Raw genomic sequence first — 132,337 nt, 5'->3', positions numbered from 1 at the left:
ATGCTCTTCTGAAAATATCCTCACTGGGCGGAACTCTGCCCTTTGAAACTGGATTTAGTGTTTGGAACCAGGCAGAAGTTACCTGGGAGGGGCTCAAAATGAGAATCATTTGGGGCAAAAAATAGAATGTATCTGTTAAGTCCTTAGGAATGTCAAGTTGGAGTTAAAAGTCCGAGAGATTCATTGGAGGGTGATGGCTATGAAAACAAAAGTGGGACAGGAGTACAAGGTAAGCCTTCAGACCGTGACGCAGGTCTGCCATCTGCGAAAGAAGAGGCAGAAGGAAGGAGGGTTGAGTAGGAAGAGCTGTGTTGCAGCTCTGAGAAGACCGGGAGCTGCAGTGCAAAGGTTTCCCATATAGGAGTCGCCCTGGGGCAGACGGCAGACAGGGCCGTGCTCAATCATGGCCAAGGCTTCCGCGGAAGATCACAGCCTCAGCTAGAAAGCGAGGGCAGACCCCGGAGGCGCTGCGCTCTGTGTGCAGCTGATCAGCAAGTTCCTTATCGAAGGGAGCGCTGAGCAGCACACCGCCACGGCTGACACACCGACGCTGGAGGCAGTTCTGACTGGTTGGTGGACTCCTCGAGGACAGAGACCAGACCTGCTTCACTTCTGCATTCTTTATCCAGGCAAAGGGTCCTTACCCAGGGCACACGGACGGTCTGATGGATGAATGAGTGTGTGTGTTCAAGTGTGCCTGTGACTCCTGTGAAAGAAACAATCTGATTCCTAGGAACCCCTTCTCTTACTTGTTTTAATTGTCAGTCTTACGGAGTCCCACCCCGACACATTTGAGGAGATAATGCAATTCAGTTTACAGTTAATCCCTGCCTCTTGAGAATGCTCACTACCTGTCCTTCCCCGAGCCAAGCACTTATTTGCAGTATCTGATTTAATCCTCCCAACCTACCTATGGGATAGACACTAACATCCCCCACGTCACCACTGAGGGCGCTAAGGCTTACAGATATTGCCTCATTCATGCAAGATCGCAGAGCCATGAAGTGGAGGAATTGGAGACCACTGTCCTCTGGACCTCTCTCCACCTTCAGAGCCGAAGCCATTCCGCTAACACGTCAGACGCTTTTGGTGGCCTACAGTCATTTCTTCTTCTTCCTTCTAATTGAATCCTGGTTTCATCTAGGCTTCAAAACCAGTTGGTCTAAACCCATCACAACAATCTTCTTCCCTTTTGCCAGTGATTACCCTGGAGGGGGACGTGTAACCCAGTTCTAACTGATGGGATGGAAGGGAGGTTTTTTGACAGACTTTTGGGAAAGATTTTCCTTCCTAATAAAAAAAAAAAAAAAAGAAACTTGGAGGAGAAGCCCTGCCCGCTTTGAACTACTTTTAACATTTCTTGCAAGGCAGATCTACTGGCAACAAATTCCCTCAGTTTTTGTTTGCCCGGGAAAGTCTCTATTTTTCTCCTTCACTTTTGAAGGATGATTTCACAGCGTACAGAATTCTAATTTGATGATTTTTTTCTCTTAACCCTTGAAATATTTCCCTGCACTCTCTTCTTGTTTGCGTGATTTCTGAGGAGAAATCAGAAGTAATTCTTATCATTGCTCCTTTATAGATAAGGCTTTTTTTTCCCCTCTGGTATTTTTCAGGATTTTTTCTCTCTCTTTGATTTTCTGTAGTTTGAAAATAATATGCGTAGGTACAGTTTTTTGGGTTTTTTTTTTTGGCGTTTATCCTGTCTGATGTTCTCTGAGTTACCTGCACCTCTGGCTTGGGGTCTGACATTAATTTGGGGAAATTCTCAGTCATTATTATTTCAAATATTTCTTCTACTCCTTTCTCTTTTTCTTCTCCTTATGGTATTCTCATAATATGTATATGTTATATCTTTTGTAGTTGCCCCACAGTTCTTGCATATTCTGTTCTGCTTTTTTTTCTCCCCCAGTCTTTTTTCTCTTTGCTTTTCAGTTTTGGAGGTTTCTATTGAGATATTTCAAGCTCAGAGATTCTCTCCTCAGTCATATCCAGTCTACTAATAAGCTCATCAAAGGCATTCTTTGTTTCTCTGAAAGTGTTTTGGGGGCCAGCCCAGTGGAGCACCACACGTTACTCTTCAGCGGCCCGGGGTTCACTGGTTCAGATCCCGGGTGTGGACATGGCACCGCTTGGCAAGCCATGCTCTGGCAGGCGTCCCACATATAAAGTAGAGGAAGATGGGCATGGATGTTAGCTCAGGGCCAGTCTTCCTCAGCAAAAAGAGGAGGATTGGCATCAGATGTTAGCTCAGGGCTAATCTTCCTGGAAAAAAAAAAAGTGTTTTTGATCTTTTGCATTTCTTTTTTCTTTTTTGTGTGTGTTTTTTCTTTTTTGTGTTTTTTCTTAGGATTTCCGTGTCTCTGCTTACATTACCCATCTGCTCTTGCATGCTGTGTGCTTTATCCATTAGAGCCCTTAGCATATTAATCATAGTTGTTTTAAATTTCTGGTCTGATGATTTCAACATTCCTGCCTTATCTGAGTCTGGTTTTGCTGCTTGTTCTTTCTCTTTAAACTGTGTCTTTTTGCCTTTTAGTATGTCTTGTGATTTTTTCTTGATAGCCAGATGTGATACACTGGGTAAAATGAGCTGCCATAAGGAAGCTTTAGTAATGTGGTGGTAAGGTAAGGGGGAGCGGAAGCATTCTCTAGTCCTGTGATTAGGTCTGTCTTCAGCGAGCCCCTGCCTCTGACTCTGAACTTTACACGTGCGTCTCAGTGCCTCCTCCTCCTCCGCAGGAGACAGGATGGCTGGAGTGTGCTGGAGTTGTGCGTGTCCTCCCTCCCACCTGGAAGGCTAGAGAGGCTGACGTTGGGTGTTTCCCTTCCTCCAGGTCAGTTAGGCTCTGACAAAACCGCAGCAGATTAGGCTCTGGTTAAGCAGTTTCTCCTGAAGGCAACCTTGTTAAGAAGAGCAGAATGCTCTGGCCTATTTCAAGATAGTTGTTTTCCTCTCCTCCTGCCTAAAGCATGAGAGAATTTCTCTTTGATTTTCACTGGGAGAACCTGATAGGGCCCCTGGAGGTAAAACTCCCAGAAGTGTTGCGGCTTCCCTATGATGGGGTCCCCCTGGAGTTTTTTACTCTCAGACTTGTGCACCCTGAACCTCCAGGAGTGCATCAATCACAGTCCAGGTGTCCCTACCCCAGCGCTGGTTCCCACAGAGTTTCTGCTCCCAGAAGCTGTGATTCTCTGTATTCACTGGTCAGTCTCGCCAATTTGGGAGGCAGCAGTTTGCACTCTGACCTCACTTCTCTTACAGATCTAAGAAGAGCTGTTGGTTTTTCAGTTCAACTTTTTACTTGTTCTTGGGATGGAATCCCAAGCTCCGTACATGCCAGACAGGAAGCCAGAAGTCTGTTCTAAGCACTTTACAGGTGTTTATTTAATTCTTCCAACAATCCTTTGAGGAAAGAACTGATATATATATATATGAGGAAGATTGTCACTGAGCTAACATCTGTGCCCATATTCCTCTATTTTATGTGGGATGCCGCCACAGCATGGCTTGATGAGTGGAGCTAGGTCTGCACCCAGGATCTGAACCTGCACATCCCAGGCTGCGAAGCGGAGTGTGTGAACTTAACCACTACACCACCCGGCTGGCCCTAGAAAGGACAAATCTGATCTTCATTTCACAGATGAGGGAACTGAGGCTTAGAGAGTTAATTAGTCACAGGAGAGTTAGTAAATGGCAGCCCTGGATCCCAGGTGGACTGGCTCCAGGGCCTAGCCTCTATGTTATACAGTGCTGCCTACACAAATTCCAAACAAGTGTCCAGTGATAAATGCCATCACAGGTTGACAAAGAGAAAGGGAGGTAAACGATGCAGAAACTCGAGGACACATGTCTCTGTCAGGGCATGCAGCCCTGGAGAGGAATTCTCAGATGCCTCCTCCCAGCCTGCTTTCCTGCAACAGCTTAGTTATTGGCTCTCTCATTCCCATACCGAGTGCCACCAGCAGGGGACCTAAGAGTCCCTCTTTCCAGAGCAGCCTCTCCATTGGCCCTGGTTCTAGCTCGAGGCCACTCCTCCTCCCAACCTTGGTCACACCTACCTGGGAAGGTAGCCTCAAACGCCTGGATTCAGTCAGCATCTCCTGGAGCCTGCCCAGTAGCAGGGGCTCCTCCTGCCATTATGTCATTTCTCCCCCCAACAACCTTCAAAGGCAGACATTATTTACCCTCCTTGTACCCATGAAGAAACAAAGGCTTAGAGCAAGTTCTCTCCGTTCTTTGCTCTCATTCGAGTCTTCACAGACCTTTGTGATCTGCTTCAGTACTTTATTGCAGTCATTTCTTTATCTGTCAATGGTTGACAACTTGTAGGGTAGAAACATAGGCAAATGTACATACAAATGATTTATTGGTATCACATTATAATACATGACATGTTCAGTGACATTACATAAGTTCAACGTGTCTGAATTATTGCACAGCATAATTTATTGTGCTGTGCAAAACTGCGATGAAATTGGAGTGTTAACGCAGCGATTCCATTAATCCTGCACACTGCCTCAAATGATCTGTCTCTGATTTTCACTGAATAAACCGGTACCCTTAGCGTGCCTCAGAAGATATAATCAAGGGACATCAGTATGGAACAAAATAAAATAATATTACTTATGTATTCCAACTTTATGGCCACTTTGTAGTAAATTAGATGTCTCTCCTGTAAAATAAAAAAATTTAAATATATAGACACATTTATTAAGATATTTTATGCAAATATATTCATGGTATAAAAATTCCCTAAACATACAAGCATACAAGAAAATGAAAAAATAGTTCTTCTTCCTCATTCCTCTTCCACTGCTCTCCCCAGAGGACTCACGAGCTGTCACTTTGGAACGTGCCCTTCCCAGTGCTCCTAAGCCCTTGAGAGGTGACAGTAGGGTGCCTCCTGCTGTTCCATGGTGGGAATTACAGGCTTTTGTAAAATCATGTGATGGCCAGTGCTTCAGAGTGCACCCAGCCTACTATTTAAACTTGAAATGCCCGTGGAGACTGGGGCATCACTCTATACAAAGATTTTGGTATTTTCATGTACGACATTGGCCATCCAGCTCACCTGATCCTGGAAGATGTCACTTGCCAGGGTCACCACGCCATTAAATTGCACAGCCAAGATTTCGCTGAATCAGAGATGACTAATGAGCCCCTATTATGACCAGGTTCTAGGGATTCAGCACAGATGATCTGTGCTTTCTGGGAGTTTGTTGTCATGAGGAGGCAGAGGTAGGGGGGTGGACGTGGGAAGATGGATAATAAATGAGTACTCAAATAAATACAAAGTATAAATTCAAGTAATGATTAGTGCACTGATGAATAAGATTCAGGATGGGGGTCTGTGTTGGGGAGGGAGGGGTAGGCAGACCCTCCGACAGAGGGTTGTGGGTAGCACCCTAACATGAACGAGGAGGGAGAGTCATGTGAAGACCCACAGGAGTTCCAGGAACAGTGGGGCCAAGGCCCAAGGCAGGAGTGTGCCAGGTGTGCACACAGAGCATAGAGGCAGCGATGCTCCTGAGCGGTGGGGCGAGAGTAATTGAATTAAGATAGAGAGGTGGGGGAGGGAGAACAGACTCCCTAGGGCCGTGTAGGCCACTGTAAGGACTTGAGCTTCTGTCCTGAATGCGATGGGGAGCCCCGGAGGGTTTCAAGCAAAGAAGCGACAGGATCTGACTTGTGTTTTTTTCTTTTTTGAGGAAGACTGGCCCTGAGCTAACATCCGTGCCCATCTTCCTCTATTTTATATGTGGGATGCCTGCCACAGCATGGCTTGACAAGCAATGCTAGGTCCACGCTGGGGATCAAAACCGACAAACCCCAGGCTGCCAGAGTACAGCGCACAAACTTAACCACTATGTCATCGGTCCAGCCCCTGACTTGTGTTTTAAAAGAAACCCTTTGGCTGTTGCACAGAGCCCAGTGAGGAGGCTAGTGAACCCACCCAGGTAAGAGGTGATAGTGGCTCGGACCAGGGTGGTAGCAACGGATGGGGTGAGAAGAAGGGAGAAGGCAGAACCCATCGGAAGACTGGAGGGATTGGATGTGGGATGTGAAGAAAGGAGGCAGGCAACTGACGCCAACACCCGCCAGCCTGAGCAATCTGCTGATTCCAGATCTCAGAGAGCACAGCTCTTTTGTTCCTGCACCAGGTGACCCCTGGGGGAATGTCAAGTGGGGAGCTCTTAACCTCCCTCTCCAGGCTCACTCCGACCCCCTAGCCACTGTGATGGGACCCTGACCTAGGCCCAGGGAGCATCTTCTTTGGTCGAGTCCCAGGTGCTTAGGGCTCCACACCAGTCCCACAAGGAGGAGGAGTTTTCAGAGGAAAAGGAAGACCTGTGGTCCAGCTGGGAGGCCGGGGCAATCAGGGAGGACTTCTCAGATGAGTTGGCCTTGAAGGATGTTAGGACTTCCTCATGTTCAGGCAGGGGGCCTCGCACCCTGGCATAGGGAGACATGAGGAGGGGCGATGTGTTGCCAAACCTGAGAGACAGGAGGCTTTAGAGGCAGGTGGATGAGGACTGGGGAAAGCCGGATACTGACTGACCAGAGTTAATTTCGGTTTACCGGGGCGGAACAGGGGGAGGGGCCCTGTGGCAGAGAAGATTTTCCAAAAATGGCCGTAGTAATAGTTCTGATTCCGTCTGCTCTTCCAGACTCAATCAAACGGTGGAGTCTAATGTCCTCCTTTCCCAAAGGTTGTCCTCTGAGTCTGTCTTGATGAACAGAAGGCAGCAGAAGCGATGCTACATGACTTCTGATAAATCATGAAGGACCACATGGCTTCCGCCAGCTCTATCTCTCAGGACACTCACCTTTGGAACCCAGTCTCTGTTTTGTGAGGATGCCCAGGCCACACGGAGAGGCCTCATGTAGGTGTAGCCGGAAGCCCAGCTGAGATTCCCGCCACCAGCCAGAATCAACCGCCAGCCAGGGGAGTAAATGAGCCTTCAGGAGGCTTCAGCCCCAGGCATTGAGTTATCCTCGGCCCTCAAGTCTTCGAGCTGAGGCCCTGGACGTCGAGGCACAGCGGCAAGCCGTCCTCACCATGCCCTGTCTGAAATCCTCTCTCCTAAGAACAATAAATGGATGTTTTACACCACTAAGTTTGGGGATAGTTTGTTATGCATCAGTAGTAACTGGAACAAAGTCCAACACGTGTCAGCCTGGTGAATAATTTCCCAGCGTCATTTATGTCTCTCTATTATTTCCAGGGTTATCAATGTCTAAGTAGGCATTATGCACAGGCGTTAAAGCCAATTGCATAGACTTTTATCTGAATATTACTTTATTGTTGCTCCCCACTGGGCTTGGCTGGTGCCTGTTTGTTGGGGAGGCCGGCACCCTCCCCACACAGGGCAGGGACAACTCTTGTGACTCTGTTTGAGAATAGAATTTTCTCATCATCATGCTCTCTCACGGCCAATGATGTGTCTGCTCATGATGAATGAAGAGAACTGGGAGACTCCAGGTGACTCTGGAGGAAGGAATGTGGCCTGAGGTAAGGGGCTTCTCTGCCCATCTGGTGACTCCCAGAGCCTTATCCCAAAACAAGCCTCTTTAACCATCCACGCATCCATCAGTCATCTGGGCATCCATTAGTCATCTGGGCATCCATCAGTCAATCACAAGTATCTTGAACACCTGCCATGTGTCAGGCATTGCACTGCACACATGAGAACACAATGGTCCATGGCCTCATGGACTTTACACCCTAATAGGGAGCCAGACAGAAGCAGGTAAACAAATAAAATACTGATAGCTTGTGCTAAGTGTGATGAAAGAAAGACACAGGCGTTGTCCTGGGGAAAAACAGGCTACCTTCCCCTCGGCCAGAGAAGGTCTCCCTGAGGGGTTGCCTTTCAGCTGAGACCTGAAGGAGCCAAGCATGGTAGACCTTCTGCAAACAATGGAAACTGACTCCGGCTGAATCAAGGAGAGGGAAATATTGAAAGGACATCAAGGAATTCACAGACTAAGCAGAAAATTTGGAGGACCAGGCTTAGAAAGTGGGCAGGAGCAAAGGGTGGCCACGCAGCCAGCATCACAGTAAAATTTCATCACAAAACCCCTCAAGTGAGAACATTGGTGCTTGATCTGAGAATAATATGGCAATCCATTTTGGTCTCTAGGGCCATCAACATTGTCCTCCAGAATGGGGTTCTCATTGTTCCCACTTCTTCTTCCCACTGGCTCCCAATTTAAAATTCTAGGTGAGAACACATGCTTGGCTGAGCCTAAGTCACATGACTGTACTCTTGTTGCAGCAAAGTCTGGGAAGTTTGGACAAGATGTCTGGATCTGCAGCAGCCATCTGGCAATTACGAAGCAACAAGCATGAAGAAGAAAAGCAGAACAGAAAACTTGAAAGAACTAGGCCCTTGATGGCACCGCTGAGCTGCTGCACCAGTCTTAAGACTGTCTAATTCTAGGCGTTTTGTTAAATAAAATTCTTTAGAATTTATGGGGCTGGCCCGGTGGCTGAGTGGTTAAGTTCGCGCACTCTGCTTCGGTGGCCCAGGATTTCACCAGTTCGGATCCTGGGCGCGGACATGGCACCACTCACAAGGCCATGTTGAGGCAGCTTCCCACATGCCACAACTAGAAGGACCCACAACTAAAATACACAACTATGTACTGGGGGGATTTGAGGAGAAAAATCAGGAAAAGAAAAGATTGGCAACAGTTTTTAGCTCAGGTGCCAATCTTAAAACAAAAATAAAGAATTTAAGCCACTGTTGTCAGAGATTCTATTACTTGCAGCAAAAGCATTTTTAATCGTTCTAAAAGGAAAGAGACACATGCTCAAGTACTTTTCATCTAAAGCGACTACTGTGCTCTACTTGGTGGAGTGGGGAGGGCAGTAAGGTTTCTCAAACTTTTATGCAAATCAGGATCAACAAGGGGAGCTTGTTAAAATGCAGATTCCCACAGTCCATCCCCCAAACTTGCTGGCTCACTATCACGAGGCGTAAGCATCTTTGTGGCATCCAGATGCACCTGATGGAGGCAGCCCACTGAACACACTTGATCAGTTCTGCCAACACGGGCGCCCTGGTTTAGAGGAGCGTGGGAACAGGCAAACCCAAGTCTGCTCAATTTTCTTACTCCTCTTCTCTGAGTCTTACTTCTCATCTGCGAAACTCAATGTGATAATGCATGTCAAGTGGCTAACAATGCCTGGACACAGAAACAATATAAATAATATTATTTAGTGCACCAGACTGCCTAGGGATCCTGGCTCTGCCTCTGAACCAACTGTATGACTTTGGACCAATTCCTACTCTCTGTGCCTCAGTTTCCTCATTTGTACAATGCAGACAATGGCACCCACCTCACAGAGTTGTGATGATCAGTGAGTTAATCATGTTGAGCGCTCAGAACAGTGTCTGGCAGAGAGTAAGTGTTCAGTAAAGGTCAGCTTTAACTACTATTGCCAGGGTCAAGCACTGGTCAAAGCATTGTCTTAGTCAGAGAGGCTCCCCACCCCCACCCCACAGCACCGGGTGTAAGAGTACCAGGGAGGACCCCATCATCCTGCATGGAGGTCGTTGGGAGGACTTTTGAAGGAGGCAAGAATTGATTTCCCCTTTGGTCAGAAGTGGTCTAATCAGGGCTGAGTCCGTGGCGCTGGGGAGAGACCGAGGCTGAGGCTCAGCTCAGAGCTCTGAGGGTCTGCCTGGAGCAGAGCTGAGGCCTCTTCTCTGGGAAATCACAGGGACAGAGACTGAGAGCCGTGGCCTGCGTGTTAAGGAAAGAACGAAGGATGCTGAGGGCTGGGGACAGCCTGCTGCAATCTTAAAGACAACCCACAGAGGGAGACGTAGACCAGAACCAGCCTCCAGAATACCGCAACTAGCAAACTCCAAGCTCGGGCAACTGATGATTTCAAAGTGTGGTCAAGATTGAGAAACAAGCAGCTGGGGAGCGTGTTCTGACTGCATGTATTAATCCAGCATGGGAGGGGGACAGGGAGTGGGGTGGAACATAAATGTGTATCTTACACTCCAAATTCCTTTAGCCTCATCTCTCACCTGTCCCAGTCACTACCGCAGGAACTGACTCTGGCATCCGACAGTACTTTCCCTTGTACCTCCACTGTAACTTTCATCCCCTGTCCATGACTTTCCTTCAGATGCTAAGGACCCAGCTCAGCATCCACTGAGCTGTATACTTAAAAATAGTTAAAATGGTAAATTTTATGTTATGTATATTTTACCACAATTTTTAAAAATAAATAATTTTTTAAAAAACAGTATGAAACAATAATTGTAAAACTATGTTGATGTGTTCATAATGTATAAAGATGTAATTTGTCCGACAATAATTACACAAAGGATTGGGCAAGAAATGGAGTTATATTAAAGTTTCTGTATACAATTCACATTAAGTTAATATTAATCCAAACTAGATTGTTTTAAGTTAAGATGCTAATTGTAACCCTAGGGCAATCACTAAGAAAATAACTTAAAAATTGCAGAGAAAGAAACAAGGAAATTAAAATGGTATAGTAGAAAATACCCACTTAACACAAGAGAAGTCAGTAATAGAGGAACAAAGACATAAGACAGAAAACAAATAGCAAGGTGGCAGGTGTAAATCCTATCATAATGGTAATGACATTAAATGTAAATGGGTTAAACTCCACTTAAAAGGCAGAGGTTGGCAGAATGAATACTAAAGAAAAAAATAACACCAAATTAAACACTATCTACAAGAGACACTTTCGATTCAAAGTCACAAATATGTTGAAAGTTAAAGGATGGAAAAATATACACCATGCAAACATAATCAAAAGAGAGCTGGAGTGGCTATACTAATATTAAACAAAATAGACTTTAAGACAAAAATTCTTACTAGAGACAAAATAATGCATGTTCCTGGGGCAGCATCTCCCTAGAAAAAGCCCAGAAATATACATGCTTACCTTCACTCCAGAAGGGCCTCAAGAACGCTGATGTTTAAGAACCACTGGTGAATGTGGTCGGCCCTCGGAGCATTTAATTTAACCCATACTTCATTTTAAGTGTTTAATTCATTGCTGACATTTAAAAATCAGGAAACTGACATGACGTTCAAACTCGCTGCTTCTCTGGAAAAGTCTGGCCACCCTGGGTCTGCATTTCTGCCTGATAAACATCGGCTCCAGCTGATGCCAGCTTCCTTTTTAGATGGGTCTGTTGGCCAGTTCTCCATAGTTCCCACTTGGAAGAGACTTGGAGTGTGGCCAGGCCAACACTTCCCTCCACCTTACTGTCCAATCTCACTTCATAGATGGTGAAACAGACCTAGCAAGGCAAGAGGCTTGCCAAGGGCCACACGGGGAGGCTCAGGCAGGAGCAGTTGTATGGCTCCTAGTCACCAACCCCCTCCACAGCACTAGCTTGTCTTACCAATAGAAGCAGAAATGCTGCCTTTGAATTCTTACCCCCAAGTCGTGCTAATGGGGGCCCTCCTTCGCCCTTCCCTCTTGCCTGGGATCTGCAGGTACTTTTCCCCCTATCAAAACCATTTCAGGAGAGCCCAACAATCACAGTAACCTTGAGAGTTGTATGGATGACAGCAACTCAGGGAAGGTACTCTCAGGGGCACCTGCACCTTAACAGAGATCCAGTGTGAGTTGAATGAGTGATTAAGATTCGAATGCTGGAATTTCAGGCACCTGCCAGGGAATTGGGGCGATACATTCAGATGTATATTGGGGAGGGAGGCACATGGTGAATCTTCCCACTAGAGCTGAAATTGAAATCGGACTATAAAGAGACGTGTCTTTCAAATGATTCCAGCTGCAAAACTCTTTCTTCAAATCAAACAACTAATGAGATTTTAATATATATATAAAGCAATCAGGGAAGTTCCATGATTTGGTGGAAATGGGAGCTAGAGGCTGGGTTCACTCCACTTTCTCTTGTAGTAGACACTTGTGATGGACTGTGCCTTCCTCCCAGCACAGTAGGGTAGAGAGCCCCAGGCACCTGTGTCAGGGTCCCATAGCAAATGCATGCCATGGCTTGTCTCTGCTCTGCTTCCAGATAAGCTTCAGAAGGCTGCTCAGCCATGCGCAGGCACGTTCCAGAAGTGTGGGGGAGTTAACACCTGTGGAAGTGACTCACCAGAGTGGAGGCTGGAATCAGTCCTACCATCCTTTGGAGAGAGAGTTCTAAGGAATGTTCCACACAGTTCTTCAGAGGGCTCAGCAGGGTTAAGACCCAGTTGCCCATAGTAATTGTCTTAGTCTCTTCAGGTTGCTGTAACCAAGTACCAAAGACTGAACAACTTAGAAACAACAGAAATCCTTTTCTCACAGTTCTGGAGGCTGGAAGTCTGAGGTCAAGGTGCCAGTATGGTCAGGTTCTGGTAAGGGTTCTCTTCCAGGTTGCAGACTAGTGACTTCATGTCGTGTCGTATCCTCACATGGCAGAGTGAGGAAGCTCTCTTGGGTCTTTTTTATAAAGGCACTAATCCCTTTCATAAGTGCTCCACCCTCATGACCTAATCACCTCCCAGTGGGCACCTCCTAATGCTATCATATTGGGGGCTCAGATTTCAAGTGGTGAATTTTGGGTGGGACACAAACATTCAGTCTACTGCAGTAATGCACTTATTAACCCTCACTTTATTGAGTTCCTTCCTTCCACGTCACTGTTAATGCTCCTTCACGTCTGGCTCCTTGGATCACCACCCAGATCTGTGGGCACCCAAGGCCTTGCCTCAAGTTCTGCTTTCAGGGGAATCCCAACTAAGACGGCCCTCATCATTGCCCCCAACACGCCTCCCCAGACACCTGCCAGGGCTCCTCCGTGTGGTGACAACCACTGCCCTAAGCTTCTCTGGACTCCGGGCTTCTTGACTACTGTGGCCTTGCCCCTTCACCTCCAAGATGCCATCTGGACTCAGGAGAAAGTAGTTAAAAGGAAAAGATCAATATAATTGACTTGATACAACATTTAAGATTCTTTATGTAGAAGAGCACAATAAACAGCCTTGGTGCCTGGAAACAGGAGTTGAGAGACGGGAGAAGTAGCAGGGAGAGAGCCCCAGACTTCCGGCTGAGGTTACAGGAGGGGAAGTGACGCCATCAGAGCAACTTGGGGTAGACGAAAAGATTGCTTTTGGCCGTGTGCTTTCGGTCCTGAGGGCTATCCTGGTGGAGTTTCCAGTCAACGTTGGTTATCGGTCTCTGGAATTCAGGAGAGAGAGATTTGAAAGACATCAAACTGTAAGTGATGTTCAAAGTCACGGGCATGGGTGAGATCGCTCAAGGTGAATGTTTAGAGCAGAAAAAAGCTTAAAAATCACTGTTTTAAAACAACCATGGTGGGGCCGGCCCTGTGGCTAAGTGATTAAGTTCACACGCTTCACTTCAGTGGCCCAAGGTTTCGTTGGTTTGAATCCTGGGCACGGACCTGGCACCACTCATCAGGCCATGCTGAGGCAGCGTCCCACATGCCACAACCAGAAGGACCTACAACTAGAATATACAACTATGTACTGGGGGCGCTTTTGGGAGAAAAAAGAAAAAAAAAAGAACATTGGCAACAGATGTTAGCTCAGGTGCCAATCTCTAACAAACAAACAAAATAAAATAAAACAACCATGGTGATTTCTGAAGGGTGGGGTTTTAGCGGTAGTGGAATGAAGGGACTTTTAATTTAGTTTTTTACACTTTTTTCAGGTTTATTATTACAAATATTATTTGTATTTATTTTTTATGTTTTGTATTTGTATTTCTTTGTACTTTATTAGTATGAATAATTCAACTTTTTATTACAAATAAAATTGTGCAATATTTAACACATACATTGGGGTGATTTGATGCACATACAAATCATGAAAGGATCCCCCCATGTACTTAGTGAAGACATTCATCACCACATATTTCCCTCTCTCTTTTTTGTTGGTGAGAACATTTAAGTTCTACCCTCTCAGCAAATCTCCATTATACAATACGTCATCAACTACAGTCACCATGTTTTACATTATATCCTCGGACCTTATTCATCCTATAGCTCAAAGTGTGTGCCCCTTACCAACCTCTCCCTCTTTCCCCCACCTCCCAGCCTCAGGCAGCCACCGTCCTCTCTGTTCTATGAGTCTGACTTTTTTTAATACACTTTTGATTGGTTGTTTTATCATATTTGTCTGTAGTAGTTGAGGGTAAGAGAAGAGAACCAAAGACAGGGTCATGGAGACCCCATGCTGTGCCTGCTGGCTGCTCCTCCTGACACCCTGTCAGCGCCTGTTGGAGGGGCCAGCTCCCAACACGTGCCCCAGCCCAGGGGGCAGGCTCATCCCATCCTCTGGACGTTAAGGATACCAGGCCTGCCCAGCATCCCAGACGTCGCATGCCATTGGCTGTGCTCAAGGGAGCCAAAGAGGGTTTATTTGTTCTCTATAGTCACCTCCTGAGCATTGCCAAGTGCACCTGGGCTGTTTCGGAGGGCAGTTCCCCTGGTTGGGCATCAGCCTGCCGTCCTGCTGAAGAATGCCACCTATAAAACTCAGGACGAGATGCCAACCCACCAAAGGCTCCGGCCACCAGGAACTCCCAAAGGCTGGGAGGAGAGGCCTCACCTGTGGTCCTGGTGGGGAGCCAGGGCCAGAACACAGAGATGGCAGAGATCGGGGCAAAGTGGGAGTGGGGTCGACACAACTCCCCATCTCCCCACCCTGCCACAACCAACACAAGCGTGGTCCTTGGCCAAAATACCCCATCTCTGAGCCTCAGTTCCTCACATCTGTAAAATGGAAATAATTATACACACATTTCAGCCTCTTTGAGCAAAAAAAAACAAAAATTGAAATTTTTTGTCAATTGTTATGTGCTGAACACACTACCAAGGAATTGTTATTATCACTCTGACTGTTGTCACCAGAAATGGCCTGCTCCCAAGCACGTTCCATGAAGTCTCAGAGAAGTTGGGCCTGAAGGCCACCTATCCACGAATCCCAATTTCTGTCGACTGTGAACCATCTTCCCGATTTTTACCTTTTCCTGAGAGGACTGCTTCTACCGTTCACTTAATACTTTTCTTTAAACAGCTGTGCCCTTTTTCTTAGCATCATCCTAAGCAAGCTAAGAGTTTGATGGAAGACCTTGATGCAGCGGAAGCTGGATGAACCCTGAACTGACACCGGCCCTCATTCTCGCGGGAACACCCCGCCGTCTTCCTCATGTCTCTCTCAAAAACATGTAGAGGAGAAATAAAATAAAAATAAAGTCCGTTTTTCCTAATCTACTCACTAAACGGTGAGACTAGAAAAAAATGCTAAAAAGTATTTTTATTTTTTATCACTGTTTGATTTACATGCCCGTCAGGCATGCCCCTAGCATTTGTCAGCTGGGGCAATAATAGAAATAGAGGCCCACAAATTGTGTATGTAAATGTCTAAAAGTCAAAAATCAAGTTAATAGGCTGCTAAAAATATGCATTCTCTCCTCCAGGCTTGGCAAACACATCTTCAAAATGACCTAAAGGGGCCAGCCCAGTGGCACTGCAGTTGAGTTTGCACGTTCCGCTTTGGCCACCCGGGGTTCTCTGGTTCGGATCCCGGGTGTGGACATGGCACCACTTGTCAAGCCATGCTGTGGCAGGCGTCCCACATATAAAGTAGAGGATGATGGGCACGGATCTTAGCTCAGGGCCAGTCTTGCTCAGCAAAAAGAAGAGGATTGGCATCAGATGTTAGCTCAGGGCTCATCTTCCTCAACAACAACAAAAAAAAGACCTAGAAATATTATGTATCCTTAAAAAGGAAGGAAATTCTGACACATGCGACAACACGGATGAACCTTTAAGGAGGACATTATGCTAAGTGAAATAAGCCAGTCACAAAAAGACGAATACCGTATGATTCCACTTGTATGAAGTACCGAGAGTAGTCAAAATTAGAGAAAGGGAAAGTAGAATTGTGGTTGCCAGGGCCTGGGCGTGAAGGCATGGGGAGTCAGCGTTCAATGGGTACAGAGCTGCAGTTTTACAAGATGAAAAGAATTATGGAGCTGGATGGTGTTGATGGTCGCACAACATTGTGACAGTATTTAATACCACTGAACCGTAGACTTAAAATTAGTTCAGACGGTAAATTTTATGTTGTGTGTATTTTGCCACGAAAAACGAATTTATAAATAACAACAAAAAACAATGACTTGGAAGATCAGGCGTGGATTTTAGACTCTTCTGATTTTGTGCCACAAATGATGGTGTAGAGAAAACAAGTCCCCAGCTCCTGGCCCTAAACCAGTTCCACCTTCCTTCCCACCGGGGCCCTGAGCCAGCCTTCAGAGTGCAAAGGACCCCGCAGGACTCCCCGTCCAAACAAAGTGACGTAGACTTCAACTCTCTGTTTGTCCCCACTCGCTACAACTGTAAACCCTAGAAGTAACGCAAGAGGCAACGGAAGGAGAACCTTCCAGAGGAAAGATGGTAAGATGAAGGTGAACCGGCTGGAGACCCCAGGATAGAGGAAGAGCACCACAGCAGGATGTCCTAGGTTCCCCGCCCAACAGAAGGCGATCCAGACCCAACCCCAGCGTAGTAACTGAAGGTGAGCCAGGTGGGCTCCTTCCTCCTCTGGATCCAACGGGGAGTCACTCCATCATCCCCAGGCAGACCCCAGCGCTGGTAAGGGGGACCAATCCAGACCCCCACTGAAAACAGGCAGCCAGGGAAGCGCTAGCCTTCCCCCAGGGCCTGAGACTTCCCTCCCCACCCAGAGACACCAGGTGCTGGGCTGCGCTGGCAAGCAGGATCCTGCACAGTGAGCGCCAAGACGTCTCCAAACCCAGATGGTTTCACTGGAGAATTCCACCGAACATTAAAGAATAATTAGCACGAATTTTGTGCATTCTCTTGCAGAAAACTGAAAAAAAGAACATTTCTCAATTATTTTTTTTGGTCCCACCTTTATTCTGGTTTCTGTATCAGAGTAATATTGACTCCAAGTTGTCGTGTGTCTCAACAGTTCGTTTCTCTCTTTTGCTGAGTAGAATTCCATGGTGTGGACGCACCACAGTTTGTTAAACAACTCACTCGCTGAAGGACTGTTTGCTTTCCTCTTTGGAGGATCACAAACAAAGCCGTTATGGACGTTCGTGTACAGGTTTTTGTGTGAACATAAGTTTTCACGTCTCTGGGATAAATGCCAAAGAGCGCAGTTACTGGGTCCTCTGGGAATTGCAGGTTTCATTTTATAAGAAACTATGAACCGTTTCCAGAGTGGCCATCCCATCCACCTTCCCCCATGGCATGTGCGGGATTCAGGGTCTCCACACCCTCACCAGCGTTTGGAATGAAATATTGATGCGCACAACAACTTAGAAGAACTTTGTGCAATTATGATGTGTGGAAGAGAAAAAAAAGCCAGTCCCGAGAGATTACCTACTTATGATCCTATTTATATAACGTGCTTGAAATGACAAAATTACGGAAATGGAAAACAGCTCAGTGCTGGTGGTGGTTAGAGATGGGGAGGAAGGTGCAGGAGGGAGGTTGGTGTGGTTATAAAAGAGCAACGGGAGGAGTCCATTATAGTGATGGGACGTTCTGTATCTTGGCTACGGTGGTGGATATGCAAACCTACATAGGTGACACAAATTTGCTTTAAACTAAATACACACACACACACACATCAACATGAGTAAAATGGGAAACCTGAATCAGGTCCATGCATTGCATCAATGTCAGTATCTTGCCCGCAATTCTGTGCTATAGTTTTGTAAGATGTTACCATTAGGGGAAACTGGGTAAAGAGTACCTGGGATCTCTCTGTGTTATGTCTTATAACTGTGTCTGATTCTACAATTATATCAAAATTAAAGTTTAATTTAAAAAAGACATCTCAGCCAACATCTTCCAGTGCCATCTGCACCCATCTGCTGACAGCCAGCCCTGGTTATTTCTCAGATCTAGGGGTGCACGCAGCAGTGTCCAGTCTACCAACAAAAGGACTAAGCTGGGGAAGAGACCTGCTCAGGATTTAGATGCAGGCCTGGAGCTGTTTGCTCAGGGCATTCAGTGTTCCCAGAGCAAGGTCAAGATTAAAGATGGGCTCACAGGCTCCATGTGGTCATGGCCTCTTGGCTGCACAGAGCTCTCCCCCTGCAGGGAGGGACGTGATGCATGGCCCAGGTGTAAGGACAAATTAAATATCTTTATGAGATTTGTATGAAAAACATCAGTCCCACACTCCCTTTCCCCTAATTTCCCCCTCTCCAGTGGCAACTTCCTCCTCTTTTTGTGGCAGGCAGAGTTCTAAAATGACCACTGTGATGGTTAATTTTATGTGTCAACTTCTGGGCCAAAGGCTGCCCAGATATTTGGTCAAACATTATTCTGAGTGTTTCTGTGAGGGTGTTGTTGGGTGAGAGTAACATTTAAATTGATAGACTGAGTAAAGCAGATTGCCCTTCCTAATGTGGGTGGGCCTCATCCAATCAGTTGAAGGCCTGCATAGAACAAAAGGCTGACCCTCAAACTGACACTTCGTCTCTTCTTGGGTCTCAAGCCTGCTGGCCATCAGACTGAAATCAGTCATCAGTTCTCCTGTGTCTCCAACTTGCCAACCTACACCGCCCACCTTGAGATTTGTCAGCCTCCATAATTGCATGAGCCAATTCTTTATAATAAATCTCTATCTATCTATCTGTCTATCTATCATCTATCTACCTATCTTTTATTGATTCTGTTTTTTGGAGAACCCTGACTTAATATAATCACCAGTGACCCTTGCCCTGATAAAATCCCCTTCCCTTGGAGTGTGGATAGAAACTGAGTGTGGTATCACTCCCATGATTCTGTTACAAAAGGGAGATTATTCTGGGTGGGCCTGACCTAAACAGGTGAGACCTTTGAAAGCAAAGAGTTTTCTCTGCCTGGCCACAGAAGAGGAAATCAGAAAGACCTGCTCCGGCTGGCCTGCGGGGCCATGTGGCAAGTAACTGTGGATGGCTTCTAGGAGCTGAGAGCAGGCCCTAGCTGACAGCGAGCAAGAAGACAAGGACCAAGTCCTACAACTGCGGGATTCTGCCAAGAAGTTGAATGAGTTTGGAAGAGAACCCCAATCCTCAGACGGGAGAGTGGCCCTGGCTGACGCTTCACTTTAGCCCTGTGAGAACCTGGTTCAACCAGCCTAGACTTACAGAAACCGAAATAATAGATGGGTGGGTTTTTCCATTTTGTTTTTTTGGTTGTTTTCAGAAACAGTTTTATTTCACATATACAAGGTCATAATTTCTGGGTATTCCTCCCCATGCTGGAGAATATAGACATGTTGTATTTAGTTACTACTCACCTTAAAGGGGCCCAGAACATTTTCAAAGGACACTAGTAAACACACCCTTTCCTCCATTCTTTAAAGTCAAGTGCACTACTCCAACTTTTTGGAATGGAATTAAACAGAAAAAAAGAATGGAACAGCCAAAAGAAAAAGAAAAAGAAGAAATAAAGTAAGGTTATTTTTTTAATTAATTTTTTAGTGAGGTAACATTGGTTTATAACATTATATCAATTTCAGGTGTACATCATTATATTTCAACTTCCGTATAGACTATGTCGTGTTCACCACAAGTCGGGTTGCCATCCAAAAATTCAGTTACAGCTCTTCCTCGTGGTAGGTTCTCTTCACCAGCTTAGCGGGCCACTGCACACGTGAACCCAGAACTATACTGTACAGTTAGATTGTATAGGGGTGTTTCAAGTCAGGTGAAATTCACATAAACATAAAATTAACCACTTTAATTTAACAATTCAGTGACATTCAGTATGTCTACAATATTGTGCAACCATCACCTCTACACAGCGCTGACACATTTTCTCCACCCAAAACAGGAACCACACACCCATGGAGCGGTCCCCCTCCGCTCAGCCCTTGGCAACCATCAATCCTCTTTCTGTCTCTCTGGCTTTACCCATTCTGGATGTTTCATATGAAAGGAACCATACAGTATGGGACGTTTCGTGTCTATGTCTTTCCCTTAGCATAATGTCTTCAAGGCTCATCCACATTGTGGCATGTGTCAATACTTCATTCCCTTTTATGGCTGAATAATATTCCATTGCATCCCACAATTTGTTTATCCATCCATCCATTGTTGCACAAATGGGTTGTTTCCTCCTTTCGGCCATTGTGAATCATGCTGCCATGATCGTGGGTGCACACTCACCCGTTTGAGGACCTGTTTTCAATTCTTTTGAACATGGCCCTAGGCGCAGAATTGCAGGGTCATATAGTAATTCTGTGTTCAACTCTGAGGAGCCACCAAACTGCTTCGAATGTTGTTTTAAGCCACTGTTTGTGGTAATTTATTATGCAGAATTACAAAATAAATACCCATTTCTTTTACCTGATTTTTTAAAAATTTACATTCATGTCTCCAAATAACATGCTCTGGGTCATTTGATCACTGGATCTTTATTTTTCAGAAATATAGTGACAACTGTCCCACCATGGAAAACGAGGACTCAGTCCTCTTACCTCCACCCCCGTTGCCTGAGCCCAGCCTCGCCGTCCTCCCCCTCCTCCCAGATTACATTGTAATTTGGGTTAGATCATTATGCGGCGCTTCCGTTGTTGTGGTGTCCACGTGGTGAAACCACGCTTACTTTCCCTTTCTTGCACAGATTTTCTTTTCTCTGGAGTTAATGATTTAAAGTCTGAACTTTGCATTTGCCTCGTTTTCTATACACATTGCTATTTCGAACACCAAACAGTTTGCCAAGTATCGAGGTAGCCTCCCAAGATTTTGAGACGCCCCAGGTAGCCTGCCCATCTTACATGCCGCAGATGCCTCTCTCAGAGCCTCTGACCTGCTGGCCCATCACTGGCTGCTCCTTGTGCCCAGTGCCCAGCTGGAGCCCTGGGGTTTCCCTTCTGGATCGCCCTGGGATTTGTTCTCTTCTGCATTGGAGCTCTGGTTTCCTGTATCACATATTATTTTCTTCCTAGCCAGCTTACTCTCTTTTTTATGCTGCAGGATATTCTCCAGTAATTTCCCAAGAAAGGGTCCCAAGAGGTAAATCTTTTGAGAACTTGCCTGTCTCCAAACGTCTTTATTTTACCCTCACACCTGGCTTGTAGTTTGGCTGGGTAGAGAATTCTAAATTGGAAATTATTCCCCCTCAGGATTTTCTGCATTCCAGTGTCATGCATTTATTTATCTGTTTTCAGTACAGAATAACCATATTTTAAGACTTTGGTTCAAACAAAAACATGTACATGAATGTTCAGATCAGCAATATCTGCAGTAGCCAAAAAGTGGAAACAACCCAATGCTGGTCAAATGATGAATGGATAAACAAATATGGCGTAGCCACACAACGAAATATAATTCAGCCACAAAAAGGAATCAAGTACTGACACATGCTACAGCATAACAAAAATGTTCTGGAACTAGATAGTGGTTATGACTGCACAACATTGTGAATGTACTAAATGCCACTGAATTGTACTCTCTAAAATGGTTAAAATGATGAATTTTATGTTACGTGAATTTTACCTCAACTCGAAAACAAAGACTTTGAGATGTTTGCCAAAGTTCGGAATGTTGTGTGCTAGTGTTACTGTTGAGAAAATTGAAGCCACTTCCCCTCCCAGTTCTTTGGATGTGGTCTATTGCTTTCCTCTGGAAGCATGCGGGATATTCTCTTTGTCTCTAGCATTCTGTAATTTCACAAGGCTGGTGAGTGTCCCTATTCATCTGGTATCCATTCTACTCGGCATTCAGTGAGTCCTTTCAGCCTGGAAAGTTAAATGTTTTGGTTCTGAGAAATTTTCTTAAAATATTTCATTGATAATTTCTCTCTCTCTCTCTGTTTTTCTGAAACTCCTATTGCTCAGATATTGGACCTTATGGACTGGCCGTCGAATTTTTTCTTCTCTTTACTTTCTCTTGCATATGTCCTTATTTTTCTTTTTACACTTTGTCCTTGTTGAGCAGTATCTTCAGCTTTATTTCACAAGACTCATATTCAAATTCTTCATTTCTGCCATCATATTTGGAGCTTCCTGGAGCTTTTTCTTTGCTTTGAATGTTTCTTTTTTTTTTTTTTTTTTTTGTCATGCTTTGTTTTTATTTCACGGTTGCAAGGTAGTGTTAAAGATATCACAAATAGTGTATTTTCCTGAAATTTTTCTCCCCAAATAGGCTATTTTCTCCAGGGTTCTTGTTTCTGTGTTTATTTTTTCCTCTCTCTTTCATGTTGGAAGTTTTCTTCCGATGCCTGCCTGGCAATTCCTGTCTGTGCATATTTAAGGGTGAGGACTAAAGCTCTGATCCAAGTCTGAGAGCCTGGGGGAGGCTGGTGGACCCAGAGCCTCATGGTGGGGTGGCTGCTGGGGCTGTTTAGCTGGGGAAACTCCAAGTCAGCATCTTTAGATCTTTGGTTCTGAGCTGGTCTCATTCCTGAGAGGTGTTTCCTCCTGGCTGCCAGCATCATGGGGAGAAAGTGTGAGAAGAAGGTGGAGGTTGTGGACCAGCGTCTCAGCATCCAGTGTGTAAAGAACCCCTCAGGACCCCCATTTTCAGTGAGGTACCCCAGTGCTCAACTGTGTGACTGAGCATCAGTCTCTGTTGTATTTCCCCCAAAGAACAAAGCTTCAGAATTTACGGGGTAGGGGCAGGGGGAGTCATTCAGCTCACAGAGTCCGAGAGGGGACCCAGGACTGACTCCTTCACTAACAGACTTTCAAACAATTCTTATTTTATCACCATAAACCCTTGCACCCCAGCCTCCATTTATAGAGGTGTCTTATCCTGTCAGCTCCGGAGCCTTTGGGGGACTCTGCAAGGACTTTGGGTTGGTTTTCCCCACTGCCTGGCTTTCTCCACTGCCAGGTTAGGAATAATGTTTGTCAGGTCTGCTGGATTTTTGCCATTCTTCCCTCTGCTTTCCAGATTGCAGAATTTTGCTGCTGTTCGAACCTTCTCCCTAGTTCCCCCATCCTTGCATACTTATGCTTTTTTGCATAGAAGCTCCTTCCTGCCGTTTTGGTGAGGTTTCAGGAAATAAGTGCATGTGTTCATGCCAACATCTTTTCCTGAACGCCCTCCCCTCACCCCGCCCTGTTCCATCAAGCTCCCAGTAAGGATTTGGGGGGAGCATTCGTGTCTGGCTTTCCGGGCCAGCCTGAGGACCATCCAGGGTGTGCTGGCCTTGGCACAGTCGAAGCCAGAAGACTCTCACTCCTAATCGTTCATCTTCCTTTTTCATCTCCCTTGAGAGTGTGAAGAATGCTTTGGGGAAGGAAAGATTGGGAATTAGATTATGAGAGTATTTTTCCAGTGGGTTCCATTTGAGATTTAATAAAGTGCTCAAGATTCACAGAGGAACATCATTCTCCCAACAGAATTAAATTATTTTTATTGTTTCCTAGGAAACTTTTGCTGGAAATGGCCTCTCCCAGCTCTGAGCTAACACATTCTCTATTTATGCATTTCTTAGGAATCATCCATTTCTACCATGCGTTATAATTATCTTGTGCATTTGTGTTCTCTCTCTTACAAACATTGAGTTGCCTTAAGGCTAGAGACTCTGTCTTACTCATTTTTCTCTCTTCCCTGCCCCTTTCCCCCATTATCACTTTGCCAGGAGCAGGTGTTAATAAACATTTTATAAATGATTGAGTAAATGAAAGAATGAATTGAGGGATTCTGAACAAGATAACATCTGTGCGTCTAACTCCCTAACCTTCCACAGAGCCTTACCCAAGGTGGGCACTAACGTATATGTTTAGCAGCTGGTAAGATGAAGTGGGAAATCTTGAACAGTGATAACTGGACCAGAGAGCCAAGAGCATGGCAACCTCCTTGCATTCCTGCTGTATTCTTGCTGTGCCTATCCTTGCCCAATAATAGCACTAGATATTTGCTGAAGAAATGAAGAAACAAAAGAATTGCAGTGAGGCTGGGAAGTTAATTCACTGCAGAACACCATGGTTAAGAATATAGGCTCTAAACTCAAGCTGCACAGGTTCAAATTTTGACTCCATCAGCATTTAACTTTGTGAAATATAACCTGGAGAAATATATGCATCCTTTTGAGCCTCCGTTTCCTCCTCTGAAAAGTGGGGACAGTGGAGCCTAATGATACATAAGAAGCAGACTAGGGGCAGGCCCAGTGGCGCAGCGGTTAAGTTCACACGTTCCGCTTCGGTGGCCCGGGGTTCACCAGTTCAGATATCAGGTGCAGAGCTATGCACCACTTGGCAAGCCATGCTGTGGTAGGCATCCCACATATAAAGTAGTGGAAGACGGGCACAGATGTTAGCTCAGGGCCAGTCTTCCTCAGCAAAAAAGAGGAGGATTGGTGGCAGACGTTAACTCAGGGCTAATCTTCCTCAAAAAAACCAAAAACGAAAAAAGAAGCATATTAGATCAGCAGAACATAAGCATGCAGTAAATGGTAGCTATTATAATTGCTAAAAAGGGTAAAGAAAACATGGCTTTTAAATTTTCTATCAAGGATCTAATCTTTGTGAGCCCTGGTCCTGCTTGGTTCCAGGAGCAACACATTTTAAACTTGAGTCAATTGTACTTTAGATCCTTCCAGTCCACGTGGTCTATAGAGATGACCCAGCTCCTACTGGATGAACGCTCAGCCTCTCAGATCTCTTTCTCCCCTTCCTGTCCCTCTCCAGTACTGCATCTGGGGGTCCCTGGCTGGGAGCTTATATGAGGGAGTCCTCTGTTTATAGAGAGGCTCATCTGGTCCGCTCCTTGCCTGGTGACAGTGACTGTGTGCCTGATCCCATCTGGCCTTCAGGGAATGGGGCTGGCTCCAGGGCTGGAGGTTGTGGTCCCAGCCATGTGCCTTCAGTTGAGAAGCTTTTGCTCTCCATAGCTTCTGGCTCAATCCTAGGCCACTGCAGGTCAATCGGCCCTTTCACTTATCCTACTTGGCGCTTCCTGAGCTACTGAGATCTGTGGTTTGCTGTCTGATAATAATTTGGGGAAATTCTCATTCATTATTGCTTCAAATATTTCTTCTATTCCTTTCTCTTTCTTGTATTCTGGTATTCCCATTATGCATATGTTATATCTTTTGTAGTTGTCCCACAATTCTTGGATATTCTGTTCTGCTCTTTTCTCATTCTTTTTTCTCTTCGCTTTTCCATTTTGGAAGTGTCTATCAACGTAACCTCAAGCTCACTGATTCTTTCCTCAGCCATGTCCAGTCTACTAATGAGCTCATCAAGACAGTCTTCATTTGGGTTACAGTGTTCCCAACATTTCTTTTCTCAGGATTCTTTCTTAGGATTTCCATCCCTCTGCTTATATTGCCCATCTGTTCATGCATACTGTCTGCTCTTTCCATTAGAGCTCTTAGCATAATAATCATAGTTATTTTAAATTCCCAGTCTGATAATTCCAACATCTCTACCATATCTGAATCTGGTTACAATGCTTGCTCTATCTCTTCAAACTGTGTTTTTGCCTTTTAGTATGCCTTGTAATTTTTCGTTGGAAGCCAGACTGGGCAAAACCAACTCCAGTAAATAGGCCTTTAGTGATGTGGTGGTGAGATGTAGGGGGAGGGGAAGGTTTCTATGGCCTTGTGATTAGGTCTCAGTCTTTTAATGAGCCCGTGTCTCTGGGCCGTGACCTTCCCAAGTGCTTCTCAGTACCACCACCACCCCCATCTCTTTGGTGGGTGAGGATGGCTAGAGTGGGCTGGAGTTGGGTATTTCCCTTGCCACAGATCAGTTAGGCTCTGATAAAACCCCAGGAGGTTAGGGTCTTGTAAAATAGTTTCTCTCAAGGGTAGCCCTTGTTAAGGAGAGCAGAAAGCTCTGGTATATTTCAAAATGGTTCCTTTTCCCCTCCCCATGCCTGAAGCACAAGGGGATTTTTCTCTCACGTTCGCTGTGAGAACCTGGTAGGACTCCTGGTGTTTTCCATCTCAGAAGTGTGTGGGCCCCTCCATGCCTGGGCCCCCTGGAGTTTTTAATCTCAGTCTTATCTGTACTGAGCCTCCAGCAATTTGTCAATCACAGTTTAGGTTTTCCCATCCCTGACTGGTTCCCGTGGAGATTTCTTCTCCGGTAAATTGTCATACTCTGTATCTGCTTGTCTCCCCAAACTGGGGGGCGGCAGTTTGCCTTGTGACCTCTCTTCTCTGACAGACCTAAGAAGAGTTGTTGGCTCAGTTGTTCACGTCTTCTTAGCACAGCGTGAGGCCTTCCGAGCTCCTTCCATGCCAAACCTTGAACCCGAAGTCCTCCTCCACTGGCCCTTCACCCTCTCCACTTCCCTGGGGCACATGGGGACACCTAGATCCCCACCTGTTACATAAAACAGGGCTGTTTCAGGCCCACCTCTCGGCCTCCTCTTCCTGCAACTGCAGTTTTCAGCAGAAAATGAGTTTATGGAAAGGATAAGGAGGACCCACAGAATCATCAGGAGCACTCAGCTCCCAGAAACAATACCTGGAACCTCACAACCGGCCTGAAGAGGAAAGAACAGCTGCTGCTGATGCTCCTGCCCCTGCCCTGCCAATGCCATCTCTGGGGCAGGAACTCATCCTTGCAATGCCTGGAAAAGCAAATCACCACAGAAGCTGGTCTCTGCCACCATGCCTGCAAACACAGTTGTGCAAGGAGAGGGTGTCATTGGATTGCACACTTCTGAGCTAGAGTCTGGGTGTGATTTGATGAGTGTAGACTGCAGGCCTGCATCCTAGCGGCAAAGGAGGCTGGACTTTGAGTTTTCCGTGTTCTACCTCTAGATACTGGGATTCTTAAGGCTGGAGATTCACAAAGCACAAGAAAGGCATTCAAAAGGGGCCCAGCAGATAGATAAAATGACACCACATGGAGCAGAAACTTTTCTCCATTTTTTTATGAGAATTTTCAAACATATAGTAAAGTTAAAAGAGTTTTATAGAGAACCATTTACCCACCACACAGATTCTACCATTAACATTTTATTATAGTTGTCTTATCATACATCTATCCATCCATTCGTCCATCCATCCATCCACCTCATCTTTGGTGCATTTCAAAGTAAGCTACAGACATCAGTACACTCCCCCCAAATACTTGAGCATGCCTATCATTAATTAGAGTTTGAAATTTGCTTACAGCTTTTTTTCTCTTGAATGTTAAATTCATATACAACGAAACACACAAATCTTAAGCATACGTTTGTTGAAGTTTGACAAATGCCTGTGCAACCAACATCCCACTCAACTGTCCCAATCAAACTGTCACCCCAGAAAATTCCTTCGTGCCTCTTCCCAGTCAATCTCTGTCCACAGCTCACTCCCAAAGGCAACCACCTTTCTGATCTTTTCCCAGCATAGGTTAGTCTACAAAAACCTTTTTAATTTTGACTGTTCCCTCAAACTACGTAGCTACCAACACTTCGCCATCTGCCCTCCTGCCTCTCTGGAAATTTGGTCCAGAGAGGTGAGGTCAGGTGGAGAAACCTGCCTGCTTCTCCTCCTTTGATCTTCCTTCTCCTTCCCACCATCAGCAGAGGCAGGCTTCCTTCACTTCCTGGATGAAAGGACCTCCTTTAAATGCTATGTCTAGAGATCTCTGGCCCTGTTAAGTGAATTTTAGAAGGAGTGAATGGATGAAGAATGAATGGACAAGTGCATGAGAGGATCATGAGCGCTCAAAGCAAGAACACAGTCAGCTCTGAGTGCTTCGTAGCTTCATAGCAGCTTCTAGGTCCTGGTGATGTTTGATAGATGGGCAGGTGGGAGGACAGGGCAACATCTGGACGCTGGGGGTGAGGATGAGGCCGCCTCTAACCTCCCAGTTTGCCCCACGGCTTCTGGCCCACTCACAGGGGACATTAACAAGATCTGCTGACGATGGTAGAAGAGCGACTTACCTTCTGGCTGGGCAAGCACCTCCCTCCCTCCCAGAGTTTGAACGCTGGCCACCTATGTCACCGTGGTTGTTACTCTCAGGTCGAGGTGATGTAGAGATGAGTTAGAGCTTCACGGTCTTTTATTAGTTTCCCAATAGTTTTGCCTAGGGGTGGGAGGGAGGCCGTATAATCTTCCATTTTACAGCCCAGGTTAACAGAGGCCCAGAGAGGGGAAGGGACGGCCTGCCGCCAGGCCAGCCCAGGTCTAGCTTTGGTGGGTCCTTCTGATTCACTGTCTTATGAGGATGAATTCCCAAGACAATGCAGGTGACTCCAGTCCAAACACACAGGGATCATAAGTCCAGCTGGCTGCTCAGCCTTTGGAATTCGCCCACGGGCAGCACCAGGTCTGCCTGGATATGCTGGAGCACGGGGCCCGGGAAATGATGCTTCCCAGCACCAGAGGGCTCTGTGGCTGCCCACTGCAGAGCACAGCTGCCCCTGCATTTTTCTGGCACATGGCCTCGTCTTTATTTGCCTTGGGCCCCGTACCCTGTGATCTGGGTCAGCCTGCGGTTTTCTCTTGTGGGGACACAGTTGGAATCCTAGAGAGGAAGCACATTCTAGACCATTCTAAACACTTGAGTATGAGGACCTCTTCACACTCAAAAATTATTGAGTATCCCAAAAAGCGCTTGCTCACGGGGGTTGTATTTATGGAAAGTTACTGATCTGGAGATTAATCCTAGAAATTTACAAAATGTTTATTCATTAACTGATTTAAAAGCTAATTAACTCATTTAAAAACTAACTCATTGCATCTTAACATAAATAACAAATATTCATGAAAAATAACTACATTTTCCAAAACAAAAAATAATGTTAGCAAGAGTGGCATTGTTTTACCTTTTTTTTTTTTTTTTGCAAATCCCTTTAATTGAATAGTAGATAATAGAAAACCAGCTGTATTCTCATATCTGCTTTTTTTTTTTTTTAAGATTTTATTTTTTTCCTTTTTCTCCCCAAAGCCCCCCGGTACATAGTTGTACATTCTTCGTTGTGGGTCCTTCTAGTTGTGGCATGTGGGACGCTGCCTCAGCGTGGTTTGATGAGCGGTGCCATGTCCACACCCAGGATTCGAACCAACGAAACACTGGGCCGCCTGCAGCGGAGCGCGCGAACTTAACCACTCGGCCACGGGGCCAGCCCCTTCTCATATCTGCTTTTGCATTCAACTTTTGGAAATATCACATATCATGTAGCCTCTGGAAAAGTCCACTGTACACTCATGAGGAAATGAAAGTGAAATAGACCCAAAAAAGAAAAAACGCATTAATAGTATTAAGAAAATAGGTGGGTTTTTTTTTTTTCTTGAGGAAGCTTAGCCCTGAGCTAACTGCTCCCAATCCTCCTCTTTTTGCTGAGGAAGACTGGCCCTGGGCTAACATCCGTGCCCATCTTCCTCTACTTTATATGTGGGATGCCTACCACAGCATGGCTTTTGCCAAGTGGTGCCGTGTCCGCACCCGGGATCCCAACCGGTGAACCCCGGACCGTCGAGAAGCGGAACGTACAAACTTAACCGCTGCACCACCAGGCTGGCCCCTAAGAAAATAGTTTTGACCTCACAATTTCCCTAAAAGAGTCTTGGGGACCGTGGAGCTCCCTTCGAGAACTGCTGTTCTTCTCAAACTTCACTCTGCATGCGAATCACCGAGCAACTGTTAAAATGCAGATGCTGGCTCAGGGGGTCTGGGGCAGGCCCAGGAGTCTGCATTTCTACCCAGCTCCCAGGTGGTGCTGATGCTGCTGGTCGGAGGACCACACACTCAAGCTTCACAGATCTGACTCTGACGCTCTCCGTGGGCCGGAGAGATGCCCTGAGTCCTGAAAAAGTCGTGCTGCCCTCGCAATCCCTATAATTAAAGCAAGAGTAAATTTGAAATTATGTAAACCCAACAAAATTCTTATTTTTTCCCAAGGTGATCACTTTGATTTTTTTAAATTTTAAATTATCTTTTAAAATCATTTTTGGTGCCCACATTTTGCTGGTCTTAAACACGTGAATAAACATGTGAATAATAATAATAATTTACTGCTTAAAGTAATGAAACAGCCTAAATTCCCATAGGTTTGGGAAGGGTGAGCTAAATTATGTAAATTCACACAAGAGATGCTGCTAGTGGTGACAGCGCGTATCTATATTCTGTGATTTGAAAAGGGAGCACAATATGTCACAATATGTAGTTAAGCGTAAAGGGCAGGTTACAAACTCGCTTCTCCAGACGATTAGATTTATGTAAATTTATTTACATTTGTTTGCTGTGATATGCATGTGTGCTTGCTTCTTTCTCTATGATGCTTGGATTTTCTACATAAGTGGGTATTATCTTGAAGTCAGAAAAACCAGTAAACTATTTTTAAAGCATCTGTTCTTCCACAGGCTCAGATTTTAATTTGAGAGGCCCCCCACTGTTCGCCAGGCACTGGACCAGGTGCTGACGTTGGGGTATCCTGAGTTGCTCCAGTCTTTGGCTCCCATCTGCCATCTCTAGGCTGATCATTTAGAATCAGAAAATGTTGGGGCCAGTAAGACCTAGCCTGCAAGCTTGTTAGACACCAAGGCCCAGAGAAGGCAGGTAACTTGCTGAAGGTCACACAGCCAGTTTCGCCCAAAGATAGCTTAGTCCAGTCTCCCGGCTCTCATCCCAGGGCTCTACTGCCAGGCTGCACTGCTCTCCCCTAATTCTGAGTATGAATTGTTGTTTGGAGTTGCTGGGGTAGTGCCTTTGAAAGCCCCGACTTCTGGGAGCCCAAGTCCAGGCAAATCCAAGATGAACGATAAAAGGGCCTTGAATGAGACTGTCATTAGTGGGGAGGAGCCTCACCCTGCACAGGCAGAAAAGCAGCTTCAATAGGGCCCGGGTCTGCCCGGCCACAGGGGCAGCCGGCTGCAGAACAAGAGGGAAGGAGCGCCCTGGGCCCGTGCCAGGTGTTCGTAATTACAGGCAATGCAGGCCTGCAAATAGCCCATTAAAGATGTTTGCCCTGTGTCAAACCGGCAAGCAGAACTCAACCCTTTGCCATTTTCTATAAGAAGTTCAATCACATCAAACACTTTCGGGTTTTTATACATTTTCCTGAATGCTTGCCTGATCCCAGGGAGCAATGGCACACAGCACATGTGACCGCCCGCCCCTCCTTGCCCCCATCTGAGGGAGTCCACCCCCTCCCACTGCCCTTTCCTCGCTGGTCCAGCCGCACCCAGCCTCTGATGGCCCCACGTCACCCCCTCAAGGAATTCCCCAACAGAGACAAACTTCCCTCCCAGCATCCATGAAAATTAAATTCCCTCTATTTAGAAGCTTTGAAGTCCGGAGTCCTTGAGCCCTGGAATCTTAGACTTTGAATTAGAACGGCCCTTAAGAATATTTTAACCCAGTCCCTTTAGTTCACAGGTTTAGTTTAGTCCCTGGAGAAGCGAGGGTTCTGAGAGGGGAGAGGTCTTGCCCAAGGTCATGGGCACCGTGGCTGCCAGTTCTCTAAGCCTCAGGCTGGAGCCAGTTCACAAGTCAGGGACTCACAAAGTCTTTGAGCCAGAGAGCCGCTCCCCCCTTTTTCTGATCACCTCCCTCCCAAGGGCCTAAGTTAGCATCACTCCTGGCAATTAGGTTGTCACAGGGAGGCCCTGCAAGAAGCTCAAAGGACAGAAGACCTCGCGAGAAATCAGGCTGAGGGTCTCCTCCCAATTGCCAAGGTCTGAGGGAGGGGCCAGGTGAGTCAGGCTCCCTGGGCTGCCAGGCTCCCTCCATGAGTAATCTCAATCACCCCCTCAGTGGCCCCATAAAGAGAGGTCACTTCTGCATTTCACCAAGGCTCAGGGAGGACCACAGACCTAGCTGGGGCCACAGGGTGGCCAGGGGCAGGAGCTGGCCTTCAAACCCAGGCCTGTGCAAGTCTAAAGTGTGTTCCTCTGAAACTCAGGGCCCCTCGTGGAGGATGAGCCTGAGGGTGGATGTGTGCAGGAGCGCAGGGGAGGGTGGGGCACAGCAGGGTCTCGGCCCCAGGAGAGGACCATGGGCCTTTGCTTCTGTAGATGCCTCTGGAGCCCACACAGAAGAGAGAACTGTGGACCTTGGAACCTTCTCCTCTCACCCAGGAGGGGAGAAGACAGCCCCAGACTGGATGCCGTGAGTGAGACCTGGGTCCCAGTCCCGGCCCTGCAGCTTATAAGCATGCACCTTTAGGGTCTCCTGTCTGAGCCTCCGTCTTCTCATCTGCGGGCTGCTGCGAGGGCTGTGAAGGCCTGACCACAAACCCGGTTCCCTCCTTTCTCCTCCTCTTCTTGCACTGCTTGTACTCTTTCTGGGCCTCGGTTTCTCCCACAGCCCAGCTCTCAACTCTTGCTTTTAGAAGGCTTCTTGGCTGGAGCCCCTCCCACGCTAGACACCTTCTTCTGCAAACTGGGGCAATTACTGGGTGATTAGGTGTCTGACAGGTGTCCTGCTGGGGTGAGGAGGCCACGCCTCCTCTTGCTTCTGACTGTCCTGCCTAGGAGTGTCCCGAGGTTTGCCTTGTTAGTGCTGGTCTGGCTGGCTGCTCCGACACGCCATCCTGAAAGTCCCGCACCACTGTGCAGAGGAAGCGAGGAGCCGGCCGGCCCTGGCATGGCAGGTGAGTGGGCAGGGACTGGGGGCGTTGGGCACAATGGCTCCTAAGAGGAGCTTCAGGAAGGGGGTGTCTGTGGAATGAAGCTTTGATCATCAATCCTTAGGATTTTAGGGCTGCTCAGTCCATGAGTTGTTCCGTCATGTTCATGAGAACATGGAGGCCCAGAGATGGAAAGAGCTGGCCCCAGAGCACCCAGCAAGTCTGTGGCAGAGCCTTCCTGGGCGGGGCCAAGCCTTCCCCACTTGCCTGGATGGCCTGGAGGAGGGGGAGTAGACAGGAAAGAAGAGAAGAACTGGAATCTTCTCTTATCCCATGTACATTACATGGATCCAGAAACTTTTCTGGGCAGAGTCGGGGATTGGAGGTGGGGGAAAGGGGGGAAGGAGAGGCCCCATGGGCTGTATCCTCTTCTAATTGCCATCCCAACGACTCAAGGGCGAGAACAGTTCTGTCTGAAGTGAAAAGAGCTAGGTGACCTTGAGCAAGAGATATTGCCCTCGGTGCCTCCATTTTCTCGTCTTCAAAGGGGGATTATAATGCAAACCACCTCCAGGCCTGATGTGAGGAATTGATGAGACCCAGTGTACCGTACCGCCCAAAGTATCTCCTGTGGGGCCTTGTAAATAGTAGACTCAGAAAATGTGCCTCCCCCTGTGGCCCCAATACAGTGAGGGGCAAGTCCCCTCCCACCCCGGGAAACTCTCCATTAGTTAACAGTTCCGTATTTCACACCAGCTCTGTGCTGGGAGCTGGGGTCCAGGGATGAGCAAGTCAGCAGAAGCAGGGGTCCTACTCTCACAGGTCTTTAAGGGATGTTCCTAATTCCGTACCTGCTATTGTCAATTGCCCAGCATCGTGTGACAATTATATGAGTCAACTCTTGTTTATTTTTTGACTTTCAAAGGCAGGCATTTTAATTTCGTTGCCATCTTTGAACTTCCTCGTCTTACTCCCCCTGGCAGTTGCTAACATCACCGGGTACCCTGGGCCCTTCTGGTGGGTCTGGTCCGTGAGGACCACGCCTTGCCCTGCCAGCTTACTTCCCGACTGTTTCGAGAGCTGGGCTTGTCCTCCCTGTTAGCCCTGGGTTCGAGGGGACAGGTCTTGCTTCCTTCACATCTGCTTTTCAGAGCTCACCTAGAGGCGCCTCTCCCCTAACTATCTGATGTACTATCAGTCTTAAACTTGACCAAGTTTAATTGCTGAGAAAGGACCCTTCTAGAAGCAAAGTCAGTGACAAGGGGGTTCCAGTGTCAGGTCTGTTACTGACTCGCTGAATGACTGTTCCTCTCTCTGGACCTCAGTGTCTCTATCTACAGAATATCAGGGTTGGATCCACCATGCTTAGCATATAAACTATCAGTTAGGTTGAATTCAATTTACTGATCTTCTGGGTCTTCCTGGCTTCTTGGGGACCTGCTCCTCAAGCAGTAGAACACGCCTGCTATGCAATCTGAGGGTGAACAACTGAGACATCAGCTCCTGGATGGAAAGTGTGTGGCCTGGGTACTGTTCCTATGCTCCCCCTCCCTCACATGGCCCTTGGCAGACATCACTAATGGGCCCCAGAACTCTTCCCTACAGAGCCTGGATGTAGCCCCGTCATTCTTCTCAACACAGTTCTTCAAATAGCCCCTACCATTGATCAATGTTAGCAAATGGAGTGAGACCCTTTTGCCATTGTTGAATTATAATCATCTTTCAGCTCAGAAATTCTAAAAATCGAGGAGAATACTTTGTGTGGGGTTGGCTCTGGTGCGGACATTGGGCTGGAGTTGATGGACCACTGCCTACTGGTGAGAGAGAGGCCAGCAGCTTCCAACAGGACCAGGAAGGAAAGGGAGATTAGGCAGTGGCCCCAGGCAGGCCCCAGGCAACTCCCCAGTTAATCATTTAGCTATGAAGGTCAGGTGCCCATGATCCACACTAAGGATGGAGTCATAATGGGACCCATTAAAAACCAGTTACACTGAGTCCAGAGTCCGGAAGATGTTGCTGGCTTCAGCAGAGCCTCTTGGGCTCGGCCCCTCTGGGGGCCACCCCTGGGGTGGGGACAGAGATCTCGGGAGGAGAGCGGCATCAGCTCTTTGGTGTCACCCGAGGGCAGGAGGAGAAATAGCTGGGGTGAGCCAGGGCGGGGGTGGTGACGGTGGTGAAGAGCTGGGTGGGTGGGAGGCAATCTGCTCACAGACCTTCCCTCCAAGGACTCTTCCTTAAGCTGATTTCTGGGGCCAGCTGGTGAGCAAGTGAGCAGGGAAGAAGATGAGGTTGGCAGGGAGGGGAGTGGTAGGCAGGGCCGGTTTGTGAGGGACCTTGAATGCCAGCATAATGCTGTGGATTTGTTGGTTCTTGAGCAGGGGAAGTGACACGCTGACCCTCGTGCAATCGAGAAAGGCTCCTGCCCTCGCTGAACCTCACTCTCCATAGGAACAGGATACACTGAACAGGATGAGCTGAAAAACGTCCCAAGCCTGTCGGGGCCACGCAGCAACTTAAGGAAGGGGTGAAGAGGGGAGAACAGAAAGTAAAACCACATGTGTAGGACTTGCCGGGGGAGGACTGGAGTGGTGGGGGAGATTTGGGGAGAGGTGGGAGTGACTGTATGAACCCCACCTGTCGAGCTCATAGCTGTGGACCCAGTGCCGTGCTAAGTACCTTCTAAGTGGGGAGACCACTCGCTGCCTGAAGCTTGTTGTCCTGGGGTGTTTATTCTGTCTTCTCCTGTCACCCTCTGAATTTCCAGACGGAGGTGATGCATTTTCTCATCACCCTGTTTATGATTGTTACCGCTCCCTCCCCAAAACTCTGTGAGGAAGGTATTATTATTATTGCCACTTTTCAGGAAGGAAATCCGAGCCTCAGAGAGGGCCACTAACTTACCCAGTGCCACACAGTCAATAAGTGGAAGATTCAGCACAGCGTTAATCGGCAGAACACTGGAATGGCAGCCAGGAGTTCTGGTGCAAATACTGACGATACTAATGCGACTAATAACATGCACATTTACTGAGTACCTAATATGTGCCAGGTACTGTTCTAAGTACTCTAGGTGAAATATTTCATTTAATTCTCAAAACTCAAGGAGGTGGCTACTGTCATCACCACCATTTTCACCAGGAGAGTGCAGTTCAGAGAGGCTCAGTCACTTGCCTCAGGTCACACAGCCAAAAACCAGCAAGTCTGCATTTGGACTCAAGTGGGTGCCTCTGAAATCAGGCTCCTAATTGCTGTGCAGGGTGGAAAAGAATGCCAAGAGAGGAAGGCGGGAGGGAGACGGGAAGGAGGGCAGCAAAACTGGAGGGGCTGTGGGGCTTTGGGGTGATAGAGTAGGTGGAGAGAATGCCCTTACTGCATCCTTCTTTCCTTGTATCTGGTGGGCACAGCTTCAGGCCTGGAGTCCGTGGGCCTGTGCTCAGGGCCGGGAGCTCATCCCGCATATCCCCAGGGTGGGGGCCCGGGGTTGACGACGTGCCATCTATTCTGTCCCCAGGGTCTCAGTGTGCTGTCGACCAGAGGGGTCCCAGATGGGGCATTGCCTCTCCCATCCCTTCCCTGGTGCCCACCAAGTGCCGTGTGACAACCCTCATGTCAGCACACTCTGGGGGGTGGGGGGCAAGTGCTGTGGGACGGGGCCCAGAGGAGTCCTCGGAGTATCAGAGGCACTTGTTTTGGCTAAGCACAGACTATCCAAACCGTAATTCTGGGTCATTCCACAGATAAGAAAACTGAGGCCCAGAGAGGGGAACTAACTTAGCTTGAGTCTCACAGGGCCCCAGGGGCAGGTCAGCCCGCCTGGATCACAGACCACACATTCCACCCGTCTCCCAGGCCCCTGACTGTGGAAGGAAGGAAGTCAGGAAGGAAGGGCAGGTGTCGGAATGTGACAGCTTGAGAGAGAGGGATTATGGGTGGGTGGGGAGGCTGGGGTGTGGGTGCTGATCCTCCAGGGCGCTCCAGGAAGCTGGCGAGCATCTTTCCACACCCTCATCCCAGCCAAAGGACAGGAAGGGACACTTATTCATTCATCCAAACAATGGTTCACTGAGCATCTACTATACGCTGGGCCCTGGGCCAGGCTCTAACAACCCAGAGAAACTCACAGTCTAGTGGAGGAGAGAGACATGGAAGCAAACGACTAGAAGCCGGCCTCCTTGATGTCTGATTAGGGACAGAAGGCTCAGGCTCAGGGAGCAGAATTGGAGCTGAGCACCTGGAGGAGGTGATCTTGGGTTTATCTTGGTAGGGAGTCTGGGACCCATCCCACATGCACATGGGGCTCCCCTATACCTAGGCTGCCCTTCCCTGTGCCATCAGTCCCCAGGAGGGCTGGGGAGGACGTCAGCTAGGACAGAGAGAATCGGGCTGTAATACCAGAAGAGTTGCTTTCCTCTGCAGGATCCTGGCCTCCAGCCCTGACCATCAGCCCACAAATGCCAGGTCACGGGGGATGTGGTGCTGAGGAGTACAGATGACAGGTCACCAAAGGAGCAGCTCCAGGGAAGACCCCACAGGGCCCAGAGCAGTGACCTCCTGCGTTAGGGCAGGTGTAGAGTTCGTGGGGGCGGCAGGTCAGGATTTCTCCAGAATAGCTCTGCAAAACGATCACGGGGCAAAGGGAACAGGTGTGTTCCATAGGGCCAGAGGCAGAGTGGGGACAAATGGGGAGAAGCTGCAAGAAAAAAAGCCCCGGTTCGGGAGAAGGAAGACTTTTAATCTCCGGGCGGTGGTAGAGCTGCCTGTCACAGGTCTGCAGGCTGCCACTGTGATCAAGTACCACCCACCAAGAAGGTGGCCAGGGGAATCTGATCCGGGCAGGAAGTTGTGAGAGAGATGCTCTCTGAGATTTGGGGATAATGATGATGAGGACAGTTCTGACTCATCCCACCCTCTCTTGCCCCGCTGTGGTGAGGCTACAGATGCCCAGAGGGTGGTGGGAGCTGGTTCAGGCTGTGACAGGGAAAAGAGAAGCTGAGGCAGAATCCTCAGGGTTGAACTCATGACCCAGGGTCCAAGAAACCTCACGACCTCCTAAACCCCCCTTGGAACATGCTAGGGCTGAGATAATGACCACCCCATCACCTCATGCCCTCTCCTGACTCATCCCTAAAAGAAAGCCTTGCCTCCTGTTCTGGCCTGTCCCGCATAGGCTTGACTGCCTGGGCTGCCCATCCAACGCGCCCTCGGGCAAGAAGTCCCTGTCTTCCCTTCTCTGGGTCTCAGTTTCTGTTAGTAAAATGGAGACCGGCCTCCTAGCAGCCCTTCCAGCTCCGCTGCTATGAGATAAGACAATCTTACATACAAGAGAAATGGGCTTCCAGCCTGTGTTTTCAGACTACACGGAGGCTACCTGAGCCCAAAGTTCTGGGACTTGAGAAGTCTGTTCCTGACCAAGAACCACGGGATGAACTCAGTGTGAAGACTTCAGTTCTACTTTCAAACGTGAGAAATGACCAGCCAATGGGGACCTCCCCCTGGCACTGTTGTTCCCGCTCCCGCCACACAGGGTGGCTGTTGAACGCCAGTCCTGCACAGCAATGGCTGGAGGAGCTCCCAAGCTTGGGACACATGTGTGAGCTGTGCAAGCTCCCATCACATGTTCAGTTGTTATCCCCAAGTCATGATGCCAGGCTAGGGCTTCCAGCCGAGGCCAAGCCAAAACTAGTCCTTTCCATGGATCTAAGGCCTGGGTATTGAGACCGGGGCACCAGCCCAGCCCTTTATGAGTAGAGACCAGTTGGAAGGTTGTTGCAGTCTAGACAAGAGAGATGTCAGTAGCTTGGCCTAGGGTAGCAGTGAAGACAAAGACGTGTGATGGATTTGGGGCAGGTTTTGGAGGTGGTGCCATTTGGACCCAATGATGGGTTGTAAGGGATGTGAGAGCAAAGGGGAATCAAAGGAGATTCCTTGGTTTGGGCCTGAGCACCAGGGTAGATGGGACATCATCTACTGAGCACCAGGGTAGATGGGACGTCGTCTACTGAGCACCAGGGTAGATGGGACGTCGTCTACTGAGCACCAGGGTAGAGGGGACGTCGTCTACTGAGCACCAGGGTAGAGGGGACGTCGTCTACTGAGCACCAGGGTAGAGGGGACGTCATCTACTGAGCACCAGGGTAGAGGGGACGTCGTCTACTGAGCACCAGGGTAGATGGGATGTCATCTACTGAGCTGGGGGAGAGCAGGGATTTGGGGTGGAGTGGGGAAGAAATCAAGAGCTCTGCTTTGGGCGTGTTGGGTTGGCTGTGCCTAGAAGACCACCAAATGGAGACGTCAAGTAGATGGTTGAATATATTGTTTGGATTTCAAAGAAGAATTGAGAGGGGAGATAGAAACGTGAGTGACATCAGCAGCAGACCCCTGCCAAGCCCGCTTCATCTTATCAAAAAACTTCCAGTAATTTTGAACCTCAAAAGGCAACAGTTTAGGGGCCCCATTCTTTTCCACCTGAGGTGCTCCTGACATAAACGTACCCACCTCTTTCCCAGTTCATATATCAAGCAAGACTTGGAGGAGCCACCTGGGCCAGGCCACAAAGGTCCTGTTACCCCTGACCCCAGAGATTGGGCCTGGTGCCCATAGATGTATGTAAGCAAAGGAGGCCACTCTAGGGATTTTTTTCCAAATAAAATCTGTTCTAAGCTGACTTTCTCTCTCTACCTCTTGAAGTAGAAGCTGGTATAATTTCTCAAGTTCTACCCCACTGTGGCTGCATAAAAATTACCCGAGACACTGGCTTAAAACATCAGTCATTTGTTGTTCCCATTGCTCACAGTTCTGACGCTGAAGTTGGCTCAGCCAGGCAGCTCCTGCCCGGGGTCTCCCCCCAACTGCAGTCCGACCATGGCTGGGGCAGACCCATTGCAAAGGCTTCTTCTCAACCCTGTCTGGTGTTCGGGCTCCTCAGACAGCTCCATCTCGGTCTTTCCTCATGGCTTCTCCAGCATGGTGGTCTCCATGTTGTCGCACTTTATCAGAAAGATAGATAGATGGAGCTCAGGGCTCGAAAAGTGCTTGTCCTGGGAGAGAAATAGCAAGGCAGAAGCTGTATCCTGTTTATATCTTAGTGTCAGAAGGCACACGGCATTCACATCCTGCCACGTGTATTGGTCAGAAGAGTCCCAAGCTCCTGCCCAGAATCAAGGAGATATTACATAGACCCTACCCCTCGGTGGGAGGGGTTCCAATCACATTTTTAGGAAAGCATGTAGGATGCAATCCATCCATCTATCATCTTATAAATTAGTGAAGCCATCTTTGAAAAATACAATGTCCACATTCATCTTGCCTATCAATCAGGGTTCCCAGAGGAACAGAACCGGCAGGATATGTGCGTATATAAATATACGAATGTGCAGTGGTCCCCCTGTATCTGCCAGTGGATAGGCTCCAAGACCCCCAGCGGATGCCTGAAACTGCAGATAGGACCAAGCCCTATCTTTTTTCCTGTACATATATACCTATGACAAAATTTAATTTATAAAGTAGGCACAGTAAGAGATTAACAACAACTTAGAATAAAATAGAACGATTATAGGGGCCGGCTCCGTGGCCGAGTAGTTAAGTTCGTGTGCTCTGCTGTGGCGGCCCAGGGTTCGGATCCTGGGCGCGGACATGGCACCGCTCGTCAGGCCACGTTGAGGTGGCGTCCCACATCCCACAACTAGAAGGACCTGCAACTAAGATATACAACTGTGTACGGGGGGGTTGGGAAGATAAAGCAGGAAAAAAAAAAAAAAAGAAGATGGCAACAATTGCTAGCTCAGGTGCCAATCTTTAAAAAAAAAAAAAGAACGATTATAACAATATACTGTAATAAAAGTTACCAGAGATCTTAGCAATCTCAGCATATGATTTTTTTTCTTTCCTTATTAAGTCGAGAACTTTCAACTTTTTTTTGTTGTTGAGTTCATAATAGTTTACATCATTGTGAAACCTCAGTTGTACGTTATTTCTTTTCTGTCACCACATAGGTGCTCCCCTTCACCCCCTGTGCCCACCCCCCACCCCCTTCCCCTCATAACCTCTGAACTGTTCTCTTTGTCCACGTGTTTGTTTATCTTCCATATGAGTGAAATCATCTGGTCTTTGTCTTTCTCAGTCTGGCTTATTTCACTTAGCATAATTCCCTCCAGGTCCATTCGTGTTGTTGCAAGTGGGATGATTTTGTCTTTTTCATGGCTGAATAGTATTCCATTGTATGTATATACCACACCTTCTTTATCCAGTCATCAGTCGATGGGCACTTGGATTGTTTTCTTGTCTTGGCTATTGTACATAGTGCTGCAATGAACCTAGAGGTGCGTATGTTACTTTGGATTGTTGGTTTCAAGTTTTTCGGGTAGATACCCAGTTGTGGGATAGCTGGGTCATATGGTAGTTCTATTTTTAGAGAACTTTCACCTTTTCACTTAAAAGAAGCACTTTCAGCTTCTCTTTGGCATATCTGAATGCCAGCATTGTGCTTCGGGGCCATTATTAAGTAAAGTAAGTTGAACTTTACTTGAACACAAGCACTGTGATACCATGACAGTCAATCTGATAACCCATACGGCTATGAAGTGGCTAACGAGTGGGCAGCATATTGACCATGGATACGCTGGGGAAAGGGCTGAGTCACGTCCCGGGTGAGACAGAGTGGGATGGCACAAGATTTCACCACATTTCTCAGAATGGGCCGCAATTTTAAAACTTATGACTTGTTTACTTCTGGAATTTTCCATTTAACATTTTTAGACTGCAGTTGACCACAGGTACCTGAAACTGTGGAAATGAAACTGCAAATATATATATATTGTGTGTGTATATATATATATATATATGTAGAGAGAGAGAGAGAGATTTGTTTTAAGGAATTGGCTCATGTAATTATGGAGGCTGGCAAATCCAAAATCTGCAGGGTAGACTGGCAGGTTGGAGACCCAGGGCAGAGTTGCATTCAAATCCAAAGGCCGTCTGCTGGCAGAACTTCCTCCTGCTCATGGCAAGTCAGCCTTTGTTCTATCAAGGTCTTCAACTGATTGGATGAGGCCCACCCACATTATGGAGGGCAATGTGCTTTATTTAAAGTCAACTTCCTTATGTGTTAATCTCACCCAAAAGTCACCTTCACAGAAACATCAAGAATAATATTTGACCAAATATCTGGGCACTGTGGCCCAGCCAAGTTGATACATAAAATTAACCATCATACCATGTAACAAGAGAAGAAGAATGGACATTTAATGAGCACCTGCTATGTTCCAGGTGCTTTTCACACATCATCTTATTCAATCTCATTACCAACACTGAGAGAAAGCCATTGTCCTACTCATTTTATAGATGAGAGAGGTTAAGTCATGCTGAGGGACATGGTAAGTGATTGGCATATCTGGGATTCTGACCCAGGTGTGAGTGACTCCAAGATGTGCTACTCTAGGATCCAGGGATGGGAAAATGAGAGGGAAAGTGGGTGAGTAACAGATTGGAAGGTGGGGCAAGGCTCCCAGTGGCGGTCTCAAGAACCAGGCTGAGGAGTTGAGACTTTTCCTCGGTGGGGAGAAATGCCCCCAGCAGTCATGGAAGCCAACCCTCTTCCCCAGGGCTCGAGTGGCTCCCTCACCACTGTTAACAGACTGTGGCTGGTCCGTAATCATCAGACTCTGGTGAAGAATAATCCTGGGGCCAATTCCATTCCAGCTATGGTGGAAGGACGGGAAGAATGAGTTACGGGGCCTTCCTCGCAGCTCCCAGGCTGCACAGAGGATGCGGCCTTGGCCGTGGGAGGAGGCAGAGGTAAGCGAGAAAAGGGGCAGGAGCATATGGTATCAGAGTGTGGGTCCCACCTCCCCAGGGAGATGAAAGAAAGGGACATTTGCTGAGTGCCTGCTCTCTACCAAATGCCACATGACTGGATTTCACACAGGGGCAATCTTTTTAGTTGAATCCCTCTAAAGAATCCTGTGAGAAAGGTGCTATCATTATCTCCATTTTTTAGATTAGGAAACTGAGATCGGAGAGGTGAGATGACTTGTCCAAGGGCACACTGGGTCCAAGATGGCACAACTGGGGTTACGGTCCGGGATCTTCTGGCCCCAAAACCTGTGTTTTCTCCATTCCATACACGACTACTCAAGATTTGTAGTTTCAGCTCTTGATCATCAGAGAGCCAGGAGAACATATCACCTTGGTACCGCCATTACTAGTTGTGTGACCTTCGTCAGGTTACTTAACCTCTCTGTGCCTCAGTTTCCTCATCTGTAAAATAGGAAGCACAGAGGACAGTGTCAGACTCATGTTAAGTACTACATATTAGCTATTTGTCTTAGTGTTCTTATTATCATAGTTGGGGGGCATGGTGGCTTGCACATCACCTGGGACAACCTTACCCAGCCTCTCAGTTAGGGTTTGCATGTTGGAAGGAACGGCTGAACGTTATTACTGAAGAAGGATCCTAAAGACTTATCCAGACACCAGAATTTCGTGTTGAAAAGTTAGCAGCTTTGAATTGACAACCCAAACTGGATGCAAAAGATATGTCGCATTTACTGATACTACTTAAATTCAATCTCTTTGAGTCCTGAGCCCACTGGGCTTGTCAGAAAATTCCATCCCAGTTATTACTGGGGCTCCCTCCATGTTTCAGTTATCTATTGCTGTGTAACAAACCATCCCAACGCTTAGTGGCTTAAGACAATTCTCTCACTCACACACCTGCAGTTGGGCACAGCAGAAACAGGGGCAGCTTGTTTCTGCTCCATTTGGTATCAGCTGGGGCAGCGTGCCTGGGGGCTGCAGGATTCACTTGCCACGTGGCTCATTCCCGTGGCTGCCAAGCTGGTGCTGGCTGTCAGCTGGGAGTTCAGTGGGCTGTGGGTTGGGGGCCTTGGTTCCTCTCCAAGTGGGCTTCTCCACAGGCCATTCGGGCTTCTTGACAGCAAGGCAGCTGGATTCCAAGATCAAGCAACTCAAGGGAACCAGGTAGAAGCTGTACCAACTTTTATGATCTAGTCTTGGAAGTCACAAAGTATCACTCTGTTTTAGCCACCAGTCCTCCCAGATTCAGGAGGGAACGCGTATCCTACTTCTCCATGAGAGGAGTACCAACGTCGTGTTATAGGAAGAGCACGTGGCATAGGAGATATTATTGCAATGTCTTTGGAAAATACAATCTGCCACTCCCTTAACCAAAAGGTTGTACGAAGGTTCTAGAGTCTTTAAAAAGCCAAAGATTTTGGGAAGTTCTCTCTAGACCTTGGCTCAGACGAGCCACTGCTCTCATGTGCATGGTCCAAGCCCATGTTGTGTTTTAGGGTCTGGGGGCTCTGTGTTTCTGACTCCTGTGGGGTCAAAGGTAAGGCGGCATAGCCTAGAGGTTCCATACAAGCACAGAATCGGGAGCCAGACTCCCAGCTCCATCACCTACAGGCTGTGTGAGCATCAGTGTCCTCATCTGTGACGTCAGGATAATAGTAGCCCCCTCATGTGGTTTATGAAGATTCAATGAGCTAATATTTATAAAATATTTAGAAAAGCACTTGGTTTATAGGAAGTTTTATTAAATAAAACCTATCCAATAGACCAGCCAACAATTACTGAGCACTTCCTGTATGCTGGGCACCAAGTAAAGCAGAGCCAAGAGCCCCATGGCAGGTGCCCTTGGGCAGGAAGTACTTGATATTACTCCAGTGGCTCTCAGCTGTGACAGACCATTTCACAGGATGGTCATATCAATACACATCTCATCTCACATATTCTTACAATGTGACAGTGACCCATTTTCATCAAGAGGTAGAGTGTGTTCCCTCCCCTTGAACTGGGCAGACCCCTGTAGCTGCCCTGACCAATAGCCTACAGTGAAAGTGACAGTGTGTATCTTCTGAGGTTGGGTCATAAAAGGCAGTGCAGCTTCCACCGTGGTCTCTTGGATCACTTGCTCGGGGGGGACCAAGTGCCATGCCGTGAGGACCCTCAACAGTCCCGTGGAGAGATCTGCATGGACAGGAACTGAGGTCCCCAGCCCCTACCCAGCACCAATTTCCAGCCATGTGAGGGAGCCACCTTGGAAGTGGATCCTGCAGCCCTAGTCAAGCCTTCAGATGGGTGCCGTCTTGGCTGACATGTGACTGCAACTACATAAGGGCCTCCGAGTAAGAACTGGACAGCTGAGCCCTTCCCAAATTCCTGACCCACAGAAACCACGAGAGACAACACAGGATTATTGTTTTTCTGAGCTACTGAGCTCTGAGCTGATTTGTTAAGCAACAATAGATATCTAAAACACCAACTCCTTTGTCCCTAATACCCTCTTTTTTAACATACTTCTTTTTTAAAAAAAATTGTACCCTGGGGCTGGCCCAGTAGCATAGTGGTTAAGTTCATGGGCTCCACTTCTGTGGCCTGGGGTTCCCAGGTTCGGATCCTGGGGGCAGACCTACACACTGCTCATCAAGCCATGCTGTGGCAGCATCCCACATAAAATAGAGGAAGATTGGCACAGATGTTAGCTCAGGGCCAATCTTCCTCACCAAAAAAAAATTATATTCTAACTGCAATATAAAAGGAAATCAATTTCTAGTTAAATATGTAAATGTTTGCTGACACTTTATCAGAAGACATGATGAAGTGGTCAGATGCCGCCGTCCTGTTTGTAGAAACACCATGAACGCAACAGCTACAGGTGCAGACTCGACCCTGTGGGCTGTGTCAGGGACTCAACTCATGCAGTGTTGTCATGTGTGACAGGACTTTCCCAAATCAGAATGGGGAACCTGGGAAAGTCCAAACAAGATAAGTACAATCTTGCATTGACAGAATAGTTGCACTCTTACAAATTCAGTAAATTTTAAAACATTGCAAAACTTAATATATCCATGTAAAACAGAGTTGGATGTTGGTTTTAGATTGTAATAAATAGGATTTTCCCCACACGAATGTCCGGTGGGACAGTTGAATGACGCATGGGACTTGGGACAACTAGTCTATCGAATTTCAGGATATCTGGCATCTCTCCACCGGAGGTCATCATTAAAGGAATCCAACATTGTTGACCCAGACATCCAAAAAGCTCCTGCGGGCAGTGCCACCCTGAACCATCCCCGCTAGAAACGGCTGTTTACAAGGAGGATTACATCAAGCTGCTTCGAGTGCACCTTTCTGCAGCAGATGTTGCCTGTGCTGGCGCTGCTCCGTGTCAGACCCCACGCTGGAGGAGAAGAAATGCAGGCAGTCTAGGAGACTGGACTTTAGGCCAGCAGCCCTCGACCAAGACTGCAACTAGACACACCTGGGGAGCTTTTACAACTCTCAAAGCCCAAGCAACTCCCTGAGCTAATTAAAGCAGGGTCTCTGGGGAAAGGGCCTAGGCATCAGGATCTTCCAGTTTCCCAGGTGATTCCAGTGTGCAGCCGGGTTGGAAACGGGTCGGTAGAAGGAGCCCGGGGTGTGGAAGGCAACTGTGACAGGGCGTGCTGTTTGCCAAATAGCAGAAGCCACTCATAGTCGGTCATGAATCAAATGGGCAGAAAAATCAATTTTTAAAAAAGAAATAAAATTAAGAATGAAACGTAGCCCCTGGCGTTCAAGAACTGGCCCAGTGTTATCAGCCAGGCTTCAGTGATGCTGGAGCTGGCCGCGGTGTTCGCCAGGTGAACGTAGACAGTTTCCTAGAACACCAACATCAGACAGGACCACTAGGTGGCCGTGATGGATGGAGACAAAAACAAGAGCATTCCATAACCATGTGTGAACACGGACAGAAGCAGGAACATTATCCAGCCCCAAAAATGACTCAACATCCGCATATTCTGGCTAAGATGAGCAGCAGCTGCTTCTTCACCACTTACAGCCTCGGCCTCCATTCATTCCCCACCTTCTACATGAGAATTGTTAAGACACCCGGACATAAGTTTGCCCTGCTTTCTGACAGCATCCAAACCAGAGCAAAGCCCTGCTTCCTTGAACTCTCACCAAATCCCTAACACAAGCCCAAATCCCACAAGAAGTCCTTTCCAACATCCTCTTCCTGAGGCGCCTTATTCTCCATCGGGTGCGTTCTTCCTCCCCACCGTGAGTGATAAACCCAACTCGCTCAACCACTGGTGTGTCCCAAGTGGTCTGTGACTCAAGAGCTTTGGCAGAAAAGAACATAAAATTTCAGTATTCATTTTCCTTAATAAGGGAAAATATGAGTTAAACTTTTGTTTCAGTTTATCTACATCCGTCCACGCGTATAGCATATACGTTTGCATGCACTGGGGCACGAGGTAGAAGTATTTCTTGTGTGGGTCACAAGCAAAACAGTGTGAAGGCAACTCGCCGAGGGGTCAAGAGCTGGAAGGCAGCTGGTACACTCAGTTCCAGCCCTTGCTTGATCGTGTGCCCTTTGGCAAGTCACTTTACTTCTCTTGGCCTCAGTTTCCTCCTGCATTCATTCATTCAAGAAATATTTGTTGAGCGCCTTCCATAGATCGGCGCTGGTCTAGTTGTTGGGGCCCCATTAGTGAACAAAACCCACAAACTCCCTGCCCTGGTGCAGATGATTTTCTTGAAAGGGGAGGTAGGCAACTTAAAAAAAAGAAATCAAATATATTGTGTGCAAGATGTTAATAAGTGCCATGCAGAAAACCAGTGAAGAAGGATGGGGGTCATGGCAGGGGTGATTTGCGGTTTATAAAAGGGTCGTCAGGGAAGGCTTCACTGAAAAGGTGACATTTGAGCAAAGGCCTGAAGAAGGAGGTGAGGGAGCAGCTTCGGCAGGTGTCTGAGGGCAGAGTGATCCAGGTAGAGGGAACAGCATGTGCAAAGGCCCTGAAGAGGGAGCACGCCTGGCAGGTTCAAAGAATGGTAAGGAGGCCAGTGTGACTAAAGAGGAGAGAGAGAGGGGAAGAAAAATAGAAGACCCAGAAAGACATCAAAAGACCCGATCATGAAGGGCTTGCAGGTGAGTGTAAGAAACCACTGGAGAATTTGAGAGAAGTGAGAGTTTAACAGGACCGTTCTGACTGCCATGTTACGAACAGACCCTAGGGGCCCAGAGGGGCCAGGGAGCCCAGCGCATGGTGACCGCATCTGGAAAGCAGGAAGGGTCTTAGTGCCCTGATACAGGGTCGTGTTAGGACCCTGACACAGTGTCACAGGGTCATTGGGAAGCATAAACATTTGAATACATGCAAGCTTTTATTATTGTTATTTATATTATTCTAAATCTAACTGTTGATTAAACAAAGGAGAGATGAACTGTGGTGGAAGGGCAGAGCCGAGGCACCCCAGCCAGAAGCAGCAAAGGACAGGACAAGGCAGGAAAGCGATACCCGGGGTGGGCGTGTGGGCAGGAGGTTGGGGGCACAACTCTTGGGGGGCAGCTCAAGCAAAAGGTAACAGAGCTGTGGGGGAGGGGAGGGGAGCTGGAGGGGCGGCAAGCAGTGGGATCCTGCAGAGTCCTTTGTCCGAGACAAAGGAGTTTAGACAGGTCAGAAGAGGCAGTGGGGCATCCAGCGGAGGTTTGGGAGCACGTGAGTGACAAAATGAAAAGGCAGTGTTGGAAGAGCATCCCTTTGCGTCCTGAAGCCTCTCATCGGGTATTGATGGTCAATTGTCCACACCGCACCAGGGCGATCTTTCCAGGGTGCCAGTCTGACCAGCATGCCCCCACTTCCAACACTTCGTTGCCTTCCCGCTGCCCTTAGGATCATGTCAGACTCCTCAGCCCCCTCCAAGCTTGGTGGTCTGGCCCTGCGATCCTCCAGCCTCATTGCCTTCCCCACGCATCCACTTTCTCCTAAATATTTTAGACGTCACTGGGCTGCCTCCCGCCTCTGTGCAGCTATAGGTCCTGCGAGGGGCCAGGGCTGCACAAGCCCTGTGTTCTGTGGCCCTGGGGCTCCCTATGCCTCTCCGTAGGGAACTTCCCAAAGCTTGCTCTTACACATTTAAGATATATCTGCTTAATGCCAACCACCGGACTGTCAACTGCCTGGCGTCAGGGCTGGTGTAAATCTTACGGACTTTGGGTCCGCAGCACCCAGCACGACGCCTGACACCTGAGCAAATGAACCCCAAATAGATGGAGAGAGAGGATGCTGGGGCTGAGGCTGGATATGGCCCCCACCTCTACGCTGGTGACACCCCCTCCAATTCAAAATTCAGCCTCTATGCCACCTTCTGGTCTGAAGTTGCTGGTCACCCTTCAGGCCAGGCCAGGCCCCTCTGTTACATGCTCCTTTAGCTCCGTGTACTTTTTTTTGACAGCGTGTATCCGGGTGATAATTAGTTATTTGTGGACTCACCTATTTAGGTGTCACCCTTGCTCGTCTGGAATGTAATAACTGATACTCTTGGGCTCTCATGTTCTAAAGGCTCTAAATGCCAGGCCACTGTCCATGAGGGACTATTATTCCCACTCTATAGAAGGGGAAACTGAGGTACAGCCAGTAGATGACCACATCAGGATTTGAACCCACATCAGCTGACCCGAGAGGCTGTGCTCAGAACCATTGAGCCACCCAGGCTCCCTGTGTATCTCTCCAGGGCGAGCCCACATCTGTCTTGTTCACCTATATATCCCAGCGCCAGACACTAGCCTAGCACAGAGAACACACAGTCAATCCCAATATTCACAGATTCCATGTTTGCACATTGGTTTACTTGCTAAAATTTATTTTAAACTCCAAATCAATACTCTTGGCAATTTCGTGGTCATTTGAGTCACATGCAGAGGGGTGAAAAGTGGAATCTCCTAATACACATGCCCCCAACTGAAGTCGAGCCAGTGACACTCCGCCATCTTGTTTCTGCTCTCAGACCATAAGCAAGTGTCCTTTCCAGGTCTGTTTAATGCCATGTTTTTTGCATTTCTGCCCTTTTTGTTGGTGATTTTGCTGTTTAAATGGCCCCAAGCACAGGGCTGAAGTGCTGTCTACTGTTCCCGAGCACAGGAAGGCCATGATGTGCCTTACGGAGAAAACACACGTGTCAGACGAGCTTCTTTCAGGCATGAGTGGCAGTGCTGTTGTCCACGAGTTCAGCGTGAATGAATCAGTATATTAAACTAGGTGTCTTTAAACAGAAACACACATAAAACAAGGTTATGTATTGATCAGTTGATGAAAATGCTGTGACCAGAGGCTCGTGGGAACCTGGCCCTGTATTTCCCCTAGAAACGCTGGTTCAGCACTCACTAATTCAGTACTCATGGAGACTTTATAGAAAGTAACTACCATGAAGAACCAGAATCTACTCTACGTGGTGAAGAGTGGCTGCGTGAGCAAATGACTGGCATGTTGAAGCAGCTGGGAGGGCAGCCAGGCGCGGATGAGAAACGTGCCAAGGGCTTGGCCTCACCTCCCTGTCCTCTCTCTGTTCAGGGATCAGAGTCACCGAGGTGGACTGGCAGCAGCTGAGGAATGGCGCTGCCCACCACACCCAGGAGTACCCCGGCCCTGAGCTGGTGGTTCGCAGGGGCCAGATATTCACCATCACACTGGAGCTAAACAGATCCCTGGACAGCGAGGAGACCTTCATCTTCACTGTGGAGACAGGTAACTGGCTCGCCAGCGCCCTCCGCTGGTCTGCAGGCAGAAAGACGTCTTGTGACCAGTGACCTGAGGCCCTGTGGTCATCAGCCCAGACTTAGGGGGAAGCAGGACCCTGGAGGTGGGCTGATCCCCGAACCCTGGAGGCTTTTGGTGACAGCTTTCTGGGGATGGTCGGAAGGTGCTGCCAGCAGGCAGTGGGAAAGATGAGATGACAACTCTGGAATCCTAAGCATACTGAGCAATCTAGGGCTCTGGAAGGGTATGGAAATTCATCAGCCACTTTTGGAGTCCAGGCTTTTCTTTCCTGGCCATACATAAGGCAGACTTTCATTTCAAAGGGTCCTGTCACTTCTCCTTGACCTAGGAAGTGGGTGGGAGTCAGGACAGCTGGTCTACCCCATTCTGGCACTGGCCCTCTTGTGCACTTGTCAGGTCCCCCTCTGCAGCTGGGTCCCAGCAGTTCAGGGGGTGAGGGGTTGCTCTTCCAGGCCTGCAGCTTTTCCACTTCTCTAGAGCCGGGTTTCCTCGGGGCAGCTAGGTCTCCTGATTCCCTCTCCTTTCCGACAGGACCCCAGGCTTCTGAGGGCCTCCGCACCAAAGCTGTGTTCCAGACGTCGACATCGGAGCTGGAGGTGGGCGATGCCTGGACAGCAGTGAAGGAGGCTCAGGCAGAGGACACAGTGACCGTTAGCCTCGCCAGCCCTCCCAACGCCGTCATTGGCCGCTACCTACTGAGCGCCAGGGTTTCCTCTCGTCGCAAACACAGTGACCGGAAGCTGGGCGAGTTCATTCTCCTGTTCAACCCATGGTGCCCAGGTAGGAGCTGCCAAGCCCAAGGCAGAGGCTTTCCTGGAGGCTGTCCTACAGGAGGGGCCCATGAGGCAGGTTAAGGGACAGGGAGATGAATGCCAAGAGCTTGGCGAGAGCCAGGCATGGGGCAGAGGAACCTGGTAGCAGGTGCTACACAGGAGCCTGTGCCAGAGAGGCCGGAGTCAGTGGGTTCTGGTGTGTGGAGGCCAGTGGACAGGGATGGGGCCTGATGGCAGGAGAGGCCCAGGAGTGGGGAAGAGCTGGGCTCTAGCCATCAGACAGCCTTGGCTTAGTCTCAGCTCTGCTAAGTTGCTTCCCTCTATGAGTCTGTTCCCTCATCTGTCACATGGGGATGACGGTGCCTACCTCTTAGGGTTATAGCGAGAATGCACAGCACTTGTGTTTGTAATGTACAAGGCACATCATAAGGGGCACTGCGGTCATTATTCTTATTAAGGGCTAAGTAAGTAAGCAGGATCCTGGATTGGTATTTTTATTCATATTTAAGAAATATGAGGCTGCTGTTGGCATCAAGTAGTCACCCCAAGGTATCAGGACTTTTAAAATCCCTCAGTCTCGGGCTGGGTTGGGATTGGTCCCTGCCTGGGGAAAGCCCAGCCAGGTGGCACGGGGCTTGGCTGCGGGGCAGCCTGAGAGCCCGCAAGCCCCTCTTGCCCTCTCCTGCCCTGGTCAGCCTCCAGGCACCGTCCTGTAGCTGGTCCCTGATGCAGCCCCTTCCCCAGGCCAGAAAGGCCAGAGCCCCCGCCCACGCCGGGCCTGACGACTACTTTTCAGAGGACAACGTGTTTCTGGCCTCAGAGGAGGAGAGACAGGAGTATGTGCTCAACGACAGCGGGATCATCTTCCGAGGCGTGGAGAAGCACATCCGAGCCCAAGGCTGGAACTTCGGGCAGGTCTCCAGGGGCACGGGCCGGAAGGGGGCCACGGCGTGGCAGGGGGAAAGTCAGCCAGGAGCCCTTCCACCTGCTCACTTCTTGCCAGGAGGGACCAGCTGGGCTGACTCTTAGAGCAAATCCCTTCATTCACTCACCTCCTGTTAGCTGTACCAGGGCCTCGCTGGGTCCTCGGGAGGGAGGCGCTTTAGATGGGAAACAGAACAGGTTGGTTCTGTTGTGAAAGGATAAATCCCTTCCATCAGAGGTTCTCAATCTTGGATGTGAACAGGAATCACGTGGAAAGCTCGTAAAAACACCAATGGCTGGACCCCACCCCCAGAGTTGCTGATTCAGCGGGTCTGGGGTGGCACCTGAGAATCTGCATTTCTAACAAGCTCCCAGGTGATGCTGATGCTGCTGGTCCACAGACCACAGTGTGAGAGCCAACAGCTTAGATAAATAGTTACAACACAAGGTGTAATGGGAGGAGGAAAGTCAGAGTGGTAGAGACGGCAGCAAAGGGAGTTCAGAAAAGAGTGAATGAAAACTCCATCTTGGGGATTGAGGAAACCTTCGTGATACTGAGGCTGGGTGTCCAAAGTCGGGCGGGATCTGGACAGTCAGAGGGAAGAGCAGACAGAGCAGCGCGGAGGTGAGGAGTCAGGGAGTAGCCGAGGTTCTGCTGGAGGACTTCTGTGTGCCTGGGTTCCGAGTCCCCAACAGAAGAAGGGTGGCCAGGCAAGTTAAGGACCTGGACTGTCAGGCTGGGAAGCTGGGGGCGGAAAGCATTTGGGGCTCCGGGGCTGGGCAGGGATGACATACCAGAGAGTGCAGGGTCCATCCAAGGGGGAACCACTCCTCAGCACCCGCCTCTTGCTGCCATGTGGTTCCCAGACCTTTCAAATTTGTGGATACCAGAAATCTTCACTTGTATGTAAAAATCCCCCAGTTTTTAAATGTTGTCGATTGATTCAAATGTATTTTTAAAAAATCACATAATCCCAACAAGTGTACAGTGGGTTAGGTGTGGCTCCAGAGCCACCCGTTTTCCACGATCTTTACTGGTAAGTGGGGAGCCATGGGGGGCTACTGAACAGAGGAGGGACATTTCTGTTTCCCGGGTGACTCTTTGGGGAAGGGTTTCTGAGACTTGGGGGTCGTCTGTGGCGTCCCTGACAGGGGGACAGGTGCAGGCAAACTCCCCTTGCATGACACAAGTGACTGACCGGGTAGGGGTAGTGGGAGTGTCTGGAATATGGGTGAGGCTCTGGCCCTTAAGCACAGCCTCTCTGGGACAGTTCGAGGAGGACATCCTGAACATCTGCCTCTCCATCCTGGACCGAAGCCCCAGTCACCAAGATGACCCAGCCACGGACGTGTCCCACCGCCACGACCCCATCTATGTGACCAGGGCCATCAGCGCCATGGTGAGGAGCCCCACCATTCCTGCATACACACTCCCTCACGCATCCCCAGGCCAATCCCAGGGCCATGCCCTCCGATTTTTCCCTAGTTCCCTGTTGTTTCAATTCTCTATTTCTGCATAACAAACATCCCAAAACTCAGTGGTGTGAAACAGCCATTTATTACGCTTACAATTTTGCAGATCAAGGACCTGGGCAGGGCACCGTGAGGATGCCTTGTCTCTGCTCCAAAATGCTTCAGCTGGGGGTGTCTGAGTGGCTGCAGATGTCTGGGATGGTTTGACGGGACCATCTATCTGGGGCCTTGGTCCTGGTAGTCAATGCCTCCTTGGTTCTCTCCCATGCCATGGCTGCTGGAGCTGGAATGTCAAGATGGTGTGCTCATTCTCATGTCTGGCCCCTTGGCTGGGATGGTTGGAACAGCTGGGGCTGGCCGGTCATCACTCTGTCTCTCCGTGCGCCTTTCCACATGGCTAGCTTGGGCTTCCTCACAGCATGGCAGTGTCAGGGTCATCAGAGATGGCAGCTGGCTCTTCCCCAAGCAATCAATCCAGAAAGAGCAAATGGAAGCTGCCAGTCTCATACAGCCTGGGCCTGGAAACCAGCTCAGCACCATTTCCACCATAGTCATTGGTCAAAGCAGTCACCAGCCAGCCCAGATTCAGGGAGAGGGTACACAGACCCACCTCTCCATGAGAGGAGAGCCAGCTTTAATCTATTATACGCCTTGGGGCTTCCGCCTCAAAAGGTAGCCAGAGGGTCTACGAGCTCTCGCTAGAGCAAGAAGGTGTCAAGATTAGTGGGTGGCTATCTGTGATTCCAAAAATGGACACAACTGCTTTTCTTTGATACTCTCCATTCCTTAAGACCTCAGAGAGATGCTGGAGTAAAGAGAATCCAAAGTGGTGACCGTTTCCAAACTGTAGAGTGATACAGCCTGGGGGACAGCTGTACAGGCGCCCAAGTCAAAGTTCTGAACTTGGGGGTCGCCCACACCTTTTGCTGACTTGGTCTGCGATTTGGGCAAAACTGAATCTCATTTTCTTATCTGAGAAAAAAAGGAAAATAATAGAACCCACTTTAAACGGGTTAATGTAGTGCACACAAAGCCCTTAGAACAGTGCCTGGCGCGAGAAGCATTTAAGAAATGTTCACTGTCTCTATAGCTGTTATACCACCAACGGTCCCCAAAACAGGTCATTTAAAACAGGAAATGCTCCGAAACCACAGATGATTTTCAACAGTTGACTATCCCCAGGGAAGGTAATTTGAAATGAGAAGTGGTACCAAAAAGCAGGTATTTGAAGAGGGCAGATGGCCCCAATTTTCAGACCATTTAAAAGCAAAAGCTAGCCCCCAGGGACTGGGTGGTCCACAATTGGAGACGATTTTCTTGGAGGCGAGGTTCCTGAAGAGGGAAGCCCCGCCTGGTGGTGGACCGCGGCCTTCTCCGCCAGGTGAACAGCAACAACGACCGCGGCGTGGTCCAGGGCCAGTGGCAGCGCAAGTACGGCGGCGGCACCAGCCCCCTGCACTGGCGCGGCAGCGTGGCCATCCTGCAGCAGTGGTTCAAGGGCAGGTTCAAGCCAGTCAAATACGGCCAGTGCTGGGTCTTCGCTGGAGTCATGTGCACAGGTACCCAGGAAAAGAAGACCCCAACCCCACCCCACCCAACCCCAGGGTCCCCTCATTTGCATCTATTTGCATATATTTACATAGCACCACCCCCCTAGTCCAGGGGCCCTGCCTGCTCCGAGAGCCTCAGGAGCCTCCTGCTCTTCAGTCCTTAGGTGCTTGGGGATCGCAACACGGGTTGTGTCCAACTTTAACTCGGCCCATGACACGGACAGAAGCCTGAGTGTGGACAAATACGTGGACTCCTTCGGGCGGACCCTGGAGTACCTGACAGAGGACAGCATGTGGTGGGTCCTAGGGTCCTAGGGGCTCCCCAAAGCAGACCCAGACCTGGAGCCATGCTCTCCAGAGTCTGAGTCAGTTCTGGAAGGAGTGAGAGGCGCCCTGCAGAGCAGTTTGGCCCCGGGCAGGGTGACTCCTCTTCTGAGATGATGGGTCTTTGGGCACGTCACTCAGAGGTCATGAGGGGGACTCAAGATTTGAGTGCCGTGAACCCCCAGTTCTCCCCTCTGGGGGACTCTGAGCCCTCCCCAAGATTCCCATGACTGGGAGGGGCACCAAGACCGCCCCACATAGCTACCTCTGTATCATGCTCCTGCTTATCTATCAGCCATCTGTGCACCCTGCTGTGTGTCCAAGTGGGAAACAACCTCCTTTCTCAGCTCAAACAAAACTCTTCACGCAAAGCCTTAAAAATTTATTTTAGGGGGCCAGCCCCATAGCCTAGTGGTTCAGTTCAGCATGCTCCACTTTGGCAGCCCAGGTTTGGTTCCTCAGCACAGACCTACACTACTCATCAGCGGCCATGCTGTGGCAGAGACCCACATACAAAATAGAGGGAGACTAGCACAGATGTTAGCTCAGAGCAAATCTTCCTCAGCAAAAAAAAAAAAAAAAAATTAATTAATTTTAATTTTTTAAAATAGGAAATACACTCATGTGCAGTAATATTCAAAAGGTACAAAATGAGTTACAGTGGTTAGTTTCCCTCGCACCCCATTCCAGCCTCGTCCTCCTCCCAGGGGCAACAGAAGGCCTAGTTCCTTACACCTCCTGTCAGAGAGACTCTGCAGATACAAGAACATGCACATACATCATCCCCTCGCACCCCTACTTTTTACCCACTGACTCTTGGCAGCATAATGTAATCCTGTTCATCTTGCTCATACGTTTAACAACTTCATATCAGTACATCAGTACAAGGTTTCTTTATTTTTTAGTGTTTAAAGAAATAAGAATACTGAGCACCTAGTCTGTGCCAGGCCCAGCTCTAAGTGCTGTACGTATATTAACTTATATGAAAGAAACCTTGTGAGCAAGTTAGTATTATTATCTCTATTTTGCCGATGAGGAAATTGAGGCACAGAGAGGTTAGGTAACTCGTCTAAGGCCATACAGCTAGTGAGTGGTCTGCCTTTCAATTGCATGGGAAAACCATCGTTGATCTAACCGTCTCACATGGATGGACCAGACATTTATCTTTACAAGCAAGGTTTCAGGGAATAACCTCATCCGAGTGTCTGTTCATACATGGCAAGTTGTCACGCAAAGCCAGCTTTCTGAAGAGCATGCACTACAGAAACACAGCCTCAGCGTCCCTGTCCTGAGAATGTCCTCAGCCACCCCCAGGGGAGGACAACCAGCAGCCCTTCCCCGAGCTGGTCTCCAGCCTCAGACCATGGCTCTGCCTCTCTTCTCTCTTCTCCCTTTTCCTTCTCTGCTTTTTGGTTCTCTTTACTCCCCCTCCCTGCAGGAGCACCAAAAATATCACATCCTTCTCCTTCCTCCAGCAGAATGGACAGACACTTCTTTCTGACACTGGGACCTCCGTCACCATGCAGGTTATCAGTGTCCTCCCTTTAACCCCCAGATGCTTATCAAGATATTTTCCCAAAGACCATGACCTGCCTAGGAGGAGTTCTGAGGCCGGCTGAAAAGATGCCACGTCAGGCAAACCAGGGTTCCTCTGCTGCTTCCTTACTGTGTGGCCTTGTGCAAATGATGTCACTTTTCCTAATCTCATATTCTCATCTTTAACATAGGAAACTTCAAATGAAGCCCAAACTCCTTACCAAGGCCTGCAAAATTCTGCAAACTCTGAACCCTAGCAACTCTCTATGCTTGCTGTAGCCCAGAGATACTTACAGACTTTCTGTTCCTCCAACACACTAAGCTTTTTCTTGTCTCAAGAGCCTTTGTGCATGCTGTTCCTTCTGCCTGGAACACTGTTCCCTTCACTCTTCCTATGGCTAATTCTTTCTCCTTTAAGTCTCATCTTAGATGTCATTTACCTAGAGTAGGTCTCCAGCAGCTTTTCTCTGTCTCAAGACCCTCTCTTTCTTCACAGCACTTATATTGCATTTTTTTTTTATCTCCTTACTTAAATTTGCCTGTCTTCCCATCTGTCGCCTTTGTTAGAATGTCAGCTGCATGAGGGCAAGGCTCTCCCGTCTTATTTGCAGCTGTATTTCTGGTGCTTTGAACAGTGGGTTCTTGATATATATACACACACACATATGTGAACAACATCTGCTCATCGATAGCGTTGAATGAACGGTTCACAAGATTCGGCCCCGGAGCACCGCCAGGGCCTGGCTGATGGCAGGAACTTCCCCACCCGTGGGCCTGTGTGCTCACCATGGGCCACCTGCCCCATCCTCTCTCTGTGGCAGGAATTTCCATGTCTGGAACGAGAGCTGGTTTGCCCGGCAGGACCTGGGCCCCTTTTACAGCGGCTGGCAGGTTCTGGACGCCACCCCGCAGGAGGAGAGCGAAGGTACGGGCCGGCCGGGGGGTTCCCAGGCCCCCGCTTCTCCTCGCCCTCGCTGCTCACGCCCACCCTCCCCGCCCAGGCGTGTTCCGCTGCGGCCCCGCCTCGGTCGCCGCCATCCGCGAGGGCGACGTGCACCTGGCCCACGACGGCCCCTTTGTGTTTTCGGAGGTCAACGCGGACTACATCACCTGGCTCTGGAATGAGGATGAGAGCCGGGAGCGCGTGTACTCGGACACGAAGAAGATCGGGAGGTGCATCTCCACCAAGGCGGTGGGCAGCGACTCCCGCGTGGACATCACGGGCCTCTACAAGTATCCGGAAGGTAAGGGCCATCGGCGGCCTCTGCCAGCCTCCCCACGGGACCAGTCAGCTGCAGAGGGGCAGCGGCGGCCACCAGAGCCAGGCCCTCTCCCACGGGTCGTGATGATGGCAGCTTCCTTCAGCGCTGTCTCTGCTTGCGCCAAGTGCCTTTGGCTTATGTGAATGCCTTCCCCTGTTTGCTGAGGAGAAGGTTTCCCCATAATAATAGCTACATTTCCTTAACACTTACCATGTGCCAGGCACTGTGCTAGGTGTGTTCACAGATGATAATAATAGCTACCACTAATAATAGTGATGATAGTAGCAGTATCATTTACTGAACATCTAGAATACATACCGCTAGGCACAGTACAAAACAATAATAATGGCAGCTCTTGTTTGTCACCTGTCAGTGCTGACTATGCCGTGGTCACTAATTGATGGTCACTGGTTTGTTGAAGAGCTTGTACTTGTTTGGGTACAAAAACAAAACAGGTGTGTTTTTTTCTAGTAGCTACCTCCAGCTACAGGCTTTAAAAGTCGCCCTTCCCCGAGGAATAACTGGTCCCTTGGCAATGCCATGACCTGATCCATATGTTTTCAGCCACATCTGCTTGTTAAAACACTGTTATTTGAGTCATGAGGACTTCAAGTTCAAACATGAATCAGAGCTTGTCTCCTCCCCTCACCTGAGCACAAGCCCGCGACCTTGGAAGTTTGCTGTAAAGAGGGGCACGGTCTGCTCTGGATGCCCCCATCTGTCTATCGTCTGCTTTATGGCACAGTGCTTTGCAGCCAGGTTGCACACTGGAACCGCCTGGGGTGCTCTTTTAGTTACATAGATTAAGTAACAATTATTTATTTGCTCGGGATCCTGTGGGTCAGCAATTCGGGCTGTGATCAGCTGGGATGGTTCCTCTGCTGCTCGTGGTGTCGGCTGGGATCTGGAATATGTCTGGGGCCTCCCATGGGGCTGCTGGGCTGGCTGGGCCCCTCTCCCCACTTGGCCTCTCGTGTTCCAGCCCTGGCTTGTCCACGTGGCAGCAGCATTCTGAGAGGCTGAGAGTTGAAGCTGCAAGGTCACTGGAGGCCTCGCTCAGAATTCACACCATGTCACTTCTGCCACATTATATCCGTCAAAGCAACTTCTGAGGCCACCTCAGATTCAAGGAGCAGGAAGTAGACTCCACCTCTTGATGGGAGAAGTCGTAAAGAGAGTATTATGGCCATTGTTAATCTACCCTAGCAGCCCAGACTGCCCCCTAACTCCCTAGAGAGAGTGACCTGGGCATCAGGACTTTTAAAAGCTTCCCAGGCAATTCCAACGTGCAGCCGATGTTGAGAAGGCGGGTCTAAGTCTTCTGGTGTGTTAGGCCGAGGAGGAGGAGGAGGAAAGAGAGCCAATGATTTGACTTCACTGAGCGAGGATTCCGTGCCCTCGGGCAGGCAGTGCTGCTGCCCTAGTTTACTCTCACGCTCCGCAAGGACAGATGGTGGCTCCAATACAGCCTGCTGCCCTCAGGACCCTCTCCTGTGCTGCTCCCCCAGGCACTGCTGGTTTCTTGAGACATTTGCCCCATTCTTTCACTGGCAGTCACACAGCTTCCCTCTGGTGCGTGGCAGTTTTGGGCCCCAGGTTCTGCAGGGGTTTGACAAGGCTGTGGCCCCCACACTCATCTATACTCAGTGCCCCAGTTCAAAGGCTGGGGGGAGAGCAGTCTTGATGGGCTGTCTTCCACCTGCCATCTCCCGTCAGTTCTCTTCTCCCTGCTCAGGTAATACACGGCTCAGTAAGCAAGACAGGCTAGCGGACCTGTAGGCAGCCCCAGTCTTTACCAGACAGCTCTTCCTCATTGCAGACACTCCCAAACTTTAACAGTGATTACTGTAAACACACACACACCCTTCATCAACACTCCCTCAGTTCCTTCTCTAGGAACATGGCGCTTCCCTGATTGTTGATGACCTCCTCCCCTTCAGGCCTCTTCTTACAGAGGGCAGTGGATGGGATGGTAGGTGTTAAGGCCTCTTCTGAGCTGGCGTCTCTCTCACAAGTCCTATAGGTTGATGCCCGGTCCCACCTGCGGGGAGCTTCTGAAACTTAGAACATGGGGTCTTTAGGGTTTTTTGTCATGGTGGCAAGAGAAACAACATCCTGTTGCATGATGATCATAGCAGTCACCATCACTGGGCATCTACTGTGGGCTGGCCAGTTTCACGCATCATTTAGTTCTTTTGTTTAACAAATGCTAACAAAGGCAGACACTGGTGTAGCATTCATTCTACAGAGGAGAGAACGGAGGTGCAGCCAGGGAAGCCGATTCAGTCGAGGGACAGAGCTAGAGAGTGGCGAGTCTGGCTCCAGAGCCCACGCTCTTCATTCTGTCCTTTGCTGCCACTATCTAGTTATAATATTATTACTGCTGGTTGGCTGCTTGTTGTGGGTCACGTGATTTCACATCCAGCTTATAATGATAATACTAGTAATAGCATCTAAAATTTGTTAGCATGGTGGTAGGCAATGTCCAACTCAACAAATTAAGAACAGAGGTGAACTTTTTCTGCCTGATAAAAGTCATCTGTGAAAAACCCACAGCTCACACCATGTTTAATGGTGAAAGATTGCGCGCTTTCTCCCTCAGATCAGAAACAAGCCAAGGCTGTCCACTCCTGCTGCTTTGACTCAACGTTGTCATGGAAGTACCGGCCAAGGAAATTAGGCAAAAAAAAGAAATAGAGATGTTTTCAACCAATGGTGCTGGGAAAACGGGATATTCACATGTGAAAGGATGAAGGTGGACCCTTACCTTATACCATATTGAAAAATTAACTCAAAATGGGTCAAAGGCCTAACTGTAAGACCTAACACGATAAAATTCTCAAAAGTAAAAGTAGGAAAAAAGCTTCATGACATTGGACTTGGCAATGATTTCTTGGCTATGACAGCAAAGGCACAGGCAAAAAAGAAAAAACAGACAAATTGGACTTCATCAAAATTTAAAACTTTTGTGACACTGCCAACAAGGTAAAAAGGCGACCGATAGAATAGGAGGAAATATTTTCAAATCACATATCTGATAAGAGGTTAATATCCAGACTATATAGAGAACTCCAGACACTCAACAGCAAAAAAACGAACAACCTGAAAACAATGAGCAGAGGACTTGAATAGACGTTTCTTCAGAGAAGGTACACAATTGGCCAAAAAGCACATGAAAAGATGCTCACATCACTGATTATTAGGGAAATGAAAATCAAAACCACAATGAGATTCCACCTCATATCCATTAGGATAGCTACTATCAGAAATTAAAAAAAAAGAGGGGCCAGTACCAGTGGCCTAGTGGTTAAGTTCAGCGTGTTCCACTTTGGTGGCCCGGATTTAGTTCCCAGGCGTGGACCTACACCACTTGTCTATCAGTGGTCATGCTATGGTGGCAGCTCACATACAAAATAGAGGAAGATTGGCAACAGATGTTAACTCGGGGTGAATCTTCCTCAGCAAAAAAAAAAAGAAGAAGAAGAAGAAGAAAGAAAGAAAGGAAAAGAATAAGTGTTAGTGAGGATGTGGGGAAATTAGGACCACCTGTGCACTGTTGATAGGAATTTAAAATGGTACAGGCACTGTGGAAAACAGGATGGAAGTTCTTCATAATATTAAAAATAAAATTATCTTTTAATCCAGCAATTCCAACTTTGGATATATACCCAAAAGAATTGAAAGCAGCAACTCAAAGAGATCTTACACCCGTGTTCATAGCAACATTATTCACAGCATGCAAAAGGTGGAAGCAACCCTAATGTCTATTGATGGATGAATAGATAAACAAAATGTGGTATATACATACAATGGAATATTATTCAGCCTTAAAAAGGAAGGAAGTTCTGACACATGCTCAACATGGATGAACTTTGAAGACATGATCCTAAGTGAAATAAGCCAGTCACAAAAAGACGAATGCAGTCTGATTCCTCTTACACGAGGCACCTCGAGTAGTCAAATTCATAGAGACAGAAAGTGGAATGGTAGTTCCCAGGGGCTGGGCGGAGGAGGCAACGGGGAGTTACTGTTTAGTGGGTACAGTTTCAGTTTTGCAAGATGAAAGGAGTTCTAGAGACGGATGCTGGTGATGGCTGCACAGCGATAGAAATGTACTTAATGCCACTGAAGTATACACTTAAAAATGGTTAAGACAGTAAATTTTATGTTATGTATATTTTGCCAAAATTTAAGAAAATTAAAAGAAGGAAAGGAAAGGAATGGAAGGAAAGAAGGGAAAGAAATAGAGGAATTTCCAAATTGGAAAAGATTAGAAGTAAAACCATCTCTATTTGCACATGACACGTATATATAAAATCCTAAGGAATCCACTAAAAAGCTATTAGAACCAATAAACCAGTTCAACAAGATGGTAGAACACAAAATCGATTTATAAAAATGAATTGTATTTCTGGACACTAACAATGTGTAATCTGAAAACGAAATTAAGAAAACAAATCCATTTACAATAGCATCAAAAAGAATAAAATACTTAGGAATAAGTGGCAAATAAATACATGAAAAGATGCTTTAACAGCATTAGTCATTAGGGAAATGCAAATCAAAACCACAAGGACATACCTCTTCACACCCACTAGGACTGCTATAATCAAAAAACAGACAATAAGTGTTGGTGAGGCTGTGGAGAAACTGGAAGACTCAGACATTGCTGGTGGAAATATATAATGGTGCAGCCACCTTCGAAAACAGTTTGACGGTTCCTCAAAAGGCTAAACACAGAGTTACCTATAACTCAGCAGATGCACTCTAGGTTTATACCCAAGAGAAGGGACAGCAAACATCCACATAAAAACTTGTACATGAACATTCATAGCAACATTACTCAAAATAGCTAAAGAGTGGAAACAACCCAAATGTCCATCAAAGGATAAATAAAATGTGGTGTATCCATACAAAGGAATATTATTCAGCAATAAAAAGGAATCAAGTGCTGACTTATGTTACAACACGGGTAAATCTTGAAAACATATGTTAAGTGAAAAAAGCCAGTCACAAAAGACCACACACATGGGATGTTAAAGAATCTTTAGGTCCACATGGGCCCCTTCAAGCCACGGTCACACAGAATTGAAGTACTTCGAGGAAAATGTTTGGGAAGGAGCAGTGTGGGAGACCGCACACCACAGGTTTCAAGTGGGGAAGTGGAACCATCAAAGTTGGGTTTGGAGATATCAGGGTGGAAAAAGGACTGGAGTGGAGATGGCACCTGCATTCCCAGGAAGGGAGAGGACATTCTTGAGCATTGTGCTCAGTGCCTTACCTGGGAGCCTCTTGTCCCCACTTTACAGATGGAAAAACTGAGGCTCGTGGGGGCAGCTAAGTAATGATAATAGTAATAAACTCCACAATACCTGGTGGCAAACGGACCTGATGGTGAGGCGATTTCAGCGGTGGTCTGATGGGAGAAGAGAGAATGGAGAAGAGGGCAGGTTGTAGAGATCAATGAGGATGCTCGGCAGGACTTGCTGACAGATCAGTTATGGCTGGTGAGGGTTTGGGAAGAGTCAAGGACGCTCCCAGTTTCTGGCTTGGACATTGGGTGAACGGTGGTGGAGCCGTTTGCTGAGATGGGGGACGCTGCTGGGCAGAAGATGGCGTGTTTGGTTGGATTTGAGGCAGCTGTGGGACATCAGGTGGGGTGAGGGAGCTGTCCAATTGCACGTATTGGTCTGGAGGTCAAAAGAGAAATCTGAGCTACAACAGGGCAAGTGGGAGATCAGGGGTCCTAAACTCACACCTCTGCAGGAGCCTTGCAGGTGGCCCCACCTGAGTGCAGCAGGCCAGTGGCAATTACAGGGTGGAGACTGTGCAGAACCAGACAGTGCATTCCTTCCAGAGAGAGCAGCCCTTGCTCAGCTCTAGACCTTACCGCCGTGTGAGAAGAGAGTGGGAAGGGCGTGTGATTAAGAGCATGGAATTTCAAACTGCGTGGGTTCAAATTCCCGTTCCCTCACAAGCTGCTTTACTTGTCTGTGCCTTAGGTGCCTTATCTGTAAAATGGTACCTACCTCATAGAGGGAAAAGTACAGCACCTGGAACTAAGGTGCCTGGCACATAGTAAGTCTACCAAAGTATCAGCCATTATTATCACATGACTTCAGACCCAGTTGTCAGAGAAGCTGCAAATCTGTATTGTTATGTGAAATCTCCTGATGTGAGGTTGTTGGCAACTGATTGAAAATTTATTTGAATAGTCCCAGAACCAAAGACAGTGCACGTGGCTGAGGTCTGCATGTGGCTTTTGGGCTGCCAACTGGAGACCCCCGAGAGCCGTGGTAAATTACAGCGGCAAAGGAGTGGTGATTTTGCCCAGAGAAGAGGGGAAATGAGAAGAGATGGGCCCCGGGACAGGTGGAGGAGGAAGAGGGTGTCTGCTTCATGGTGCGCCATGCCCTGCAGGGTCCCGGAAGGAGAGGCAGGTGTACAGGAGGGCCGTGAAGAAGCTTTTCAGCGTGGAAGCCTCTGGGAGGAGGGCCCGAGTCCGCAGGGCCAGCGGCCGAGGTCTCTGGCGTGATGACCTCCTGCAGCCCGCTGCCAAGCCCAGCATCACCGGCAAGTTCAAGGTGCTGGAGCCCCCCAAGTTGGGCCACGATCTGAGGCTGGCTCTGTGCCTGGCCAACCTCACCTCCCAGACCCAGCAGGTCCAAGTCAACCTGAGTGGTGCCACCATCCTCTACACCCGCAGGCCAGTGGCAGAGATCCTGCACGAATCCCACAAGGTGCGACTGGGGCCGGAAGAAGGTAAGAACGCAAGGTTTGGTGGGACCTGGCCAGCCCATCCCCCTTTCCAGGAGGGTTGGGGCAGAGCAGGGCCAGACTGCCAGGAATCCTACATTCATTCCCAGGAAAGAAGGGGGTATTTCTGAGCATTTGCTCACTGTCTTGCCTCCTGTGCCCACTTTACAGATGAGAAAAATGAGGCTGAGAGGGGCTAAATAAGGAGAAAAGTAGTAAAAGTCCACAATCATCAGGTGGCAAGCTGACCTCATGGTGAGGTGATTCATAGCTCTATTTATCCCAATTAGTATGAATGTTTCCATGCCAAATAAACACCTGCTGGGAGCTTTTCCTAATGTATGAGCCTGGTGTTACCTGTCTAAAATCCAAAATATTCTGGAGTCCATCTGGCTCCAGATTTTCTGTCTGGAGGGGTGGACCAGTAAGAGATGTCTACTCAGTACTTACACGTGCCAGGCCCTGACCTGAGGATTCCACACACATCGGCCACCATCCCCGCAGCCACCTTTTGGGGAACACCAGCTCAGTTTCTCAGAGAAGGAAACAGTCACACGGTCAGCGTGTGTGCTGGCAGGATTCAAACCAGTCTGGCCGTAGAGACACTCCTGACCAAGGGCCACGGCGGGGAGGGGCAGAGCCAGGGCTCAAAGCCAGGAATGGTCCCCCCCGGGCACACTGACTCAGCGGGTTCAGCTGCGTGATTGCCGGCCTTCGAGTGGTCTGTGGGGTCAGCACACAGCAATTCTGCTTCACGTGCCTAATGGTGCCTGAAATGCACCCTTAGGATTTTGCACCAAAATAGGATGGCTTCAGTCCTTTTGAAGGTTTTTGTATAATTTTAAGTGACTTTATTCCAACTGCTTTTTTAAAAAAGTGTCAAGGACGTTTTTCATGATCCTTAAACATGTAGCACTTCATATATGATTTACTAAATGTACCCATTAGATCGTTCTTCCTCCTTTTCCTGTTCTCCGTCTCCCTCCCTCTCTCTCTTTCTCTCTCTCTATCCCCTCCCCTCCAGCTCCTCTCTGTCTGGCTGGTTCTCTCTTCACATACCTCCCTTCTGAACTCTAAGGATTCAATTAAACAAAGAAATTGTTCCTCTGGGCCGGTTTCTGGCAAGTGAAGCTTGTGCATCTTGACAGGGGTGAAAACACGTGAAGGAGATGGCATTTAGTTTTCACAAAATCGAAATCACAAAATAACACTTCCTAATGAAATATTAATTAACATGCACTTTCTCCTGGCTTTTAGCAATTATTTTCATATTGAAAGTAATACATATTCATTAAAGATTTAGAGAGCACAAGAGAACTGTCACCTTTGATCCTGCCACCCTTCCTCAAACTAACATTTTTCTTCCAAATTTTGAATGCTTGTTTGCTTTTTGAAAAAACATGGTTCTAATTATATTGCAAATACTCAGTAGTGCCCTGATCTTTTCATTTTACGTTGTAAGTTAAACATTTTTATAAGCTCTTCAGTAACATCATTTTAATAGATGCGTAATCTTTAAATAAATATATGATGATTTATATCTCTTTCCTTCTTTGGGGTAGTTATCAGCTTATTGCTATTTTTTAAAAAACCTAAAGTAAACATCTTGGTGAAAAAGATCTTTCTTTGTCTGGATTTTGGACTGTTTTGTTAGAATAGATTCACGAAAGTGGAATTACTGAGCCAAATGGTATGACTATTAAAATATATAATTTATTAAAATTTATCATTTTAATTGACTTTTTTTTTAGCCGTTTTAGGTTTACAGAAAAATTCAGTGAAAAGGACAGAGTTCCCATGTACCCCCTCACCACTTTCTATCTTCCCTACTATTAGCATGTTGGGTTAGTGTGGTACCTTTGTTACCAATGACAAGCTAATATTGATACATTATTTTTAACTAAAGTCCATAGTTTACATTAGGGTTCACTCTATTGTGCATTGTATGGGTTTTAACAAATGTATGGCGTGTATCCACCGTTGGAGTATCATACAGAATAATTTCATTGCCCTAAAACCTCCTGATTTTCATCTGTTTGCTGCTCTCTCCCTCCCCTCGAACCCCTGGCAACCACAGATCTTTTTATTGTCTCCATAGTTTTGCCTTTTTGAGAATGTCTTATACTGGGAATCATATAGTATGTAGCCTTTTCAAATTGGCTTCTTTCACTTAGAACTATGTACTGCAGATTCCTCCATGGTTTTTTTGTGGCTTGATAGCTCATTTCTTTGTAGTGCTGAATAATACTCCAGAGTATGGATGTACCACAGCTTATCTATCTGTTCACCTACTGAGGGACATCTTGGCTGCTTCCAAGTTTTGGCAATTATGGATAGAGTTGCAATAAAGCTCGGTGTGCAGGTTCTCATGTGGACAGTTTTCAACTCATTTGGGTAAATACCAAGGAGTGTGATTACTAGATGGGTATAAGAGAATGTTTAGTTTTCTAGGAAACTGCCAAACAGCCTTCCAAAGTGGCCGTACCATTTGGCATTCCCACCAGCAGCGAATGAGAGTTCCTGTCGCTCCACATCCTCTCCAACACTTGGTGTTGTCAGTATTTTGGATTTTTGCTATTCTAAAAGGTATATGGTAGTATCTCATTGTTTTAATTTGCAGTTCCTTAATGATGTGTGATGCTGAGCATCTTTTTATATGCATCTGTGTATCCTTTTTGGTGAGGTGTCTGTTCAGATCTTTTGCCCATTTTTCAGTCATGTTATTCATTTTCTTATTGTTGAGTTTTAAGAGTTCTTTGTATATTTTGGATAAGTCCTTTATCAAATAGGTCTTTTGCAAATATTTTCTCCCAGTCTGTGGCTTGTCTTCTTAATCTCTTGATAGTGTCTTTCACAGAGCAGAAGTTTTTAATTTTAATGAAGTCCAACTTGTCAATTTTTTCATGGATTGTGCCTTTGATGTTGTATCTAAAAAGTCATCACCATACCTAAGATCATCTAGATTTTCTCCTATTTTATCTTATAGGAGTTTTATAGTTTTGCATTTTACGTTTAGGCTTATAATCTATTTTGAGTTCATTTTTGTGTCTGTATTCATTTATTTGGGGTTTTTTTTATTTACTTGCATTTGGATGTCCAGTTATTCCAGCACCATTTATTGAAAAGACTATCTTTTCATCATTTTATTTCCTTTGCTCCTTTGTCAAAGATCAGATGACTATGTTTGTGTGGGTGTATTTCTGGGCTCTCTATTCTGTTCTGTTGATGTATTTACCTATTCTTTCGCCAATACCACACTGTTTTGATTACTTTAGCTTTATAGTCAGTCTTGAAGTCACGTAGTCTCAGTCCTCTCATGTTGTTCTTCTCTTTCAATGTTGTGTTGGCTGTTCTGGGTCTTTTACGTCTCTACATAACTTTAGAATCAATTCGTCGGTATCCATGAAATAACTTTCTGGGACTTTGATGAGATCGTCTTGAATATAGGTCAAGTTAAGAAGAACTGACATCTTGATAATCTTGAGTCTTCCTACCCATGAACATGGAATATCTCTCCATTTATTTAGTTCTTCTTTGATTTCTTTCATCAGAGTATTGTAGTTTTTCTCATATAGATCGTGTACATCTTTTGTTAGATTAATGCCTAAGTATTTCATTTTGGGGGTGCTAATAGAAATGGCATTGTGTTTTTAATTCCAAGTTCCATTTGTTCATTGCTGGTATGTAGGAAAGTGATTGACTTTTGTATATTAATCTTTTATACTGTGACCTTGCTGTAATCACTTATTAGTTCCAGGATTTTTTGTTGTTGATTCTTTCAGATTTTCTATATAAATGATCACATCATATGTGAACAAAGACTGCTTTATTTATTCCTTCCCATTCTGTATACCTTTTATTTCCTTTTCTTGTCTTATTGCCTTAGCCAGGTCTTCCAGTACAATATTGAAAAGGAGTGGTAAGAGAAGCCATCCTTGCCTTGTTCCTGATCTTAGTGGGAAAGCTTTGAGTTTCTCACCATGAAGTATGTTGTTAGCTGTACATTTTTTGTAGATGCTCTTTATCAAGTTGAGGAAGTTCCCCTCTATTCCTAGTTTTCTGAGATATTTTTATCATGAATAAATGTTGGATTTTCTCAGGTGCTTTTTTTGTATCTTTTGATATGATCATGTGATTTTTCTTCTTTAGCCTATTGATGGAATGGGTTACATTAGTTGAGTTTTGAATGTTGAACCAACCGTACATACCTAGAATAAATCCCACTTGATCATGATATATAATCCTTTTTGTACATTGTTGGGTTCAATTTGCTAATATTTTGCTGAGGATTTTTATGTCTATGGTCATGAGAGATATTGGCCTGTAGTTTTCCTTTCCTGTAAAATCTTTGTCTAGTTTTGGTATTAAGTTAATGCTGGCCTCATAGAATGAGTTGGGAAGTATTCTCTCTGCTTCCTTCTTCTGGAAGAGATTGTAGAGAATTGTTATCATTTCTTTCTTAAATGTTTGGTGGAATTCACCAGTGAACTCCTCTGGGCCAGGTACTTTCTATATTGGATTCAATATATTGGATTATTGATTCAATTTATTTAATAGATATAGACTTATTCAGATTGTCTATTTCTTCTGTGACTTTTGGCAGATTGTCTATTTTGAGGAATCCGTCTATTTCATCTATGCTATCAAATTTGTGGGCATAGAGTTGTTCACAGTATTTCATTATTATCCTTCTAGTTTTTATAGGATCTGTAGTGATGTCTTCTCTTTCATTTGTCATATTAGTAATTTGTGTGTTCTCTCCTTTTTTCTTGTTTAGCCTGGCTAGAGGCTTATCAATTTCATTGACCGTTTCAAAGAACTAGTTTTGGTTTCATTAATTTTCTCTTTTGATCTCTTGTTTTCAGTCTCATTGATTTTGCTCTAATTTTTTTTTTTTTAATTTCTCTTCTTTTGCTTACTTCGGATTTAATTGCACTGCTTTTTCTAGTTTCCTAAACTGGAAGCTTAGACTATTGATTTTAGATCTTTCTTCTTTTTTAATATGTGCATTCAGTGCTATAAATTTCCCTCTATGCACTGCTTTCACTGCATCCCACAAGTTTTTAAAAGTTGTATTTTCATTTAGTTCAAAATATTTTTAAACGTCTTTTGAGATATCTTCTTTGGCTCGTGTGTTATGTAGAAGTGTGTGGTTTCATCTCCACGTATTTTAATATTTTTCAACTATCTTTCTGTTACTGATATCTAGTTTAATTCCACTGTGCTTTGAGAGCATACACTGTGTGATTTCTTTTAAATTTGGTAATGTTATTCATGGCCCAGAATGTGGTCTAGCTTGGTGAACGTCCCATGTCAGCTTGAGAAGAATGTGTATGATGCTGTTGTTGGATAAAGTATTGTACAGTTATCAGTTACATCCAGTGCTCGATGATGCTGTTCAGAACACTGTTTAGGGAAAGGGACTCAGCTTTCATTAGCTATCAGTAGAGTCCATGACCCAGAGGACTTCAAGATGCTTTGGTCTGAACATTGTAAGAGACAGTCTTTCTCCTCCCTTCTCCCATCGTCTAATGTCCAAAGCTCTGCCACATGCATTATTGGCAGCATCTGATGGTTCTTCATGCTTGAGCCTGAGAATTTGCATTTCTAACAAGTTTCCAGGTGATACGGATGCTGCTGGTCCCAGGACCACACTTTCCCAACCACTGGTCCAACACCATGCAAGGAGTAAATGATAAAAAATACATAAAGTATTCGGCATAATTCCTACTACTCGATGAACATTTAATTTATGGTAGTGATTGTCAGTATTATTGATGTTACTCTAAGTTGGGGATAATAATACTTGTTCATGCAATTGTTGTGAGGATTGAATGAGTTAACCGATGAATGTGCTTCCAAGCACCCATCACGTTTTAATTCCTCAGTAAAAGTTAGCTTTTATAATTATTAATTATTGCTATTATTGTAGAAAGTCTTCTCCCAGGAATGACCTACCGGACTAAGGGAACCCATAAAACAAGGTAGAACTTCGGAACAAGGATCAGCCTACAAGTATTCAAGAAGCATCTACTGTGTGCAAGCTCTGGGGAACAGCGAGTGTGAGCCAAGTTCAAGCCCTTTAAGGACCTTTTCCACAGGTTGAAAACTCAGACACCTTCAGGGAAAGGAACGAAACAGAAATAAAAGAAGCAGGGGCAATAGAACAGTGACAGATGGTGGGCCCTTGGACAAACTGGAAAGGACGTCTTGTACCTAAAAGAAAAAATATATATATATGACTGACAGTCACATATGGCCTGTGGTGACTCATGCTCACAAGCAGAGAACACGTAGGTAGGGTGTTTGTGGCTGGTGAGAGAGAGAGACAGAGATGGCCAGGACCACAGGAGCTCAGAAGGCAGAGGGCACAAGTTCACTGGGTAGGGGTATTGGTGAAGGTTTTTCACAGCTGATGGGGCTGACTAGGACTGGGCCTTAATAGGGAGGGAGGATTTGGAGAAGCTGCAAGGAAGTTGACATCTTCACAGGATTGGGAGCTTGAGGCAAACCTTTGGCCTCTCTATTCTCTGCACCTAGTACATAGTAGGTGCCCAATAAACAGTGAGTGAATTCCTGATGGGATGAATGGTTGATGGACTGAGAGATTTCCATCTGGAATGACTAGAGAAAGTTTAAACACATCTGCAGGAGGTCTTGGAGATACAAGCTGGTGTCATGGTAGCTGACTGGCCTTAATTTGAATCCCACCTCATCTTGGCTCCTTGATTTACTTGCTATGTGACATTAGGAAAGAAATTACCTTCTCTGATCCTTAGGTTTCTTCATCTGTGAACTGATGATAATGATGCCTGTCTCAGGTTGGTTGCAAGGGCCGGAGAGGGTATAATTATGAATTGAGTCTTCCTTTGCTCCTTCTGGGTATTGATGAAAAAAACCATCAGAACCCCCAATTCCCATCTCTGCTTTCCCTTCCAGAGAGAAAGATCCCAATCACAATATCTTATTCTCAATATAAGGAAGACCTGACAGAGGACAAGAAGATCCTGTTGGCTGCTATGTGCCTTGTCACCAAAGGAGAGAAGCTCCTGGTGGAGAAGGACATTACTCTAGAGGATTTCATCACCATCAAGGTGACTCCTGTTTGCATCCACCACCCTGTGCCTAGAAGGCCCCCTCCAGAGCTCGGGGAGGGCATCAGAAGCTGGGGATTTTGTACTTTTACCTCCAGCTTCAGCTGTCTAGGGTGGGGAGGAGTGGAGTGGATGAAGGGGTATGATGAGGAAGGTGAGTAACGAGGTATGTCGAAGGAGGAGGTAGACATGATTGGTGCCCTATCCTCTGACCCAGCCAAGACCATGGGTTTCCTTGGGGAAGGGAGAGGAGGAGGGATGACTTATGGGTATTGCCCCTCCAGGTGCTGGGCCCGGCCGTGGTTGGGATGGCAGTGGTGGTAGAAGTGATGGTGGTCAATCCTCTCTTGGAGAGAGTGGAGGACTGTGTGCTGATGGTGGAAGGAAGTGGCCTTCTCCGGGGACAGCTCAGCATTGAGTAAGTGCCAGCCTGGTTGGGTGGGGTGGGATGCTGCCTTCCTTATAAGATGGGCCATAGAGAAGCTGTTGGCATGGGGGTGTGGGAGAGATTCTGGACCCCCAGGAACTAGCCCACTGCCTAGACATATCGGCCTTCATTCTTTTTTTCATTCCTTCGTTTATTTAATCATTAACTTAGTCATATAATTCATCCACTCATATCATTCACTTATATTTTGACTCATTGATCCCATTTACTTATTGATTTACTCACTCTCTTATTCATTTGCTCTTTCACTCGTTCATTCACTCACTATTCATGTTTTCATTCATTCATTCACTTAGTCAACTCAGTTTTGACTCATTCACTCATTCTTTCATTTGCTCACTCATTTTGCTATTCATTCATTCATGCATCCACTCACTCATTCATACATGTTCCATTCATTCACACTCATTCATTTACTTACTCATTCTCAATTGTTCACTCACTCATTCATCCTTTCATTCATTCACTCACTCCCTCCCTCATATGTTCCTTGATCACACTGACCTGTGCTCTGAGCCACACGTCAACTGTTAGGAACACCGAGATGAACAGAAGGGTTCTCACAGACAGATGGCCCTTCCAATGAGGACAGTGTGACTTGCGCAAACAGAAGGATGGATCCATGAGGTCCAGGGGATCAGAGGCAGCCCTTGAGTGGGAGTGGAGTATGGCCAGGGAGAAACCCCAGTGGAGTAGATATTTGATCTGGGCCTTACATGATGAATCGAGAAGCTTTTCAGATATAAAGAAGAATGGAAGTCTTCCCAGGCAGAGGTCTCTATGGCTGGTAGTCAGGGAAGGTATCCTGGAAGAAGAGAAACTTGATCTGGGCTTTGGGTGTGATTGGAATGGGAAGGGCATCCCAGGTGGGAGGAACAGTGCAGACAAAAGCTCAGAGAGAGGAAGTGTGAGGTGTGTTCAAGAAACAGGGAGGAGATGAGCCTGGCTGGTTGGAAAGAATGGGTAGTGGTGGAAGGAAGATTAAGCTAGAAGCATATTGACAAGGCTTGAATGTCAAGCCTCAAGGTGTGACCTTGATCCCAAGGACTCTGGAGAGCCATGGACTGGAAGGCCAGGCTCAGGAAGGAGCCAGGGCTAATGGTCTGCCTTTCTTCCATCCCCTTTCACCAGTGTGCCAAGCCTGGAGCCCCAGGAAAGGGCCTCGGTCCGATTCAACATCACCCCCTCCAAGAGTGGCCCAAGGCAGCTGCAGGTGGACCTCGTCAGCCCCCATTTCCCAGACATCAAGGGCTTTGTGATCATCCACGTGGCCAAAGCCAAGTGATAGGCCATGATGGGCTGAGAGGGAAGGAGACGGCCCCCATTCCCCTCCTGTCCACCCCTTTGCCACTCCCATGTGGGAACCAGAAGGCCTGGGTTCTAGTCCTGCTTCAGCTTCTGCCCCACTTTGTGAACTTGGGCAGGTCTCATCTCTTCCCTTCCTGGGCCTCAGTTTCCCCATCTGTAAAATGAGATGTTAGACTCAGTAATCCTTAAACCTTTGGACAATGATGGATGAGGTAGGGAGCCTCTACCACCTTCATCTGTCACCCTCACGGCTGGGAGGCGGGCAGACCGACCATCACACTAACCCTGGCCCACCTGGCTCGGCCACCTCCTGCCCCGCCAGTTCACCATCACCTGGGCTGACCCCTGGGCTCTCCTTGCTTCTCTCTCAGCTCTTCAATGCTCTGACCACATCCAGACCCAGGAACCTTCTCCCGGGCTCTGAGAGAGAACCCCAAAGTATTAGAGCTGATACCTAAGCCTCCCTCAGCACTCCCATACACAGAGGGAAGAGCCTTGCCCGAGGCCAGTGGGCGAGCTGGAGGAAGAGCTGGGGCCCGTGTGCCTGCCGTTTACACCGTCTGAGTTCTATCCAAAGTCATGTTCCGGAAAATCATTAGATTTGAAGCAATGGGCGATCTTCCCTCAATGAAGACATAGCCTCAGCATCCGCGGGGCTCCTGCTGCCTGAAAGAAGCTGAAGATGGAGGAGGAGCCATCAAGACTGGATTGCATTCAGGGATGCAGTCCCAAATCTGGTCTAGTTATGGTCATCAGGGACCTTATACGACCAGCCCAGTGTTGATTGACTTCTTTGCAACCAGAACAGTGTTGACTTTGCAAAACATCCCCTGCAGCTACACTACACGCAGTCATGTTCTCAGCATCAAACAGGACAGAGACCTCTGGGACGAAGACCAGAGTGGAGACCACCAAGCCATGAAGATAACTGCAGCAGACGTGGAAATCAGCTCAGAAGCGTTCTGGAGAGCCCCAGGCATTATGACTAGTCATATAACTTGAGCCATCTGGACAAGAACAGACCAGGCTCAAGTGCTGTGAGCCGCCTCCTGGGTACGGACTGGAGTGGGAACAGTTGATATAGTGGGCCTTTGTGAGCAAGTGTTTGATGGGTGATCCTTGTGACCAAGGCCTCAGCGAAGGCACTTCTCTGGTGATTCTACACAGCGTGGGGACGGCCTGGAGAACCCAGGTGACTGCATGCATTTAATGAGTCAGGCCCTTCAGGACCCCCTGTCCAAACCTAGGTTTTGGATGCTGATCCCGTATAAGGGGGGCAGCTGGAGGTTCAGAGCAGGCAGCCATTTCCTCGGAGTTGACAAGCAACTTCAAGCCTGGAGGGGGCCCTGGGGGCTGAAGACAACAGGAGGCCATCTCCCCTCTTAATAAGATGCTTCTTTCAGCAGGGAGACAGCACAGTCTCCCCTTGCAGTGGCCCCAGACACCTCATTCTTCCAGCAAATGCCAACTGCCTGTCTTCCTCCAGCTCAGCTGTCTCAGGCTGAGCTCCCCAGGAACTGACTCTGAGCTGGGGTTTCGGGTACAGGACACTTATGAAGGAATGACCTGGGGACCAACACCCATGGAAGGGAGGGGGAGGAAGCAGGAGGGGGAAGAGGGAGATATCGAACCGTGATACAAGTCCAGTGGCAGCCTGGGCCCACCCTGTGGGCAGCTCCAGAGCCAGAATGGTCTGCCAGAGTGTGTGTGTGTTTGAGGAAGGGACCGTAGCTGCAGGTGATGAGGGCCACCTGCCACATAGCTCTGTCTCCACTTCAACCCCCTCGCTCTTGGCGCCTCTCAGCTGAGCTGAGGCAGCGCTTCCCGGGGACAAAACTCACCCCGAAGCTTCTTCCAGCCCATGCTGAGAGCAAAGGCCACCCCACAGCCAATGAGAGCACCCTGACTGGGGGTGGGAGAAGCGGGGACACTGAGAGAAGACAGCCCAAAGCAGAGGGTGGATGGAAATGCGGCTTTGGAAGCTGCAAAGAAAAATGTGCAAGTAGAATTACCTTTCAGTGGGTCTGGCAACACGCTAACGATGCTGTCCCCAGAGGAAGGGCAGAACAGTAGTTCTGGAGTGAGCAGAGCCTTAGAATTGGCTGGCTGTGGGGACCCAGAAGGATGCCGGCAACAGGGCCCTCCCCCAGACTCAGGCCTCGCCCTGCTTCCTTTGGGTCCCCTTGGTCTCTTAAACACCACTGTGACCTTCACAGAGGCTTTTGACATGGAGTTACCTCAGCGATCTGGGCTTTCACGTGCCAGAGGGGCCTCTGAGCCTTTAGAAGAAGGATTGGCAAGCTTTCACTGTCGAGGACCACATAGTAAATATTTCAGGTTTGCAGGCTGTACAGTCTCTGTTCCAACTACTCAACTCAGCTTTTATGGCATGAAAGCTGATAATGGGTAAACAAATGAGCGTGGTGTTGCAATAAAACTTTATTTATAAAAACAGGCAGCTGGCCAGGTTTGGCCCACAGGCTGCGGTTTGCTGACCCTGCTGTAGAACCACGTGCTGACGCAGCTGCTTGCTCCAGGGCTGAGCTCTGATGCCAGGCTGCCTCCCAGCCTAGGATCAAGCCCAAAGCTGGGCTGAGGCCAAGCCCGAGCAGGCCCCACACAGAAACGCAGATGAGTTTCCAGCTTGTGCTCATGAGCCCAGATAGAGTCGTTACTCAGAGCCGTGATTGGCCAGACCAGGTCATGACCCTGATGCTAGAAAGAGCCCTAAACCTTGGCCTCACAGTAAGTCCTGGCTCCTACCACAGCTACATCATGACTCGACTCTGGCCATCCGCTGAGCCCTGACTCCATGCTGAGCCCTGATGCAGCCCCAGACAGTCCTGACCTCAGACTGAGCTCCAATCCTGATCTCTCATTGAGCCCTGGACCCAGACTGAGCCCTGATCCCAAACAGAACCCTGACCGTGGACTGAGCTCTGACCCCACACTGAGCCCTGATCCAGCCTCATTCCGAGTCCTGACCTCAGTCAGACCCCAGTTGGGGCTCCAGGCCTTGACTTTGAACTTCTCTTCTAGATCTGAGCTTCTCCAGTCGGGGCCACACACCCATCTGGCCCATTGATGTCACTGGGTAAACACGACCTGCCTTCCTGGACCAGGGTCTGAGTTCACCTTCCTTTTCTTTTGAGGTACTTGGGCAGAAATATTTGAGGAGCCTGGTGGACCCCTGGATCCTCCCAGCTCTGTCACGCTTTGAAAGTCTGCCTTCGTGGCCCAGTTCTCCAGGAACGAGTATAAGAGCCTGGCATCCGACCAGGGCCCTGTCCTCCACTCAGGTGCTCTCACTTCCCTTCTCATGCGCTTGCCAAGAGTGAAAGGAGCTCTGCTGAGCGCCTGCCACCAGAACAGTAGGCGATCTGCCACTCTTAGTACCAGGGACACTCCTTTCAGCAGGGGTGCTCCATATGTCATCCGAGTTGGTCTCCTCTTGTGGCCGCCCCACACGGCTCATTCTTCCAGCAAATGCCAGCTGCCACAGGCTGTCCCCCAGGAAGCTGACTCTGAGATGGAGTTTAGGGTGCAGGATGGAGGTCGAGAAAGGCGGGGGCCAGAGGGAGGAATCGAACCACGATGCAGGCCCAGTGACAGTCTGGGCCCACTGCACAGGCAGCTCTAGAGCCAGAATGGTCCATCCAAGTCATCTCGGGTTGGGCCAAGATGGCTGGGACTTTCTATGCCTGCGACTTTCTATGCCTGCATCTGTCACTGATTCGCCCCAGAAGGGGCGTGACTTTGGGTGAGATAACTACTGCTGGGGCCATCCGTGAAGCAGCTGACAGCTGAGGGTCATTTGCCGGCAGCACTTCCAGCAGACGGGGCGACAAGCCGTCCGTTGAAGGGAGGTCTGGATGGTGTACCTTCACGTCCACCGCCCCGCAGCCCGTTCAAGCCAGGACAGAGCAGGGACATTACAAGTTCCCTACACTCACCAGGCTAACCTTCCAGCTGGTGGACACAGGTATTCAATCACAACATTTTAAAAGGTGTGAAAAGTAAAATGAGAAATAAAAGTAAACAAATTCATGAATAAGTAATTAAAGCTAGTGATAAGTGCCTAAAAGAAAATATCTGCCCTCTAGGATGCCAGAGAAAGCCATTCATGGTGAGGTGACTCCCCAGAGGCACTCTGTTACAAACTGCCCAAGACCGGCGCCAGGGGAAGCTGCTGGCTGCTGGGTGCTAATGGCCACCGTGCATTGCCGGAGCCGGTGCCGAAGAAGCCATCTTCCCTGCAGAAGCCCCCAGGGCTGAGACCACCAGGGCGTTGGCGGGCCCTGGAAGCAGTGCCGCGCAGAGAGCACCAGAACCAGCGCAGGAAGCCCTCTCTCCTGCAGCGTCTCTCTGGCGCCCTCTACTGGCAGACCTTAACATCGTGCCCGCTGACAAAAAATATTTTTATCTAGCCACAGAGCAGGCACCAAGGGTGGATTTGGAGCTGAGACAGAATAAATTGATAACTGGCACTGTGACCCTCTTGATCTTCTCTGAGAAATAAAGGGTGCTCCCACCTCGGTGCCTTTGCAGTTGCTGTACCCTCTCCCTGGAGTCCTTTCTCTCCTTCCCCAGCCATATCTGCATGGCTTGCTCCCTTACTTCCAACAGGTTTCTACTCAAACTGCTCTTTATCTTTATGATGAAATAGCACCACACTCGCAGCACTTTCCATCTCCCTCTTCCTGATTTCCTTTCTCCACAGCGATTGTTACCGTTTGACATCATTTATTTACATGTTTGTTATTTATTGTTCGCCCCCTCTTCTAGAATGTAAGCTTAGCAAGTGCAGAGCATTCGTCCGTCTTGTTTGCTCTTGTGTACCCAGCAGAGCTGAATGAACAGTGCCTCGGACACAGTAGAAATTCCATAAATACGTATTGAATGAATGAATTGTAGCAAATTAGGAGCGTACAGGGAGACAAGGGAAACTCCAGGCAGAGTCTCATTACCTTGTCACGACCCCAGTTAACATGGTGGTAAGCTTCCTTTTAGATTTTTCCCCAGTGACGTTGTTGGTTGTTTTTTTTAAAATAGGGCCTTAACACACACAGAGAAATATATTCATATCAAAAGTGTGCACCTTACTGAATTTTCACAAAATGAACCCACCCAGGTAACCAGCACCCAGATCAAGAAATAGAACATTACCAGGACTCTAGAAGCATCTTTTGTGCCCCCTCCCAGGGTAACCATTCTCTTCGGTTGTAGAAGCAAAGGTTAGTTTTTGTGCTTTATTTGAATGGAATTACACTGTATGTATTTTGTGTTTGGTCTCTGGATTCTGTCACTTGACATTCTATGTAGAAGGTTCATCCATATTGCTGAGTGTTATTGTGGATCTTTCATACTCTTTGATGTGCAACATTCCAGTGTGTGGATATACTCCAATATATCCACTTTACTGTTGATGGATATTTGGGTAGTTTCCAGTTTGGGCCTATCAGGAATAGAGTTGCTATACACATTCTTGTACATGTCTTCTTGTGAACATGTGTCAGCATGTCTCTTGGGTATATATCTAGCAGTGGAATCTCTGGATGATATGCGTATGTTCAACTTCACCAGCCGACCTCCCCACTCCACACCCCAGGGGTATTCTCTTTCATTCATGTCAGTTAGCATCCGCTGACACGAAGCACCCAGCATTGTGCCTTCTGGAGGTGGACATGTTCTTTCTTTGACTCCTTGGGAAATGCTGGACCTGGTCCAGTGGCAAGAAACAAAGACAAATCAGCCACAGCACAGGTAAAAGTGGCCACACCCCGTAACGATGGATCCCACTCCTGAAGAAAATATTCTAAGGTCATGTGCCGAAGAAACAACTCTGTCTTTACAAAGCTAGAATTGAAAGCCTCAAGAATAACAACCCTAACGCCAATCACTTGTTGGCCACTTGCTCTGTGCTGACCTTGCTATGTATACTACCTCACTTAATCTTCAGTGAGATGAGGGCCTGTCACCCTGTAATACGAAGGCTGACTTCTTTGCTGACAGCTGTCAGGCCCTCTCCTCCCTGTTCCCCACTGGCCCACATCTGGGCGAGCCCATAAGAAAGCCCCAGGGCTCCCACCCTGGGCACCTGCGGGAAGTTCAAACCACACAAGCCCTAACCCTCTTGTGGGACCCTCGCCACGGCCCTACCCCCAGTGAAATGGGCCGTTGCCCCTCCCTGCTCTCTCAAGCCATTTTCAGACCTGCTTGGGAGCCTGCCCTGCTCTCCCCAGAAAGCCTCATTATGTCAATAATAAATACTTTCCTACCCTCTTGTTGCATGTATACACCATCAGTCTCAGATGTCCAAACCAAATTTGGAGGAGGGCTCAATCCCGCCCCCCCATGAGGCAGCAACAAGACACATCCCCATTTAGAGTCGAGGAAACTAGAACTCAGAAAAGTTCTTTATCATTCATTCGTTTAAGAACAGGTGTCGAGTGCACAGAGCAGTGAGAAATAACATGGAGGAATCCCCTGGCCTCGTTAGCGTGGGGGAAGTAGTTCACAGAAAAATAAATAGAAATTTCTTTTAAATATATGAAAACACAGCGAGCGTCCCTCATAGCTAAATATATACTAATTAAGGAGATATTTTAATTTATCAGATTGAACAAGATCTAACAATGTAACGCTACGCCGTGTTGTCAAGGATGTTAGAAACAGAACCTGCATGTACCATTGTTAATGGTGCAGGATAACACAACCAGAGGGCTATTTGGAATATCTAGCAATATTTTCAGCGTAACCTCCTCCTCCTCAGTAACCCTACTTTTAGGAATTTATACACATACACAGAGTTATGGCCCCACAGCTAAAGAGGGACAGGGCTTGACACTTCCTTCTTTCTTTAAATTAAGTATATTTTATTTCTGTATAGGTCTTTGTAGATTATTAGAACAATACAGAAAATGAGGAAGAAAAACTCTGCCCCACAGTCCCAGCCTTCGTGCACCAGACCGAGCCCACACACTACCACCTTCCTCCTGAAAGAGCAATGCTGCCTCCTAGTGGATTTGTCTTTTTTTAAGCACATTTATTATTGAACTATTTTTAAGTTTTTTAAGGTAGCTAATTATTTTAACTAGGTAATGCACTCACGTGGTTCGATATTTTACAAGTTCTAAACAGCACACAGTGGACACTCTGCCTTCCATTCCTGTTCCCATTGAACTCGGTTCCTCTCCCCACAAGCAACCAAACTGGCCAATTCCTCGTGTGTAGCCTTCCAGGGATATTTTATGCAGACGCCTGAATTCGGTAAATGGGAGTTTCCTTCCTTCTAGCCCCTGCCTTTGAATCATCAATATTGCTCCTAAAAACTTAGAAAATCCAAAATAAAATATTTCTACACAAAATATTCATTGCTGCCCGATTGGTACTCATGAAAAATCAGAGATAATAGGAATTCCCCAAATGGTAAGAATGACCACTCGCTATATATACATCCAGTCATCATTATGAAGACTTGCATAATAACCTGGTAAAATGTCTATAACAAAAGTTTGGGGGGTTTGTTTTGTTTTATTTTGTTTTGTTTTTTGCAGGGAAAGATTCACCCTGAGCTAACATCTATTGCCAATCGTCCTCTTTTTTTCCCCCTCTCCAAAGCCCCAGGACATAGTAGTATATGCTAGTTGTAAGTTGTTCTAGTTCTTCCATGTGAGTCGCCACCACAGCATGGCAACTGACAGACAGGGGGTGACTTTGACTCAGAAATTCTTTTTAAATTATCTAAATATAAAATAATATTTATCCAAAAATACGATCATCACACTATTTATTAGTGAAAAAACTAATCTAAATGACCAACTACAGAGAATTATAGGTATTGCAGTGGGAGAGGATGGGGAGAAAGGAGCAGAGAGCTTGCTCAAAGAAATACCAGTTGAGACCTCCCCAAACCTGGGGAAGGAGCTGGAACTACAAGTAAATGAAGCCAATAGAACTCCTAGTTACATCAATGCAAAAAGACCTTCAAGGCATATATTAGTAAAACTGGCAAAAGTCAATGACAGAGAAAACATATTAAGGGCAGCAAGCAGAAGAAAATAACCTACAAAGGAACCCCTATCAGGTTTTCAGTGGAGCTCTCAGCAGAAACCTCAAAGCTAGGAGAGAGTGGAATGATATATTCAAAATACTGAAAGAAAAAACTTCAGCCAAGAATACTCTACTCAGCGAAATTATCCTTCATATACAGTGGAGAAATAATAACTTTCCCAGATAAACAAAAGCTGAGAGAGTTCATCACTACAAGACCCCCTCCCCCCAGAAGAAATGAGCAAGAAGGCCCTCATACTTGAAAAAAAAAAAAAAAAAGAAAAGGTTTACAAAGACTTGAGCAAGGAGATAAATAGACAGGCAAATTCAGAAAATTGCCACTCTCTATTAAAACAGTTTAGGAAACAATTACAACATTAAAGGTAAAGGGAAGAAAAGCATCAAAAATACCTATAAACACTTCATTTTTAACACAAATTCACAAAACAAAATGGAATAACTTGTGACAACAATAGCTTAGAGGGGGCAGAGGAAAGGGATGGAATCTGTTTAGGCTAAGGAGATAAGACACTATCAGAAAATGAACTGTCACATCTACAAGGTCTTTTATACAAACCTCATGGTAACCACTAAACAAAACGTCAGACACAATGATAAATAAAAAGAAAACCATTATAGAAAATCACCAAACTGGAATGGCAGTCAGAAATACATGGGACAAGAAACTAGGGAAATATAGAACAACTGGAAGACAAGAGGTAAAATGGCAGTATTAAGCTCTCATATCTCAATAATCACTCTAAATATAAATGGACTGAATTTTCCAATCAAAAGATACAGAGTAGCTGGATGGATTAAAAAACAAGACCCAACAATATGCTGCCTCCAGGAAACACATCTCAGCTCTAAATACAAACCCAGGTTCAGAGTGAGGGGATGGAAGACGATACTCCAAGCCAATGGCAAACAAAAGAAAGCAAGGGTTGCCACACGTATATCAGACAAAGCAGATTTCAAGATTAAAAAGGCAATAAGAGACAAAGAGGAGCAGTATACAATGATAAAAGGGACACTGCACCAAGAGGACATGACACTTATGAATATATATGCTCCTAACACAGGAGCACCAAAGTACATAAAGGAACTATTAACAGATCTAAAGGGAGAAATTAACAGCAACACAATAATAGTAGGGGACATCAACACCCCACTTACATCAATGGATGGATCATCCAGACAGAAAGCCAAGAAGGAAATAGTGGAATTAAATGAAAAAACTAGACCAGATGGACTTAATAGATATATACAGAACACTCCATCTAAAAACAGGAGAATACACATTCTTCTCAAGTGTACGTAGAACAGTCTCAAAAATAGACCACATATTGGGAAACAAGGCAAGCCTCAATAAATTTAATAAGTTTGAAATTATATCAAGCACCTTTTCTGACCATAATGCTATGAAACTAGAAATCAACTACAAGAAAAAAGCTGGGAAAGTCACAAATACATGGAGACTAAACAAAATGCTACTGAACAACAAACAGATAGTGAAGAAATCAAAAGAAAAATAAAAAAAATCTGGAGACAAATAAAAATGAAAGCACATCATACCAACTCTTGTGGGATACAGCAACAGGGGTCCTAAGAGGGAAATTCATAGCAATACAGGCCCACCTCAACAAACAAGAAAAATCTCAAATAAGTAATCTTAAACTACACCTAATAGAACTAGAAAAAGAAGAACAAACAAAGCCCAAAGGCAGCAGAAGGAGGAAAATAATAAAAAATTATAGCAGAAATAAATGAAATAGAAACAACAACAACAAAAAAAAAAAACCAGTAGAAAGGATCAATGAAACAAAGAGCTGGTTCTTTGAGAAGATAAAGAAAATTGACAAACCCCTAGCCAGACTCACTAGGAAAAAAAGAGAGGAGACTCAAATAAATAAAGTTAGAAATGAGGAGAAATTACAATGAATACCACAGAAATACAAAGGATTCTAAGAGAAAATGATGAAAAACTATACGCCAAAAAATTGGACAATCTAGAAGAAATGGATAAATGCTTAGACTATACAACCTCCCAAAACTGAATAGGAAAAAATAGAGAATCTGAATAGACAAATCACAAGTAAAGAAACTGAAACAGTAATCAAAAACCTCCAAAAACTAAAAGTCCAAGACCAGATGGCTTCTCTGAAGAATTCTACCAAACATTCAAAAAATATTTAATACGTCTCCTTCTCACACTATTCCAAAAAACTGGAGACAACAGAATGCTCTCCTAACTCATTCTATAAAGACAACATCACCCTGATACCAAAACCAGACAAGAACAACACAAAGAAGAAAAATTACAAGCCAATATCGCTGATGAACGTAGATGCAAAAATTGTCAACTAAATTTTGGCAAACCAAATACAGCAATACATTAAAAAGAGTATACACCATGATCAAGTGGGATTTATACCAGGGACACAGGGATGGTCCAACATCCGCAAATCGATCAATGTGATACACCACATAACAAAATGAGGAATAAAAAATCTCATGATCATCTCAATAAGATGCAGAGAAAGACAAACACCCCATGATTTCACTCATATGTGGAAAATAAACAAACACATGGACAAAGAGAACAGATTTGTGGGTACCAGAGGGGAATGGAGTTGGGAGGTGGGCAAAAGGGGTAAAAGGGCACATATATACGGTGACCGATAAAATTTAGACTATTGGTGGTGAGTACAATGCAGTCTATACAGAAGGTGATAAATAATAATGTACACCTGAAATTTCAGTGTTATAAACCATTATGACCTCAATAAAACAAAAAAAAATTTTTTTAAGAATACTTTTGAGCATCCAGTATTTTTACTTTGCTAACCACTAGGTAATGCGTGACCAGTTTTTCCTTCACTCAGTATGCTTGTTGTCTGTGATAAAAGAGTCCCTGCCTTTCAGCTCAGGCTAGGAGTACAAAACCCTTTGCGGTCACACTCGGCAGGTAGATGGGAGGCTAGCCAGAGGGTTGCCTCAGCCCTGCTTTGCAGGTGGTGCTACTCAGAGCATAGGTTCCTGTGACACCGTCTGAGTCAACCATTGGCTCTTCTGCCGAAAGCTGCTGCCAAGCTCATCTCCCTGCTGATGTCCTAACTCCTCAGCCTTTTCCTCCGCCGGGACTATGCTGCTCACAAAGAAAAGCCTTAGTAAACTCTTTCTGTGAAGAAACTTTCTTTTTTAAATTGAGGTCAAATTCACAAACCATACAATTTAACTTGACTGTTAGAACTCATTAGCATTTAGTGTATTCACAATGTTGTGCAACTACTAGCTGTCTCCAGTGTCAAAACGTTTTCATCACCACATAAAAACTCCCTGTCCCATTAAGGAATCACTCTCCATCTCCCGCATCCCCACCCCCAGCTCCTGGTAACCTCTAATCTGCATCTTGTCTCTATGGGTTTACCTACTCTGGATATTTCATATAATATGTGACCATTTGTTTCTGGCTTCTTTCACTTAGCACAGTATTTTTGAGGTTCATCCAAGTGGTAGCATGTATCAATACTTCTTTCCTTTTATGGCTAAATCATATTCCATTGGCTGTACATCCCACAGTTTGTTTATCCATTCATCCACTGATGGAGACTGGGTTGTTTCCACCTTTTGGCTATGATGAATAATGCTGCTACAAACATTCGTGTGCAAGTGTCGGTATAGACAAGTATTCTCATTTCTCTTAGGTATGTTATCCAGGAGTGGAACTGCTGGATCACGTGGTAATTCTACGTTTAACCTTTGAGGAGCTGCTAAACTGTTTACCACAGCGGCTGCACCACTTTACGTTCTCACCAGCAACGCATGGGGGTTACTTCTCCACATCCTAACCAAGCGTTGTTAGTTTCTTTTTTGTTGCCCCATTAGTCATCCTAGGGGGTATGAAATGGTATCTCATTGTGACTTTAATTTGCATTTTTTAAATAACCAATGATATTGAACAGCTTTTCATGTGCTTGTTGTCCATTTACGTATCTTCTTTGAAGAAATGTCTGTTCCTTTCCTTTTAATTGGGCTGCTTATCTTCTTACTGTTGAGTTATAAAAGTTCTTTACATAATGTGGAAGTTAAACCCAAATCAGATATATGATTTGCAAATATTTTCTCCCATTCTGTAGGCTGCCTTTTCACATTTTTGACAATATCCTTTGATGCACACGCTTTTGGGTTTTTTTTTAGGAAGATTAGCCCTAAGCTAACTGCTGCCAATCCTCTTTTCGCTGAGGAAGACTGGCCCTGAGCTAACATCCCTACCCATCTTCCTCTACTTTCTATGTGAGACGCCTACCACACCATGGCATGCCAAGCGGTGCTGTGTCCGCACCCGGGATCTGAACCGGCAAACCCTGGGCCGCCAAAGGGGAACGTGCGCACTTAACCGCTGCAGCACTGGGCCAGCCCCGATGCACGTTTTTTATTTTGATGAGCTCCAATTTATTTTTTCTTTCGTCGCTTGTGCTTTTGGTGTCAAATCTAGGAATCTGTCACCAAATCCAATGTCATGAAGATTTACCTGTTATCTTCTAGCAGTTTTACAGTTTTAGCTCTTACGTTTAGATTGTCGATCTATTTTGACTTAATGAGGGATGTATGGAGTGATGCGGGGGGTCCAACTTCATTCTTCTGCATGTTGTTATCCAGTTGTCCCAACACCATTTGTTGAAGAGACTATTTTTTTCCCAGTAAATGGTCTTCACACTCTTGTCAAAACTCAATTGGCCATATATGCAAGGGCTTATTTCCGGATTCTCAATTCTATTCCACTTGTCTACCTTTATGCCACTTTTGGTTACTGAAGCTTTGCACTAAGTTCTGAAATCAGAAAGTGTGACGCAGCCAACTTTGTTTGGTCAAGATTGTTTTTGCTATTCGGAGCCCCTTCATGTGAACTTGAAGATCAGTTTCTCCATTTCTGCCAAAAAAACAAAAAACAAAAACAATTGGCATTTTGATAGAGATTGCATTCAATCTACAGATCACTTTGGGGAACATTATCATCTTAATAGTAGATCTCCCAATCTATCAACATGAGACGTCTTTCCATTTATTTAGGATGTTTGTAGTTTTCAGTGTTTAAATCTTTCACCTACTTGGTTAAACTGTTTCCTAGGTATTTTATTCTTTTGGATGCTATGGAGGTTTTAAAATTTCCTCGTTTGTTGCTGGTGTATAGAAATACAACTGATTAGTGTGTGATCTTCTACCCTGCAACTTTGCTGAATTCATTTCTCAGCTCTAGTAGCTCCTATGGATTATTCAGGATTTGCTATACATAGGACCATATTTGTGAAGTTTGACTTCTTCCTGATTTAGATGCCTTTTACCTTTTCTTGCCTAATTGCTCTGGGTAGAATTTCCAATACAATGTTGCACAGTAGTGGTCAAAGTGGTACCCTTGTCTTGTTCCCCATCTTAAGGACAAAGTTTTTAGCCTTTCACTATTGAGAATGTTAGCTGTGGATTTTTCATAAATCCCTTTATCATGTTCAGAAAGTTCCCTTCTACTCCTAATTTGCTGAATATTTTTATCATGAAAGGGTGTTGGCATGATCATCTATTGAGATGATCATGTGGCTTTTTTCTTCTGTTCTATTAACGTGGTATATTCCATTGCTCTTACGCTGAGCCAGCTTTACAGTCCTGGAGAACACCCTCATAGCACACTACTAGTCTAATTTCATTAAAGCTTCCTTTGCATTTAAAATTGTCTTCCCCTCAGGTAGTAACTTAAGAACAGCGTCCGCCTCTTATTTCTGCACCCTTGAAACTTGATGTACTAAGTACTAGAGCACTGCTCAGTGACAGCACAGACTCTGGGTGGACAGTCATGACAATCCCACAGCTCAAAAGTTCGATTAGCTTATATGTATGTGTGTAATGCTGGGAGAAAGTCACACCAAAATTGTTCCTCTCCCAGTGGGACTGGTTCTCATTTTTAGTATTTGTTTCATACTGTATTGTACAAAAATGAACATGATAATCTGAAGTTCATTTAAGAAGCTATCTAGATGTGTGCTTTCCAAAGAGGATACACCAATTCACAACCCTCACCCAAAAGTGTGTTTATTTCGCAAACCGATGTTTGCCAGTTTGATAGGTGAAAATGTCCCATTATAGTTCAGTTTTGTAATTCTCTTGGTATATAAGGTTATGCATCTCTGCAAATGTGTGGTAAAATATTTTATAAGGGAAGCAGCTAAGATCAGGGCTAATTTTTTCAAGGCAACCTTTTTCAATTCTGTTAAGCATCCAATTTATCAAAGACTTCCAAAAATAAACAGACACACCAGGTACATTTATAATATTCTCTTAAGAGTTTATTATAAACTAGTTTCACAGGCCACAAGGAAATAAAAGGACTATGTACAGCCTTACGGGAAACAGGCAGGGAGCTGAGGAGGGCCAAGATGAGTCTAGGGCCTTGGTGGGCGCATTCCCGGGGGAGGGGGGCCTGTAAGGGAAACCAGATAATCCCGTGAGACTCGGCGAACAACGGCATAACAAACAAACAGGTCTGTGGTAACGTGGCCCTGGGGTATCGGGCCCACGCCTCTGTGGAGCTACTTCCATAACTCTGTGGCCAAGGGTCAAAGAAGGCCTGAAGTAAGAGTAAGAAGTTTAGTCAGTGCCTGATCTGCAACTCAAATCCCCAGCCCCACCCCAGCCTCCCACACCCCGCAGTCACCAAACGATCAGAGGGATGTACAGGGCATATGTGCTAAGTGGGGACTTCTCTGGGGGCCAAGTGGGTTCCTATGCTTTTAAACCCATAACAGAAAACCTGAACTAGAGACACAGGGGTCACCCAGTGTGGCTGTGGGTTATCTTAGAAGCCGCTAGGGCTTGGTGGAAAGAACACTGGTGTGGAAGTCAGGACACTGAGCTCTCTCTGGGCCTGTTTCCTTAACTATAAAATAAAAGGGCTAATCTATGTCAGCATTCCTCAAACTGGAGTTAAATAGATAGTCATAATAAATAGCATAGCAAAGACCAGATGCCCCTCTTAATCACTAGATACTATCAAACCAAAGGGCCACAGACAATCCATGACCTCTGTTGGGGACCCTCAGAATGCATCACTTCGCAGTGCCCTGAGAACAATGCCTTGGACGCTGAGAATACCCTCGGTACGGGGCTGTTCTAACTGCTCTAAGAGGGAAGTAAGGTCAATTTAAGAAATGCTTGTTCCCTCTTTCCTGTCTGGACAAAGCTGTCCTCTAATAGTTTATTTCCATAGGCTTAAGGCCTGAAAGCCCAGAGACTATGGTCAAAATCCAATTTTCCCTCCATCTCCCATCCCAAGATGGTTCTAACGAAGTCAAAACCACTGCTGCAGCCACTTACCTCGCATCCCAGGGGGAGGGGGCCGCATCCCCGGAGGGGGCATGCCCATTGGAGTTCCTCGCCCAGGGGGGATCCCCATTGGGGGACCCATAGGGGGCCTCATACCAGGAGGTGGGCCCATCATGCCTGCAAGAGAAAAGTCCCAAGAATAGAGCTCAAGCATCTATCTTGAAAAGGGAGCAGGAAACATATCAAGTTCTGAGACAGATGGACCATTCCACCTTCCCAGTCTTTCCTGGAAAACTGGGACTTGAGCCAAAGAGGTGGAGCTCCCAATGGCTCTTGTCCAGCTAGTGCCCTGGTCAGTCAGCCAGGCCGGATCTCAGAGTAATCCTGCTTAATTACACAAACTCATCATCAGTTTCAGTCAAGGTTATGTCTCATCACAAATCCAGCTCAGGCATCTTCTATCAATTAGCAATGGTCTCCTCAGGGGCTCCTCACCTGGAGGGGGTGCCCCTCGGCCCATAGGTGGAGGAGGACCCCCACGGCCGGGTGGATACTGGGTTGGGGCCCCTGCAATACTGGCTGTGGCAGCAGCTGCAGCGGCTGCAACAGTGCCTCTTCCTTGTGGGGTCATCACCTAAGAGTACACAGGAAAGGAGTTAGACAGAATAGAGTACAATGCAGTATCCCACTCTCCTGCCCAACTTGCTTAAGAAATAGTAGATGCCAATCCCCTAAGCTACAACTCAAGGCATCAGATTTCCTGTCTAAAACCATCTGTCAGAGAACATCAAGCTCGAATGCCCAATTCCCACCTTCTAGGCCTGAGTTAAGGATGCCCAATTCAAGTTAGAGAAGGTACCTGCATTTTCAAACATGACTGATAACAGGCTGGGAGAGAGAACATTTCAAATGTTGTCATGGAAATATTTTGCTCCAATACAGTTGGCTAAAATACCTTTTATGCATCTCGTTAACAGCATCAACATAATTTACAATGGGAAGCTTTCCTTTTCGCTTGATTCTGAGACCACATACAAAGCACAGTGAAAACTGATAGCCTGACAGTCATAGGTTGGTCATTCTGGGCTCTTCCCAAACTGAGGACCCTCATGCTATCCTTTATTTTAACCACCAGAAGGTGGTGCCTTTCTCCAACTCTTCACCTGTTGGGATGGCCCACCAACCCCACGGACTGGTCCAGCAAGTCCTGCAGGAGCCTGGGGCATGGGAACACCAGCTGGGATTCCTCTGCCAGCAGCTCTGCCGATCCCTGGGCCCCCAGCAGCTCCAGCAAGTGGCACTCGGGCAATGCCAGTCTGAAAAATAAAGAAACATGCTCAAATGTCTGTGGCCTATAGGATCAAAAGTACACTTTGGAATACCATTGCCAAGAGTGCCCTTCAGATTTACAATGCATGAAAATAGCTTATAAACACTACCCACCCATATGTGTTAACACCAATCCTCCATCATCCAAGATTATGTGCCTAGCTGTCACCTCTACAGCAGGCTAGAAAAAGAGTAAGAGAATCACACCACAACTCAACCTGTATGCACTCCTGTGAAAATTAAGCCAACAAAGGGCTAGGGCTCCATTCAGAAAGGGGCAGTAAACAAGAGCCCTTGACTTGGCATTAGAGACACGAGGTCCAGTCCTAGCTGATTCTCACCTGGTGGGTGACAATGGGCAAGTAATCCCATGACTAGGACTGTTTCCTCACCTGCAGATGATGGAGTTATGACAAAACTGACTGTGGTCATGAAGGTTTACAATGGGCTACATCAGAGTAGCAAATTCTACTGGAAATAGATACTAAGAGTTATGAATATGTACACATGCTTTGACCCCAAAAATATGGTAACATCCCGTGCAGACATTTTATAAATGGAAAAAACTTCAACGTAAGAGTCCACAAAAGGGAAATGACTAGGATAAACTATTCTGTACTCACTTGAGAATATCTTTAAGTCATTAACATGACTTAAAAAGTATACAGCAACTGGAAAAATGTTTACAACTTTAAGTGAAAAGGCAGAACAAAACATGTGTTAAGTACCAAATAACAGATATATATGTGGATAAAAATAAAAACAAGGTAAGAGGATTAGTCCTTTGATGAACAATGTCTTAAAATGAAAAAGAGAAAAATTTGGTTAGGTTCTCTAGAGTCTCTTTGATTTCTAAATGTAGGTTGGTGTTTATGGAAGGAACATCTGGGATCAACTGCCAGTTTCATCACTTCCTAGTATGATACCTTGGCCAAGTTACTAGACACCAGTTTGTTTTATCTATAAAGTGGCAATAATTTATCGCAAAAGATTGTTACAAGGGCCAGCCCTGTGGCCAACTGGTTAAGTTCATACACTCCACTTCAGCAGCCTGGGGTTCACCAGTTCAGATCCTGGGCACAGACCTACACATTGCTCATCAAGCCATGCTGTGGCAGCATCCCACATAGAAGAACTAGGATGTCTCATAACTAGGATATACAAGTACGCACTGGGGCTTTGGGCAGAAAAAAAAAAAAGAGGAAGATTGGCAACAGATGTTAGCTGAGAACCAATCTTCCTCACCGAAAAGCATACCTTTAAAAAAAATTAAAAAAAAAAAAGACTGTTACAAGGATTAAATAAAATACTGAAATGCTTGGCACACAGAAGATGCTCAATAAATGTTAACTATTATTCTATAACTGTATAAAATAGAGATTCTTTTGTTTGGAGTTACAACTTTTTATGGTCCAGCTTGATTGTCATCATAGTAAGAACTGATCCAAATGGCCTTAGCTACCTCTTCTCCCGACTTACTATGCACATCAACTAAGGAAAGGGGAGGGCTTTAAAGTTCGGAACCTCCAAATTCTAGTTCTCTATCTCCACTTCTTACTTGCAGGGTAACCTCTTTAAGATTCTGTTTATTATCTGCAAAAGGGGGACAAAAATCAGAGGGTCGCTGTGAGTACTGCAATGGAATGCAGAGAACCTAACACAGAGCCTGGCTCATGGCAGGGCCCCCCTTCCACAAGGTTTTCTGGCCTAGCAGTGGCACTCTGCTCTGACTTACATCTTTGGGAGGAGGTCCCTCTACTGTCATTGAAACCAGGTTCTCCCCTCGAAGTAGCACCAGACCAAGGACTCGCTTCTCTTCTCTTTCTGCTTGTTTTGAGTTCTTTGGCCTAAAGATAGGTTTAGAAGAAACAAAAAAGTAAGCATTAGAAAATGGGTAAAGTTCATGTTCACCTGCCTAGGGGCCCTCCAAGATTTGTTTCACACTGTATGTCCTGACAAATGGTACATAAACTTTCCCTAAGACAGCTCCTCTGCACAGTCTTCACAGGCTGAATTCGTAATCCTTTAGGTGGTGGTCTCCCATGCCAAGAGGACGACAATGCACCAACCAAGAGACAGGACAAGAGTCCAGAAAGCCCAGCCCTGGCTCACACGTTATTCTGTAGCCATCATGAAGGCCTTTCCTCAGTCAACTCTTCTTTGCCATTACCCTGTTCCCTCCCTTCAGCTTAAGGCCTTGCCAGTGTTAGGAGGCAGCTAAACAATTCCTCGAGTGAAATGAACTCCACTCACCCCACTGACAGGTGGTATCCATCTAGTACCAATTCACCCCACAGGCCTAGGATCCCATCCCTACCTCACATCAAAAATAGAAGCCATAAAGAAAAAAGAGTTAACTCCACTGAAATTACACCTCTGTCCTCAAAGCACAAAAACAGAAACCTCCAAACAGCAACAACCAGAAGGGGATGAACAAAATACAAACATAAACTGGAAAAAATAACTGCAACAAAACAGGGGAAAGGAAGAGAAAGCCAAAGCCAATACCCTAAAAATAAAGGAGAAACAAAGTACCCTGATTTAAAAAAATAACTTACAGGTTTCATTTTAATGATATTTTATGTTAAATCAACAGTAGTTTTCTATGGGTGGACATTTTTCCTTTTTTTGGCTTATCTATATTTTCCTACTTTTTAATAAAAGCATGTACTGCCCTTTCATAATTAAAAAAAACCCTTCTGGGTATTTTAATTTTTTCTCATATACTGTTATCTATTTTTTTAAATTTTTCTAATAAACATTCTTTAATTAGAATAGTTAGTTTCTTTTAAAAGAACAGAAGAGAACCACTTGGAATAGTTCTCCACTGATCCGTTGGTCCCTCTCCAATGTGTACCTGGCACTCAGCCATCCCTACCCACATTTTCTGTCCTGTACTTCCTCACCTCGTGCGACAAAGAAAACAGCCTCAAAGGGATTCACAGCCACTGACTACATAATAAAGAAACTGCATGTGGCAAGAGAGTTGGATGATCATGGAAGTCACATATCCTCTTTAGGCCTCAAGATGCCTTGAATGTAAAATAGGATGAAAAGCTAGACCACATCTTTTAATGGGTTAGAAGCTTAAGAACTGTGAGTCCTAAGGGAGTTATCCAATAACTTATGGGATTGTAAGAAAGTAGAAAATATCTCCAATTATTTGTATAAATGCCAACAAAAATCAATGGCCCCAAACCCACAAGGGGAGCTGAGCACTTACCCTGAAGAGGGTCAGAGGCTTCTTAAAGCAGTTTCAGACCAGGCTGCATTGGGAGAGCCCTTTAGGCTACAGCTTTACAAATAGGCAATGAGGCCAGAAAATCAAGCTCTCCCCCCTTACACACCTGTGGGGAGAACAGGAGAGCCCTTTACCCCAGTACCCAGGGGCACAAAGTCAGAGAAACAAAAAGCCTAGCAGCCCTCCTGACAACCTGTACTCCAACAGGGCTAGAGAGCAACGCTGCCTGAGCTAAGCAAGACTTCACAGTGGCCAATGTCCCCATTTAAATCTGCCCTCTAAAACAGGAGAGCAAGCCGAGAGGACCCAGCTAGCTACATCACCACCTGTCACTCGATCCACCCACCCAATCCACTCCCGCAACCTATGTCCACCCCCACAGCCCACTCCTCACTTGATCTTCCTGAACTCATCACAGTCACAGAGGATCAAATTCATATGTTTGTCAAAAGCCTTGAAGGTGCCAATGAAGATGCGGCCGTCTTGCAGGATGCACCTCATCCTGTAGTCGATGTGCTGCAGCATCTTGCTGCTCTTGCCCACAGTCTGCAAGGAGAAATCAGAAGGAATGAGACTCAGCTCTTTCGGCCCACACACCCCCGGTCCTTCCTAATAACGTCTGCTGTGAACTTCTTTTCTACATCTGTCTTTCCCAATAGATTCTCACCTCTGTCTTCCAGCCACAGCCCTTTCCTGGGCAATTCTCCCATGTCACCCTGTTTTCGGTCCTGACCTCTGTTATTCCCCCTTCCCTTAAAGTCATCTTTCTCATATTACAATTGCCTTTGTCTGTGTTGTGACAGTTTTAGGGGTGAGAAGGCAGGGTGTCTCCAAACTAGTCAAACCCACTCGTATCAGAGATTAGCCACCTGCCGTTGTGCAGATGCTGGGTGTGACTCCGGCGCTGTGGAACACCCACAACCTATTAAAAAGACCGAGTAAAAGAGCTGGAGCAGGACCGGCACTAAAAATCCAATCAGTGAGAAGCTGTCAGCAGAAAGGAGCCAGCCAGCTTGGAAGTGAGAATGGAATCCCCAAACCAAGAATTTGTTAGTACGCCTTCAAGACTACCTTTGGGAGAGGAAAACTTTCTGGTGGTCAGGGTGCTAATCAGTTTGAACACATAATGGTCTTTAAGAACATAAAACTTCTCATACTTCTTAATTAACCCAACCTTTTCTGCTTTACAGCCTGGCTTCCAGTGTAGCTTTGCTTTGCTGAAGTAGAGAGACGATACAGACATCACAACGCGAGCTGTCAAGAGCCCTGGACAGTTATAGTCCTCTCTAGAAATAAATGACCCAGCATTTGAACTGTGTATCAGCCTCCCACCAGTCTGACTGCTGTGGGCCAGTCATAACTCATCCAAGTGCCTTCCATGTACCAGGCACTGCGCCTGCTGTTCATCTCTGTGAGCTTGGACAAGAACAGGTTTTCTGGACCCACAAATGTGAGGATCAGAACCTTGACTGCTGCCACCCTGGAGATCCAGGTTATGTGGCTCAGCCTCCCTTAGATGACCACTTTAACCGGTTTGTAATCACAGCTTCTAACCACACAGATCTAAACATTTATGGCAACATTTATTGGTCCATCTCCCTTGTGACAGCTAACTCTCACTAGGTGCTCACTGTGTCAGGCACTGTGATAAGCGTTATACATCTCATTTATTCCCCAAAATCAGATCCATTATTATTCCTATTTTACAGACAGGCCACTGAGGCTGGGAGAAGTTGAGCAGTTTGCCCTGCCTCACAGCCAGGAAGCTGCGTTGGAATCCAGCCAGCCTGACTCCAGTGCCTACTCTTCCAATGATTCCCCAACAATATCCTACCAGGTTTCCCTGCCTACAGTTGACCCAGTACCTAACAGACCCAGAACAGGGTGATCTTCCCAAACACAACTTAGTTCATGTCACGTTGCTGGTTAACATCCTTCGACGGCATGCCCCATCACCAACAGGCTCAAATAGCATTTAAAGCCTTTAGGAACCAGGCTCCTGCCAATTCCTCCCATCTCCTCTTCCACCTCTTCCTCCCCTGCCCGCTCCGGGAGCTTCCAACAGCGCTCCCCTTCCTGCTTCGCCCCTGCACTCCTGCGGATCTCTACTATTCCCTCCCACTCCCACCGGGAAAACGCCGGACAATCTTTTGTGACTGCTCAGGAATCCTCTACTCCAGAAGGCATTCTCACCCCGCCCCGCCGTTACTTCGACTTAATGCTGAACTACCACTCCGAATTACATCATCCGTGTCCCCAACTCGAAAGTGAACTCGGTGAAGGCAGGAACATTTCACTGCGTAGCCCTAGGGCCTAAAGTCAGACACACTCCAACATACATCGCTGTGAACAAACGAGCCGAACTCTTTCTCCAAACTTTCTCATTCACCCCCCGTTCCTCCTCCCCATCTACTAAACCCAAGAAGACGCTGAGTCGGGGCCACAAGCCCTTCCACCTCCTTCCGCACCTCCTCCTCGGCCCTCCCCCTGCACCAGTCTCAGCCTCTCGCCGGGTCCTCCCCAGTCTCCCGCGCTCCAGCGCCTGCTCCCAAACCGCGGACACACATCGACTCTGCAAAAGTTTTCTCAGTGCCTCCAGGACTGCAAGCACTGCGGCTCCAGAGGCGAGGAGCCGCGCTTCCACCCTCGCCCCCACCTAGCGACCCCGGCCGCGGCCCCTCAGTTCCTGCCTTCCCCTCCCCCACCCCGCCGAACGGCCAAGGTCCGGCTCTTCCCAACCGGGACCGAGCGGCCGTGGCCCGGGCCTTCACCGCCATGAGCCGCCAACCCACGGCCTGCTCCCCGACCAGTCGCGGTCCCCACTCCACAAAAGACTCGGAAGCTCCCGCGCGGCCGGCCTGCGCCTCCTTACCATGGTGGCGGTTCTGATGGCTCCGATTCCCGCCGGATTCGCCTCCACAGAGGCCTAACCGCCTGCCAGTAGCAGCTTCCCGCCGCCGCTACCGGAAACGCGGCTGCCGGTAAAACCTGGTCCGGTGGAAAGCTGCTTCCGGTGCCGGCTCCCCGCTCTTGAGTTCCGGCCCAGACGCGGAGCTGGAGCCCAAAGCGGGGCGGGGCTTGGGTCGACGCTAACGTCTAACTGAACTCTGAGAGGCTCGGACGCCTTCCTAGTTTCAGTCCTTACACGAGCTGCTCTTCCTCACCCTCGTCCCCCGCGCCCCGGCCCACTACTCTCGGTCCTCTCATCTCCCACTCTCCCCGGGCTCTCTCCTCTACAGCCACTCCCCTGCCTTTCCGTGAACTTGCTCGCGTGCTCCTGCCTCAGTGCCTTTGCATTTGCTTGCCTCTGCCTGGAATGCTAGTCGTCCAGGTATGTGCACGGCTCATGCCCTCACCTTCAAGACCGGAGCGCAAATAACATTTTCACCCTGAGGACTTCCCTGGCCATCCTGTTTAAAACTGCAACCTTCCCACCAATCTCTGCTTTTTCTCCTTAACATCGATCCCTAACGTACTACAGATTTTTGCTCATTACTTTATAATCCCTCCCCATTAGAATGGAAGTTCCCAGACTATGGATTTTCGTTTATGTATCCTTCATTGCTATAGTGTCTAGAACACTGCTTAGCACAAACCAAAGGCTCAATTAATATTTGAATGAATGAATGAGTCAATCCATCCTGTCCAGTCCTATGACTTTTGAATAATACTGAAATGCTCAGGAATTTCATATTTATTCCTCTAAACCTGGTCTCTTCATTTAACTCTTGGCCTTTTATATCCAGCCACGTGCTTGGCATGGATGTCTAATAGGTATACTAAATTTAACATGTTGAAAACTGAATCCTTGATTCTATTCACTCTTCTTCCCAAAACCACTTCTTACCAGTGTTCCCCATCTCAGAAGTTTCTCAAGTTAAAAAACAAAAAGGAAAAGGACAAACTTGGAAACATGCTTGATTTCTTTCTCTCCCATCCCATAATCAATCTGTCAGCGAATCCTACAGACCTTACCTTCAAAATGTCTTGAATCTGAGTGTTGTCCCCTGCTCCACTGCTACCACGCTAGTCCTAGCCACCATCATTTCTATCTTGGATCATTTAACGAGCCCCTACCTGGTCTCTTGCTCTCACAGCAGCCAGACGGCTCCTTCTATAATGTAAGAATTATACCAGATGATGTCATTGCCCTGCTCTCCACTTCCCAATAACTTCCCAGCACATGTGGAATAAAATCCAGCCCTGCATCCCTCTCTAACCTCATCTCCTTCACTGTTCCCCTCATTCACCATCCTGCAGTCACACTAATCTCTTTGCTATTCCTCAGACCCAGCAAGGAAAGCTTCCACCTCAGGGCTTTGTAATCCTCACACCATCCCTAAGATGTATGTGCTGTCAGATGAAGAGATGGAGGCTCAGAGATGAATTATCTTGCCCAAGGTGGTAGAGGCAGAACAGGAATATAGTTCCATCTGGCTCCTCAGCTGTCCCTTTGCCACCAAGCCACCTCATAACATATCATTCATGCATTCATTTTAAAAATATTTATTTAGCACCTACTAATTCTGTTACTGGGATACAATGTCCCTTCCCTGAAGGAGCTTATGTTCTAGTGAGAAAGAAAGACAATAAACCAAAAGAATAAGTATACAAAGTACCGTGGAAGGGATATGAAAAAAAAACAAAGTAGAGTAGAAGGACTGAAAGTGATGGGTTGCAATTTTGGCTAGAATGATCAGAGAAAGCCTCTTTGAGGAGCGGCATGTGAGCAAAGACCTCAATGAAGTGAAAGACATTCTGGACATTTCTTTTTTTTTTTTTTCCTGGGAGAGATTCGCCCTAATATCTGTTGCCAATCTTCCTCTCTTTCTTTTTTTTTCTCCCCAAAGCCCCGGTGCATAGCTGTATATTCTAGCTGTGTGTCCTTCCAGTTCTTCTACGTGAGCCACCACCACAGCACGGCTGACAGATGAGTGGTGTGATTCTGTACCCGGGAACCAAACCCAGGCTGCCAAAACACAACGCACCGAACTTTAACCACTAGACCATCAGGGCTGGCTCAATTCTGGACATGTCTTACAAAGGGAATCATATCTTACGTGGTCTTTTGAGACTGCCTTCTTTCACTAGCATAATGTTTTCAAGGTTCACCCATATTGTGGCATGTATCAGTACTTCATTTCTTTTTATGGCTGAATCATATTTCATTGTATGGTTAGACCATTTTTGTTTATCCTGTCATCAGTTGATGGATATTTGGGTTGTTTCCACCTCTTGGCTATCATGATTAATGCTACTGTAAACATTTGTGTGCAAGTTTTCATGTGGACACATGCTTTCATTTCTCTTGGGTATATACCTAGAAGTGGAATTGCTGGGTCATATGGTAACTCTGTTTAACTGTTTGAGGAACTGCCAGACTGTTTTCCAAAGTGGCTGCACCATTTTACATTCCCACCAGCAGTGTAAGGAGTGTTCTGATTTCTCCACATCTTCCCCAACACTTGTTATTATGTGACTTTTGGATTCAGCCATCCTAGTGTGTGTAAAGTGGTATCTATCGCATTGTCGTTTTGATTTGCATTTCCCTGGTGACTAACGATGTTGAGCATCTTTTCATTTACTTACTGGCCATTTGTATATCATCCTTGGGTTATTTGTCTTTTATTACTAAGTTATAAGAGCTCTTTATGTATTCTAGATACAAGCCCCTTATCAGATATAAGATTTATAAACATTTCCTCTCATTCTGTGGGTTGTCTTTTCACTTTCTTGATAGTGTCCTGCACAAGAGTTTTTAATTTTGATGAAGTCTAATTTATCTTTTTTTTTTCTTTTGTTGCTCATGCTTTTGTTGCCATATCTAAAAATCCTTTGGCAAATCCAAGATCATGAAGATTTGGCCCTATGTTTTCTTCTAATAGTTTTAGTACTTACATTTAGATCTTTAATACATTTTTAGCTAATTTTTGTACATGGCATAAGGTAGGGGTCAAGTTTTATTCTTTTGTAGGTAGATATACAATAGTCCCAGCACCATTTGTTGAAAAGACTATTCTTCCCCGATTGAATGGTCTTCAATGGAAAATCAGTTGACCGTAGACACATGGTTTTATTTCTGACCTCTCAATTCTATTCCATTGATCTCTATGTCTATCTTTAAGTCAGTACCATTGCTTTGTACTAAGTTTTGAAATAACAAAAAAATGAGTCCTCCAACTTTGTTTTTCTTTTTCAAGATTGTTTTGGCTGCTCTGAATCCCTTGCAATTCCGCATAAATTTCAGAATCAGCTTGTCAATTTCTAAAAACAAAAAAGGGGGGGGTCATGAATGCCAGAGCTGGGAGTTAAATCGGCTGTTCATTTGGCCTTTTGTTTGCTAAAGTGTTCTCAAGGTTCAGTCTAGATTGGGGATTGGCAAACTTTTTCTGTTCAAGGTCAGATAGTATTTTGGGTTTGTGAGCCATATGGTCTCCATCACAATTACTTAACTCAATCCCTGTAAGTAGGATGAAAGCAACTATAGGCAATACTAACAAATGTGTGGCTGTGTTACAAATATAACTTTATTTATGAACACAAATGTATCACAAAGCATTATTCTTTTCATTCTTTTCAACCATTTAAAATGTAAAAACTATACTTAGTTCACAGGCCATACAAAAAGAGGTGGCAGGACAGATCTGTAGTTTGCCATTCCCAGATGTAGACCATCATATTTCTGGGTCTGGGTTCAGGGCCATAGCCCCAGCTGGTGCTGATAATAACTTTGACTTGCATTGTTTCTTTGGCTTATTGCTGTGTTCACTGAATAGATGCAGTCAAAAATTCACCTCTTTGCCTTCAAATAAAAACTGCACACATGCACATTCACATCTCTGTCAATCTGGGTCCAATGAGGAGACAGAAACCAGACAGTAATTTAAATGGGAAATTTAACATAAAGAATTATTATGCAATGATAGGGGAGCAACTGTAAATATCGAATGAAACCCTCAGCTGAGGGAGAGTGCTAAGGAAGTATAAAGCTGGAAGGAAGGTTCCCTCCCCAAGGCTGGGGTTCAGCCCTCACTGGAGAAGTTGCTACAGCCCACTGGATGGTGGAAAAGTCAGGGTAAGGAGGATTTGCACGGGCCAGAGCAGGTCTACCATCACCAGCAAGCAGGAATAACCCTCTGGAGTGCAGGCAACCAAAGCTGGTAGCCAGGTGCACAGAGGGAGCTGGATGGGCACAGAGGGCCAGGGTGTTGATGCTGACACAAAGCCTGGACCACACAGTGCCTGTGTCTGGAGGGCCGCAGCAAATAAACCTCTGGGGGGACAAGCGAGCTGAGACTGAAGGGCAAGTGAGCAGAGGAGGTCAAGGCACTGCTGGAGGCGCTGCTGGAAAAGGAGGCTGAGAAGCTGCAAGAACCTAGTGTACTTCTGTGCACGGCCTGGACTGGGGCAGCTCAGAGTGGCTGCTGGGGCCCTGGTGTGCATGCACAGAGAGCCAAGGAGAAAGTGTGGGAGCAGCAACCAGGCTGGGGAGGCTCTGAGCCTCTGCCAGGGATGAAGGCCAGGTGATCTGCTTGCCAGAGAGCCAGTCCAGTGGGGCCCCAGGGTGTATGCCTGTGGGGCTGAAGAGGGGGTGCAGGAGCAGTGAGCTGGGCTGGGGCACAGGCTTGTACTGTTTGCGCTCCCGACTAAGCCACCAGTGCCCGGGTGGACAGCTGGAGAAAATATAGGGTGCCAATCAGTGGAGAAAGCTGTGTCCTGCAGGCATTTAGCATGGGAGAAAACTGCGCCGGCTGAGGAGCCTAGTGAAAGAGCCACCTGAACCAGGAAAGAGGACCCCTTCCTCCTGTCACGTGGCTCCAGAGCTCGCTACTGATGAATCTCACACCACCAGGCAAATATTTAAAGGGCCCAGGTCCATTTTCACAAATAGGCAACAAAAGGTGAATTTGGAGCTGAGACAATATGCTGATAAGTGGCACCATCCCACATACACACAAATATATTCTACCACACGGGTCAGCACATGCAAGACTCAGATGCGGAAAGAGGATAGCCAGCTCAACCTACCTCTAGAGAAGGAAATATTCTTATGGTAAACACAGATAGGATGATGTTGGCTTTCCGCTTGGATTCTTGGAGTGATGAGAACTTTTTCTCCTTTGCAAATGTTTCTACTGTTAGAAAGCTGTGTTTGTGGGAGTCCTTTTAAATTCTCCCTTATCTTCTGCATCCAGGCAACCACCAAGTGCTTTGAAGACAACCCCTACAGAGTCCATCTTCTCTTTCAGTCCACACTCTTGCCATAGTTGTGCTGTAAATTTTGCCCGGGCAATTGCAACACTTCCTGCTTCCCAAATTTATTCCAGTCTCAGTGCTGGTCATCACACCATCTCTTTCTCTTACGTTTTCTCAGATTCCCTGCACTGTCTCTTCCAGATCTTCAACCTCCAGATAATTTCCGTGCCAATACATTCAGCAGAAAATCTGATCGGAAAGGTTTTCACAATTCTATTAGTCAGACACACCTCCAATATTGCACAATTTATTTATGCTACAATTTTGACGGGTTGGGCCCCCCTCTCAAAAGACAAGTAAACCTCTTTTGGTGGCAGTGTTTACAGACTAAGCGGAAGGTGCGGGCCCTGCTGCTTTTACCCAAGGGAATTAGAAGAGAGGCAGCTCAGACAAAAACTACTGTAAGCAGTATTAACATTCATAAAATTAGGCTCTCTTCCTCCCAGCCAAAAAATAGCTTTCTAGTTCCCAGAGGAAGTGGGGAGCAGGAAAAGGGGAACGGATGACCAGCAGCAGCGAGCGTTCTGTGGAGCCTGGTAAGCCAGGTAGGCTGGGACCCGCCCTAGGGGGCCACCTCAGCAGCAGCTGAGGGCGATACCTGAGCCTGTGTGTCCCTGGCTTGGTGAGATTTTCCAATCCTCAGCTGTTGCCCCCCAACTCAGACAGACATGGAATGCTTTCATCCTGTTTACAACACCGGTGGATGGAACTCTAAGAACCTTTTCTCATTTTAGGATTCTAGAACATCATGTTTCAAGCTGGCCCAAATTTCTCTTTAATTAAAGGGCAGCTGAGTGTTTGGCTATTCTCCAAAAGGACTTCTAGACTAAAACTGATGAATAGGGTATACCCGTTTTTCCAAAGGAAGGTGCTGGTTTTCTTGTTTGCATTTTCTCTCCCAATGGTAGGCATGGGCAAGGCCTTGGGGTCATCCGGAATGTAGAGGGCCTACCCACATACACCCGTCCCTCTCTGGCTTCCAGTTCAGACCAGAAGCAAAGCGTTGATGTCACAGGGGTAGCTCTGGCGAAGGAGCACGAGGGGAGACGGGGGCGAGGGCGGGGCCCACACTTGGGGCTCACACCTGCCCTCGCCAGAGCTGACTCAGGACCCACTGGAAAGCTGACTTCACGGCTGAGGGAGTGAGTAGAGACCTTGGAGTCAGTGACGCCTTCAGACCCTCTTCTACTGCCCCCTCCTCTGCTGGGGTGTCAAAACCACTTCGCACTTTTTCTGATTTTCAAAGCCTGATGTCCATTTCATGAATCTGGCCAATTGGCAAACCAATTTGCTAGAGCCTAGGCAGACCCTCTCCAGTAAACAGTTACTGGCCCAGGACGTACAAGTCAGAGCCTGGGCCTGCGGAGCTGTCTAAAATCTGGGCAAATTGGGCTCTGAGGGAGCAGGACTAGGTATGGGTGTGGCTAAAGGGCCAGGTCCTTGGGCTCAGAAACAATGGCCACAGTACGGCTGGGCTGTCTTGGACCAGTTAGTAGAGGGATGATGGGAGGTGTCATTAGCAGGACTGGACCCTCGGGTTGGCAGGCTGAGGGGGCACAGCATTGGAGCTGTGTTCAGAGATCTTTAGACCTATGACCTGACGTGGGGAGTAGCTAAGGGGCCCAGAGCCATGATTCATGATGGATAACAGTTTGGGCCTGGCTAAAGGACCTGACCCTGGAATCTGGAAGGCTGCAGAGGGAGCATGCTTAAAGGGTCCCTGGAGCTGGAGGACGTGAACAGACCACTGAGGAACAGCAATGCTTGATGGGGTCGAGGATTCAGCAGAGATCTGAAAGAGATGAGAAGGAAGGAGAAAACCCAGGGAAGGGAGCTTGCACAGAAGTCAAAGGGAGGGATCAGGTAGGAGAAGAGGCAACCCAGCCCCTGGAGACCTGGGAAGTTCCCTCCCTTCAGCTGGCCTGTCTCCAGAACTTAAATCATCCTCCTCATGCAAAGGCTCCGATGCCCAGCAAACCTGTTAGATTGATTTGAGACTTATTTTTTCTTAAAAGTTGAATTAATGGAGGAAATCTGGGTTGTGAATGTGAATTCCTTTCCAGACAAATGAGAGACTAAGGTACAAAGCCTGAGCTCAGTAAAGATTTTACTAGAACAAAGGACAAGAAAACATGGGAAAGAACTGGTGTATGAAAATAAAACAAGTTGATCACTCTTAGATTACTTAAATAAAGCTTTCTACTTTTTTATTCCATCTGATTACAAAAAGTGAAAAGCATGTCTATGTAGTCATTAGTGCCATTTTCACACTCATACAGACTATGGGGGTGGTCAAGACTTCTGAAACCCCCTCAGAGGTGCATGAGGTAGTGGTTTGTGGTGGCAAGACTCTGTCCTCTTCATCTGTTGAGGGGGCCATCAGGATAAAGCTCCACCCACACACCTTGCCCCACGGGTCTACTCACCTGGGTATGTCCTCTGCTGCAAGATGAGGTATGACTAACGCATCTCACAGTCTCCCTCCCTTCCTCCCAAAAAACCTGTTCTCTGATGTACACTGAGGTGTGCTTTTCCTAAGGCCTTGCCCGTTCTCCACACACACACAGAGCTTCTATGCTATGTACTCTGGGGTTTGTTGAGGGGTGACTTATAGCCAAAGCCTTGTCCACACTCCCTGTCAACTTAAGATGTCTTAGGTTGGATTCCCTGGAGAGACAGTGAGATGAAGAATTGAGTGGTTTATTGGGGAATGAGGGCAGGGCTGGGCAGAGGAAGAAGCTGACCTGCAATGTATTTGCAAACGAGAGATCATTCAGTCCGACGGGCACCTCTGGATCTGGGATGAACCTTGGGAGTTGTCCCAACTGAGTCAAGGGGAGTTTTGTCTACCCATATCACTCATTCAATGGCCAGGAGCCAGCCAGCCCTTGGGAAGGTGCAGTTCCCCGTGGCTGAGAACGAGTCCTAGTGAGGAAGTCAGCTCTGCAGCCATCAGCAGCAGTTATCTGGAGCGGCGTGGGCGCTGGCCCTGATAAGGTTAACTGGGCAGAGCTCCACAGTATCCCACAGAAGGATTCTCCCTGTGGCATGTGAAGAAGGCTGACTCGCCTTCTCACAAGAATCTCAAGATCACAAGAGCCTCGCCCACACTCCCTGCAAATATAGGGCTTCTAGTCTGAATGTATCCTCTCATGTTTGATAAGGTCTGACTTCTGGCTAAAGCCTCGCCCACACTCCTTGCACAAATAAGACTTTTCTGAATCTGTTTTTCTCATGTGTTGAGGTTGGACTTCTGACTAAGGCTTCGCTCACACTCCTTGCACACATATGGCTTCTCCCCTGAGTGTGTCCCCTGGGGGTTAATAAGGATTGACATCAGGCTGAAGCCTTGGCCACAGTCACTGCACACATAGGGCTTCTCCACTAACTGTGTCCAGTGGTGTCTGATGAGGGCTGCCTTATCTTTAAAGCCTCACCCACGCTCCCTGCAAACAGGGTTTCTCCTTGAAGGGGGTCGTCTGGTCGGTAACGAAGTTTGATTTCGGGCTACAGTCTAGTTCATGCTCTCTACAGTTGGCTGCTCCAGATCTCAAGATTTCTGATTCCTTCAATTCTTTGTCTGGTTGCACAGGGTTTACTCTTTGGGCTGAACTGGACTCTATTTCTACCACTGTGGTGACTTCTCTAGGACTTGCTGACGGTCCTTGGGGGGGGCCAGAGAATGAGCTTGAGGTCTTTCTCCCCTCTGTCCCCGCACACAAGGCTTTGGAGCCGCCTTCCCTCGCTTGCCCTTCCGTGTATTCACTCCAGCAACTCTGAGCAGAATAATGCTGCTCCTGAGGCTCCGGGCCAGAATCCTCTGGATGGAAGTGATTTTCCACACATGAGCCAGGGAAGATCTGAAGCACATGCTGGCTGAGGAATTGCTGACAAGAGAATGCCAGCAGGAACAGGGGTAGATTTCTGGCTTTGGTTCTGCTGGAGAGAGAGTTTCCAGTTAGAGAAGTGCTAAGGGGTCTCCCGGGCTGCTCCGCCTTGTCTTAGAACAGAGGGTGTCTTCCTGCCACACGTGTAACTGATAATATGTGTACAACCTGATTTGTTTCTTGCCAATAATTCCTTTACATTCCATTTCTACACATTCCATTTTCTATAGTGATCCAGAAAATCCATGCCAAAAACATCTTCTACAGGTCAGCCAGACTAGGAACGTTTCAAGGAAGCAATCTGCTCTGTAAGCAGCTTCAATTATCCTTAGCCTTTTCTTCCTACTAAAGCGTCTAAGCCATCAACACTCACACTGACATATACTGTCCACAACTGGAGGTAACAGTCTCTGTGACCTATGTGGAAATCTTCTTCATCACTTTTCTTATTACAAAAAAGGGACTGATACACATAAAAAGTCACTCGATCTGAAGGGCTTCCAAACATAGGAGTCAGTATAAGAAACAGTGGTTGAACAGACTATATATGAAAGAAACCTGAATTTCATGTTGCCCATCTGCAAACAAATACTTATCAGAATTTTCTAAGTGTGAGGTTCTCTACCAAGTAGTGTGGATTCAGCAGTGGACAAGAAAGACATGGTCCATGATTTCAGGATTCTAGCACCTTGTGCCCAAACCAATCCATCACAACGACATGAGACTTGGCTGTGGCGTTTGCTTTGGCCAACGAAGGTTAGTGAAAAGTTAGTGCCTCTTTCAAACAAGCTTTAAGAGGCACAATGTGGTTCTATCATTGCTCTTTTGCCCTCTTTCCTTAAGAACCCCATGACCCAGATAGAGGTCTTTTGCTGTTCTTTTTGCCTGGATTCCAGAACCAATAGAGCTGAACCACGCCTGAACTGTAGGCAATAGGTAATATAAGTAAGAGATGAACATTTGCTATTATAAGCCACCAAAGTTTGGGGTTGTTTGTTATCACAGTGTTACCTAGCCTAGGCTCACTGAAATATCTCCCCTGTGAAAGCTTTAAAGATTATTTCAGGAGAAATTGGCCCATTTATTTCCAACAGTATCCTTGAAGAAGAGACATCACAGTAGGAATATGTGAAGAATTAGAGAAAGAGATTGGTTTAGGAGGAAAAATGGTAAGGTCTCAATTTTTGATAAGTTTGAGAATAAACTTGTGCTGTCTTGTAACCAAATAGAAATAAGAGGACAAAGCACAGGTGAGACAGTGACAGAGAAAATAAGTTCATTGTAATATGGGACAGGGAAAATTGTTAAAGTTCACAAAATTGTTTAAGGGTGTAAATATAGACACAGAAAAAAAGCATATGTGACACCAGTCCTGTGGATCCCTAGTCCAAAGAAAAGAGAAAGAAGAGAAAAGCCCAAAAGAGAGACATAAGAGGCTGGAGGACTGCAGAATATTGTGGTGTTGAGAAAGACAGAGGAAACAATGTCAAGAAGTGCAATTGGGATCCAGGCTTTCAATATCGAGACTAATCCAAACCAGGGCATTTTAACATTTTCCTCTGAAACCATTAAATGTATTAACATAGAAAAAGGGACTAATATGACCAGAGAAAAATGAACACAAAATCGAGTTAGAATGGCTAGCTAAGGCCAAAAACCAAAACACACATAACCAGACTGAAATGGATGAAGCCACACTTAATTACACGGAGCTCAAACTGGATGGAACCAAATCAAAACACATCAAAGAAGACGAAAATAGAACAAAGTTTCCCTGACTGATTCCCATCAGGGAAACAGCCATGCCGTTTAAGGAGACTCCTGCCTGAAGCTGGTTTGTGTCGCTAAAACTGTGGTTCTTCTCTACAGGCTTTCTCTAGAAACACAGGAATGGCTAGAACTGCACTATCTGACATGGGAGCCGCTAGCCATGCTGACTGAGCACTCGCAACGTGGCCAGTCTGAACTGAAATGTGCTCTAGCTGTAAAACACATAAATTTTGAAGACAGTACAAAAAAAAGAGTAAAATATCAAATTAACTTTTATATTGATTACATGTTAAATGATATTTTGATGTTAGGTTAAATAAAGTACATTATTAAAACTAATATCACCCATTACTTCTACTTTTTTAATGTGGTTACTAGGAAATTTAAATTTACCCACATGTCTCCCATTTTATTTCTACTGAACAGCAGTGATCTGGAACAAGGGGTGGGGAAACTACAGCCCACAAGCTAAATCCAGTCCTCTGCCTGTTTTTGTATAGCCTACGAACTAAGAATGGTTTTTAAATTTTTAAATGGTTGGAAAAAAGTCAAAGGAATAATAATGTTTCATGACACATAAAAATTACGTGAAATTCAAAATTCAAAATACACAAATAAAGTTTTATTGGAACACAGCCTTGCTCATTTTTTTACGTACTGTCGATGGCTATTGAGCACTACAAGGGCCGAGTTGAGAGTGTTTACAGAGACGATATTGCCCAAAAACCTAAAATAGTTACTATCTAGTCCTTTACAGAAAAAGTTGGCCAACCTCGGATCCAGAGTAACGTCTCAATCAAAAATATTTATCAACCTAGATTTAAGGAATCAGCGTAAGTTTCTAAACAAAGGAAAAAGAAAAAAATACGGTTTACAAAACCCAAAGGCCATACAAAATTGGACATTTAACTTTAACTTCTGTCACAGAAGGGTTCTCTTACCATTCTCCTCCTCGCAAACTGTGCCTCCAGTCTCACTGGCTTTCTGGCAGTTCCTTATGCTGGGCAGGCACATCCTTTCCTTAAAGTCTTAGCACCAATGGTTCCCTCCACCCGAAATGCTCTTACCCTACATAGCCAGAGTTCTAACTCCCTCACCACATTATGTCTTTGGTCAAATGTTACCTCCTCACTGACTTCAAATCCCCAATTTTAAAATTCAGCTAGCCACCCTCTCACACTCGATTCTCTTTTAACCTGCTCTATTTTATAATTACTTTAAACTATGGAGCACTTATCACCCTCTAACATACCATATTATAATATCCCTGGATATGAAGCTTTTTGTTTGTTGTCTGTCTCCATACACTGGAAAGTAAGCCCCATGGGCAGGGATTACTATTTCATTTACTAATGTGTTCTAAGTGTCTAGAACATTTTCTGGCACATAGTCAATAAATCTCTACTGAATTAATGAAGGAAGGTACACAGCCTCACCCGACGAGAGCAGATTCCAGTAATTCTCCAGCATCACTTCTTTGTATAGGTTCCTCTGCTCAGAGCTCAGTCTCTTCCATTTGCCTCTGTGAAGACCACTGCCACATTCCTTAATGTAACTGGCATCTATAAACAAGCAATAAATTAATGGACAGCAAGTCACCATCAATTTTCCTAGCATGAGGAATGTATCTAGTGTCCCTGGAGTCTGGATACACAAGAAGTTGATCTAATTCTTTTCAGAGCACACAGTTCACCATATTAAGTTCTTCTGGGCATTACTATGGCTTTGTGTTAAAATCCAAGGGGAGCATAACTGATGCAGAAAGCACATTCCTGGCCGTCGGACACTTATGATTTCATTGGAGAAGCGATTTGTGGATCAATCTGGAAAAACCTCAAGCAGTGCTCAGGAAAGTGACCTTGAGGATCTGTTATCGAGGAATTCTGCGATGGAAGACACAGGATGGGCTGCAGAAGAAAAAGAGCATCATGGACATGGGTCTCGTGCTGGGCGTTAGGGGATGGAGAAGATTTAGAGGAGAAAACAGAAGAACACTCCAACCACACAGAAAAGTGGGAGCGAACAGCTGGGATCTGGAACAAGCATTTTTGAAGAGTTCAGGCCTATTAAGTGAGATCTGTAAAATCTCTCTCTTTGCCTAGTATTTTAATAACCTTTTAAAAATAAAGCTCCTAATGCTTCTCTCATCACGTAGAGCAGTATGCCATTTATGCGAAACAGCTGTCAGGGGAATGGCAGTAATCTTCAAGAAAAGGGGCATTTACAGATAACTCATAATGTTGAACAAAAGAAGCCAAACACAAATGAGTACAAATTACGTGTTACATTAATTTTAAAAAAATTAGAAAAATTATGATGTCACAAGTCAGCACAGAGTTATCCTTGGGGCAGTAACGACTAGAAGGTTTACAAGCATGGATGGTTCACGGTGGCAGTGTTCCGTATCTTGACTGAGGGGCTGGTTATGTGGTGGTGGTCACTTTCTGAAAGTTTACTGAGTACTTTTTTTTAACTATGCACTTTGCTACATGGATATTACACCTCAACAAAATTTAAAAACAAGCAAAACCTGGTTGGGTGGGAGATCATTCTTTCCTAATACTTAAAAGTGCTTCTTTCCCAGAAGATTGCTTACGATGTACAATGTTTGCCCACAGGCAATGGTATGAGATGAGGGCACTTTTCAGCTGTACATGCCCAATCTTGAGTGCAGTGGTAACCGATTAAAGTGCACGGGGGGCAGAAAGGATGTGATCCACATATTTTAATTCCTTGTGAGCTAAGTGTCCTGGATTTGCTTTCTCGAAAAGGACATTCAGTAGGTATTTAACTTGAAAATATTGGAGACACAGTGACTAGTAGTTGCTACACTGAATGTTCATGACTGAGGACCTGATCATGACGGTAACATCTGAGGGCTACACACAGCATGTCAGTACTTAGAACTCAGTATTACAGATGGAACTAAACACAAGAGGAATAAAAGGTTTTGCCCTGAGTATCCTTCCTGAAACTAATAATAGTACAAAGACTATAATTTTCATTCTCTGATTCCTATACAGTTACTTCTTATGACCTAAACAGTGGCGCCTGTGTAATCATCACACATTTGCATGGGCTTCCTCAACTTCAAGTGCATTTTAACTGTCAGTGGTAGGGCAACTGCCTTTATATTGGGTATTTTAGTTTCCTAAGAAAGAGAAAATTATAACCAAAATCTTTAGGGTAAGTTCAGTGTAACTCATCTTGAAAATAATTCCATATTTGAAAGACCATTTAGACAACATGAGCCTTGTTCTCCAACAGCCCAAAGACTCAATGATCTGCATTGCTCTTATTTTGCCGGGTTCCCGTGCCAAAGACACCTTGAAGTGACCTTGACTCTTCTCTCTCATCCACACCTTATCCCCAGCTTTTTCCATTCATTGATCCCCTTTGCCCAAACACTGTAGATGGCCTCCATATGCTTCAGATTGACATTCAAGGCCTGCCTGCACTCGGCTTCTCCCAATTAGCAAAACCTACCTCTCTCTTTCCTGTAATCAGGTCTCCCTGCTCCAGCCAGGTCTGGGTCCTCACAGTTCCCTGCAAATGTCCTGTTTGCTCCACCTCTTAGTTTTAGTCATGATGGCTTTCTATCTGAATATATCATTCCTATTTCTTCCTACTATGTAAAAATCCACTTATCCTTCAGGATCAACTCAAATCTCACTACTTTCAAGATCTCCCAAAGCCATCCCCGAGGGCCTAATGGTTAAAGTTTGGCGTTCACTATTTCAGTGGCCCCAGCTCACTTCCTGGTCATGGAACCACACCACCCATCTGTCAGTTGCCATGCTGCGGCAGCAGCTCAGATAGAAGGACTAGAGCAACTTACAACCAGGATATACTACCATGCACTGGGGCTTTGGGGAGGGAACAAAAAAGAGGAAGACTGGCAACAGATGTTAGCTCAGGGCAATCTTTCCCCACACACACAAAAAAAGACGACGACCTCGCAGCTTACTCCAGTCTACAAAAGTGTCTTCATCTTATAAATACTTAGGACATTTATATTTTATAGACTTTGGAGAAAAAAATTTTTCTAAAATCTGGAAAAAATGTTACAGGTTACTAGAGCATACTTCAATCAGCTTCCTGGAAGGAAAGCAGGGCATGCAGCTTGCTTGGCTTCCTCCTCCCAAGCCCATCTGACATTCTCTGGGACTATAACTTTGTGTCCACAGTGTATAACCTGATGAACAACCCATAACCAATATGGCGAGGATGAATTTTTAATCCAATGAGGTTGTAATCTAACACAAAGAATTGAAAAGTTGTTTTCATTTTACTTACCAGGAAAATTTATTTAGGCTTTCTCTCATTCTCATATTCGTATATTCTTTCTCTTTCTCTCTCTCCCTCTCTCTCTCTCCGTCTATCTACCTGTATAATTCTTTGTTGAATATTGGACATTTTAGGTAAAATATTGTAGTAACTCTGGATACCAACCCTGCCTCCTCCCCAGGCTGTTGCTGTGGTCGCTTGTTCATTTGTTTTGTGACTTGTTTGGACTGGTTCAATAAAGGCTATTTCCTCTGAAGATGTGACTGCTCAGATGGTGCAGCCTTGGACATGCACAGTCACTCTGACCCTCCCCCTCCAGAAATGACAGTCCTTTTAGTTGCGCTCTCTTTGTGTCTCTCCTTGATGTCCCTGTTAAGCTTCTGGCTGGTCCGCCTCTATTGGTATCACACCCAGCTGTTAGCCTCCACGAATCGCTGGCTGGTTGCTCTATTAGTTTCAACCATGTCCCTCGGTATAAAGGGCTGATCCAATTAAAGTCAGGCCCTTTTGCAGGGGTAGTTTTGAGGCCAGTACGTGAGACTTGCTCTGACCCCAGCAAGGCTCTTCTCAGCTCTCTCTCTCCCTGGCTCTCTCTGTTAAACTTCTAGCTGATCTGCCATTTTGCTTGTTGTCATCATGCACCTGCCAGCTTCCTCTTTACTGCTCGCCACCAAATCTCTGTTGTTTTTAACAGCACCCTTAGGCTTCGACTTCCCTATGCTCTGTTCCAAATAAAGCCAGTCCCCTTAGGCAGCACTGTACTGGTCTCTGTTCTTACAGCCTGCCTCTCCCCCTGGGCAGGACCTCTGCACCACTGCTCAGGAGCTGGCGGCAGGACCAGCAGCCACTTCTCAAGAGAGACCCTTCTGCTCTAAGAGCGGGTCCCTGGGCAGAGGTTTGTTTTTATCATTTTGGTTATTTCACTGGCCAGAGTCTGTGGAGCTCCTCATACCACCATTCCAGAAGTGCTTCTCCTGGGTCCTCTGAGTTTGACTGTCAATCCACTATGAGTGGCTGGACATTGGTTTCAAAGCTTTAGGCTAGGACTTTGCAGTGACTTTCACTGCACCATTATGTAACCATTTCAACCATTATAATAAAAAATCACTATTACTGTCATCATCTTTTGTTTTTATACATTATTTTTCCAAAGAACCTGTAGGCTTGAGGATAAGGATAGTGTATTTATAAATGTATTGGTTTGGCTTACAGAATCTCACACAACCCATTCAAATGAAAGAATACATCAAATTTCTGGTAGAGGAGAGAAGATTGAGGGGGGATTGGATTGGGGGTGAAGCACTGTATCTAGAGAGAGCATTCTCTCTGAGTCAGTCATCAAATAATATAGGCCCCTTCCTGAGGGTTGGAAAATATGCTCCCACATTTTTAGAAGGGGATTTATGTGGCAGCAAGAAGGTTATACAATACTTTAGAAGATGCAGGAGCTTACAAGTCAGAGAAAACTGAGCTTAAATCCTGGCTCCTCCATGTACTAGATGAGTGTGGCCAGACACAAATCACACACCCTCTTGAGCCAGACTTTCTCCTTCTGAAATAAGTACTATTACCACCACCACTACCTTCTCACAGCTATTGTTAAGAAGTATGGAGAGGGGCTGGCCCCATGGCCGAGTGGTTACAGTTCCGTGCGCTCCACTTCAGCAGCCCAGGTTGGTGGGTGTGGATCCCAGGCACGGACCTACTCCACTCACCAGCCATTCTGTGGAGGCATCCCACATACCAAATAGAGGGAGACTGGCACAGATGTTAGCTCAGGGACAATCTTGCTCAAGCGAAAAAAAAGGGAAGATTGGCGACGGATGTTAGCTCAGGGCGAATCTTCTTCATAAAAAAAGAAAAATTTGTGGAGAAATGTTATGACATCTGAGAGCTGTTTAAATACAATGAGGGAAGTGTGAGGGGTTTAAATAAAATAACATTGGCCGTTATACATGACTACTGAAGCTAGATGATGCTACCTGAGACCCATTATTGCTATGCTCTCTATTTCGATATATGTTCAAAAATTTCAATGAAAAAGTAAAAAAAGCCCAGTGAGCAATATCATTAGATAGTGTGGATGGGAAGTGAAATTTAATAGTACATTTAAAAATTTTAATTGTCTCAGTTTTTCAAAAATATTCCTTATGTTTAAAAGTTTCCTGGACTCTTAATATTAATCTTGGGTATATTTTTCAACAAAGAAAATAAAACGCACAAATGCAGGAACGATTATAAAGTGATTGACACAGTACCTGGCCCAAGCATGACCTGCCTAAATGCTGATTGCCTTTCCCTTCCCAAAAAAGAGAATACATGCCTGTTCTTGGGGAAACAACCCAGCATCTCAGGAAAAAAACATAACCCCAACTCACCAGTATTGGGGGCTTTCCCTCCTTTTCTTGCAGCCAGTCAGTATCGTTAGGAGGCAAACGCAGTTGAAGAAAACACAGCTGGGAGACCCAGACCCCCCATTCTGCGCCCAGAGGAGCTCCCCTAAGCCGTGCCATGGAGGAGGCAGCCCCTTTACCAAGCTGTGGTCCTAAAGCACTCTCAGCGGAACCTGGAGCCCTGCTCCCCTCTCCACCCCTCCAGATCCTCAGCAACTCTCACCTTTGGCCTTAGGATTCTGAGTCAATTTCTTCATGCTTTCCATATCTTCCCTGTTCTCCAAAGGCAAAATCTCCTCCCGGTCCTGCTCTCCCCAGGCAGAAGGATCAGGCAATGTCATGGCCCCAGAGCCAGCCCAGCGTTTGCCTTGAAATTCTGCCAGAGGGCCAGGTAGAAGGTATTTCATCTCAAGATGGATTTCTGCTGCCTGGGGTGACTTCCGAACCTGACTTGTAAACGCCCATCCTGTTTCCAAGAAGCCAGGACCTGTGGAATGGAGAAACAATTTGACGTAGCTAGGACCGTTATGGCAGGCCCTCAGCCTCTGCCTGCTCAGCAGGGATCCTGTCCTCTCCCACCGTCCTCATCCAACGAATGTGGAGTCTCAGTCTATGCGGGTTCCTTGGATTTTTTTACCTCACTCCTTTCCCTCAAGTCTGTCCCCCCCCCACTCTCCCTTATCTGTCAAAATTTACTATTCCCTCCTCAGATTCAAACTCCATGTCCTGTATCAGTCTCTGCTACTTGAAGCCTGAGTCAGAGAGAAGACACAGCAAAATGTCTTTGGAGACAGAGCCTCAGAAGGTCTCATTCCAGACCGATTGGGGCATGCAGACCTCAGGTCTGACTGCCCGGCCAAAGGTTGCAGCTGTGTTCGCCCCCCTATGTCCCTGTCCTCTGAGGAGTTTGGGAGGCCTAACCTGAATCCTTCTCAGGTTAGGTAGAGCTCCAGGTCTCACAATGACTCTGTAAAACAACCCCTCACCTTCTGTTGTGTGTGTGCACCACATGCTTTATCAGAGATACGCACTGTGTCTCCCGATGGGCCCTGGCTAAAGTCCTCCACTCACGTGATCACAAAGCAGAAGCAACTCAGACACCCTGTCCAGCATCTCAGCCCAAATGGTTGCAGACCTACTATTGCTAAGTTCCCTTCTGAGGCTGGCTAGGGCTCCCTTAAGATGCGCTTGTGATTCATCCCAACACCAAAGGCAGAGATGGCCACCCTCTCTCCTGTGCAACCTGGGCATCTCACCGTAATCACAACACATCACAATTTTTCTATTCATATGACTATTTCTACCAGAATGTAAGCTTCTTGTAAGACGAAATACTCCTCAGTCGTTTTGCTAATCCTAGTGACTAGACTAAAATAAGCCTTTGTGGTAGATTTTATTACTTTTCCCAATTACTGGTTTCTCTGTGATAAGATTGTACTTCCCTGTCCCTGACATCAGGTTTGACCTTGAGACTTGCCTTGGACAATGAAATGTGAGTGAAAGTCACTTCTAAGCCTTGCCTGATTCCACCATCTGCCATGTTCTCAAAGCAGCATGTTCCCAAAAGGGGTCTTGGTTCTACTGTAAAATGTCACGGTGCAGAGTTAAAGCTGACCCACATGGAGGAGGACTAAGACTGGGCTGAAGGTTAGATTCCCGTGTGAGCCACTGAGATTGGGGGCCGTGCTACTGCCGTGCAACTTAACCTAAGCTGGAAAATACAGCCCTCTCCCTCCCACTAATACTAGTATGTGTAGCCAACATTCATAAAACAGGCACTGTACTAAGTGCAGAGTTCCACGAAATCTTCACAACACAGCCAAGAGGAAGACACTGCTATTCTTTCCATCTCACAGAAGAGGAAACCAAGGACTAAGAGCTCGGTTTATCTGTCCTTAAGATCACACAGCTACCGGGGCTGGCCCTGTGGTCGAGTGGTTAAGTTCGTGCGCTCCGCTGCAGGCGGCCCAGTGTTTCGTTGGTTCGAATCCTGGGCGCGGACATGGCACTGCTCATTAAACCACGCTGAGGCAGCATCCCACATACCACATCTAGAAGAACCCACAACGAAGAATATACAACTATGTACCGGGGGGCTTTGGGGAGAAAAAGGAAAAAAATAAAATCTTAAAAAAAAAAGATCACACAGCTACCAAGTGACAGAGCCAAGTCTAGAACCCAAAATTCTCACTCCAAAGCCCTTTTTATTCCCCATTGCCTAAAATAGTGCCCAGTGAACAAATGCCTAAATGAAAAGGCAAAGAGTAAGCAGATGTCCACAGGGTTCAAAGTTCACCCTGAAGAAGACAGGAGCCTCAGAGTGAAGTGGAGAAAGGGGTCTGTATCAATCAGGACGGGCCCAGTTATTCTGTAGTGACAAGTACTCCCCCACAAAATCTCAGCGACTTAAAAGTAATGAAAGTTTATTTCTCACTCCAGCTCCACGTCCATCATGTGTCAACTGTAATTGTGCTCAAAGTCATCTTCACTCAGGACCAAGGCTAACGGTGCAGCCTCTGTTCAGAACATGGCTAGCAGGAGCGGCAGAGGGAAATGAAAGACAGAGCGCCATACTCAGCCTCTTAAAAACTCTACCCAAAGTGACACTTCTGGGGCCAGCCCAGTGGCGCAGCAGTTAAGTTCGCACGTTCCGCTTCAGTGGCCTGGGGTTCACTGGTTCGGATTCTGGGTGTGGACATGGCACCACCTGGCAAGCCGTGCTGTGGCAGGCATCCCACATATAAAGTAGAGGAAGATGGGCACGGATGTTAGCTCAGGGCCAGTCTTCCTCAGCAAAAAGAGGAGGATTGGCAGCAGATGTTAGCTCAGGGCTAATCTTCCTCAAAAACAAAACAAAAAACAAAGTGACACTTCTGACCATAGCACATAAGCAAACCATGTCACATGGTCACTCTTGAGTTCAATAGGAGAGGCCATACAGGCAGGGCGGGGGGAGTGGAGGATGTCTGATAAACAATGACACTCTACTACAAAGTCCCAAGCCCATAAAACAATTCTCACCCAGGCCCAGTCCTCATTATGGATTAGGACATAAGTGTGCTAGGATCTGTGGCTGTGCCCAGGACACAAAAATAAAAGACACCGTCTCTACACTTACCATACTATCAGAGAACAAGCAAGGATACTGACCAGGAAAATCCTAACTCAGCACAGAAAGAAGAGGACTCTATCAGGGAAGATCCACAGAAATGAAAAGGATGCTGCTCTTTAGAGCGTGAGATGAAGTCTGCCCATCCGGCCAAGAAGCACACTCCAGGCAGAGGGGTCAGTCTGATCAAAGATCAAATGGCGGGGGACGGGGGGAGGGGTACCAAGAGAAATGGGTAATTTCCTGGGTGAATATAAACTGCCTAAAATGAAGTTAAAGGAAAAAAATGAACAAATTATTAACCAAAAAAGAAAATGAAAAGACAGTCAAAGATCTCTTCCAAAGGCAGCAGCCTCAGGCAATTTTATTGGTCACTTTTTGTAAAACTTTGAGGAATAGGTCATTCCTGTAATAAATATTAAGTGCCCAAACACATTAAAAAAAAAAAAAAGCTTCCTAACTCATTCATCAAGGACACCAAAAGCAAGCAAGAACACAGAAAACTAGAGGTCAATTCCACTTATAAAAAACAGATACAAAAATCCTAAATAAAACACGTGCAAACAGAATCCAGCTGTACCTTAAAGAAGTAATAATATATCACAACCAAGCAGACTTTACCCCAAGAATGAAAAGACAGAGGCCCACCCCGTGGCGCAGCAGTTAAGTTCGCAGTCCACTTTGGTGGCCTGGGGTTCCCCGGTTCAGATGCCAGGTTGCATCCCACATACAAAATGGAGGACGATGGGCACAGATGTTAGCTCAGGGCCAATCTTCCTCAGCAAAAACAGGAGAATTGGCGGTGGATGTTAGCTCAGGGCTAATCTTCCTCAGAGGAGGGAGAAAAAAAAGAATAAAAGGACAGTTTACCACCAGGAACCCTACAATGGGCGGGGGGAACTTTAGTCTTTTAGTAAACTGATAATTCAGAATACTTTTACCTGAGAAAACCTTCTTGTTGAAATATGAGCCAGGTGTTAACATTTTGCCCTATTTGCTTCATCACATCTATGCATTCATTTAGGTGGGTATGCGGACATTTAGTGCAGCAAACCTTTAAGCTTTTCCGTTTGCATGAAAAACGTCACACAAAAACGTTGGGGAAAAACTGGATCCAAAAAGACTTAAATATTTACAAAATATACAATGAGTGTAAAAAATCAACTGCTTATTGCTATTTCCCAGAGAAATGAATTTAACTGTCTCATTTTCATTCCAAAGGTAAATAATTATCTCTCTCACTACATTATAAGCCACTTCAGAGATGAAAAGCTATCTATGGCCATAAAAATAGTATAATATGAAATCTGTAGAAAATAAATATTGTAAGTCCAACCTGCATCATAAAATTCTATGTCTCAACAACACCTCAGGGATAGGATTTTCCATTAGTGCCATCTGATTGTAAGAGGTGTCCCAGAGATGGCAAATGATATAATTTATACAGTACATCCAGATGAATTTCACTTTCTCTTTTTGTTTGCCAAGTCCATTGTGACAAATCTATTCCCTCGCAAAAATACAAGTATTTGAAATACATAATCTTCTTTAGGCTTCTATGGCATTACAGAAAAGTCAGGCTAAAGGGATCTCATTTCCAGCTAACCACGTGATATAACACAAGAACATTCCAACTACCTCTAAATTCTTGGTCAGAATTTTCTCTCCAGACCTCTCCAGCTCTTACATTACTTATTTGTCCCACTGCCAGTAACGAAGGCGTTTTAAAGTGCATCGTCCCTGTATTGGTAGGTTAAAGATGGCAATTCAAACTCGGTAACTGAGGAGAGTTTAATAAAGTACTCTTTAAAAAGGTGTGGGGCGCGTCAGGGAAAACAAAAGGATGCTGTGGCAGCATGGACACTCACAAGACCAGAGGGTCTTTACCAACCCCAGGTCTAAAGGTGGGGGGAGCAGTTACCAGACTCAGGAGCTAGAATCCTGGAGGGAGGGTTGCTTGACAGAAGTTCTGGCTTTCAGCAGAGGTACACAATGAGCTGCGGTGACCCAGTACAGAGGCAGCCACAGGAATAAAACACGCAGAAACAACAGAGATTAGCAAAGCTACCTGAAGCAAGTCTCCTTCTAAAACAAATGACTACTTATGGGACACTCCCATTCTATCAACCCCTGTGAACTAGAGAAACAGGGGTTTTGAAGTAGAAGAAAGCAGATATTGACGTGATACTGAAAAGGTGAGGTAAAAACCCAGTAATCCTAAAATTGGATTGGAAATATCAGTATGAACTCACGAGGGATTTCTTAGCCATGTCCACTGCAAAAGTCTAGGAACAATGATCAATTCAGTTGCAGGGACTGTCTGTATTGCCCAGATTGTGGTCCTGAATGACCATTTAAGAAACACACACTTGCAGGAAAAATGGCTGATGCCAAATCTGGTGCAGGAAATGTACAAGATGAGCCTAGAATATCTTGACATAGCAGAAGGCCAAGATGTTTACAAAGATGCCTTAGATTCCTATCAAAATGACTTAGGAGCTAGCTAGATAAGGCTCCCAGGGGCCACAGATTGGACAATGTTAGTTTTAATAAGAACAAGATTTGCAATAGATTGAAACCCATCAGACGTGTTTAAATTCATGAGTTCGTAATAAATTCTTTTTAAAGGTCAACTTCTAATGACAAGTAACCAATCCATTAGTATTTTGAAATCTAGATAAATAAAAGCTTCAAGCATTTAAGCTCCTTCCCTATATGACTGTGCCACTGGGTAATCAAACAGCAGATGAGGTGAAGTGTCTCTTTATAATATTATTCCAGCTAATACAGCAAAACGACAGAATTAGCATATCACCATTTTACACTCCCCAGAGAATTAACAGATCTAGGCATTAAGTATTAAGAAGAGCTAACATCAAAAAAGAGCAAAAATCAGACATTCTTTGCATCCTGATAAAAGAACACAACATCACTTAGAATCCTTTCAAAGCGATGGAACCTGAGTCTGATGAAGCTCTACGCCAAACTGCCAATTTAGGGGAAATACAAAAGAAGGCTTTAATCTTCACTAAGAGGATGTAATCAGCAAAACCCAGCCTGCAGGAAGCTCTACATGTCAAATGGCCTGGGTTCTTCAACAGACAAACGGTAAGGAAAAGGAGGAAGGAAAAACCTGTAGATTAAAAGAGACTTTTTAAAAAATCATTAGGCTTTTTTTTTTTAAAAGCTAAACTATAGTGTTTGGGGATGCATACTTGGCTGATTGACCTTAAAGAAACTCAAGGGAAAGGTTACTTTTGGAAAAGAAGAAAAAAAAGTGGTGATTGGGATGGAACAAATGGAGGGACATCTGGGGGAAACCAGCACAGTTCTATTTCTCGACCTAAGTGTTCACCTTACACTAATTCTACACTATACATCTCTTTTGTGTGGTTTATTTCCTGAGTTTTATTTTATAATAAAAAAGAAAATACATAACAGCAAAGAAAATAAAACTGTGGTGTTAGTGCAGCAGTAGACAGTAAATGGAACAGAAGAGAGAGTGTACGTACAGACAATGGTAAATACAGCATTTCAACAGTCAGGAAAGCATGGCCTCATCACAAAGGGTTGCGACAAGCTGCTATCCAACTGGAAGTCAGATTCCTAGCTCACACCTTACATAAAAATAAATTCCAAGCAGAGAAAGAGCTAAACGTTAGAATCTAAAATATCAACATTTAGAAACACACAGGAGAATATACATAGGAAGCTAGGGAAGGGCAGACCTACTTTAAAAAGAAAAAACATAAAATCCAGAAGCCATTAAGGAAGAGGGAGATAAATTTTACTATGTATTAATTAAAAACTTTAAACCAAAGACAATTTTAGGAAAGCTGGGGGGGGGGGGGGGGGGTGCATAAATATGTGTGTGTTTAATCTTTGACTGTCTTTTCATAAAAAAAAAATACTGGGAAGATACATAGGAAATTAACAAAACTGATTATCTATGAGAAATAAATTTGTCTTTATTTGCATGGACATAATTGTGTTCTACAATCCAAAAAATCAAAATAAGAACTAGAACTAATAAGTAAATTTAAATTTAGCAAGGTGGCAGGATATGAGGGGTTAATATACAAACAATTCTATTTTTAAATACTAGTCAGAAACAATTGGAAAATTACATTTAACAAACATTTCCAGGGGTCCAGCCCCGGGGCCTGCTGGTTAAGTTCGGTGTGCTCTGCTTTAGCAGCCCAGGTATGAGGGTTCGGATCCCAGCCACGGACCTACACCACTTGCTGGCCATGCTCTGGAGGCAACCCACATATAAAATAGAGGAAGACTGGCACAGATGTTAGCTCAGGACTAATCTTCCTCGAACAAAAAAGAGGAAGATTGGCAACAGATATTGGCTCAAGGCTAATCTTCCTCAGCAAAACATAAAAATAATAATAATTAAATTAAAGTCCTGATATTTGGGCCCCATCAGATGCCAGAAGTAATTTGAATAGTCGCCCTAGTGTTCTCAGAGACACCCCCCTACCTAACCCCTCTAAGTCCCAAACCAGAGGTTTGACCCCAACACATAAGGGAAAAGCAGACAAGAAAAGGGGGAATCAGCCAATCTAGTCACGCCCATTTCAACCAAATCTGGGATCTTTGCCACAGAGTGCACCCCTGCACCACGACAAACCCTGAGAAATATGTCCCAGAGAAGCAGACCCGCCCCCACTCAAAAAACTGCCTAGACTCAGGCTCTGACGGTGCAGTCCACGCCACTGGAGCATGTCAGTCCCAGGCCAAAATCTCCCCCACCCCCTAAAAACTCCTGGGACTCCAGACCCAAGATACTCCTCACGACCCCCTGGAGATACTTTGCCCACGTCTAGCTCACCTCCACCCACCCCCAACAAACCAAGGCACGGCAGGACCCGAGATGCTCTCCACGCCAGGCCACCCCGGTCCAGCCCCACCAAAACAAAATGACATTTACGATAAGCCCTGCGTTCCCACCACCATTCGGAGATGCAGGACCCAAGCAAGTGCTCACTTGCTAAAAACACCCGGGGATATATGGCCCGAGCCGCGCCCCCACCCCCACCACAGGGGATGTTTGTCTATCTGGCCCTGGCTGAACCCAGCCCCACAGCCCAAAGAAACCCCAGGGATGCACGCTGGAGCGGCCCCCCTATTCGGAAACTGTTTGGCCCAGAATATACCCACCTCCTCAAAAAAGAAATTAGAGTTCCAGGTCACTCGCCCCAGCCGAGAAAGGAAGGTCCGCGCAGCGCCCATCACCTCAGGCATCCATGCTGGCTGAGTCTCACCCCATGTACCCGCCCCGAGTGCACGCCTCCAGCCGCGCCCCCTCCTCCAGAAATGAAGCCTTCCGAACCCCCGGCCTGAGCCGCCGCACTCCCCCACCAGCTGCACCGCACCCCGGGCCCCAGCCCTAGACCACGCCTTTCCAGACCCTCCTTCCCGCTGGGGGAAGCAGGGGTGCAGGCCTCGCTCACCAGCAGCAGCGGTACAGGGCAGTCCAGCCCTCCGCCGCTCAATGACGCCAGAACTACAGTTCCCACAATCCCCGCAGACCCCGCCTTCCAGTGGTCGCCCTGAGAGCCACTTCCTGGCCGCGCGGTTAATTTACCAACGCAATGGCTATTTCAATGACGGCTACCCTCTCTTTTCATAAAACACCTATGCATAAAACAAGATGTGGTTCCGGAGCGAAGTCTCTGTCTCCCCTGCCCATTCGCCGGAAGAACTACATTCTCCAGAAGCCCCTGCAACTGCTTCCGCGGGTGGCTTCCAGGTCCGGCCCCTCTGCGCGCCGGGTCCAAGCGGCGAAGGCCTTTCCGGTTGGCGTGCCAGGCTTGCCTTTTAGCTTTTCTATTTCCTTCCCCGACGGAGCTAAATTCCCTGGGCTTAGGCTCAGCAACATACACACCACCATCCGTGAGCGCCATCTAAGTTTGGCTTCCTGCTGCCCGCGCACCCCTGTGGTCATCGCCATTTTACTTGCGGGAGAAACAGTCTAGGAAGGCAAAGCGGTCTCCCGAAGTCTCAGTTAAGCCAGTTATCCTCAACTCCAGCGCTCTCCTTTGGATGTCGTGTAGTCATCTTCCTCTCGTCCAAGTGGCCGAAGTTAGTGACAAACTCTCATCCAGTTCCTAGAGGATGGAAGGCTCACTCAGGCTGGAGCCTGGCTCTCCGGCCTTTTATCTAGGACCCGGGTTAACGGTTACACCGGTACTGTCAACTTTTTTAAAAATTGCCAGTTATCTTACCAGCAAAATTAGTTTATTGGGTTCTCTCTCGGGGGTAATTGTTCCAAGAGAAGTTGTAAATTGGTTGTGTCCGCGGGAGGAGGTGAGTTCAGAGTCCGCCTATGCTGCCATCTTAACACCAACTCCCTCAGTTTATTCGGGCATAGCCAGAGGAATTGCAACTCAGGAAATGCAAGTTATGACGGACCATAGGCAAATCCAAGGAACAAAAGTGGGGCCCCAGCTTGCCTTTGTAGAGAAAAAGGGAAGTTGAGAGGGGTTGTCCTAAGTGGAAGATCATCGGAGGAGAGTGAGAGTTCAGGGCGGCAGTGGCTTCTCATTGGCGGAGCTGCTGCAGTTTCCAGTGGCTGAGCTTGTTGCGCAACGAGTAGAAAATGTTCCTTCCTCCTGTAAAGCAGAGAACCCTTCTAGTTGGAGATGCGAGGGAGTCTTTCCTGTTGGGGTAATTGACAAGGAGTGGTCGGGTGTGAGAGCTCCCTCTACAGGCCATCCTGACTTCAATTTTAGTTGAGGTTCCCTCTACTGGTTTTCACCTTCGGTTGGAAACACGCCAATTGGGGATTTGCAAAGCAGACCTATTTCAGTTCATAGGAAGAGCATTTACATGGTAATGGTAAATGAAAATTAAATTTAGTTTTCACTGTTTCCAAAACGGAAATAGACCGTTTCCTCCCTCCCTTTTCTCGCAGTATTTTCTTGAGAAACCCATTTGTAAATGTACCCCTTTGATATGTATGTAAATCTTTTTAAAGGCTGAAAAGTATCTGCCTGCTTTATAACCTAGGAATATTTTTCTTAAAGGCTTGGGAGCCATCTCTTTTAAATGTAAACGTTAAGGGAGATAGTGCCCTGTCACTGTGAGAGTTTAGCTTAGGTGCCTACTTCCAAACCATAACCACCTGCTTCCCTCAGAGATAGGAGACGTTTTCTTTTTCTTTCAAATAAAGGCAATTAACTAGAAGAGGTGGCTACCCCAATTACCAGGTAAATTTAGGATGAACTGTGAAAAAAATCTACAGCAAACCATGTTGTCAAATCCTCTTATAAGAGGACAAATTACCTTTAATCTTGAGAACTTGTTTCTAATGGGTTGTATCTGCTTGACTATATAAAAGTGGAATTTCTTTCTGTCTTTGCAATCTCATTAGCAGATTGCCTGTGACGTGTTTCACAGTCTGGTTTAACACTTATTCAATGATAAAACTATTTTCTTTCTTTCCCACGTTTGTGAAGAGATTTTCTGGGTTGGCAAGAGATTTTATTTTAATCTTCTTCACCACCATCTCTCCCATTTCTCTTCACCGTCCCTATATCAGCCTTCTGAGACTTCTCTGTTGTCCAGTCTCAGGAGACAGAGAAAATGGCCAGGAGGCCACTGTGAGCCAGGAGCTAGATAAGAATTTCCTGAACGTCTGTCCTGGCTCTTGCAGAATGGACTCGTTCCTTTCTGTTGTCTTGGAGGCAGCAGGTTCGTACCGGACAGAATCCTGCCCTGGATCTCGAGACCTCCCTCTCAGCATCCCTCTGTGCTCCATTGTGACTGTTATTCACCACGTGAACAACATCCAAGAAGCAGTTTAAATAAAAATACAACAGAGGTGATGCCAGTGAAAATGAGTAGGTAGCTCCAAAGATTCATCTCCCCACAAAACATGATAAATTAAGCAAAAACCATCAGAATCAACTTTGTCAGAACTCTGGATAATAGTCAAATGTTTACAGAAATCAAGTAAGTGATGAATCAAGAAAATGACAACTCAAAAATGGTAGGAAAACTCGGAGAAAATATTTGGAAAAGACCAAGTATCAAAAAATATTTGATAAAGGACTGTTATCTAAAATATACAAAATCTTAAAATTCAACAATAGGAAAACTAACGACCCAACTTAAAAATAGGCAAAAGATCTGAACAGACACCTCACCAAAGAAGATATACAGAAGGCAAAAAAGCATATGAAAAGATGCTTAACATCATATGTGATGGGAATTGCAAATTAAAACAACAATGAGATTTCACTACACTCTTATTAGAATGGCCAAAACCCAAAACACCCAGACAACACCAAATGCCGGAGAGGATGTGGAGCAACAGGAGCTCTCACTCAGTGCTGGTGGGAATGCAAAATGGTACAGGCACTTTGGAAGACAGTTTGGCAGTTTCTTGTAAAAGTCAACATACTCTTCCATATAATCCAGCAGTTGTACTCCTTGGTATTTATCCAAAGGACCTGAAAACTTATGTTCACAGAAAAACCTGCACATGGATATTTATAGCAGCTTTATTCATAATTACCAAAACTTGGAAGTAACCAAGATGTCCTTCAATAGATGATGGATGAACAAACTGTGGCACATCCAGACAAAGGAATATTATTCAGTACTAAAAAAAAAAAAGAATCAAGCCATGAAAAGACATGGAGGAATCTTAAGTGCATATTATTAAATGACAGAAGCCAACCTGAAAAGGCTACAAACTGTATGATTTCAACTATATGACGTTCTGGAAAAGGCCAAACTATGGAGACAGTAAGAGGGTCAGTGGTTGTCAGGGTTTGAGGGAAGGGAGGGATGAAGAGGCAGAGCATAGAGGATTTTTAGAACAGTGAAACTATTCTGTGTGGAACTATAATGGTGGATATATGTCATATATTTTTCGACACCCATATATTGTGCAACACCATTAGTGGACCCTAATGTAAACTATGATCTTTGGGTGATAATGATGCATCAATGTAGGTTCATTGATTGTAACAAATGTACCACTCTGGTGTGGATTTGGATAGTGAAGAAGGCTGTGCATATGTCGGGGCAGGGGATATACGGGAAATCTCTGTGCTTTCTGTGCAATTTTTCTGTGAACCTAAAACTGCTCTTTTAAGAAAGAGCCTGTTTTTTAAAAAAAATTTTAAATGCAAAGTTCCTACTTGCCTGGCCCCATTCTCCTCCCTGGCTCAGTGGTGGTCTTGAAGATGGTAGCCCACATTCACAGTGTAGGGCCCTAGTCCCTGCTTCCAGAGGGAGCAGAGCAGAACTTATTCTCAAAGAATCATGTTTGTCTGTTCTAGCCTGTCAAGGGGCTACCTGAGGGACTGACACAGGCACCTGCCTTTGTTTTGCCTAATTCAGAACTCACTCGGAACACAAAAGAAGTTATGCAGAGAGCATTCCCCAAAACACGAGAAGGCAAATGAACAAGCAGCTACCATCTGGGCAGAAGATTTCAGCTGAGGCAAACAGCAGAGTGCTGAGAGCCTGGGAGGACAAGCTGAGGAGAGAATTTCTCTGGGGTTGGCCCAGTGGTGTAGTGGTTAAGTTCACACACTCTGCTTCAGCGGCCTGGGGTTCGTGGGTTCAGATCCCAGGTGCAGACCTACACACCACTCATCAAGCCATGCTGTGGTGGCATCCTACATACAAAATAGAGGAAGATTGGCACAGATGTTAGCTCAGGGACAATATTCCTCACCAAAATTAATTTAATTAAATTAAAAAGGAAATTAGAGCATTAAAATGCTCCTGTGAATACTGGGTAATTTCTTTCCCCCTTCCCCTAGGGGGACTCCTTAAAGTGTATTCTTTTTTTTTTTTTCCTTGCATTTGATGCTTTTTGGTGAGGAAGATTGGCCCTGAGCGAACATCTGTTGCCATTCTTCCACTTTTTCTTCCTCCCCAAAGACCCAGTACATGGTTGTATACTCTAGTTGCAGGTCATTCTAGTTATTCTACGTGGGATGCCACCACAGCATGGCTTGATGAGCGGTGTGTAAGTCTGCACCCAGGATCCAAACTGGTGAACCCCGGGCCACTGAAGCAGGGTGTGCAAACTTAACCACTATGCCACTGAGCCAGCCCCAATAATGAGTAGTTTCAAAAGCTATTCATGTGCCCAGAGCAGGGCACATGCTCAGAAAGGACCAGAGAAGACCCTAAGCTTTTACCTCCGGTTGATCTCTAGGCTCATTATAAACAGAAAATGAAAGCTAAGACAGAGTTGTAAACAGCCTGTCCAGGCTTGGAAGGAGCCCACAACACAGAGCCAGTCTGCAAAGACTGGGAGTGGGTGTTTATTCCTTTTGTTTTCCTTTCTACCTGCTCTGGCCCCTTTCCCCTCCCTGGCTCCGTGGTGTCTTGAAGATGGTAGCCAGCATTCACAGTGCAAAGCCCTTTAGTGAATTTCCATTTCAGTCATTGTACTTTTCAACTCTGGAATATCTGTTTGGTTTCTTTTTATAATCTCTATCTCAGAATTTGTTTTATTGGGAATTATAAGCAATTATAGTGGATCAAGGCAGTATTTGTGTAAATGAGGGCATAATTACACATGTTCTCAAAAGAACCTTCTTGTTGCTAGTAAAATCAAAGTAATCTGAATCCAGGCAGTATTTGAAAAAATAAGCAGTCTAATGTAAAGAGGCTCAATATCATATATATTGTATTTTTTAAAGAAGCAGTGTTAGTAAACACAAGCTCAGTCATTCTACTCAATTTCTTATTGCTGGTTAGAATAAACTGAGATTAACATAAACTTTGTTTAAACAAACCAAATGAGAATCATACATTCATCACAAGTGCACTTTCTTGCTCTGTTAAAGCTAGTTTTGACGTTTATAAAAATGAACTCAGAGTCACATATTGCTCTTAATAAAATTTCAAACGTAGGCAAAAGCACTCAAAAGATTTCTTATTGTGATATGGAGGAATTATAATGTACCGAAGCAGGGTTTGTGTCAACAACCCCGTAATTACACACTATTTTATTTATTTATCTGTTTATTTATTTATTTATTTGAGGAAGATTAACTCTGAGCTAACATCTGCTTCCAATCCTCCTCAGGGTTTTTTTGGGGTTTTTTGTTTTTGTTTTTTTGCTGAGGAAGATTGGCCCTTAGCTAACATCCATGCCCATCTTCCTCTATTTTATATGTGGGACGCCTGCCACAGCACGGCTTGATAAGCAGTACCTAGGTCCGCACCCAGGATCCAAACCAGCAAACCCTGGGCTGCTGAAGCAGAGCACGCAAACTTAACTGCTGCACCACTGGGCAGGCCCCTACACGCTATTTTAAAAGATCCTTTTTATTTAGGGTTAAAGCGAACTAAGAATATAAGAGTGTTTGTGAAATCAGCTCAGAATCATTTATTATTCTCCAAAGAACATTCAAAAGTATTCCAAAATACAAAATTATTCAAAAACACTCAAACTCTAACTTCTTTTTTGTTGTTAGAATTACTACTGTTACCGAGATAACTAGATAAATCACTTAAACTAGTTAATATCACTTAAGTTAGTTAAGTGATAACTTAAGACTCATGTACGTTCTGGAGCTTCTCTTTACTTACTCTAGTTATTCTAATTATATCTAGCTGTCTAGTTATTCTGAATTCAGCATAACTACTTCTCTACTAGCCGCTAGTTCTCACTAGTTATATTAACAAGAAATAAGTTATGGTTAAGAAGAATGCATGATTCAGAGGTTCTTTGCTGAACCTGTAGCCTTTGACCTTAAATGTGGACTTCAACTTCAGACCATGAGGGTCAATATGAGGGTGAGAGACAGGGTCAGGGTGGTGGCATCAGAGTGAGCATCACACAGTCAGGAAGATGACTCATATCTGGATCATGGAGGGGATCAGAGTAAGGGTGAGTGTCAGGATCAGTGACTCTGTCAGGGGGGAGGGAGCCAGACTCAGGGTGATCTGTGGGTCAGGGTCAGGGTCAGAATGAGGGTAAGCATGAGGGTGAGGGGGTGATGATGTCGGTCAGGATGAGGGTGAGGTTGAGAGTCAGGGGGAGGGTCAGGGCTGGGGTTTGGGAGTCAGGCTGAGTGTTTGGTCCAGGTTAGAATCAAGGTGAGGATGAGGGTTAAGGTCATGGAGAGGTTAAGAGGGTGGTTTAGGGTGAAGGTGGGGTCACAGTGAAGTTCAGGGTAACTTAGAGTCAGGCTGGGGGTGAGGGTCAGTGTTGATTTAGGATCAGGGTAGGTCACAAAGAGGGTCAGGATCAGGTGAGAACAGGAGCAGAGTAAGTGTGAGGGTCAGCACGAGAGTGAGGTCAAGGTCATGTCAGGGTAAGTGTCTGTTTTAGGAATAAGTTCAGGGTAAGGATGAGTGAAAGGTGGAGAGGGAGTGTGAAAGTGAAAATCAAGTGTGGTTCAGGTCCAGTATGAGGCTTACGGTCAGGTTTAGGGTGAGCATCCGGGTCATGGTGATGTTCAGAGTCAGATTGAGGATAAAGGTCATGTTCAGGGTCAGAGAGTGTTAAGGTGAAGATGAGTGTGAGGTTCAGGATCTGGGGGAGTATGATAGATTGAATTTGAGGGAGTCACTCATGATCAGTATCAGTGTCAAGGTCAAGGTCATAGTTACGGTTAGGATGAGTGATTGTCAGGGTCAAAGAGAAAGTCAGGTTTAGTGTGAGAGTCAAGGTCATGGTGAGGGTCAATATATTTGTGAGTGTGGGAATTATCGTCAGAGTGTGAGTCTGAATCAGGTTCACGGTGAGAGTCAAAGTCAGATCAGGGTCAGGTTGAGAGTAAGGTTGGTTTAGAGTCGTGCTGGTGAGGATCTGAGTGAGTATAAGTGTCAGGACGAGGGGCAGGGCAGGGCCAAGGTGAGGCTGAATGTGGGAGTGATGTTTAGTTTCAGGGTCAGTTTGAGGTTCAAGGTAAGGGTCAGGGTGAGTTTGAAGGGGATAGACTGGGGCAGGGTGAGGAGAGTCTGTGGTGAAGATAAAGGTCCTTATGAGAATGAGGATCAGGGTGAGGATGAGGTTGAGATTGAGAGGATGAAGATCAGGTCTAGTGACAAGAGTCAGCAAGAGGGAGAGTCAGTGTCAGCATCAAGGTCAGGGTCAATGTAGGGTTCAGGTTCAGGGACCCTGTCAGGGTCAGAATCACCGTTAGAGTCAGTCTTGGGGTCAGGGTCAGCGTGAGGCTCAATGTTAGAGTGTGATGGTTAATCTTAGGTGTCAACTCGACTGGACCATGGAGTGCCCAGATATTCAGTCACACATTATTCTGGGTGTTTCCGTGCATTTTTGGATGAGTTTAACATTTGAAGTGATAGACTGAGTAAAGCAGATCGCCCTCCCTGATGTGGGTGGGCCTCATCCAATCCGTTCAAGGCCTGAGTAGAACAATAAGGCTGACCCTTCCCTAAATAAGGGGGAACTGCTCCTGTATGACTGCCTTTGAGGTGGGACATCAGTTTTTTCCTGCTTTTAGACTCAAACAGAAGCATTGACTCTTCCCGGGTCTCGAGCCTGCTGGCCTTCAGACTGGAACTACACCGTCAGATCTCCTGGGTCTCCAGCTCGCCCACTGCAGATGTTGGGACTTATCAGCCTCCATAATCATGTGAGCCAAATCCATATGTATCCCCTTTCACTGGGCCAAGCTTCCTTGAAGGAAGGGGACCTGAACCTTATTTCTAGGTGTGCCATTTAGGGGACCTTGGGCAAATCCTTTCTCTTGGCTTACATCTGTCAACTGAGGGGGTGGCTGTGGATCATCTCAAAGGTCCATTCCAGCTCTGACCTGCTCAATCTCTGTAAACAATTTAGTGAGAGCCATTCACAAAAGGATGAAGGATTCATGATATAATAACAGCAGATAATATTTTGAAGGGTTAGGTTCTGCTTCTCTGGAGAACCCTGACTAACACTGAGGGTTGGATTGACATTCAGTATCGTGGTGAGGGTCTGTTTGGGTGTGAGAGTCAGAGTTATGGTGAGGGTGAGTGATGGTCAGTGCGAGGGTCATGGTGAGGGTTAAGTTGAGTGTCATGGTCATTGTTAAGGACAGGTTGGGTGACAGGATCAGAAGCAAGGTGAAGTTCTGTGCGGGGGTGAGGGTGAGAGTAATGGTGACAGTCTTGGTGAATGTCAGGGTCAGGGTGTGTGTGAGAGTCTGGGTCAAGATGAATGTGAGGGTGAGCTTGAGGGTCAGTTGGAGAGTGAGGGTGAGGTCAGGGTCAGGGTGAGGGTGAGAATGAGGATGATGGTGAGGGTCAGGTTCAAGACCAGATTGAAGGTGAGAGTTAGGGTCATATTGAGGTTCTGGATCAGAGTAAGTTGCCGTGTCATGATGATGGTGCATGTCATGGTGAATGTGATGATCAGGGTCAGAGTGAAAGTGAGGATTTAGGTAGCCAGTGCTGTAAGTTGAGGTGTAGGTGGTGATTGGGAATAGTGAGTGGGTACTAAGGGGGTGTGGAGCAGGGTGTAGGTATCAGGTATCTAAGGAAGTTAGGTCGCAGTGAGTGTCTGAGGGGGCAAGTGAGTGGGTGAGAAGGTTGTGAGTGGGTGGGGCTATAAGGGGCTATAAGCAAATGGGTACATAACCAGCAGTTATGGGACAGGAGGTAGGTACTGAGGGGGTGTGGGGCAGAAGGTAGGCAGGGAAGTGGACGTGGGGCTGAGGGTCTGTAGAGAGCTGGTAGGTAGTGTCTGTAAAAAGAGGGTTATAGGCAGTGAGTGGGTGTGGGGCTGGGAGTAGATTGTGAGCGTGGAATGGGAGGGATAAGTGGTCAAAAATAAGAAGAGTTGGATACTTCTGAGTACTTTTGTATATTTTGGAGTACTTTTGCAGGACAAGAGATTCTTTTGAGAACAATAAATGATTCTGAGCCGGTTTCACAATCTGAGATTCTTCTTAGTTTGCTCCAACTGGCCACAAGAAGGATCTTTAAGAGCAGTGTGTGAGTTTGAGCTTGCTTACACAAATACTGTTTTTGATTCATTATGATTCTCCCAAATAGCAATAAGAAATCTTCGAGTACTTTTTAAAAAAATTTGTTAAGAACAATATGTGATTTTTAGATCTTTTTCACATATACATTTTCCATTCATCTAAGCTCTAAGTTTGGTTGTGATAAGTGTGTGTTTCTCACCTTTTTTGGTCAGATAAAGCTTCCTTTCATCTCAGTTTATTCTAACAAGCAATAAGAAATTGAGTAGGTCTGAGC

General features: G+C 46.2%; 3 protein-coding genes and 1 long non-coding RNA gene across 10 annotated transcripts; 1 reads left to right on the top strand and 3 right to left on the bottom strand.

Annotated features, from left to right (window-relative positions):
• The first annotated feature begins 31,667 nt into the window (after positions 1-31,667).
• Positions 31,668-75,936, top strand: TGM6 (transglutaminase 6). The gene is made up of 14 exons (XM_070247799.1): positions 31,668-31,796; positions 31,930-32,507; positions 49,844-50,017; positions 50,582-50,830; positions 51,620-51,738; positions 53,019-53,147; positions 54,602-54,779; positions 54,928-55,066; positions 57,452-57,555; positions 57,632-57,874; positions 64,313-64,654; positions 71,588-71,742; positions 72,027-72,160; positions 73,322-75,936. Exons 2-14 carry the CDS (start codon positions 32,501-32,503, stop codon positions 73,473-73,475), a joined length of 2,127 nt encoding a protein of 708 aa, XP_070103900.1. The 5' UTR covers positions 31,668-31,796; positions 31,930-32,500; the 3' UTR covers positions 73,476-75,936.
• Positions 75,937-87,862: 11,926 nt separating this feature from the next.
• SNRPB (small nuclear ribonucleoprotein polypeptides B and B1) lies at positions 87,863-96,755 on the bottom strand. 2 transcript variants are annotated; one of them, XM_001497470.5, is made up of 7 exons: positions 96,307-96,755; positions 93,829-93,980; positions 91,929-92,040; positions 90,028-90,180; positions 89,360-89,498; positions 88,916-89,041; positions 87,863-88,169 (listed from the first exon to the last, which is right to left on the bottom strand). In XM_001497470.5, the coding sequence occupies exons 1-7, from the start codon at positions 96,307-96,309 to the stop codon at positions 88,159-88,161; spliced, it is 696 nt and encodes a 231-aa protein (XP_001497520.1). In that variant the 5' UTR covers positions 96,310-96,755; the 3' UTR covers positions 87,863-88,158. The 2 variants fall into 2 exon arrangements, with proteins under 2 accessions (XP_001497520.1, XP_023482003.1); XM_023626235.2 differs by having other exon boundaries at positions 87,863-88,022; positions 96,307-96,646.
• A 2,732-nt stretch (positions 96,756-99,487) lies between these two features.
• LOC138920220 (uncharacterized) lies at positions 99,488-101,879 on the bottom strand. The gene is made up of 2 exons (XR_011431040.1): positions 101,463-101,879; positions 99,488-99,698 (listed from the first exon to the last, which is right to left on the bottom strand). It is a non-coding gene; the product is annotated as an uncharacterized lncRNA (long non-coding RNA).
• Positions 101,880-103,345: 1,466 nt separating this feature from the next.
• Positions 103,346-123,807, bottom strand: ZNF343 (zinc finger protein 343). 6 transcript variants are annotated; one of them, XM_070247802.1, is made up of 5 exons: positions 123,373-123,622; positions 123,029-123,255; positions 114,251-114,514; positions 108,784-108,909; positions 103,346-103,482 (listed from the first exon to the last, which is right to left on the bottom strand). In XM_070247802.1, exons 2-5 carry the CDS (start codon positions 123,096-123,098, stop codon positions 103,472-103,474), a joined length of 471 nt encoding a protein of 156 aa, XP_070103903.1. In that variant the 5' UTR covers positions 123,099-123,255; positions 123,373-123,622; the 3' UTR covers positions 103,346-103,471. The 6 variants fall into 6 exon arrangements, 1 of the variants encoding a protein (XP_070103903.1); XR_011431036.1 differs by lacking the exon at positions 103,346-103,482 and adding an exon at positions 103,872-105,626 and having other exon boundaries at positions 123,033-123,255; XR_011431038.1 differs by lacking the exons at positions 103,346-103,482; positions 123,029-123,255 and adding an exon at positions 103,872-105,626 and having other exon boundaries at positions 123,373-123,807.
• Between the last annotated feature and the right edge of the window lie 8,530 nt (positions 123,808-132,337).

Source organism: Equus caballus, chromosome 22 (assembly GCF_041296265.1).
Source record: "Equus caballus isolate H_3958 breed thoroughbred chromosome 22, TB-T2T, whole genome shotgun sequence".
NCBI lineage: Eukaryota > Metazoa > Chordata > Mammalia > Perissodactyla > Equidae > Equus > Equus caballus.
This window is presented reverse-complemented; position numbering and strand designations above follow the sequence as displayed.

Coding starts and splice junctions, on each gene's coding strand:
- TGM6 (XM_070247799.1), top strand. Junction 55,067..57,451: donor CTGACAGAGGACAGCATGTG/GTGGGTCCTAGG, acceptor TCTCTGTGGCAG/GAATTTCCATGTCTGGAACG. Junction 71,743..72,026: donor AGGATTTCATCACCATCAAG/GTGACTCCTGTT, acceptor TTGCCCCTCCAG/GTGCTGGGCCCGGCCGTGGT.
- SNRPB (XM_023626235.2), bottom strand. Junction 89,499..90,027: donor TTGGTGGGCCATCCCAACAG/GTGAAGAGTTGG, acceptor GTGTACTCTTAG/GTGATGACCCCACAAGGAAG. Junction 89,042..89,359: donor CCGAGGGGCACCCCCTCCAG/GTGAGGAGCCCC, acceptor TTTCTCTTGCAG/GCATGATGGGCCCACCTCCT.
- ZNF343 (XM_070247802.1), bottom strand. CDS start 123,098: ATGGCGATGACCACAGGGGTGCGCGGGCAGCAGGAAGCCAAACTTAGA. Junction 114,515..123,028: donor GCGCTCACGGATGGTGGTGT/GTATGTTGCTGA, acceptor TCCATTCCACAG/GTCCTGGCTTCTTGGAAACA. Junction 108,910..114,250: donor TCAGAATCCTAAGGCCAAAG/GTGAGAGTTGCT, acceptor GCTTGTTTATAG/ATGCCAGTTACATTAAGGAA.